This window comes from Grampus griseus (genome assembly GCF_964374135.1).
Source record: "Grampus griseus genome assembly, chromosome: 20".
NCBI classification, from domain to species: Eukaryota; Metazoa; Chordata; class Mammalia; order Artiodactyla; family Delphinidae; genus Grampus; species Grampus griseus.
In genome coordinates, this window is record NC_139014.1 from 45,431,964 (window position 1) to 45,574,919 (window position 142,956).

The 142,956-nt window shown below is 49.6% G+C and overlaps 3 protein-coding genes across 4 annotated transcripts; all 3 read left to right on the forward strand.

Annotated features, from left to right (window-relative positions):
- Window positions 1-3,024: 3,024 nt before the first annotated feature.
- On the forward strand, window positions 3,025-50,185 carry PIK3R6 (phosphoinositide-3-kinase regulatory subunit 6; the record flags this gene model as incomplete). The annotated part of the gene is made up of 21 exons (XM_082679783.1): window positions 3,025-3,189; window positions 3,851-3,959; window positions 15,536-15,637; window positions 24,613-24,696; window positions 25,297-25,388; window positions 26,058-26,126; window positions 26,592-26,724; window positions 26,870-26,939; window positions 27,937-28,120; window positions 32,883-33,048; window positions 35,142-35,240; window positions 36,326-36,749; window positions 37,105-37,183; window positions 37,807-37,929; window positions 40,813-40,923; window positions 42,169-42,259; window positions 42,548-42,618; window positions 43,325-43,415; window positions 44,610-44,725; window positions 48,864-48,976; window positions 49,542-50,185. 21 exons carry the CDS (start codon window positions 3,025-3,027, stop codon window positions 49,693-49,695), a joined length of 2,646 nt encoding a protein of 881 aa, XP_082535909.1. The 3' UTR covers window positions 49,696-50,185.
- A 2,404-nt stretch (window positions 50,186-52,589) lies between these two features.
- Window positions 52,590-54,374, forward strand: MFSD6L (major facilitator superfamily domain containing 6 like; the record flags this gene model as incomplete). The annotated part of the gene is made up of 1 exon (XM_082679887.1): window positions 52,590-54,374. The coding sequence occupies one exon, from the start codon at window positions 52,590-52,592 to the stop codon at window positions 54,372-54,374; it is 1,785 nt and encodes a 594-aa protein (XP_082536013.1).
- Window positions 54,375-77,467: 23,093 nt separating this feature from the next.
- On the forward strand, window positions 77,468-90,288 carry CCDC42 (coiled-coil domain containing 42; the record flags this gene model as incomplete). Of its 2 annotated transcripts, XM_082679933.1 has the most annotated exons (7): window positions 77,468-77,550; window positions 77,846-77,951; window positions 78,260-78,364; window positions 80,739-80,936; window positions 85,111-85,332; window positions 85,431-85,589; window positions 90,185-90,288. In XM_082679933.1, the coding sequence occupies 7 exons, from the start codon at window positions 77,468-77,470 to the stop codon at window positions 90,260-90,262; spliced, it is 951 nt and encodes a 316-aa protein (XP_082536059.1). In that variant the 3' UTR covers window positions 90,263-90,288. The 2 variants fall into 2 exon arrangements, with proteins under 2 accessions (XP_082536059.1, XP_082536060.1); XM_082679934.1 differs by lacking the exon at window positions 85,111-85,332.
- Window positions 90,289-142,956: the final 52,668 nt, after the last annotated feature.

Consider the following 142,956-nt stretch of genomic DNA (forward strand, 5'->3'; position numbering starts at 1 on the left):
CACTGCCTTGGTCTCCCTGCAGTAGAGTTGAGAGCCAAGGAACACAGGCCAGGCTTCAGGCTGGCTCAGCCTGCAGGTCCTCCCTGTGGTCCTACAAGGAACTCGCTGGACTAGGTGTTTCCTGGTTCAAGTCCCAGCACCTGCCAGTTATACGAGCCTTTAAACTCAAGTTTACCCATCTCCATAATTGTCCTAAACTCTTGAAGTGATTGTATAGATAAAGTAAAATGTGTTTCTATAACAGCTATTTTCTGGTTTATTACCTCTCACTGCTTTCTAAGGATGGGTCCTACCAACCAGAGAACCATTTGTTTTTTGGTTGTTGTTAATGAGTTCGGGGTATAAAAACTGGCAGGCAAGGATTAGAATGGAGTTGAGGTGCTCTGAATGCACTTCAAGAGTCCTTTGACGTGTTTGTGAAAAAATCTGGGTGGGAGGAGCCAGGAGTTAGTGAGTTGGGGTCACGGGGAGAAAAGAGAAAGGAAAAAAAAAAAAAACACTCTACCAGTCCAACGGCATGGCCTGGAGGAGGGCGTCCGGACAACGGAAGATTTTTAAATAGCTTGTTAAGAGATGAGTGATATCCACTTCTTCTCCATCCTCCTAATGTAACCGTCAGTAAAATCTACATTGCTTATTAGGATTTTCTGAGAGCGAACTCCTTAGAAAACTCAGAGATGATGAATTCTGCATCGGCTTCTGAATGATCCCAGAGGGGACCCCTGCAGAAGATGGGGCTGGAGCAACGCACAGGTGGCCCTGGGTTTCCCGTATCCAAAACAAATAATTCTTCCCTGACTCCAATACCCTGGCCCTCTAGAGTGCCCTGATCACAGCACTCATCTCCCTACCACCACAGTTACAAGAGGATTTCATTTGTTTTAATTTGTTTAAAAATTTAAAGTTTCGCTTGTTTAAACCTCTCAGCGGCTTAGTAATAGACAGGGAAATAAGTAAGACATATCTTTCTGAATAAAGGGGACTGGAAAGAGGGATGAGGATGGAACAGAAGCAGTGGATTGTCTGCAGGAAAGATAAGCGACGTGGCAGCTCCGAGGTGAATTAGTGAACAGACTCCAAACGCCCAGGCTGGGGTAGAGAAACCTGGGAAGCTATCACAGCTCTGCCCCAAGGGGCCATAGATGTCGAGCCTCTGCTTCTGTGTCTTGGGCGTTGGTCACCCCAGAGTGGCTTTTCAACCATTAGCTAACCAGGTGATCTAGGAACCGGAGCAGTACGTGCAGGGAACCCTAACCCTCTCGAGTCTGATGCTTACGGATCATGTGGTCTTGTTGGGGGAAAGGGCTGTTGCTGAGAGATCGGTGCAGATGGGAAACTTGGCAACAGACGGCCTGAAAAGCCCAGATTAAACAAACACGAAGAGCATCTGGAGGGATACGGCGTCACTGGGAACAATCAGAGGGGCAACGCCACCCCCTCGGTGATGGTAGGCGTGGTGCGCTGGGGGCAGGTGTGGGGCCTTGGTCTTTCCTCCGTCCACCTCCTTCACTTTCTGTCTCCTGGCTGGCTGTCAGCTGCGTGCCCACAAAATGAGGGTACCTCAGCTCCTCCTTGCAGGGCCCAGCTCCCAGGCTGTCCGCGGTCACCAAGCAGCTCCTTCCGTGGCTACCACACCCACGGTAGTTGCAGAGACATCAGCCGATGATAAGAGGAGCAGGGCAGCCGCAAGAGGCTGACATCAACTTGTGATTTCCGACTCAGGCCAAAGCTGATAAGGAGAAGGGGCCGCCCGTGATGGCCACACTGCTGGCTGCTGCTGAGTCCTGAACCTGCAGGGGCTGAGTTCTTGGTCCTGCATCCTGTCCTGGACTTATTCACTTCACTCATTCATTCCCTCATTCATTCGTTCATCCATTCATCCCTTTGTTTTATTTACTGAGCCAGACTGTCTCTTAACATTCTCTTATCCTGTGATGGATAGAATAATGAATAAGACCTAGCCTCTGCTTTCTCAGAACTCACAGGGGGAGGGAGGCGGCAGACGTGTGACCTAAGGTTACAAAGATGCAAGATAAAATGTGAGTTCAGTCACGTGAGTGGGACCGAAAAGAAGTAGCCATGAGAGGGAAGCTGAGCTCTAGAGCAAATAGTTCAAATTTCTGGACTTCTTTCTTTTTTTCAAATGGCCTCTTCTACAAAAGGAAGGGATGGAACAGAGCCCACTCGGCCCCTGCAGAGAAAGGTCAGTGGCTTCTCCTTTGGTTGCAAAGGAGAAACCCAAGTGACAGAAACCCGGTGCAAACAGTCTTAATCGAAAAGGAGGGAGCATTTATTGGATCACATAGTTGAACAATTAAGAGAAGATCTAGACATCAGGGTTTCAGGCACAGCTGAATCCAGGCATTCATGCTGTCTGCAATCTGCCTCTCTCCAGAGCCATTTAGGCATTAGGCCATATCGGATGACAGCATAGAGTGTGTGGGTTTTTCAAAGGTCTAGAAATGTGTTGGAGATTCCCCAAAATATTGCTTGGCTTCAAAATATGGGAAAAAGAAAGAATATGACAGGGGCTTCCCTGGTGGCGCAGTGGTTGAGAGTCCGCCTGCCGATGCAGGGGACGCGGGTTCGTGCCCCGGTCCGGGAAGATCCCACGTGCCGCAGAGCGGCTGGGCCCGTGAGCCATGGCCGCTGAGCCTGCGCGTCCGGAGCCTGTGCTCCACAACGGGAGAGGCCACAGCAGCGAGAGGCCCGCGTATCACAAAAGAAATTAAAAAAAGAAAGAATAAGACAAACTAGCAAACATGTCACCGTGGAGGTGATCTGCTCCCCAGCACTGCTCTCTCCTAATCATCAAGGTCAGCAGATGCTTTTTGGTGTTCATCCGTGTCCTGTCTGCAGTCTTGGACACCGTTGACCATCAAGTCCTTGACACTGTCCCACCCCCAGCTTCCATGGTACTCCACTTTTCCTCCTGACCTGTTTTTGCCTCTTCTGTACCAAAGGAAGGATGGTTAGGAGTGAGCCAGGAGAAGGGTTGGGAAGAGAATCCCAACTTCACTGCACATGCGAAGGCCTGGAGGTGGGAGACGGCCTGGATCATTAAGGAACTGCAGTCGTTCTGGAAGGCGTCAGAGCAAGGGGATAAAGCCTGAGGTTGGGGGTCAAGGAAGGACCAGATCAAGAAGGGCCTTGCAAGTCATGCTAAGGAATTTGGCCATTCTCTTGAAGGTAATAGGGAGCTATTGAAGGTTGTAACAAGGTGTAACGCGATCAGATTTGTGTTTCACTATCAGAAAGAGACCTTTGGCTATGAGGCGGAGGAGGCAGGGAGACATCAGGCAGTTGTAATAATTTAGGAGAAAAACAGTGGTGACCTCATGACCACCATGGGGGATGGAAAAAAAAAATGGGACAGTTCATGAGACAGTGACAAGACTTGGTGCTGTTTAGGTGTAACAGTTGAGGGAGGGGGAGATGTGAAGAATGACACCCAGGTTTCTGATTCTGAGATGAGCAGCAGAGAGGTGGGTTTAGAAGGTGAAATGAGGAACTGGCTTTGCACCTGTTGAGTCGGAAGAACTTGGGGCCATCTGGCTGATGGTGTCGGGGGTGGGGGTGTGGTTCTTGGTGTGTCTGGAGCTCGAGAAAGAAGTCAGGGCTCCCTGCATTGCTGCCCAGGCAGCACCAGCGGAGGGCCCACGGAGGTACCACTGTCCCACCCAGTCAGAATAAAGAACCTCCAGTGGCCAGTGGCTGACCACAGACACTTCTCTAGAAAGCAACGTCGCAGCAGGATGTGCTCTGGGAGGAGCTTTGAGGGCCATGGGGAAGGGGAAGGAAGAGGAGGGGACAGAGCCAGGCCTGTGCGACACTGGACTTTTCTCTGCAGGTCTGGAGGCTGCAGACACCGGTCAGGGCTCGTCTAAGACATCAGGTGGTCCCGGGCTGGAGGCCTCCCTGGGCAGGACTGTGGACAGCCGAGCTGCAGCTGAGCCAAGGTAGGCGCTGGCTGGGGGTGGGGTCTCCAGGGAGGGAGCCGGGAGAGGCAGACCTGAGCAGAGCAGATCGAGGGTCCGGGAGGAGGGATGCTGGAAGGGGAGCCCGTGAGGGGCAAGACACCCCTGGAGCTTGTGAATACACGCCCAGCCTTTCTGAGACGGGTTGCCCAGATGTGGTGGCTACTATGACCATTCTGCCAAGTTAAGATTATCCAACCTGGGCTGTCCAGTGGTTAGGACTCCGCACTTCCGATGCAAGCGGCACGGGTTCGATCCCTGGTGAGGGAACTAAGATCCCACATGCCTCAAGGTGCGGCCAAAAAAAAATTAGAAAAAGATTATTCAATCCATCTTCACAAGAAGAAAGGACGCAGGACCCTGTGAGAAGACCCCCTCCTTTCTTCTCCAAATCCTGTAAATGCCAGTAATAACAGGACTAATTATTGACGCCTGGTGCTATAGGATACATTCATTAGCCCATTGGATTCTCACGGGCAATTGGAGGAAGGCTGGGTATGTTTATAATGCCCGTTTATAGGTCAGGAGACTGAGGCAACTTACTTGCCAAAGTGCAGAGCGGGTAAGCAAGGCACAGGGCTCAGAGAGAATCTTCTGGGTCCCCATCGGTGCCCCTCCTGGGACATCATCTGTCCACCTCTGTCCCGGATCTTGGCCATTCTCTACACACACACACACACACACACACACACACACACACATACACACACACACACACACACACACTCACACACACACACTCACACACACACGGATCCAGCATCTTCTACGTGTGCAGCCGTCACCAAAGTCCAACCAGAGCCGTGTCTCCATCCTTGAGAAGCTGCCCGGCTGGTGTGGGGTTGAGACATGGCTGTGAGTGACTAACACAGACAGTAACAGGCGCCGGGGCCGCTGGCGAGGCGAGGTGTGCGCGCAGGTGGAGAGAGCCCCGCAGGTGTGGGGTCAGGGAGGGCTCCGCGCAAACCCTGGGTCTTGAGGGAGACAGAGGGCTTGTGGGCAGAGATGGAGCAGCGGGCGTCCCAGTGAGGGGGGCAAAGTGCGCAAACCCAGAGTAGGAGAGCGGGTGTGAACAGCGAGAAAGAAAAGCTAGAGATTCAGTTTGGCTGCTAACGTGGGGTTTGTGGAGAACTTAGCAGCGTGGGCCTGGCCTGTTTCTTTATTTAGCTCTAAGTAAGTGGCTTTTGAATGTCATCTCTTTGAGTCCTCACAGTAATCTTATGAGGTAGGTGCTAATATTAGGTCTCCTTTAAAGATAGGGAAACTGAGGCACAAGGGCTCTAAGCAACATGTTGCCATAGCAACAGAGAGGCTTGGAACCCGGGCAGTCCAGCGCCAAATGCTACCCGCCCGGCCACTCTGCCACTTTCCTCTGTCACCTCCTCGGCTCTCATGGTGGATGTGAACGCCAGGCTGGCTCGTGGCTTCCTGGTCTGCATCCAGGCCCTGTCACATTCCTCCCAGGCTCCCCCCGCCCCCCCCCCAGGAACAATGCTCTCCTCCTCCCCCCTCGACCAGCCCTCTCGCATCCAGGTGTTTCCTTCCCAGCCAGAGGCAGACTCAGCGAGGAAGTGGGCCTGCCCGGTCCTCAGCGGACAGCTGGGGAGCAGGGCCCTCGGGAATCTGGAAAGCCCAGCGGGCCTCGTGGGATGAGGGTTGACAGGGGCCCCCTCAGAACCCCAAGCTCTGCATTTCCACCCCCCACTAATCACAGGCTCTAAACCAAAGAGCTGGATGTGTCGTCTGGCAAGTCTGTCTCTACAGAGAGAAGAACTCAGAGTCCTGGAAATGGCATCTGACCCAATACCCTGGGGGCGGCCGGCTGGCAACGCGTGTGGGAGGAGAGGGGAGTGGTTCGGTGGTGGGGGGGTCCCTTCTCTGTGCCAGGGCGGTGGGCGCAGGACAGGAGGGAGGCGGGAAGGAGGACCCAGATGGTCCTGGGAAACTCCGTGTCTTTCTTCCCAAGGGGTGGCTTCTCCTGTCTGAAGAGTCTGGCCCGGGACCCAGCCATGGGGCAGGCAGGGGATCTTCCGAAGCTGGGATCTTCACAGCCAGACACTGACCCGGAGCCAGGCCTCCTCAGTCCTGCTCTCTGCAGCCCTTCCTCCAGCAGGGAAGTCTTTCCCATGATCTCTTGCACAGAGAGAATGGGCAGCCGCAGCTGCGAACAGGGCCCCCGTCTGCTTCTTCCTGCTGCGTGTCACAGAACCGCCTCTGTGGCTCTGTGGCTGGTCCTGTGGCCCATTTTATCCCAAGGCAGTGAACGGCCATGTGTTCGCACCCGCCCTGAGGACCGTTCATTGCTAATGTTCTGTGTTTAAGGAGGAACGTCCTCTGAATCCCAATTCATTCATTCACTCGTTCATTCTTTGTTTCTGGTCTCGCCCCTCTGCTGGAAAGGGTCTAAGATTTTACCCTCCTTGTGACTCACAGGTTAGCGTACCACAATTTTAGGGATGCTGGCAGAAAACACGAGATTCGAGAGTCACAGACCCGAGTGTTTATCACTCACGGTGCAACAGGCAGTGTGAGCGTCCTGCCCCCAAGTCCCCTGGGAGAGCGGGGAGGTGGCCCCCAGTGCATGCTGTGCGTCACGGCTGAGCTTAGCCCTGAGCTAAGGAAACCCCCAGTGTTCACCGTGGGCTGCGAGCAAACCTGCCATCTTTGCCCTGGAGGGGGACATCGTCTCTATCATACTGGTCAGCAGAGAAATCCACCCTTGGCCCTGGAGGAGATCCTTGCTGTCTGTTCCAAGGCTGTTCACGATACAAACCTTCTTGAAGAAATGATCTGGAACAAAAGCTCACCAGACAGGCACAAACCCGGGAGGACTGTCTGCCAGCATCCTCCTACTGTCCCCTCGCCGACTGCACCCCAGCTGCACTGTCCCTTGAAAACCCTCGGGCACCTCCCTCCTCGGCGCTTGGGTGGCTGTTCCCTTCGCATGGAACATGTTTCCTGCAGACATTGGCTTGCTCCTTTCCTCCCGCAGGCTTCTACTCAGATGTCACCTCCTTAGGGAGACCTTTTAACATCGCACCCCCGACGCTGGAACCTCGCGATCCCCTTCTCAGCCGTATTCCTATAGCACTTCTCAGCATCTCATATACAACTTAATTATGGAATTTATTGTCTTCCCCCACTCCCACCCTCACTACGTACCCTCAGGGGTGCAACCTTTATGAGAGCAGGTGTTTTTGCCTACTTGATTGCCACATCCCCAGGAACTGGAACAGTGTCTCACACTAAGAAGGGGCTCGAAACATATTCGTTGCGTGAATGAATGAATCCATCCACTTATATGATCTTCAGTTGAAGACCTGGTTCTCCTACCTTGAGTCTGTAGGACAGATAAGGCTCAATCACTATTGAGCAAATGAGACAAGGAACGAATAGCACTGGCCAGGGATGGGGGTGGGGGATGTATGAGAGGCCGCAGTGCCGTGACCGTGGGGCTGCCCCCAGGTGGCTGGGATTTGCCCCTTGGCCGCTTTCCGTGCTGCTCGTACCAGCTGCTGGGAATCTTCCTAACTGGTGGCAGAGGCTGGTGTGTTTCTATCCTGTGATGTCGCATTCTCGCTATGACTGGGGGAACTGGGGGAGGGCAGGGGCTTGGGAGCTGAGCTTGGACGTGCCATTCGCCTGGTTAGCAGCACAAAAGCCACAGTCGGTCATCCGAGACGGAGCCGGGGACCAATGCCCCGCACAAGTGGCAGAGCAGCGTCCTTACCACTGTGTCTGGGACCCCCTTCCCATGGGACCGCTGCCTCTTCACCAGTGTTTTCAGCATCAGTATCATCTCTGTTTCCTGTGCCAGTTGCCGTAGCAACCATGCTGAACAGACTTGATTCCGTTCCCTAGCCTGAGAGCAGCTTGGGGACAGGGACCCTGTCTTGTCTTCGTACAAGTGCTTGACATTCACGATGCAGTGCATCAGGGGCTACGGAGAAGTAGAGAAGTGTACCGTAAATGCTTGTCGAATGACTCACATGGCACCTCGGGGCAACTGCAACGCCCAGCTCACGTCAGGCGTGTCTGCAATTAACTCTCCTCTCTCAGAACTGGAACCTGGGCCACAGTGGACAGTCCCCAGCTTACAATGGTTTGACTTAAGACTTTTCGACTTTACGATGGTGGGAAAGCAGCGTGCATTGAGTAAAAACCGTACTTCAAATTCTGATCTTTTCCCAGGCTAGCGATATGGGGTTCGATATGCTGGGCAGGGCAGCTCCTAGCCAGCCACGTGATCACAGGAATCAACAACTCATACGCTTACAGCCGTTCTGCACCCAGACGATCATTCTATTTTTCACTTTCAGTAGAGTATTCAATCCATTACGTGAGATAGTCAACCGTTGATTATCAAGTAGGCTTTGCGTTAGATTTTGCCCAACTGTAGGCTAATGGAAGGGTTCTGAGCAGGTTTAAGGCAGGCAGGGCCAAGCTGTGATGTGCTGTAAGGGTAGGTGTGTTCAGTGCATTTTCGACTTACAATATTTTCAACATACAATGGGTTTATTGGGGTGTAACCCCGTCACAAATCAAGAAAGATCTATATAGCTTGTGGGTTGCCAGCTTGTCTGCCTCAAAGAGCCCAGCAGGAAGCACGAACAATGCCACAGACCAGCTGACAGTGGTGGATGCAGTAGGAGGGGCGGGTGCCTGGCCCTTCCAGGGGGGCAGCTGCAGTCCAAGCCCACTGATTGCTGCCACGTGGAATTATGGGCCCATTGTTTCCAGATCTTCCAGTTATTCCTTCTAAGTAAAAGTTGAGAATCTTGATTTTTATGTGAAATCTAACTTTTAAATGTGGGCTACAGAGTCAGATTTTCTAGAACCGTGGCTGCTTCTAGGGAAGGAGGACGCTTGCTTTTTCACTGAATAGCATGTGTACCTTCCAGACATTTGCCACGGGCAGAGTTTTTAGTGTGGGCAGTAAATTCTCACAATGTACCAGGCAGAGCAAGTCTCTGGTTCCCCGTGCACATGTTACCAAACACGTTTGGTCTGCCCGAGTCGCAGTGAGTCAAATGCTGAGATGCTGAGGTTTGCAACAGAGAAAGGGTTTATTCGTGAGGCAGCCAATCGAGGAGACGGGAGAACAACTCTCAGATCTGCCTTCCTGACGGCGAGGGGGCGAGGGGTACTTACGAGATAAAGATGAGGCGTGTGGAGCATGGGGAAAGGTGATGGGGATAAGAGAAGGTGAGGTAATCATCGTTCTGTGCAGGTGCAACTAAGCTACAGGCTTCTTCATGGGACGCATGCTCAGAAAATGGTGCCGTTAGCGTGTTCTGAGGGTGGAGGTATTGGGCCCCTGACGCCAAATGGTCACCAAGTGGACATTTGCGCCTGCCCAGATGGAGGGTCTCAACCAGTCTTAATGGGCTCAAACTCAAACTGGACACAGCTTTGAGTTCCTAAAAAACCACTTGGGCAAACGTCTTATCGTTCAGGCTTCATGGCACTTGGAGGACACGCAAGTTTTTGTAAAAATAATTAAAGCAAGCCTGATCAGCAAAGGCAGTATTTATTAATGGCTAACTGATGACTACCCTTGGTTTCCGTGTAACACGTGTGTCTTCAAGCTTGCTGTGGGCATGGACACCAGTGTGCCAATCGTGGGCCGAGAACGTGGCGAGTAGGGCCACACTGCAGTCAGTGAGAAGTCATGGGCTGGTAGGCCCCCAGCTCCTAAGGGCAAGGACCGTGTCTCATTTATTTACCTCTAAACATTCAGGCCTGGCGCACTTTCTGCCACGTGAACAGTGTTCCATAGATGCTGTTTGATTTACTCAGCAATCTCAGTCCCTCGAAACACTGCCAGGAGCTAGGAAGAGAGCCAGAGGGCCTCGGAGCAGCCCAAATAGATGTTCCAAGAGCATGGGAGTTCCACGCTCTTTTTTCATAGACCAGTTTCTCAGGCTTTGTCTCCCTGTTTTACATACAAGACAATGCCATGTGTTTATCTGGCTCCCCAGCGTTCAGCAAATTGGCAGTCTGGTGAAAGAGCAGAGACAGCAACAGGGCAGCCACCCGCACAGAGGAGTCTTTGTTCCAGTTTAAGAGAGGCATCCCCGCTGAACAGACAGATGACAGCAAGCACCCTTTTGGATGGATTACGGAGCCTCGCCCTTCCTGGCTGGGAGGGCCAGTGAGGCAGTGGGCCAGACGGCAGCCCCGTCCACCCACTTTGTGCGAGGTGCAGTCCCCACTGCTGAAACGGGATTCATACGTGAGAAAGTAGGAGCCTTTCAGCGTAGGATGGAGGCTTCCTTCACCTACCAGCAGCCCCTGAAATCTTCACTGTGTTACGGTGAGGTACGTGCAGTCAACTCCCATGAGATTCATCGAGGAAACCTCAGAGGCAAGTTTGGGTGCTTAAAAGGGCAAGGTTTATTTCCTGAGAAATTCACATCATCCTGAAGTGAGACAACTGAGATGTTGCTGCGTTTTGCCAGAATGACCTGGGTTCTGCCTGTTTCCATTTCCTGTCTGGTGCAGCCTTGACCCCTGAGGGCTCTGCCCCATACTGGTGTGGTCAGCAGCCCCAAAGGACAGGAAATAGATTACAGAGGTCCCCTGCAGAGGAACAAGGGGGTGACACAGCATATACCCAGGACCTGCACAAATGCATACGGGCACCGAATACATGGTTGATGAGTGAATAAGTGAGCGAATGAATGAATAGAAGAATGAAGGAGGCTTTCTGACAGCGATTGTTCAAACTTCTTAGAATTTTGCTTTCCATTAAACATCATCCCAGACCGAACCCGGGCCCCCTGCATTGGGAGTGCAGAGTCTTAACCACTGGACCACCAGGGAAGTCCCTACTTCTCTTTTTTTTTATTGAAGTGTACTTGGTTTACAATGTCGTGTAAGTTTCAGGTGTACAACACAGCAATTCAGCTACATATATTCTTTTTCAGATTCTTTTCCCTTATAGGTTATTATGTAATACTGAGTATAGTTCCCTGTGCTATGCAGTAGGTCCTTGTTGGTTATCTATTTTATACATAATAGTGTGTATGTGTTAATCCCAAGCCTCCTAATTTATCCCTCCCCCGACGCGACCTACGCTTCTCTTTTAATCTATATCTTTGTGGTTTCTTTTCCTTTAAGTCTGCTCAATGGTCATTATTAGCCGATTCCTCCCCAACAAAAGTTTAACTGTGTGTGTACTTTATTTTCCTCGGGCAGAGGGTGCTCTGTGAGGTTTGGAGCAGGGGAAGAATGGGTATGAAGGGAAGGGAGGGGGCCATGACTGGGCACCCCAGGCTGAGATCTGAGCTCTAGCCCTGGTTCATCATTCAACTATTTCTCCAAAATATTTATTCACTGTCTCCTGGGTGCCGATAACTGCCTTAGGCACTGGACATGCTGCGGTGAATAAGAGACACTGGAACCCACTGTTTGTGGAGCTCACATTCTAATGAAGAGCCCAGAAAACTGATCATTACATGGGAAAATTCTGATCCTGATGAAAGCTATGAATAAAATAAAAGAGTATGCTAGAGCATGACTGGGAAAGCTATTTTAGAAAGACTGCTCAAGGGAAGGCCTCTCTACGGAGGTGACGTTTCAAATGAGACCTGAGTGTTGAGAAGGAGCCGGCTGTGAGGAAGGCTTGGGAGAAAGGTGTTCTGGGCAGAGGTGTGCAAAGGCCCTGAGGTAGGACTGAGATTGGCAAGTTAGAGGAACACAAAGAGCCATGAGGTGAGATCCTGGTGAGCCAGAGGGAGAGCGGGATGAGATGCAGCTGGAGAGAAGCACTGAGGCCAGATCGGGCAAGATTTAGGCAGGGTGAGGAGGGTGGACTTTATGATAAGGTCTAAGGGAAGTCATTGGAGGGCTTCAGTCAGGGGCTAGGCTGTAGGGGGAAGAGTGGAAGCTGGGAGACCCACTGGGGGCACTGCCGTAATTTGCACAAGAAATGATGGTGGCTTGGACCTGGTGGGGCGGTGGGGTTGGAGCAGAGGTTATTACCATCCTTCTTCACAACCACATAACCGATAGAGGGGGACTTGAGAACATAACTTCTGGGCTCCCACTTGGGAAGCTTCTCTTTGTCTCCCTCCACCCCTGGATTTGGGGATCTGCCCTGTTCCCGCTGCCTGTCCACCTTGGGCAGTGGTTCTGACTGTGTTGCCATTTTCCAGCTCCTCTGTGTAGACTGGGAACACCCACAAGGTCTTCCACTCGCAGTCGAACTTTCATGTTTGAAGTTTCATAGTTCATTTAGATTTCAGTGTCAAGTCTTGCCCACCAAAACATGCCACTGCACGTTTTTAGAGAGAACAAACAGCATGAATGCCTGACACCTTCCTCTTTTGAGTGGAGTTTTAGTTCCCCGACCTGCATGCCTAGCCCTTGATCAAAATGTCATCATGAAATAGTCTGACATTCTAGCTGGTTCTTCTGGGTGTCCATCTCACAAAGAGAGGAGGAGACTGCAGCTCAGAGAGGCCCCCAGTGGGCCCCCTGGGGATGGGGGTGCTGGGACTTGAGCCGGATTCCTCAGACTCCAGAAGTTACGGCCACAGCTCAGCATGGTCAACCTTACAGTACAGCAGTCCCAGAGACCCAGGGAGGAAGAGAAGAGCAATTATTTTAACAGTTTTATTGTTTTTTCCCTGAGATTATAAGTTACACGCACAGTGTAATTCAGTGGCCGTGTCCTTGAGTGATGAGCTCACAGATGTCTATTTTATTATGCTTCCCAACTTACATACATGTCATCTCTCTCTTTTGTGTGCCCTCTGCCACATAATAAAAACAAAGTCAAACCTATTTCATATTAAGACATCAGATGTAGAAATGTATTAAAAATGAAAACCAGTGCCTATGGGTAAGGGATACCACTTTTTTTTTTATAGTTTAGTGTGTATCATTAAAAGATAAAGGACTCACACACATACACACCAGGGAAATCTGAATAAAAAGGTATCAATGTCAATATCCTGGTAATGATACTTGCACTGCAGTTTCACAAGGTGTTACCACAGTGGGAAACTGGTAAAGCACACGTGAGATCTCTCTGTGTTATTTCTTACAACTGCGTGTGAATCTAGTTACCTCAACATTGAATGTTTAATTTAAGAAAAGACAACAGCTGTTACTTTTTTTTCAAACAGAACTACAAAACTATTATCTCCCTCCACCCAAATTTCTGTGGTGTTCAAATTCCCAGTTGCCTCGAATGTCATAGTTTTTTTTTTGTTTTTTTGGGGTTTTTTGCGGTACGCTGGCCTCACACTTTCGCGGCATCTCCCGTTGCAGAGCACAGGCTCCGGACGCGCAGGCTCAGCGGCCATGGCTCACGGGCCCAGCCGCTCCGCGGCATGTGGGATCTTCCCGGACCGGGGCACGAACCAGCGTCCCCTGCATCGGCAGGCGGACTCTCAACCACTGCGCCACCAGGAAAGCCCCTAACCCCATAGTTTTTTGTAATAGTTTGAATTAGGATCGAAATAAGAGTCACTTGGTTGATAATGTCTCTTAAACCCTGTTAATCTGTAGCCCCCCCTTCCTTTGGCTTTACGTCTCCCCTCCTCACCTTCACCCCATCTTCCCTGCAATTTATTTGTTAAAGAAAACAGAATGTTCGTCCTGTAGAGTTTCTCAAACGCTGGATTTTGCATCCTGGTAATCTCCATATTTCCTATAAATTGGTAATTAGATATAGAGGCTTATTTGCATTTAGAGTATATAAAACATGCACAAGCTTAAAAAAATTAAACTGGTAAAAAAAAAAAAGGGTATATATTAAAATACGTCAATTATTTTCCACTCCAGCTCCTCGGATGTTTCTCAAGAGGTAGCTGTGCCTTGTGTGTCAATGATCTGGTGTTTTAAAGCTGTGAGAGCACCATTGAACACACACGCCTTTTTCTTGGTAAATTCTAGAATTTGGTCAAAGCCTACTAAGTACCCAAGCACGGGATCCCAGTTACCAATTCAGATGTGGGTTTCTTTCTTTGTTTAATAGCTTTTTATTTTCTATATTTACATGCAGTAAAATTGACTCTTACTGCTCTGCAGTTCAATGAGTTTTAACACATATATCGATTTTACCACAGGGTACAGAGCAAATCCGTCACCCCAAAAGTTCCCTGTTGCCCCTCTGTAGTCACCCCCTCTCCCTATCCCAAACCCTTACAACCACTGATCTATTTTCTTTCTTTTTTTTTTGGTAATAAATTTATTTATTTATTTATTTATTTATGGCTGCGTGGGGTCTTCGTTGCTGCACACGGGCTTTCTCTAGTTGCGGCGAGCGGGGGCTACTCTTCGTTGCGGTGCGCGGGCTTCTCATTGCCGTGGCTTCTCGTTGTGGAGCCGGGCTCTAGGCGTGCAGGCTTCAGTAGTTGTGGCACGTGGGCTCAGTAGTTGTGACTCGCGGGCTCTAGAGCGCAGGCGCAGTAGTTGTGACACACGGGCTTAGTTGCTCCGCAGCATGTGGGATCTCCACGGACCAGGGCTCGAACCCGTGTGCCCTGCATTGGCAGGCGGATTCTTAGCCACTGCACCACCAGGGAAGTCCCTAGCAGGCAGATTCTTAATCACTTTGCCACCAGGGAAGTCTCTTCTGTTGTATTTCTTTTTTTAGTAGCTATCCCAGTGGATGTGAAGTGCTTGCCCTATTTTTTTAAACTATCCTCATTCGATTTTTGGTACCGAGGGTAGGCTGGCTTTTTCAGAGAATCTTTTCTTTTTTCTCTATTCTTTGGGACAGTAAACTCTGTGCTAAGTAACATAAAAACTTGCTTCACTCTGTAGGTTTGAGAGAACTTATCAAAGGAACCATCTGAGCCAGATACCACTTTTTAAGAGCCAGTTACCTGATGGCTTTCTCTGTTTCCTCACTGGTTACTAATATAAGCAGTTTTTCTAACTCTTCTAGAGCCTTTTGAGTCATTTTTATTTCCCTAGAAAACTGTGTATGATACAGAGGGTTCAGACTTTCTTTATACAGATAAATGTCATATGGGATGTTTATCATTCCTAATATTGTCTCTTTGTTTTCTCTTTCTCAATTAGCTTTCCCAGGTGTGTGTGTGTATGTGTGTATCTTTTTTTTCTTCAAAGAACAAGCTCTTGGATTCTTTCAGAGTTCCTCTGCTTTTCAGTTGTGGAGTGTGTTGCCCTGGGAAGCAGACTTTGGGTGTCCCTCCCTCTGGGGTCACAGTGGGGCAGCCTGTGGTCATGATTGAGGGCATGAGCTCTAGAGCCAGATGGTCTGAGTTCAAGGGCTCATTCCTTTACTTACTAGCTATTTGACCTTGAATCGTTATTTGTCTCTGTGTTTCAATTTCCCCATCTGTGGAATGGGGAGAAAATAGTGCCTACCTCATAAGGTTACTATTAAAGAGTTGATAGTTTTTAAGTGTTTAGAAGAGTGTCTGGCACATAGCAAGCACCATAGGAGCACTTCTTAAATAAATCTAGAGTCCCTCCCCTCCAGTTTGAGAGAAGCCTCGTTCCCCCGGGAGCCTCTCCATTCCACAAATATACTTTGTACACATCCCACCCACCACTAACTGTCTCTTCTTTTGCAGAACCAGCTCTTTGCAGGAAAACAAGCACCTTACTTTCCATTCTGCTGCCTGAGACAGTCACACCCTCCTCACACTTACCCCAGGCCCCCATGGAGAGCTCAGGTCAGTATGGTCCGGGAGAGAGGGGTCTGGTGTGTCCGTTTGCAGAGTGGGGAAGGCCCATCTGGCAGGTGAGGTTGCCCCCAGAGCTGGCAGGACCACCTCTACCCAGCGGGGCTGAGAGACCCGCACTCAGCTCCCCGAACGTGAGACCATCTTGAGAGATGGACATCTACACGCTTGTACGAGCCCCAGCTGCCGGCAGATCACTGAGCTGGACATTGGGAGTAATGACAATAATAGCAACATATACTGCCAAACACTTGCATTTATTTAACAGAAATCTCTGTGGCACTCACAATATATCAAGTAGTGGGAAAAGCACCTGACAAATGTTAATTTGTTTAGTCTTCATAAAGACCCCATAAAATAGATATTATTATTACTTCCATTTTACAGAATATGGGAGGGGCTTCTCTGGTGGCGCAGTGGTTGGGAGTCCGCCTGCCGATGCAGGGGACGCGGGTTCGTGCCCCGGTCCGGGAAGATCCCACATGCCGCGGAGCGGCTGGGCCCGTGAGCCATGGCCACTGAGCCTGCGTGTCCAGAGCCTGTGCTCCGCAGCGGGAGAGGCCACAACAGTGAGAGGCCCGCGTACCGCAAAAAAAAAAAAAAAAAAAAAGAATATGGGAAAGTGAGAGAAGACAGGTATTGTCCCAAGGTCACTTAGATATTATATGGTCAAATCAGGATTTGAACCCAGCAATCTAGCTCCAGCATCTGTGCTGTGAATGACTTCTCTACGGGCTGCCTCATGCAAAACATCAGAAGGATTCTGCGAGGTAGGGATATCAGTACAATTGTCCTCATTTTACTAAAAGGGAAACAGGCTCAGAGAGGTTAGGTAATTTGCTCAAAGCTACAGAGCTAGTAAGTGGCAGATCCAGGATTGGAACCCACGTCTGGCTGATTCCAAAACCTAGACTTTTCTCCCTACACCGTCCTGGGACAAGAAGCAGAGATGACCCTTCCCCCAAGATGTGTATCAACTAATGTTCACCTGGCAAGTCAGAAACCACTCCTCCGGCCACCAGGCATAGACTCCAATGCCGTTGAAGATCCCTGTCCCAGGGAAGGGTAGGGGACACCCCGAGGCAGGCACAGCCACCAGCTTGTCATAATTCCTAAGACAGCATCCTTTCCACACCCCACTCACCCTCAGAGAGCCTCACCCAGTCAGAAGAAGCTTCAACCAGTGAATCTTGGTGTCACAAGGTTCCTGGTCACCTTTAACCGGCTGGGGTTTGGGCTGGGAGGATAAGGGTGGGGACAGCACTGTGAAAATCTCCTACTGAACATTTCAAAACCAACTTACTTTGCACTCACTTTAATTACAACAATTAAGACACATCGGTATCGTGTTTTAGGAAGGGAGGTATACCGATAAAGGTTCTTTGGCTACAAGCAATAGAAACCCATATGGTTCATTTAATATTCCAAGATGAAAAGTGGCTGAGCATTGAAGGAACAGCTGAAGCATCAGGCACCAGAAAGGGCAGGGAACAGGGTGGATCTGCCGCCAGGACAGGAAGAGGGAGGCTCTCTCCACTCCGGGCTGTCACCCACAAAATGGTCACCCAGAGGGAGAGAGAGTCCGTTGGCCAGCTTGGTCCCGTGCCACTCCAAGGCCAGGTCAAAGCAGGGCACCTAGGTCACAGTGCCACCAGGATTATAGTGAGCAGGGAAGGCTACAGGGCAAGAAAGACCACCAACATCCAAATGGCCCCCTGACCCAAAATCCAGTGGGTAAGAGAAGCATCCCCAAATTAGGATGCTGGCCCTGAAAACTCCGAACGGGAGTTTTTCCATCAGGACCAGGGACTGCAGTTATCCTGGCTGGCTTCCCAAATTATAGTTGTTTTTAACTTTTCCCACCTTCCTACAGCCCTTAGAGTCCTCTCATCCTAGAGTCAAGAAGAGGGGCACCTGAAAAGTAAGACGTTTATTTGGTGGGCTGCAAAGAGCAATGTTTCAAGGTCACCAAAGGTATTGTTATTTTGCCACTCCTGCAAACAGGGGCAAGATTGCAAACCTTTTTAGAAACATCTGAGCCTTTGTACCACATGGGGGGAATGTGGGGGTCAGGCACGGGATGGAAGAAAGAGGAGCACGTGAGCGTGTCACTCACTCCAGCCAATGGTGCATCTGGGTGCTGAGCACGTGATTTCAATGAGCAGCTGAGATGCTCAGACAGTGCTGTCTGTTCACCAGGGGATTCTCAGACAAGTCCTCGCCCCTGGTAGGAAGGGCAGTCAGTAAGGTCCAGGTGGTCAGCGTGTTGGGGCTCCATGGGCTCCAGGAAAATGGAGCCCAGCTCAAAGGTCAAGGTCAGGAAAAGGTCATCCTCCAAAACGGAAACTAGTGAACACAACATGTACCACATGACATTCACTGGTACAGAGCTAAGCTGCCTCCGGTAGTCCAAGGCTGAATTGGAACACACACAAACAAACCATATTCTTCTCAATTGTATTATGGCTCACCCGGCATGAGGTAGTGGGACCCCTAGGTTAGTGATTTCATTGTGATTTTAAAGGGAAGGGACCAGAAAGAGTTCATTGGTGTGTTTCCATTTCCATTCCAGGGAGGGGGTTCTGATTCTGACGGCTGATACCCAGAGAGTGGAAAAGGACAATTCTCCACAACATCCTAGTTTGAGGGAAACATCCCTTGGTAGTTATGAATTCAACTCTTTGGTAGTAATTTTATGTCCCCTGTAACCCTCTCATCTGGGTGGCTATGTGCAGCGGCTGGAGCAGGCTGAGGGAATTTTAAGTTTGATTATTCCACCAGCTTTCCCCATACTGATGCCAGGGTCCTCTCTGGGCATGTATGTTGGGGTTCTCCAGAGGAACAGAACTAGTAGGATGTATATACGTATAGAGAATGAGGTTTATTATAAGGAGTTGGCTTACATGATTATGGAGGCTGACAAGTACCAAGACCTGCAGTCAGGACAGCCCATGGTGTAAATTCCATTCCAGAAGCCAGCAGGCTCGAGACTCAGGAAGAGCCAGTGTTTCAGTTCAAGTCCAGAGGCAGGGGAAAACCAGTGTTCCAGCTGGAAGGCAGTCAGGCAGGAGGAATTCCCTCTTCCTTGGGGGAGGGTCAGCCTTTTGCTCTATTCAGGCCACCACTGATTGGATGGGGCCCACCCACATTAGGAAGGGCAATCTGCTTTACTTGATCTATCGATTTAAATATTAAACTCATCTAAAACACCATCACAGACACAATCAAAATAACATCTGACCAAATATCTGGGTGCCCTGTTGCCCAGTCAAGTTGACACATAAAATTAACCATCACAAGAGGGTATGGGACAACTTCAAGAAGACAAAGACTGGTCTGCTTGAAAAAAATCTTAGGAGATTTTATTCCCGTCATGGCTGGACCCAAAGAGTGTCAGAGCACTGGTGTCTATAACGGTTACATTTCTAAACAAAGGTTATATCTTTTGCAAACAAGCTAATGGACAACAACAAAAATAATACTAATAATAATAAACTTTCTCCAATTGTATTATTTTAAATAAATTTATTTATTTTTGGCTGTGTTGGGTTTTCGTTGCTGCGCTTGGGCTTTCTGTAGTTGTGGTGAGCAGGGGCTACTCTTCGTTGCAGTGCATGGGCTTCTCATTGCGGTGGCTTCTCTTGTTGCGGAGCATGGGCTCTAGGTGCGCAGGCTTCAGTAGTTGTGGCTCACGGGCTCTAGAGCACAGGCTCAGTAGTTGTGGCGCACGGGCTTAGCTGCTCCGCGGCATGTGGGATCTTCCTGGACTAGGGATCGAACCTGTGTCCCCTGTGTTGGCAGGTGGATTCTCAACCACTATGCCACCAGGGAAGCCCCTAATTGTATTCTTTTAAATCTCCTCCCACCACCGTGAGAGCCAGGACTATGGCCAGGGAGGGGCCATCCTGACCCTGTGACTTAATTCAGGGACGATTGTCCTCTGTGAACTGAGCATCTTGTCACTTCAGGGCTTCTCTGACAGATCAGTTACTCATATCTCCAAACTTATCGCCGAAGGCAATAATTCTCACTGAATTCGATTAGTTCTGTAATCCTGTACATTAGATTCTCCTGGGGAGATATTTTTAAAAATTGATGATTGGGCCCCACCCTCAGATATCTGATTTATTTGGTTTGGGGTGGGCTCTGCATTGGTATTTTTTTAAATCTTTCCAGGTGATTCTAATATGAGCCAAGGGTGGGACGTAGGGGAAAAGCAAACATCTAAGAGGGGGTTGGGGAGAGATTTGACTGTCTAGAATCGCAGGACAATGGAGAGCTGACATTGCCAAGTCCTGGGTCAGCTTTGAGTGGCCGGAAGTAGAGGAGCAAACCCTGAACTATGGGTGTCCTGCCACAGCAGGACCCTGTCAGCCTTTGTTCTCCCTTCCTTCCTCCCTATTGTCTCTTTAGCTGTAATAACATCTACCCTGGTTGGAGAGCGGGGAACCCTTTTTCAGGCAACTTTATCAGGGGCGTTTTTTTCTGCATTCAAGCCCCAGGCACACATAGGTAGACACGCGCTCACAGTCTCACCTGGGTGTCCCCTCTTCCCTTTCCCCAGTAAAGAGGTGAATGGTCACAAGTAAGATGACAGCTTTAGAGGAAGTGCATTTTGGCAAACAGAAAGCTCTGCTCCAACAAAAAGCTCTGTGACCTTGCGAAAATCGCCTCTCCCCTCTGAGCCTCATTTCCCCCTCTGTGAAATGGGAAGACAGCCAGCCTCCGAGGTCCCTCTGGGTCTGACCTTCTGTGGTTGGAGAGGCGAGATGGGGTGACTTTCAATCTAGATTCCACAAAACAGGGAGAACAGTAATTGTTCTGCCAAACTCACAGGGCTCTGCTCAGAATCCAGTGAGACAACACACACGGTTTGTGTGTCCCTGAGTCAGAGAACAGTGGCTGCCGTAACAGATGACCCCAGTGTCGGTAGATCAACACAACAAATGCTTCTTACTCATGTCACCACCCAACCTGGGCTACAGTCTTTCAGGGACAGAGGCTTCCTTCCTCTCAGGGCACCATCATCTTCCACATATATATTCCAAGCTCATGGAGGATAGGGTGGAGGGTTTTATGGCCACGCCTGAAGGTGGCACATACCACCTCCACCACGTGCCATTGGCCAGAACTCAGTCACATGGCTCCTGTGAAACAGCAAGGGAGTCTGGGAAATGTAGTCTTCTCATCTACCTGCGACAAAAATGAACTTGGTTTGATGAACACGTACCATTGTCTTGCTATGCCTACCTAAGACTCTCTACACGTGTACCATTCAAGTGCTATTTATTTTATTATTTTTTTTAATGTATTTATTTATTTTTGACTGCGTTGGGTCTTTGTTGCTGCGCGTGGGCTTTCTCTAGTTGTGGCAAGCAGGGGCTACTACTCTTCGTTGCAGTGCGTGGGCTTCTCATTGTGGTGGCTTCTCTTGTTGCGCAGCACGGGCTCTAGGCACGCGGGCTTCAGTAGTTGTGGCGCACCGGCTTAGCTGCTTTGCGGCATGTGGGATCTTCCCGGACCAGGGCTCGAACCTGTGTCCCCTGCGTTGGCAGGCGGATTCTCAACCACTGTGCCACCGGGGAAGCCCTCGAGTGCTATTTAAATGTTAGGTATTAATAGTAATCTGGATACCTGATAGTTATATCACATTCCTGGATGGAGGGGTAGATAATGAATGTTATTTATTTAGTGGGTGTTCTGGACCAAGAATTCCGTTAGACATTGCATATCATGTATAAACGACCCTGAGATACTTGAGGCACGAGAAATATTATTTCTTTGGCTTAATCAAATCAAATCCAGCTTCAAGCTCTTGTTTTCCAAGGTCCGTACAAATTCCAATGTCATTCACTTGCGGTACCCCCCTCCTCTCCTTGGGATCCTGTGAGAAGGCCAGGGGTTACAAAGTCTGCATGATGGGAAGTGTCAGTAGTCTTCAGTCCACTATGGCTACAGCCCCCAGAACAGCTTGCATGGTCCATAAGGAGACAGGGGGCTCCTCTGGGGACATTCTTGTGCTCTGGCAAAGGTGGCCCAGGAGACCACAGCAGTGGCACTCAAGCACACAGAGTTTAGCGCTTAGCTGCCCTCATCTGAGATCTTTGCCACCACCGTTCAGCTATGTCCCAGCCAACTCTGGTCTTCCTCCTTCCTGGGTCCCCATAACCCTCGTACCCTCACAGTCTTGGGAATCCAAGCTTCCGCCCTTGAATCGCCACTCCCCTCTTTAACTAAAAGCAGCAGCCTTCACCCCCATCCGTTGGAGACAATCCAGGTTGATTGTCTCAATCAGACAGCCAGGGGTCTCAAAGTCAAGGGGCTGGGGAGAGGATGTAAGTGAGGGAAACAAGGAGAGCGACCACTCTGAAGCCCTAGGGGAGCTGTGCCCTGTCTCAAGGGGCAGCTGCTCCCCAGCCCCATCACTGTCACATGTAAGAAGAACGCACGCCCAGTGTCGACAGACTTTCAGGAGATGCCAGAAATCCGAACTTTGATGCAAAATCTCCTCATTTGTGAATGTTGGTGTCTAGTTCATTTTTTTAATTTTTTCCAAGACGCTCCACAAGCCCAAACAAGACACGTCTGCAAGCCAGATGTGGACCAAAGCCTGAGAGTTTGTTCTAGCTGCCCAGACTTTTGAAAACAAAGTTTATTTGGGGTTGTCTCCCGGGGCTACTGGCAGAGTCTAACTTCTCCATTTTTCTCTGAAACATAAAAACTTAGCTCCCTCTGCAAAGCAGGAGAACCTAGGGCTCAGAAGACGAAGGTTTGGCTGCCCTTCTAATGAGGGGGCAGGGAGGAAATCACAGTTATCACAGTTTTAAGTCTTTTGTGTAGTCCATGGCGGGAAGGTGGGCAGAAGAAGGGAGGGGAGAAGGAAGAAAGAAGGAAAGAAGAAACAGGACATAGCATTATTTTTTAATAACCCACCCTGCGTTAACTCATTTATCTTCATGCCAGGTGGAGCTCGGTAGATGGAAGGATGGCTTGTGACAAGACTTCTTGCTAGGCTAAATCATTTCCTTGCTAGTTTTGGGAGATGCTGCACTGCCCAACAGAGTGGCCGGGTGGGCAAACGTGCGCTGTAACACCTGCCCACTCCCTGCCCGCTCCGAGCCTGAAGGAGACTCAGCTTCAGACCTGGACCTGGTCTGGGCAGGGGAACAAGTGAGAGGCAGGAGGAAAGTGAGGGTTTCAGAGATGCTGGGTGGCCCCAGCAGACGTACAAGGGCCCACGCCAGAGCCATGGAAGGGCCAGTCCATGAGCACCAGGGCATGGGGTGCCTTGACCTAAACCAATTCTAACTCCTGGGCTGCAACCTGCTGGTTTTTTAGATTTGTCCTCTCTACCCTACCTATTTCCAAAGGAATCTGAGGCAATTAAGATGTATGTTTAGTAGATCATGAAGCAAGCACATCTGAAAAGGAGCAAAGGAGAGAGGTCTCTGTCACTTGAGATGAGCTGATTTTTGAGACGGGGCCCCAGTTTGGCTGTAAGTTTCCTGACCGCCAAGGCAAAAGGGGAACCTCTGAGGCGTGTGGTTTGTACTGTCTGACAACAAGAGACTGCACCCTCGCCTGTAAAAACAGCCTCTTGGTTGGAGCTGATCATAAAGGGGAATTGATGGTACAGGGAGTGTCTCCCGTACTTCCTGTGTTGGTCCAGATCCTCTAAGAAGCAGATAGCGAGACAAGATTAGACATGCAAGGCTTCATGTGGGGAAACGCCTGTGGGACAGAAAATGGAGACGGAGGGAGCTGGTGAGAGCTGGGAGAGCGAGCGCCCAGACTGTGATGAAAATCCAACTCTGAGAGAAGGAGGAAGGGAGGAAGGGATGGGTGGAAATGTGCTAGACTGACGGACTTGGGTTGGGGAATCCCTGAGCCGCAGAGTCAGCCATCTACAAAGCTTCCCGAGCTGGCTTTAGAGTTCCTGCTGCTGCCCCTATTGGCTGGGAAGTGTGGCCTCGGCAGGAGGTGATGGATTTCACAGCCCAACAGCACAAAGCTCTTACACTCGTTGTAGCGGGAGATCAGTGAGGTGCATTTTCACGGCTACCGTGCTTTCCAAGTGTCAGTTACTGATTCGTGTACCCACCTCCACAGCTCTGCAGTGTCAATGCTCTGCTGTTAAAGAAAATAATTATTTTGACACTTGTTAAACCCTAAAGAAGACTTTATTCAAGATTATTGCAATAGAGGAGAGAGATGGGCCTCTGCTCTGAATAAGGCAAAGACAGCTGGGGATTTACAGCCAACAAACAGAGGGAGGGGTCAGTAGATGGGAAATTCCTAAGAGGGGACCTCAGGGGTGGGAGATTCTTCCTAAAGTGACCTAACAGGATTCTTGCCGGACACAGGTCAAGAACTTACACATCAAAGGTGGGGAATAGAGAGCTTGGTCAGATATCAGGGAGAGGGACTTCTATCGACCGACAGCAGGATCCTTGCTAAAACTGGGCTTGGAGACCAAAGACAGGACAGGGGCTACGCTGAGGGCCTAGTGGAGAACAGGGCTCTGAGGACCCCGAGTGAAGTCAGGGAGAGAGTTCTTGTCACCTCCTGGTATCTATCTGATACGTTTCTTTAAATTGACTTTAAATTTTAGCTTCATACGAGTTGAGGAACCAGTTATATATTTTTTTCTATACATTAAAATAAGTGCATAATTACTCAAATTTTAGAATCATCTGTGTACCGTCTAAAATTGTCTCGCATGTCACTGGCAATGTACGTACCGCCCTCTGGGGAATGTGGATTTTACAAAGAACAGAGAAATGCCGGTTGAAAGGCTGTATTGCAGTCCTGGCCGGGACGCAGGCTGCCAGCTCTAAGTTGATTACTTCCGGGCACCTCTTGAGGCTCAGAGAAGACGCTAAGGACATTCTCAGGGAGAGTGGAGGTGGGAGCGAGGGTAAGGCCAGGGGCTCCTGGCCTCAAAGCTTCCCCACCCTGCCGCCCAGATGTGGATCCGGACCTCCAGCGGAGCGTGCACGCTGTGCTCCGAGAGCTCAGTGCCCCGGCCCCCGCCCTGCCGAGCAACCAAGGTAAGAGCCGGCAGGCATCGTCCGCTCTCTGCTTCCCCCACCCCCGCGCAGCCAACTCCGCCCACGTGTTCTCGGGAAGAAAGCGCCCCAGCCTGGAGCTCCCAGAATGAGGGGCTTCCCGCCAAGCCCCCGTCCTCCTGGAAATCCTTGGAGCCCAAAGGACCCAGAAGGTCTTCTCTGCCCCCGGCTCACCCTCCAGGGACTGTGGCACAGCCCATCGGGGGTCTGCCGCCCTCTTTCTTAACCACCTTCTCCAACTTGCCTTGCAAATAAAAGTCCCCTGGCACTCCAGGCCCGCATGACTCCCAGAAACGTGGCTCGGGGTGCTGAGCTGTAAACATCGCTGCTCCAGAAGCCACGTGCGCACACCTGTCCCCGCTAGCGTCCCGCCTCCCTCCTTTCTGCCCTGGGAATTCACCGCTCATGGGGCCTGCAGATCAGAGAAACCCACCCCCACGGGCGCGGAGCCCAGCACCTGGCAGTGGGGGCGGGGGTCAGACCTGGGACTCCAGGGCTCAGAGTCCTGCTCAGAGGGGTCTCCTTTCAGAGGCCACCCCCCTCCCCCCTGGCTGGGCTGGACACCCCTTTCTCCTGACCCAGGCATGTGGAGATGGTCCCTGCACAAGAAAGTCGAGCGGGATCCTGGTAAGAGTCCGGCACTGGTCCGCATACTGCTCAGAGAACTGGAGAAGGTGAGTCCTCGGGCTTCGGGCAGGGGGCAGACAGGGACGAGAGGAAGAGGGGCCGTTCCCGCCGGGGACTCGGGCCCATCCACCCCGCGTCTCACACACTCTGGTCGTTTGATTTCTACCGTATTTCTCCCTTTCCAGTACTTTGCTATAAGCAATTTTATCTTTACATTGACTCCCACTCTTTGACCTGAGTTAACGTCTTTCAAAAAGGATCTCTACAACACGACCGTAAATGGAAAACCCGTATCACTGGACAGAAATGGAAAGTACCTGGAAACGTAAATGCCTAACTAGTAAAAATGTTCAAAATTATCCTCGTAATTACCCTCCACACCACCCAGTGCTCTACGTTTGGGAAACGCTGCACTCAGGGGAGCCTCCAAGCTGGCGCCTCACCTGTCGCTTTGCTACCAGCTCCTGCCCTGAGTCAGTGCCGCCCCTCCCTCAGGGAGTTCCCTGCACCCCTCCCACACGCCCTCACACCTGGGCTCCCGCACCTGTGCCCCCCACCCCCGCTTTTCTACCAGGGCAGGCTGTGGCCCTTTTCCACTCCCCTCGGCCTGCTGGGACACTGCCTTCCACCACATCTCCTGCTAGGATGTGGCGAGACCCCTGCGACCCCCCGCACCTGTGCGCCCCATCCATGTCCTGTGATCTCCTGTTTTCCAGGCAGAAAGTGAGGACGCCCGGCATGTCATCATTCCCTTGCTGCACACGCTAATGTACGTGCTCACTAAGGTGAGCGGGGACTGAGGGTGAAGGGGGTCGGGGTGACCCACGGGTGACGGGGCTGGACGCTCAGGAGACGACCGGTCTCTGCCTGGCGAGCGAGCCTAGAGGAGCTCGAGGAGCACCTGCCCCTAACTGGCTTCTCCCCATAGCCCTGCCCTCGCCCTGATACACGAAGAGATGAAATTGGGGAGGTAGTGGCGGTAGATTTGCGACCCCGACAGAGCAGAAGGGCTGCGAGGGGAGTTGATGTGCTGGCAGAACAGGATGGGGATGAGTTTCCATCTTGAGAGGCCTGAACGTGGTGTAGGAGGGGAGATGTCTTAAGATGCTGGGAGAAGGGGCTGAAGGTGTAGATTGGGAGAGAGTGTGAGCCCAGGTCTGGCTGCTCTCCCCGCCCCCCATCACCCCGCACCACCCAGGACCCTGCGAGACCTAGGGCTCCGGGCACCCTGATTCCTCCGTCTCACCCAGGCCACGGGCATCACAGAGGAGCTCCACCGGAGAACCTACGCCTTCTGCACGAGGTTGCTGACCCTGCCCGCCCCCTACTGCACCATCGCCCTGGACTGCGCCATAAGGCTGAAAACGGAGACGGCCGTCCCAGGTAAGAGCCAGTCCGGCTCTGCCCAAGGTCTTGCCTTCCTCTCCAGGATTCCAGGGAGCTCAAAAGCGCCAGCACCTTCTGGGAAAGTAGGGAAATGGGGGTCAGAGACTCAGACGCTGGTTGGCTGAAGTGGTCTGCCCCGCAGGGACGCTGTACCAGAGGCTGGTCATTGCCGAGCAGAACCTGAAGAGTGAGCTGTACCCCTACCGGGAGAGGTGAGTGGCCCCAGCGAGGGTGCTGCCCGCAGGACAAGTGAGGAGTCTGCGTGGGGAGCATCCCCTCCCATCCATGGCGTTTGTCCAGCAGCGGGACGTCCTCAGGGTGGAGAGGGCGTGTCCTTCCCTGGAGATCCCTGAAAGCAGTTAGGACTTTCTTCTTGGGCTGGATTCAGAGCTCGCCCGCTCACATGCAGAACGTGGACACGAGCACCGGGCCATTCTGCAGATCCATGGTTCCACCTCCATTCTGCCCTTGGCCATGGTGTTGCGTCAAGCAGCCAGAGGCACCTCTAGAATATCAGTAATTCAGGCCACAGTCACACCATGAGATCTGGGGTCTTTCATCTGTGTGTGTGTGAGACTGAGGACACGTCCGCTGCTCGTGCTGGGGAGAGAGGCTGATGGAGTCGGGGGTGAAGCAGGGGGTGCGTAGCCTCCTGCCCTGCGGGTACCTCTGCTCGCCTGGTACTGAAAGGAGTCGCCTGGGGCTCTGTGTTCGTGGAGGGTGCAGGGAGGGGAAGGGATCCGGAGGACTTGGCATTGGAGAGGTTGAAATGACAGTTGAGTACGGAAGAGAGGGTGGGTGAGGATGGTTTTCTGCTGCGATGAGGGGGATGAGAGAAGAAGGGGCTCACTTAGGGTTCGGAGCTCGTTTCAGCAGGAAGGATTTAGGGTCCCTCCTAGAGGGCTACGGGGTCAACGGGCCACGACGCTGAGGGAGGGAGGGGCATTTCAGCTGGAACTTACCTAGACATGAGAGGGACCCAGAGGGACCAGCTGCCCCCCTGGAAGGGCCGTGCCTGCTCTTCTTTGCCGCAATCCCCACCACTCCCTAGTGTTGTCCCCCAATAGAATTTTGAATTTGAGGCTCCCGTTTTTGGAGGAAGTAAATAACTTGGGGGTTGGGGGTGGCGGGTGCTGCAAGGCTCTGAGGGTGGCCCTTCTCCCCGTGGTCCTCGTCATCAGCTCCCGGTCCCCCCACCTTTGCCCTCAGAGTGTTCCTCTTCGTGGATCCTGAGCTGGTGTCTCCCTCCGTGTGCAGTGCCCTGCTGCTGGAGATTGAGGCGGCCCAGGGGCAGCAGACACCAGAGGCCTGCATGCGCCACGTGGTCTCCCACGCCCTGCAGGCGGCGCTGGGGGAGGCCTGCGAGGCAGGTGTGCTGCAAAGGAAGCTTCAGGTAAGGTCACTGCCCTGCCCCCCCATACCAGCGCTCACTCTCCTGGGCTTCTCCCTTCTCCTGTTTCCACATCACCTCTTTCCCCAAACCAAAGATAAAGACACATTCACTAAGGAAAATTTGAAAAACAATGCAGGAGAGCCAAGAAAGAAAATAAAAATCACTCACACCCCTCTACCCACACGCATTAGCAATTAACATTTGGTATGTTTCCTGAATAATATCGACAGTGATCATCACAAGAGCCACTGTTTATTGAACGTCTGCTGTGTTCCAGGCACCGTGTTCAACACTTTACAGGTATCACCTTAAAAAACTCTCACCACAACATTGTGAAATGGATGCACTTACCAAAACAAAGGCACAGAGAAGCCGATAACCTACCTGTGGTGACACAGATAGGAAGTGGCTGTGCCTGGATTTGAACCCAGGTCTATCTGACTTCAAGCCTGTGTTCAATCGCCTTCCAGCCCCATCCGCAGCCCCACTCCTTTTTAACAACTGAGCTATCAGACTCTGTATACAGTTTATATACTGCCTCTCTGTGTGCATAAATGTAATATCTATTTTTCCTTGCCACTGGAAATACGCCATATGGAAATAGTTTCCTTGGAAAACATGTGCTTCCGCTGGTGCAGAGAATTCTCTCTCGTGAATGTGCTGTTATTTCTTTAACTGTCCCCTGCTCCTGTTGTGGGCATTTAGTTTGTTTCCAACACTTGCCCACCTATTTCCTAGCTTTTCTCTCTGACTCAGCCTCACCCCTGTCCACAGCCAAGACTGCATAAGGTTGCAGATTCTCTGGCCGCGGTGGCCCCAGGTGCTGGATTTCTTGGGTGGGGGAGGATGCCAGTCGGAGTCTGCACAGTAGGCAGAACGGCGCCTGCCCTTCGGGAAGGGGGGTCGGAGGGTCGCTCAGGGCTGTGGTGCCCTAGGAGGGGCCGGCTCCAGAATGGGGCGCGCCCTTGAGGGGTCCACGATCCCCTGCCCGTCCTGCCCCAGGAAGTGGGTGTCTGTCCTTTCTCCAGCCCGAGTCTCAGGCCCTGCTTTGCTCATCAAAATGCACTGGAGCCGTTGCTCTTCCTTCTCTTGTTTCCATCTGGAATTCTCCACACCCTGAGCCCTAGGTCTTGGATCCTTCCTTTGATGGGTGTCTTTTATGTGCGGCTGGGTTCCTTCTTTTTTTTTTTTTTGTGGTACGTGGGCCTCTCACTGTTGTGGCCTCTCCCGTTGTGGAGCACAGGCTCCAGACGCGCAGGCTCAGCGGCCATGGCTCACGGGCCCAGGCGCCCCGCGACATGTGGGATCTTCCCGGACCGGGGCACGAACCTTTGTCCCCTGCATCGGCAGGCGGACTCTCAACCACTGCGCCACCAGGGAAGCCCTGGGTTCCTTCTTAAACCATGTTGGTCGTTTTCTGTCATTCCTTTTCTCTAAAAGGACCATCCCCACCATTCCTTTGTGGTTGCCCACCTGCTTGGACCCACTGAGGGTTCTTGACTCCCTTCCCCCATGCCGCCATCCGGGACATCCCTCCTTCCATAACAGCCCCTTTGGGGGCTCACAGCACACAGACGCGTGATGGAGGAATGCCCCTCCCCGCCGGACTCGTACTTAAGCCCCAGGCTGGGTTTAGCACAGGCACCTATGGCCCCTAACGTGTCTCATGTGTCTGTCCTAACGTGGGCTCCTGTCCCCTCTCCCTGCACTTGGCCGTGGCTCTCAGGAAGGGAGGAGGGTAGTCGCCTTCCTGACCAGAGTTTGTCAGCTGACCCGGCAGCCCCTGTGTGGCCACCTGCGGCTCTGGAGGTTGTTTCTGGCTCACCAAACAGCCCACGGTCAAGGCGCCGTTTTCACACAACAATGCCAAACATGTAAGTGTTGCAGGAAGGGGGACCGCTTCCAGGGCCTGAGAGTGGGCTCTTGTCTACCACTCGGAAATGAATTGTCCGAGGAGACACACGGGCTGACAAAGCAAGAGACTTTATTGCGAAAGGTTTCCCGGGCGGAGAGCAGGAGGGTGAGGGAACCCAGGGGAACTTCTCCGCCACGTGGCTCGCAGTCTCGGGTTTCGTGGTGATGGGGTTAGTTTCCGGGTTGTCTCTGGGCAATCATCTTGCTTGGTCCATAGTCTGACTCAGGGTCCTTCCTGGTGGCGTATCTCTCAGCCAAGGTGGATTCCAGTGCGAAGGGTTCTGGGAGGTTGGTCATCTCCTCCCTCTTTTGGCCCCTCCTGAATTCTCGGGACCTCCTGTTGTGAGACAGCTGAGGCAAGCTGTGATCATCGTGCCTGGCCCAAGTGGGTGGTTTTGGTCAACAGTTCCCTAACGTCTTAAGCGCATTGATTTTTGTTTCTCAGTGATGCAGGCATTAGAGGATCCCCAGCCTCACTCCGTCCCCGAGTTGGATGTGTCTGGAGTTCAGGGGTTGGCTTGAGAGTGAGGCTGGGCTGGGTTTGAGGGCATCAGGAATGGGGCAGGATTGGGAGGTGCTGGGTCAAGAATGGGGTGGGGTTCAGGGCTGAAATTAATGGGTCTGATGCGTGCACTACTTCGCTATAGAAGAAAGAAATGCTGAAAGTGAAAGCTGTATTTTTTTAAACATAGTCAAAATCTTATGCACCCTCTGCTACCTCGCTTTATCCGGAGCTCACGGCTGAGTCTCCATGTTTGTGAAAAGAGAATTGGGGTGGGGCGGGGAGGGACCAAAGAAGAGCCAGGAGAGACCCAGGGAATGCGTCACTGATCTGAAGTTAGAGACCCTCGGAAGCTTGGAGTTAAGGGGTCCTCAGTGGTCCCCCGGCACCCCCCTCCCCTTTTGGGTGCTGGGGCTCCTAGACCTCAGCCTGGCCTGGGGCTCCCCGCCCCCTGAGACCCCAGCCTCCTTATCTGGAATTCTGCTTGAGGGGTGCCGTTCCCAGTCATACCTGCTGGCTTGAGGGCCGGTGGGGCCTGGGAGAAGTGGCCCAGCCAACGATGGTCTGGTGGGTAGGCCTTTTCTAGCCACCAGCCCACACTCTGTCTGCTGAGGGCCTGGTCCGAGGCCCAGGTAGGAGGTGGGGGGCGTAGATTGGTCTCCCCACGTGTCCACAGGACCTGACAAGGTCTCGAGACTGGGAGGGCAGCCTGGGAAAACCCGGCCCTCGGACCCTCTGCTCTGTGTTCCGGATGCTAGAGATGGTGTCCAGGTGGGGCTGCCCCGTGGCAGGTACCCACATGACTCAACCCTTCACTTCCTTTAAACTTTTAGTCAAAAGTCACCTTTCAGTGAGGCTCCTCTGGTCTCACTATCTAAAACTTCAGCTCCTCCCCCAGACTGCACATCCTCCTTCCCTGCTTTATATTCTTTTCATCACTTTACTGTTATTTATCATACTATAAATTTCACTTATCTTGTTTATTATTTCCCCCCCCCACACACACACAAAGAGATACACTATAATATAAGCTGCATGCAGACAGGAATTTTTGTCTGTTTTGTTTACAGCGCTTAGAACAGTGCCTGGAACCTAGTGGGTACTTGATAACTATTTAATTAATTCACTTATAATCAATTTATAAAATGAAGCAACAAGACGAGATGGTCCCCGTGGCCCCTTCCGACTCTGATTCCTTGTCCCTCTAATTGCTGGTCATTCAGCAAATATTTACGGGAGCCCTAGCTAGTCAGAATGACCCACTCTCTCTCAGCCCAGGAAGTTAAGACCCTGCTCAGCGGACCCCTAGCGCAAAAAAGAGATCAGAGCAAGCCCTGCTGTGCCCGCCCGTGTCACTTGTTTGGGCCCCGCATCCTCAGTCATGAGCTGGGATTAGCTGGTGGTGAGTGGGGGGGAGGGGAGACAGCCAGAGAACAGTGATCCAGGGGAGTTCTCAAGGTGTCAGAGAGGAACCCGTGGAGACAGGAGGCTTTGGTGCTGGAGAGCATGGTGAAACTCAAAGAGTGAGAAGCTCTTCAAAACCTGTTTGCGTTAAGGAGAAAGGCTCAGCTTGGTGCGTTACCCTTAACCTCTTGAACACTTGCTAATCTGCCTTTTTTAAAAGAAAAAGCAAGCTTCCAGCTCTAAAGCATTGGCAGGCCATAGTACCTGGCTACAATTTAATAATAGAGTTTTGTGATCATTATTTTCATCTTAGTTATTTTCTGCTTATGACAAGTGACACTAGCCGTTTTACTTAGAGCAGCAATATAAAATTTGCTTTTGAAATAATTTTGAACCAAAAAAGTGCAATGATTTAAAGAAAAATAATGATTTCTAGGTGGTATGTCAAGGCAGTATAGGAGTGATGGACGTTTAGGAAATATTCAACAAATATTTATCGAGCACTTACTATGAGCCAGCAGATGTTCTAGGTGTTGGGGATGCAGCTGTAAATGAAACAGACGAAACCGCTACCATCCTGAGTTTACATCCGAGTGATGGCAGAAGAGTGATCCAGATACTTAGTGACATCCCAAGGAGGGCGGGCGCCAGAGGCCATCCCAGCCCCCCGGGTTTCCCGACATTGCCGGGCACCAGCTGTCCCCCCGCACCACGGTGTGAGGGGCCGAGGGGACCCCCCGCTGCAGGCGGCATCGGGCAGCAGCTATGGCAGGGCAGGAGCGGAGCCCTGGACGTGGGAAGGCCTTCATGGGGAAGCTCCTACCGGAGTCCCGGGCAGAGGGGAGGTGCCGCTGGGCTCTCCGTGCACCTGCAGGCTTGGCGTTGGAGCAGGGGTGGGTGGGTGCAGAGCCGGAACTCAAGCTCTGATGCTCCTCCCCGCAGACCAGCTCCCCCCGCGCCCTGGAGCACTATTTCCACGCCGTGGTGGCAGCCGTGGAGCAGATGGCCAGCGAGCCCAGCCCGAGCCGGGAGGGCCACCTGGAGAGGCTGGAGGAGATTTACTGCTCGCTGCTGGGGCCGGCGGCCGCCGCCAGGGGCCGCTGCGGCGGTAAGCGTCAGGCGCGGTGAGCTGCGGTCCGGGTACCCTGCAGGGGGCGCCAGAGACCAGCGCTGTACCTGCTCAGAGTCTGCGCGCGTGGCTGAAGCGGGGTGGGACACACAGCGGCTCCCGAGAGCTTGAAGGTCCCGGGCTAATTAGAAGGTGGGTAATTAGGGTCATGATAACATCTGACACCTACTGGGCACCTACTATACCCCAGTTGCTGTTCTCAGCAGTTTACATATATTAAATCAATTAATCCTCACAGTACTTATGAGGTAGAAAGCATTGACCCCATTTTGCAGGTGAGAAAACAGTTAGAAAGAGGCTATAAATCTTGCCCAAGATCACCCAGTTAGTAAGTAGCAGAGCTGAGATTCAAACCCAGGCTGTCTAGTTCTTAACCACCATACTATAGTAACCAAGGGATCCAATGGTCCACGGATTCCCTAAAGAGCATCTACATCACTTACACCTGGTCTCACAGATTTTTATTCCAACGCTTCCCTTCTGCTTGCCTTTTTATAAGACGATGCCATACACTGATGGGAAGCAAGCCCGTGTGTGTTGCAGAAACTCCAACGAGCCCAGAGAAGTGTCTGGAACATATATTTTCTGGCTACTGGAGGACGGTTCTGATTTGTGTCCTGTTTCATGGCCACTCAAAGCACCCGTGGAGTTTGTCAGCCTGCATGCCCCGAACACACGGTGCACCCGTAGGCACACAGCACTTGCCTGAGGACTGGAAACCACGGGCAGAGGCCAGTGTGCCGGCCCTCCCTGGGCTTGACCTCGGCAGCCCAGGGAGGGTGGAGACTGCCGAAGTCAGGGTGAGGCAGGCAGGTTGGGCACCTGCTTAAAACTTCCTCCTCCTTCTCAGCCTCCTCTTATTTTGCTTTAATATTCTACACTGCCTCTGATTGCCACGTGGAAATGTCTGTTCATGAAGCCTGTCCCCTCCCAAAGCTGGGCCAAACCCTGGGGCAAATCTGGCTTTGCTCTCCTTGGGTACCACTTGCTAACTCAGCAGTAAATCTGCGTGGGCAGGACAAGACGACTCTGGGCTGCCCCCACCATCCCAGACACATCCAGGCACCTGCCTCCCGCCCAGACTTGCCCTGCGCATCTTAATGGCCAGCCAGCACCCCCGTTGAGCCCCTGCTGCTGGGGGGCAGCATGGGACAGTGGTTATGGGCACCCTGTCATGGGTAAAAGCATGGACTCTGTAGCCGGGCTGCCTGGGCTCAAATTCTGGCTCTGCCACTTACTGTGTGACCTCAGACCAGTTACTTAACCTCTCTGTGCCCCTGACTCCTCCTCTATAGTGAAGATAATATTACCTGTGCCCCAGGGTCGCTGGTAGGACCCGGTGAGATGATAGCACTGTGGGCACAGTGAGAACAGTAGTAAGTGTTCAGTGACCGTGGGTTGCTCTCCCCTAAGGAAGCTTGCAGCCTTGTTCAGGAGGGAGCTGTGCTATGTGGAAGTTAAATCCTAAGGCTACATGTTAGGTGTGCCCAGTGTGCAGCCAATAAGGTCTGGGGAGGGGATGACTCCCAGGCTGGAGTGTCAGGAAGGCTTCTGGAAGGAGGAGAGGGGGGTTGGCTGGCCCTGCTCTCTCCCCTGGATGCAGGCTTCCTGCTGCCCTTCGTACTTGGCCGTGACTCTTTTCAGCACCAGGAGCAAACGTTAATTGAGCATCTACTGTGTGCAGGCTCCTGGAGGAGGCCCTGAGAAATACGGAGGCCTTTCCCCTGGTCTGCATGTGGCCAGGACGTCTCTGAACAGTGGGAAAGGCAGTATGGCTGCAGCGGGGCTGGGGGAGGGAGAAAAGGTTGGGAATGATGCAGTGAGCTGGCTTGTGCAGGGTCTTGAAGGCCCAGCTAGGAAGTTTGTAGGAAACTGGGAGCCGCTAGGCATCCTCGGGCAGGTGTTAGGCCCTGGATGAGCTGATGGTGGCAGAGAGGCAGAGGAACTCGACAGGGCCAGATCCGGGAGGGCGAGGGTCTCTGCCACCCACCCCCATAGGCCCCACACAGGAGCTGGGGGTGGGGAGAGGGCAGAGGAGAATCCCACAGTCCTCTCCTCCGTGGTCTCCACAGCCTGTCCTTCAGGTGAGCCCCCCCAGGACCGGCTTCCAAGCATCCCTTTGCCCAGCCCCCATATCACCTTCCACCTGTGGACCAATGAGGAACAGCTCTGTAAGTGCAGTGCCTTTGACCCCTCTGGGGGGAGCGGGCTGGAAATAGTGGTGTATGCGTGTGTGCGTGCGTGTGTGTGTGTGTGTGTGTGTGTGTGTGTGTGTCTGTGCATCTGTGTGTGTTTGTGTGTATGTCTTTTGGTGTGTGTGCAGGTGTCTTTGTGTGTCTGTGTCTACATGTTTGCGTCTGTGTGCACTGTGTGTGTGTCTATCTCTGTATATTTATTGTGTATCTGTGTGTATGTCTACATCTGTGTCTCTGTGTGTGCCTGTCTGTATCTTTGTGTGTCTGCCTGTGTATCTGCTGTGTGTGTGTCTGTGTGTGCTCCTTGTTCCCTGAGTTGTTTGCAGCATCTGAAAAGAGGATACATTTGCTCTATGTCAGAACACTCCGTGCATTAGCCACTGGCCACATGTGTCTAGAAAGTGTCACATGCCATGATGATGCCAACAGACAATACACGTCCCCAAGAAGGAGGCAGGCACAAAAAAGTTATGGTTTCCAGAGCAGGAGGGGGCCACACTTCCCCTCCACGCTGATGTCTGTCCCCCAGTCCCCCTGGCTCTTCTCAAGGGAGGGGGGAAGATAGAGCGGCAGGTTGTGGTGGGACGTGCCAGGCTGGTGAACCGGGTTCAAGGCCCACGTGGCCTTTCACGTGCTGGGTCACCCTGGACGGCAGCTCCCTGGGGGCCTCAGTTTCCTCAGGAGCAATAAAATGAAGGTCGATTAGAAAAGCCAGGAGCTGATGCTCTGTTATCTGTGTCCCGGGGGAAACTATGGGGGGGCTGGAGAATGGAGGATGCCAATGAGCAAATATGGAGAAGAGGGCTCTAGAGGCAGGAGGCACTGCGTTAAGCTACAGGACTTCTCAGAGCCTTTAAAATGTTTACCTGTGGCAGGAGTGTGTGGGGTTCTTAGTCTCTGTTGGCCACAGAACCTCTATTCCTTCACGGAGCATCTCATGGGGCTTCTGTTCAGCTAACCGTGTGTGGGAAACACGGAACCACTGGCCTTGCCAGGGTGGGGCCCTGCCAGCCTCGCATCCACTCTCCGCCCTGATGGTCCCCTTTGTCTCCGCGTCCCAGGGAAGGAACTGGTTCTCTTCCTGCGCCCGCAATCCCAGCTGCGCCTCAGTGCAGACTTGGAAGCCTTGGATCTGCAGGGCCTCCTGCCAGACCGGGAGTTGGCCCGGGCGTCCATGCTGTCCACCGACAGCGGCATCGAGCGGGACCTTCCGTGGGGGGCCGACGAGCCGCCCACACCTGGCAGCCCCGAGGTGGAGCGAGCCAGGCTGAAGCGCAAAGGGGGCATCAAGAAGCGGGTGTGGCCCCCGGACATCCTGATGCCCGGCAGCTGGGATGGGCCCCCGGGGCTGCACCAGAGGACTGGCAGGCCCAGCGGGGATAGGGGGCTGCTGCCTGGGGTCTCCCGGCTGCACACGGCCCGGGTGCTGGTGCTAGGGGACGACCGGATGCTGGGGCGTCTGGCCCGGGCCTACCACAGCCTCAGGTAGGGCCCCACGGGGCGGCTGGGGATGGTCGGGGCACAGGTGGGCCCAGCCTGTGCTAGTGAAGGATGGAAGGGTGCGGGGGGGGGGGGGTGTGCGCTCAGGAGGCCGAGACCAGGCTGGGATGGCAGAGGATGGTGCACAGTAATCCCCCTGCCCCCGCACCCGGCCACCACGGAGCACTGTGCTTCCTGCTTTACTGCACCCATTCTACAGATGAGGAAACAGAGGTTCAGAGAGAGTAGGTCAATTGCCCAGAGTCAAGAGATAATAAATAGCAGAGCCAGGATGTGGAACCAAGTCTGTCTGAAGTCAAAACCCCTGCCCTCATGCCTGTGCTCTGCTCCCCCTTGCCAGGAAGCGAGAGACCCAGAAGTTCTGCCTCACCCCCAGACTCAGCCTGCAGCTCTACTACATCCCTGTGCTGGCATCTGAGGTGGCTGGATGCGGGGGCGGGGGACGTGGGGGAAGAGATGGAAGGTGTCAGGAGCGGGAACTGGGATCGTTCTTCCTTAGGATGTGGAGCTGGGTGAGACCTGGAGGCTTTCTGTCCCAGAAGCCACAGACGTGGGCCCTGGGGGCTGCATGTGGCCAGAGAGAGATGCTCTCTCACTGGGAGCATCGTTTTGCTTTTCTAACGGAATTAATGGCAAGCTTCTCAAACGGGGCTCTCTCTCACACACACACCCCCTCAGCCACATACACACCACCCTTCCCGGGGGGCCGGGAATGAAGCCGTACCGGCAATTTTTCTTTTCTGTTGCCCACTCTGCTTCTGATTGGAAAGCACTAAATTCAAGGCAATACTTGTCTCTCCCCTTTAAAGGCTGATGACCATTTTTCAGTGTCCCTGGCGGGCATCCTCAGGGAAGGGGATTCCAGCTTCATCTCAGGTGTAAAACAAGTCTTCACAAATCGACGCCCCAAGAGGTTGAGTGATTTGGCCATATTCCCAAAGCTAGTTTGCCCGGGACTGGTACCTGGGGACCCTCCGATAGGAAGAGAGTGCCAGAGAGGGCCTGACGGGTCTGCCCTGTCCCCTTGTCCCTCTGTCCCCAGAAGCCCACAGCATCCAGGCGTTCGGAGCTCGGAGAGTTGGCTGCGTTCCTGGGCCGCGCAGACCCGTGGTACGAGAGCATCATCAACACCCTGTGCCCCGCCATCCACAAGCTGGCAGAGATGGTAGGGCAGCGAGGGTAGGAGGGCGGGAGGGAGGTGGTAGGGGGTGTTTTCTTGACCCTTGACCTCAAGAGTCAGCCCAGGGAGCCCCATGAGGGGTGAGGCAGGAAGGAATACAGAAGAGGAGCCCTAACCAGCTAGTGGCTGGAATTCACTCGGAGCACGTACCAGGCACCTACGGGAACGCTATGGAGAAGATAACGTAAAACATTCTTAAGTGTGTAGGCCAATTATATGCCTTCTTCTGTGAGTTTCTTGTGCTATTTTCTCTCCAACTGCAACAGTTCATGCTTCCTGAGCAGTGCCCCATGCCAGGCACTGTTCTAAGCACTTATACGCAGCAGCCCTACCAACCAGGTCCTCCTGTCTGTCTACAGGCGCTATTGCCACTGCATCCCCATTCTACAGATCGAGCAGCTGAGGCACAAAGGGATTAGGTCACTCGCCCAAAGAAACAGAAGGAGTCCCGCTTGGAATCAGGCAGCTTGATTCCAGAGCATGTTCTCTTAACCACAAGCCATAGTGCCAATCCCCCACCCCAGGCAGCGGTTGGGGGGCAAGGAGAGCTCATCTCTTATTGATTTGAAAGGCCTTCCCTTTCTGCTGTCATATGTGCTGCAGACATTTTCCCCCACTTTTTTATTTGCCTATCAGTTTTGTCAGAGTGGTTTTTTTTTTTTGACTTACAGAATTTCAATATTTTTACCCTTTATGATTTTTCCCTTTGGAGCCATGCTTTGAAAGGCCTGCTCCACTCCAAGATTAAGTAAATATTTACTGATAATTTCTCTAACCATCTTATGGTCTCAATTTTTACATGTAAATAACCTATCTGCCGTTAATTTTAGTATGTAATTTTATTTTTTCCAAGTGTTTAGCCAGTTGTCCTAAAGCTATTTATTGGGTAAACCATCTTGCCCTATCAATTTGAAATGCCATTTTTTTTTTTTTTTTTTTTTTTGCGGTACGCGGGCCTCTCACTGTTGCGGCCTCTCCCGTTGCGGAGCACAGGCTCCGGACGCGCAGGCTCAGCGGCCATGGCTCATGGGCCCAGCCGCTCCGCGGCATGTGGGATCTTCCCGGACCGGGGCACGAACCCGTGTCCCCTGCATCGGCAGGCGGACTCTCAACCACTGCGCCACCAGGGAAGCCCTGAAATGCCACTTTTATCATTTACTAAATTGTCGCACATGCTTGAGTTGATTTCTGGAGACCTATTCTTTCTGATTCATCTATTCATTTTTGTATAAATTAGCACTTTTTAATGTCAATGTTTGACACAGTACATCTACCCCATTACTCGTTCAAAACTTTCCAGACTTGGAAAGTCTTGTTTCTTTATATTTCCAGATAAATTTTAGAATGCCTTTGTCGAGTTTTATTTTTAATTCCCTTGGGATCTCGATTGAAGTTTGGAGAATTAACGTTTAGCACGCTATGTTGCACTCTCTGGGGGTGAGGTATAACTTCCCTTATTAAAGTCTTCTTGTATCTCCCTCAGGTGAGTTGTACAGTGTTCATCATATAGATTTTACCCATTTCCTGCTAAATTTATTCCCTATGTTTGACGGTTTTTTCTTATAGTTGTGGATTTTTCTCCCATTATATTTGGGTAGTAGTCACTGCTAGTATAAAAGGAGGTTATTGATTTTTACATAATTACTTTCTAACTGGCCACATTTTGCTTCATTGCCTGATTGATTAGGCATCTTCTTATATTCTAATAAAGATATTGGAGATAGGCATCCTTTCTGAATTATTACTTATCTGAAAATGTCTTTGCCTATATATGAAAGACTGTTTAGCTGGGTATTAAAATACCTTTTCCTCGAAACCTGGAGGATACTAACAGGAGAAACATCTGATGCAGGGTCTCATTTATACTCCTTTGTTGGTAGCTGTTTTCCCTGCCAAGACACAGGTAGGATTTTTATTTTCCCCTGCTCTCTTTCCCCTTATAATTAACAATTTATGTGGCCCTTACACTTAACTCCAAAAGCAGTGTCCACATGAAGAAAATGGAAATAGCGTGAACAATGGCGGCACTATTAGAATAAGTGCATAGTTCCTCATTGCGAGCTTTTTGAAAGGAACGAGATTTCAATAGACCAGATGTGAAAGTTAGAAGAGATATTATAAGATTGGATATGGATGAAATACGCTGAGCTGCTTTCCAACGCTGATACTATCAGACATTATATAGACGTTCTGTTTACCTGAAAAACCCATTATGCTTTATAATCGTATGGGGTTGGGGAAGGCCTGTAGGACACGGCACTAGTCATTTCCCATTAGCATGTCAACGTTAGCTCATTTATTAATATATTCAGATGCCACAAGAACTCAAAGAGACATCAGATCGTCTGGTTCCAGCTCTCATGCCCAAGCTTACCTGGCTAGTGAGCAGCTAATGCAAACTAGAACCCACTCCAGTCTCTCTCATCATTACTTACATTCTCAAGCATCTTGTCTACCCCAAGCACCCAGCACAGTGCCTTATACACAGAGCTGCCCAATATGTCTGTGTGTGATTGAAGTGAATGAGAGTCCCTGAGATGGGGATTTAGACAGTCATCTTTTGATTAGGAGCAGAAATTGGGTGGTCGGAAAGGCTTGGACTGTTGAAGGACCAGCTGGGTTCGTGTATCACAGAGGGCACATGGGGGCTTTGGAGTTTCTCTGTTAAGAAAGTGGTGGGAATTCCCTGGTAGTCCAATGGTTTAGACTCAGCACTTTCAATGCCAGAGCTCGGGTTCAATCCCTGGTCGGGGAACTAAGATCCTGCAAGCCATGCAGCATGGCGAGAAAGAAAAGAAAAGAAAGAGTCAGCTCCCACAGTAGGATGGAGGAAGCTGGCTGAAGACAGTACCTCTCCCTCACTCACAGCCTCTCTCCCTGGACACGTCCCAGCCCGTAGACCCCTTCATCCTGGATGCCATCACCTACTATGTTCGCATGGGCACCCAACCCATCTATTTCCAGATCTACGCAGTCAAGGTAAGCTTCCCACTTGGGGCTCCAAGGAGACCATGGCAGCCTGCTGGACCCCAGGACCCCACAACCTAAATACCCTGGCTCCAGGGAAACAGGGGGCCAGGATGCAAGTCATAAACTCATCCAGACATTCTTGCTTGTTAACTTTCTCTTCTTACTCTCTGGATGAGTCAGATAATTATTAACTCCTAAGGCCTCAGGTTCAAGCAGAAGCAGGTCTTCTTCATGTGGAAGGTTCTCTCCCTTACCTCACGTCCTCTCCTTCATCCTTGCTAGCCCTCACGTCCTACAGCAAAACTGCCCTCATCTCTGCTCCTCTCAGCCCGATTGGGTGCTTCTCCTGGGTGCCCCTGTGATGCCCTGGGCATCCCTCTGACACCTCACTGCCACTTTGTCGTATATCTGCAGACACCTGTCTCTCCCCACCAAGACTCTGAGTCCCCTGAGATAAGAGACTGTCCTTTGTTTATCTTTGAATGTCCTGCTATTAACACCATGAAGTGTGTGTGTGTGTGAGTGTGTGTGTGTGTGTGTGTGTGTGTGTGTGTGTGTGTGTGTGTGTAAACCAAAGAGCGTGTCAGTGTGGGACCGGCTGGGTGCAGTGGGTGTAAAGTTAGAGCCTGTGTGCGGTGCTAAGAAGTTCATGGCTTTGCCTCCTGGTCCCCCCACCTGCTCACTGTGGGATCGCGGTACCTCTACCTCTCTAACATTCATTTTCCCCATCTTCAGAATGGGAATAGGGACTTCCCTGGTGGTCCAGTGGTTAAGACTCCGTGCTCCCAATGCAGGGGGCCCAGGTTCGATCCCTGATCAGGGGACTAGATCCCACACGCATGCCGCAACTAAGAGTTTGCAGGCCGCAACTAAAGATCCTGCGTGCCACAACTAAGACCCAGCACAGCCTAAATAAAGGCAGAAAGAAATATTAAAAAAAAAAAAAAAGGTGGGGCTGTCTCAATTGGCACAAGCCTTTCTCCTTTCTGGAAGGCAGGTGCAATGTAGGAGATGGGGCAACCATTTAAAATAGGAATAATCTTCACCACAGGGTTCCTGTGAGAATTCAAATGAGTAGAAAAATAAATTAAAAGATAGGGGAAGATAAGGGCAAGGAAGTCGGCCCATGGAGGATCTGAGGGCGGCGGTGGGCACTTGGGTTAGAAGCCCGCATCCCGGGCTGCGGGGGTTGGGGGGAGCTGCCTCTGCTGGGGACGGCCTCCTCCAGCCTCCCTCCTCCCCGCCTCCCTCCAGATCTTCCTCAGTGACCTGAGCCAGGACCCTGCAGAGGACATCTTCCTCACCGAGCTCAAAGTCAAGATCCAGGACTCCAAGTTCCCCAGAGGTGGGCATCTGTCTCCCCTTTCCCAAAGCTTGCCCTGGCTCAGCTCCTCAAGGCCCGCTTCCAGAAAGTCCCCCCACCTCTCACCTAATGGTTCCCCCCAAGCCCCGTCCCACCTCTGCTGAATACCGGGGGGCTTTGCCCTACTGAAGGGCAGCCTGGCCCCCCTAGGGTGCTGCCTTTCCATCCCGGGACAGATGCAGCTTCTGCTCCACCTCAGGGAGGTGGGGAGCCAGGGCGGGAGGGACGGGGACCTCCCGCCTTCATTCAGCCTCTTCTCGTCCCCTGCAGAGAGCCTTTCACCCCGGAGGAGGGGCGTGGCCGAGGGCCCAGGGGCTGAGCTCTCCGTTCGCTACCAGAAGGTCAGTGTGTGTGGCGTGGTCAGCAGGTGGCCCGGAGGTTCAACTGGGGGGAAGCAGTTGTCAGGGACATCAGGGGGAGCGGATAGAGCCAGAGAAAACTTCTGCCCTTTTCTCGTGGCTGCCCCCAGAGTTTCCCAGCCTCCAGGGAGTTTTGCAGGGATGGGGGGTTACAGTTGGCCTTCCACATAGCCAAGGAGGCGATCTGACCTAAGGAACAAGGCGCTGTCCCCTTGCTCAAAAATACCCTCCTCGGGCTTCCCTGGTGGTGCAGTGGTTGAGGGTCCGCCTGCTGATGCAGGGGACGTGGGTTCGTGCCCCGGTCCGGGAAGATCCCACATGCTGCGGAGCGGCTGGGCCCGTGAGCCATGGCCGCTGAGCCTGCGCGTCCAGAGCCTGTGCTCCGCAACGGGAGAGGCCACAGCAGTGAGAGGCCCGCGTACCGCAAAATAAATAAATAAATAAAATACCCTCCTCTCTAGCTGACCCGATGTATGGGGGCGTAGTCCTTGGTCTGGAAGGCTCCCTGGGCTGAGTGTTCTGAGCCTGCATCCTCTAGCTCCTTACTGGACATTAGTGACACGGCCAACACTCAGGGCAGGGGCGGGAAGCGGGGGATGAGGGGAAGGGGACAGAAGCAGGACTGTTGACGTGGTGTCGTGTACCTTGTTCTGAGGACCCCCTTCCGTCCCCGCATCCCCCTCCCCAGGCCCTGCTCAGCCACCGCACCCGAGAGGTCACCGTCTCCCTGCGGGCCACCGGGCTGGTCCTAAAGGCCCTTCCAGCCGGTGACACTGAAGGTGAGGGGCTGGGCACGCAGAGCAGAGACAGGGAAGGACACGCACCGGAAGGCAGGGGCGCGGAGGAGAGAGGGTGGAGAGAGAGGAGACGGGCTGAGCCAGGGGAAGGAGCCTCCCTCCCTGTCCCTGGGATCACGGAACGTGGTCGAACTCCTACCCGTGCTGGGCCCGGAGCTGGGCGCCAGGCTGCCCGGGCGAGGACCCGCCTGGCCTTCAGGTTGGTCAGCATCGAGCAGCGCTGGGTGATGCTTCTGCCGCCGGAGGAGCCTGAGCTGGAAGGTGAAGGGACCACGCGGAGGGGTGTACGTGGCCTCCTGTACGTGAAGGAGACGTATGACTTTGGCAATAGCTCTAAGACAAGAGGCGGTCACAGAGCAGTGGGGCAGGAGCACAGATTCTAGAACCAGATGGGCAGGCTTCGAAGCCCAGCTTTGCCGCGTTTCCATCTGTGTGACCTCGGGTTACTTGTGACCTCTACCTGTTTGTTCATTTCTAAAATAGAGACAAGATGCTAATGTACGTGCACACGGTAAACTAGCGTCAGCCCTATTGTTAAACTTTGATTTCTTCTGTTTCCCTTACAAAACTCCCACCCCATCCACCCCCGCTCTAACTCCTGAATCTCCTCCACATTTTCCATCACTCGGTCCTATCCGAACTGTTCTTAGATCTCTAAGAACCCTCCTTCGTCGGAAGGGAGGGGTATAGCCGGGCAGCAGTCACACAATAATGGTTTTTGACACATTATACGCTGTGAGGAAAGTCAAAGAAATGCTCTCGACATGTTGGGACAGATGCCCTCCTACAGCCCTCTGTCTTACACACCATCCTGGGCTAGGTGTTCCTGCCATTCTGAGCATGCCCAGTGGCTGCGGAAGAACTTCTTCCCATTGGAAACGGGTACAGGAGAAGGTGAAAGAAAGGATTTAGGTTGGTGATGTCTGCTATGCCTCAGGATGTAGAAATGTGGATTCTCCAGGGGAGGGAGACCGATGATCTGGAGGGAACTGAGGCTTGGCGGGGACCGAGGCGGAGTCAGGAAGTAGGGGCTGCGCAGGGTGTGGGGAGGGGTTAAAGGGGGCGGGGCAGTAGTCAAGGTGGGTTCGTGTCCTTCTTGGGAGGCGGAGTCTCGAGCTCCCCTCCTTCCCTAGAGGCCCATTCACAGCCCCTCACCCACCATCTCATTCTTCCCAGTTTCAGGGCCCACCCACTGCCCCCCAACTGCTGCTCCCGAGACAGACCACACATGCCTGAATATTAGCGTGACAGAGGTTGTCAAGACCTCCAACTTGGCAGGAAGGTCCTTCTCTGTAAGTACTGGGGAGATTCATGCAGGGTAGGTGGCGGGGAGCCCAGCGGGAGGGTTTCAGCGAAGGGGGAATGGACTCTTGAGCCTTTCTGAGCCTTTGCTGTTGAAGTGGGTCTTCCTGTTGGAAAGAATCTGCTTTCCAGTCAGTCTGTTTGAAATACTGAGCACCAACTGGCATAAGTAAGGCACTGGAAGAGTTAAGGCCCCGCCCTCCACCTCCACCTGGACCACCTGAGGACCTAAGACGTACCCAGATAGTGCAAAACGCACCCGGGTCCTGGCGTCCCCTGCACACAGCAGCTACACTCCCAAACAGCAATGGCCCGGCCTTTGACCACATCAAACCAGCTCTTTCAACCTCATCACCCTACCGCCGCCCTTTGCCCTTTGCCTTAACCCTTACCGATACTCACAGAGAGTCCCTTATTGATACAGACATAGGACCCGCCCATTTTCTCCCTATCTGATGGCCTCTCTGGACTTCACTGCCCTACTCGGCTGGGCTTGGAGCCCGTGATCATACCTGAACCCCGTTCTCAAGACAGCCTCAGCTCCCCCACATTGCCTGTCAGGCAGACACTACCTTTAGGTCAAGCCGCCCACTCGGTCTGATGCTCAGGTGTCTGAGTGCTTCCGCGATACCCTGCATCCACGAGGTCAGGGCCGTGACCTTCCACCTCATCCCAAGCCTTGGCATCACTCAGCCCTTTTCTCTGGACTCTTTTTCCTAAGCCGATTCCTGAAATAGCCACTGTTCTCCACTTCAGTCCATGGCCCACTTCTTTTCTTATTCCCTGGACTCTCAAAACCACGTCCATGGCTTTAGTCCAAGTTGTTAAGGGTGCCCAAACCTTTATCTCCTGCTCTGACATTCATCCCTGAGCGTCTGACTCCTGCATTCAACTAAGTTAGCATGACCTCCGTGTCCCACGACACCCCAAACTCAAGATATTCAAAACCAGAGCCAGTGCTTTCTAGTAGTTAAGAGCTCTCTGGAGCCAGACTGCCTGGGCTCAGATCTGAGCTGTCATTTACCAGCTACGTGATTTAGGCAGGACTCTCCAGCTCTCTGTCCCTCAGTCTCATTATCTGGAAAACAGGGACAGTAATGGTACCTACCTGTCCGGTTGTTGTGAGGATTAAATGATGGTGACGTGTCAAGCTTCTAGAAGAGTGCTTGGCCAAGTCACAGCTATATATGTATTAGCGGCTGTTTTTATTTCATCCCCTCCTCCCCTGTGTCTTGTCTCTCATTCAGCGGGACCATCATTAACCAGTCACCTGTCCCGGCAACTTTGGGGTCAGCTCAGATGCCTCCTCTTTCTCACCTCCCCGTGTCCACTGGTTTTCTCTCTCAAACACTCTCACACCTCTCTCTTCCTCTCCATCCTCCTTCTTGTGGTCCAGTGAGGTTGACCATCTGTCCCAATTTGCCAGGGACTAAGGGGTTTCCTGGGACGAATTGGTCACCCTTGGGCCAGACCTTCATCCACCCCCTTCTCCTGGACAAACACTACAGCCTCCCAGCCGGTCTCCCCGATGTCATTCCAGTACTCCTGCAATCCACCCTCCATACCTCTGCCTGCATGATCTTTCTAAAACAGAACTCGGACACATGACTCTGTGCTTAAAATCCCTCGACCATTTCCTACTCTCCAGGGCAGAAGGGCTGAGACACTTCAGTGTTGTGTAGCTTGGTTCCTCTTTCTCTCCATCTGCAACCCTGGCCACCCCTGCGTGCACTTTACACGGGGCTATCTGTGATACCGAACCAAACCTGGGTCCTCTCGCCTGCACTCAGCAAAGCCAATACACTGACACCGGGTCATGGCGAAGGAAAGTGCAGTGTTTATTGCAGGGTGCCAAGCAAGGAGTCCAGGGCAGCTGGTGCTCAAAACCACCAAAGTCCCCGATGGGTTTCAGCAAAGCGCTTTTAAAGGCCAGGTGAGGGAAGGGCATCCCAGTGCGTGTGATCAGCTGGTGCACGGTTCTCTGATTGGTTGATGGCGAGGTAACAGGGCGGTGTCACAGCGGTTAACGTTATCAATCCTTAGGCGCCAGTAGGTCTGGGGGCTATGTGCTCATGGTCATCAAGTAGTTAATTTCTTCCATTTGGTGGTGGTTTTAGCATCTGTAAAACAGCTCAGGAAATGTGCATCAGATACTGTTATCTAGGTACTTGGAGAGGAGCTACAGCAGAGGACATGGGGGAGGGGTCTGTCCGGGGAAGCTCCCATAGTATGCTGCTCGGTTCCATTTGGAAGCGTACTGGCAGACCTTCCTCTGTGCCTTTGTTCACGCGCTTTGCTTGGCCTGAAACCCCGTGCCTCCCTTGCTCTTCCCCATCTTCCTTTCATAACCCCTATTTCTCTTTCAAGATGAAACTCAGGTGTTATCTCCCCCAGGAGGCCCTTCCCTCCACCTCCTCCACCACACTCCCCATTCCCCACTCCCCGGAGAGCTAGGGACCCCACCTCTGTGCTTCCCCAGAGCCCTGGGGACAGAGCCACTGAAGCATTTGCAAAACTTGTCAATGACGTGATCTCGTGGCTCAGGCCCTATCTCCGTCTTTCCAGCGCCCACCGTGGGAATGGCCCACAGCAGGAGCGGGCTAGATGTTCCCTGATCATCTGATCCAGCCTCCACCTATGCAGGATCTCACCTCTAACCAGAGTTCATCTTTTCTGGGGCAGCCTGTGCACTGGAGGAGCGCTCTGACGGGCTGAGAGCTTTGTACTGAGCTGAGATCTTCCAACAGGACAGCTCTGTATTTAAGCTTCAGGTTCCAGGGTGGACCTATTTACCTTTATGTATTTCCCCTTTCAAAGTCAGTTCCTTACCACGGTTTCTATTTTTAATGACCTCTTTAAATAACCTGGTTGTGAGCTTTTTGAAAATCTAAACTTACCACCCTAGCGAGTTCCCTTTTACCTCTGTACTGTCTTGCTACCTACAAGGTAGTTGCAAAGGTGAGAAACAAAAGCACAGAGTGATTAAGAATCATATCCAAGGTCACACGGCTAATAAGTGGCAGAGCCAGGATGAGAACCCCGGTGGTCTGGGTGGAGTCTCCCGGGAGATTCCTGCACACTCTGCCCATAGACTCCTGGCCGCCAAGCCCACCTTCCACCCCACAAAAGTCCAGCAGAAATGCCTGGACATGCTTGACCCCCCGCCCCAGGTTGAGGCTCTGTTTGTCCCTCTGCTGTTTGACAGTAGGAAGGTGGATCAGCCCTGCCTACAGGGAGCTTATGAAAAAGGCCCAGGCCGGGGCTGGACTCCAGACCGCTTAGATCAGAATTTCTAATTTTATGTTTTGGAAAGGTGACTCCAGGGGTGGAGAATACTTGAATGAGTTGGAGGCTAAGGCTCTAGAAACTCCAGTGCTCTGTGGTGGTGAGTCACGCAAAGCTGCCATCCACGTGTGCTATGGGCCAGTGACTGGAAAGGCCCTCAGTGCCCCACCTGGAGCCCAGGATGCTCTACATTCTCTGTCCAGGGGGAGGGGTCTCTCGGGAGCAGCCCCCTCAGGTCACGGGTTGGAGGGCTGCCTCGGGGCTGTTTTCCGGTGCTCCTGGGTACTTTCTGGAGAAGCTGCGCAGGGCTGTGGGTGTGGAAGGTGGGAACACCATGACCCGGGTTCCCCGTGCAGAGGACGTAACTAGCCCCGTGGTACAAACTGGTACAGGCTTAGTCTGAGTCATGGGGATAGGTGGCTGTTTTCCAGACCCTCTGTCTCTGCCCCAGGGAAATAATTTTGTATGCAATCCAACACTGAGTACAGGGGTCAGGGCTTATAAAAACCCTGAAGTAGCCCCAAATTACATACATAACATGCCTGTCAAAAAGGAGGTGCTCAGGTCACTTCAGCACCTGGCAAGCTCTAGCTGTGGCATCCCAGGTTGTGTTTGAGATTAAGGACGACAGGTGGGAAAAAGACCTGTGGAAATGATGGGAGAGCCAAGGACCAAGGCTGCCTGGAAGCATCTTATGCAGGCTTGACACTACTCAGGGTCACTTGCAAGAAGAGAGGCGGGACCCTTGGGTACTGAACTGAAACACACAGGATTCCAGGGTAGGAGGTGTTGGCCGGGCCATCCGTTACCAAGGTGATGCTCCCCAAGCTGTCTCTGTCGCAGACGGTGACAAACACCTTCCGGTCGGCTAACGTCCAGATCCAAAGCCAGGACCAGAGGCTGCTGACACTGTTGCTGGACAAGGACAGTTGCCGCGCGTACAGGGATGTGGCCAGGTGAGGCTGGGCTCCGTGCCCCTGGGGCAAAGCTTCCCGGCTGCCGGCCCCGCCCCCGCTCTTGCCTGAGCCCTGAACGCCTTGTTGGGGTGGATCGTGGGCCAGGCAGGCATCCCTGATGGGTGTGGACTCAGGTGATGACTTAAATCCAGGAAGAAGAGCAAATGACGGCTGACCTTGGGCAGTAGCTGAAATTCAGTTCTCCCGAGATTCTCCTACAAATGCTCAGCCTGCAGCCCTCCCGATCCAACCTCCTGTGCTGGCACTGCCCCCAACACAGGCTGCCCTTCTGTGGCAGCTACGACCCAGTTAACACGACACTTACTGGTGTCCCCTAGGGAGGTGTTTTTGGGTCAGGCAGGCGCACAGGGTGACCCGTTCAGGCGTATCCTCCTCTCTGTGCGTTCGCCCCAGGCTCAGGGTACCCTTTCTCCTTCTGACTCTTCCTCTTCCCTCTGCGGAGCCCCCTTGTCTATACCCGACGGTAAAGGGGCTACGGTTAAAAGGCCCAGGCAGATCTGACCCCTGAGATGGGTCTCCCGAGCTGGCCTCTCTCCGCCCACAGGTTCGAGGTTGCTCCCTGCCCAGAGCCGTGTTCTGGGTCCCAGAAATCCAAGGTGCTGGGACTCAGCTCACACCAGGAGGAGATAGAAAGGACCAAAGCCAAGGCCAAGCCCCTTCGAATGCCCATCAACACGTTCTCTGGCATCGTCCAGTGAGCCCAAAGGGACTGCAGAATCGCTGAGTCTGAGAGCAGAGGGCCCGAGAGGAAGGATACACCACCCCACCTGCCCCAAACACTCACAGCAACGACTAGAACGAGGCTCCCTGGGGCGGCTTCCAGCCACATCTGAAAGCCAGCAAGTCCCAGGAGCACAGGGAGCTGGCCGTGGCGGGTGCGGTGGGGCAGAGCCCACACGAAGGGCCGAGGAGGCCCTGGCCAAGCTGTGCGCACGAAGCCCAGCTCCTCGCGCCTGTGTCCACTCCTTCGTTGATTTCCAATCCCTGCCTCTCCCACTCAAGCTCCCCACCCGTCCCTTAAAACCAAGGTGAGAGCTGCTGTCCCATGGCCTGGGGCCCCGTGGCCTGGGGCAAACAGGACGTGGGCAGCGGCAGCCCCTCTCGCCCAGTCTGTTCCCTTCCCTCTAGCGGGCCACTGCCCACCTCGCCCACTCCCAGGCGGGCGTCCCTCCCGGTTGAGAGGAAATGTCAGATTCAATAAATGCACACTAAAGTCTTTCTGCTCTCATCTATATCGAGCGATACTTGCGTTTTAGTAGAGAGCAGAGGCACTACGTAGTCTAACCTAATGACTCTGCTTAGGCCCAGGTAAGAGCTTGGTGAAACATTCACTGGTGTGTTCTGTCCACCTGCCCGGCCCCTCCTCGTTCACGTTCACTGAGGGCCTCCTGATCAGAGATGTCCCCAGAACCGAGGTGGGAATGCAGGCTCATTTCAGAGGAGCCAGAGATTAAAGACATCAAAATTCTTGGCTTTTGAGTTCAGATGTTAAGTCCGTACCCATCCCCTGGGCAATCCCAGGGGATGGTGGCAGTGGGATGGAAGAGTCCCTTCCAAGTTCGGGACCCAAGAGTGGAGAGGTAAGCACTTCACTTTTGGCCTTATTGCCCTGGGAGTGGGGGCAGGTCTCAGAGCACGTTCTCAGAGCCTAGGGGCATGGTGTAAGAGGGGCTGCCTGGGGGCCTAGGCAGATGGGCCCAAGAGCAAGCTTAAAGAGAGTCCCCGCGCCTCTGTGGGCACAGGAAGCAGGTACGGTTTTCCCCAGGTAGTTGAAAGCAAACAAGCCCAAGGTAAGAGGTGCAGCCGTGAGTGGCTACAGGGACCACAGAACCTAAAGCCTGGACGTGGACTGCAGGCACCTTGATGGACACTACGTGGCGAAATCCCTGCCCCTCAGTGGCGATCCACCCTGGACAGGTGAAGACCGAGAAGTTGATGGATGTGCGGTCCTCCACCGAAGCTGCCCCTGCGGAGCCCGGGGAGGACAGGGACTAGGGACAGCCCTGAATGTAACGGAGATGGTTTTAAACAGGAAGTGACTGATATCACTGAATTTGAGTGAGTTTATCTGAACATGGCTAGACTTTCTTTTTCTGTCGTTGGGGTTATGTAAATTGATTCATATCAATTTGGGCAACAAGTACTAGGTTCGTGAAATAAACAGCTGCAGGGTTTACCAGCTGTTAGAGTTAGGTGAGGGCTCTGGGCCTTCTCCCCCAACAATCTCTCCACCAGCTTACAAAGAAAGTACGTCATAGACCAAATTCTGCTGCCCACTCAGATATGCCTCCCCACCCCCAGTCAAATTAGGTGCTCCGAACAAACCTTCCTTGAAACCTTCACGCAAGGACACTGGGTGGCTGGACACTGTAAAGTGTCCATCTCAAAGTAAAGTCTTCCCTTCCAAAGGGTCTGGACTGCTGGAATCTCCGGATTCTTAATCCTGTTCACCAAGGGAGGAGATGCCTCCAAAAATTATAAACAATCCATGTGACTTGGACACCACGAATTTCACCAGCGAAATGTTGCCAATATCTCTGGGGATGATTAATGAATCCACTTCCGTTGATCTGAGATCATTAACGTGCTTATATTCACTGCCTCTGGAGTGTGACTTGGATGAAGTGTTAGCTAACCACCTCTGGCGTGTGTATTCCCCACATGGACAACTAAGCGCTCTCAGGTGTCGATTAAAGCGATCCAGTACATGCATAACGTTGGCCGGGGGTGGGGCTGAGGGTGGGTGCTGCACGGGGCTGCCTGGAGGAGCTCCCGTCTCAAGACCACCCTCAGCTGTCAGTCCCTCTCGGGGGATTGTCTCCACTGAAGAAAACTCTGTCACCTAAGGTCGTGCCTCTTCCAGAGGCAGCTCACATCCAATCAAACAGTTCTAGGCCCTGGGGACAAAAATAGCACTTGATTCCAATGGAGACAGACAATCAACAAGATAGACCCGTGAAACAGAAACCGGTAGTGTGTCTGACAGCGATGCGTACCACGGAGGAAAACAAGCAGGGAAGGGGAGAGTGTGAGTCTGGGGAGGGGGCGGGGTTTGTCAGCGAGGGTAGACAGGGACGGTCCCTGAGGGAAACAGGGTCGTCCTTGATGGGGGGCCCATGACCAAAGACCTAAAGAACACGGGGCAGGGGGGCATATCATGAGTTCCACTCTCGCGCCTCCCCAGCCAAGTTTTACTTGCCTGAAGCAGTTCAGGGATCTAACTCAGCACCGTGGGCTACGCGGGGGCCCTGGGGGTGGCCTCGAGCGCACCCAGCAGGCCTCAGCCCGCGACCCTCCTGCACCTGCGCACGTCTGGCTGGTGCGGCGGCAAAGGCCGTGGGGCGTGGCAGGTGCGGCCCGCAGGTGCGCCGGCACCGCCCCTTAGGGGCGGTGCCCTCCGGGCGGGGCCACTTCCGGGTCGGTGGCCGGACGTGGGGCGGTGGGCGGCCGTTGACCCGGTGACCGCGGCGCCGCCGGAGGCTGGAGCTGCCGTGCGGCTCTCTCCCGCCTCCCTTCAAGGGACATGGCGCCGCGCCCGCCCCGCGCCCCGCCGCGCCCTCCGTCCGCCCGGGTCTGACGGAGCCGGGCAGCCATGAGCGCCAACCCCCAGTGGGACACCAGCAGGGCGCTGGGGGTGGCCAGGTTCTTCCATCTGGTGTGCGGGGTCCGGGATGCCTGCGTGACCCCGTTCCTGACCCTCTACCTGCGGCAGCTGGGCTTGGCCGCGCCCTGGGTGGGCATCCTCATGGGAACCAAGCACCTGATCGCAGCCTTCTGGGCTCCCTTCTGTGCCTTCCTGGCCAAAAGCTACCAGAAGCGGAGGGTGCTTCTGATAGGCTCGCTGCTCGGCTCGGTGGGAGCCAGCCTGTTGATGGTCCTGGTGCCGCCCTTGGACAGAGACCCAGGGTACCGCTCGTGTAACGGAACCCACAGTGTGACCGCCACGGTCCCACCACCGGCGGTCGCACTCACCGTGAACGTCACCTCCGCCCCCGAGCCAGCTCCGAACTACCCAGCGCCCAGCCTCCCAGCCGAGAGGAGTACTGGGGTCGGCCCAGGCGATGGCTTCAGAGAAGGGCCTGGGGAAAGTGGCCAAGAACCTTTCAGTCGTCTGCCCAGCTCCTTTGTGGGCTCCATCCAAGGAACCAGGACCACATCCCGAGTTCTCCATCCTATTACTTCAAGAGTGAAAGATACTCCCCAGGAAGGTGCTTTTAGGGTGGTCAGTCCTGCCCATCCTTTGCTTGCTGGGGGTACGGCGTTGGCAAGTCCGGCCAACCAGTCGGCAGCCAGGGGGATGGCGGGGGCCCTCGACCTCTCCTCGGAAGGGTTGCGGTGGACTTTCATCCTCTCCCTGGGCTCCATGGTGGTCTGGGAGCTGCTGACATCCCCTGTGGAGCAGGTGGCCGATGACAGCCTTTATGAATACCTGGATTTTGTGGACGCCACTGACGGCTACAGAAGCCTGTGGATCTGGAGGCTGCTGGGCATGTCGGCAGGCGTGTGCGGCATCTCAGCCTTGGTGGGGCAGCTGGACTGCTTCCTGATGACAAATGGCCCCCGGGGTGTAGTGCACTTCTACGGCTACTCACTGGTCAGCACCCTGGCTTTACTGGTGAGCATTGCCTTTCCCGTCCCCGTCTGCAGGCAGTGGGAGCCCAGCTACAAAATGGTCAAAGCCCTGTCTCTCGTAGGCGGTGAACCCCGCCTCATCACCCTCGCCCTCACTGTCTTCTTGATAGGAACCGCCACCAGCACCGTGCAGAACTTCCTGTTCTGGCACATGAAAGACCACGAGAGCACCGAACCGGTCATGGGCGTCTCAGTGGCCCTGGGCTTGCTGGGGGAAATTCTACTTCATCCTCTCAAAACTCCGTTGCTTAGGAAGCTGTCCAGGGTGGGCACGGTGGGGCTAGGGCTGGGCTGCCTGGCGGGGCAGCTTCTGTATTTCTCTTTCCTCTGGAGCTGGTGGTCTGTCCTCCCCGCTCAGCTCTTGAGCGCCGTCAGCCACGGGGCTCTGTGGTGGGCAGTCGGGGCCTCCATAGAGCATCTGGCCACTCCCGGAACAGAGAGGCCTCTGAGTGCCGTGTTCCGAGACCACTTTTACGGGGTCGGGGCCAGCCTGGGCAGCTTCGTGGGGGGCTTCGTGGTGATGCACTTCAGCTTAGCTGTGCTCTACCAGTCCTGCTGTGTGGTCCTGTTGCTCTGGCTGGCCTTGTTCCTGTCCATCCAGTCCAGACTGCCCCAGGAGCGGACAATCAACTACTCTAAGCTGCTGGCCGTGGAGGCCAGTGACACGAGTGATTCTGAGCAGGGGACCGAACGGGACTGGCTCGTGAAGGCCATGAGAGACGAGCACTCAGACTGGAGGGGCTGAGAGACAGTCAGGATGCGCTGATCTGGGGAGGAGCCAAAGGGATGGACAGCACTTAGCCTGCTGGGGACAAACCCCACGAGTCCTGCCAGGAGTGCAGGGAGCCTGCGGAGACAAAAGCATGTCTGTGCCAAAGCCCCACGGGAGCATCTCATCGCATGATTTTCTTTACTTTTGTAGTAAAAGGAGATTTAACTTTTGGCTGTTCAGTCTTTTTAAAATAATGGAGCAAGAATACATTTGCTAAAAAACAAAAAATTTCCCTTTGTGGTCACTCTTTTTTGGCGTACGCGGTTTGCAAGAGCTTTGCGTGGTGCTGTTGATTTCAGCCACGACTGAACTCAGGTGAAACCGAGGGGGCTGGGAAGGCGATGGAACTGCAGGACTCAGTCGGCAGAGGGGGCAGCAGGCTTCGATGAGTCGTGCACATTCCTGTGGATCTTAAGGCTTGAGCCCAAGCCTATAAAAGCCATGCCGTGGGCAGGTAAGGATGGTCATGAGAACCGAAACTCTTCTCTATGTCTCTCTCTCTCTCTCCACTAATGTACAGTGGCCACAGTCACACCCAGGGACTTAAGTCTCCAATAAGAGAAAATGATGGGAAGTGTAATGTGTGTTTGGGGGGATAGGGGGTGGAGGTGAACAGGTTTTCATTCTTACTCTCAGACGTGTGCGTCATCAAAATGGGATCCTTAGACTTAGATGCTTAGATGAGGGCAAGAGCCGTTCCACGTCCTCTGGACTCCCATTTTGCAGGCTCCACCTCTCAAGAGCACATGGAGACTTTCTGCATCTGCTCCGTGAGGGTGCGGCAGCCTCCTTAGGGCTAGGATGCTAGTACCTGTGCCATTGGACCTCCCACAACAAACCTATGAATAAATCAAAGTTGTTCACTGCATTTTACAAGCAAGAAAACAGAGTCTTAGGAAAGTCACACATTGGGTCACTTTTGGAAACACCTCCAGAGCCCTGATCTCCTTCCCGCAAATCTGGTGCATTTTCCGCTATGCCAGTAGTTCCCAAGGCTGGATTCAGACACCAGCCACAAATTCGGGGGTCCCCAGGGCTACCCTCACTTCTGACCAACTGGCTACAAATTTGGGGTTCCCACTTTCCCCCTCAGGTTCAATAATTCACTAGAATGACTCACAGGACCTATGAAGGTACTACACGAATGATTACAGTTTTATTAGAGCCAAAAGAAGAGACAAACAGAGTGAGGCCTGGAGGGTCCCAAACGTGGAGCGGCCATGTCCTCTCTCCACGGAGTCGGAATCCACCACCTCTGAGCCACGGATGTGTGCAAATACACGGAGCATCGCCATCCCGGGAGACTCTGGCATCCGTGGTCTCCATTACATCAGCATATGGTTCATTGAGTCATTGGTCTGAGACTCAGTCTTCAGCCCCTGTCCCCTTCAGTCCCAACAGAAGCCAGGCCGTTGTCACATGGCTCAAAGCCCCAAACTTCTATTTAATCACGTGGTTGGTCTTTCTGGCACAGCAGTCCCTCCCCAGTTATCTCATTAGCATTAGGGTCCCTCACTAGTTACTTCATTAACATAAACCAGGGGCCCTCCCGAAGTCACGCATTAGCATAAACACGGGTGTGGTCCAGAGAGACCCACCAAAAATAACAAAGACACTCTTATAACTCGGGAAATTCCAAGGATTTAGAGGCTGCCTTCCAGGAACCAGGGACAAGGGGCAGCCCGCAGGCCCAACAGAAAACACATACACAGAACAAGACAAGCTGAATGTCAAGTGAGAAGTTCAAACAGTGTTTCAGGAAGTGTGGGGCAGGCGTGATGGCAGAATGCTGGGCGAAAACCTCATGGAGATGATGAAATAAGCCTGCATATTGAAGGAAGGATCGGGTCACAAAGACTTAGACCTCAGAGGTGTGACTTTTACGCTAGTAGCCAGCCACTAGATCGGTTCAGCATCATAAAGTTAAAAGCAAAGGAAATCCTTAGCTCACAGCCTCATGGCTATCAGAGATACTGAGTTCTAACACATCTTAGTTCCGGCTAAGAGGAAAGTAAATATTGGATGAGCCATTAACCTTTCTGCTCAGCCTTACTTAAACCTTCATTTCCCAGGTGAGTTTGCAGAAAACTTGATCCTAGCAGGGAGGGGGGTGGGGGCATTAAAAAAGAATTCTGTGCCAAACAATTTAAGAAATTATGTAAATGACGTCACCTCTTAGAAACTTAAAATACGTATTAGCAATGAAAGATTCTGGAAAGCCCTATAACCAACAAATCTGTTTAACTTTGTTGGCCCTGTAATTCCCCTGACATAATACGTATCACAACCTTCTTCCAGGTACACAAATCAGTATCTTTCAGAGCTAGTGTTCCCTAGAAGAGGCTTGGAAAACACCAATGTTGGTCGTTTTCTGTGTGACCTTTGTGACTCAGGGACACATCTGGGCTCCCACACCCAGACTGGCAAGAATCGAGGGTATCTGTGCTACAAAGCTACCTCATTACGTCAGAGCATCCACTCATTTTACAGGTGAAGCAACTAAGGCTCAGAAGGTTAAAATTCAAAACCAGATCTGTTTGAGCCCATCTGCTCAAGCTGTGTGTTGAAACTGGCTCAGATAAGTGGAGAGGCTGTTCTACAAGGGTAGCGGGTGATAACCAGGCAGGGGCATGGCGGGGACAAAACACTAAACTTGCTTGTGGATTTTGTATGAGGAGTTGTGGAAAATAGGCTGGAGACATGGGTTGGAGTCAGACTGTGGACACCCTCAATATCACCCTAAGGGAAAGGGAATTCACACAGGTTCAACCATGCCCGCCCCCTCTGTGCCTGACACCTGCACATGTCACACTCATAATTCTCACCACACAGATGCTCATTTTACAGCAGGGGAAACTAAGGCTCAGAGAGGTTAACCGACTTAGCTGCTCAGGGTCATGACTATTGGATGGTGGAACATAGCTTGAACCCGGATCTGACCACTGCCAATCTCATGGTCCTTCCTCTGAATATTCACGCTGCTTCCCGGAAGTGAAGATTTTACCAGCCAGCTGAGAGGCACTGAAAGCTTATACTCTGTCTTGCGGGTTGCACTGTGAACAATGGGTCTGGGTTGTGGGAGCTCCGTCAGGGCTGGGACGTCTGTTTTGGACAGACCATTGCAATTGTCTGGGCAGGAAGGGGGCTGCATCTCAGAAGCATGTGATGATCTAATGATGTGACAACATATGTGCCACGGATTGAATTGTGTCCCCTCCAAAGTCATATGTTGAAGCCCAACTGCCAATGTGATGGTATTTGGAGATAGGGCATTTGGGAGGTAATTAGGGTTAAATGAGATCATAGGGTAGGGCCCTAATCCGATGGGATTGGTGTCTTTATAAGAGGAAAAGGAGACACCTGAGAGCTTTCTCTCCCTCTCCCTCCCTCCCTCCATCTCTCCCTCCCTCTTTCTTTCTCTCTCTCTCTCCCTCTCTCTCCACCAGTGCAAGAAGAAAGGCCGTGTGAGGACACATCAAGAAGGCCACTGTCTCCAAGCCAGGAAGAGAGGCCTCACCAGAAATTGAATTTGCCAGCAATTTGACCACGGACTTCTAGCCTCCAGAACTGTGAGAAAATAAATGTCTGTGGTTTAAACCACCCAGCCCATGGTATTTTATTATGGCAGCCGGAGAAGACTAGTGCAGTATGCAAGGGAGTTTCAGAGATGGAATCAACAATATAGCCCTTGGTTATTGATTGACTAACGATGTGGAGGTTAGGGAAGAAGGAGATATCAAGGATCACAGATGATTTTGCAATTTTGAACCCATGTGATGAGGGAAAAAGTCTGTAGAAATGGCAGAGTCCAGAATGACAGAAAACCAGTGCCTATATCATAAAAATGAAAGACAATACAGAAAAGACATTACTCCTAAGCCTGCTAGGTCCCTTCCACAATGGATGACTGCCACCGAGACCAGGGATATGGCTGTTTGGTGATACTTGTGATGTGGGGCAGAGCAGAAGACATTTCCGAAATCAGAGGGCTTTTCCAGAGCAATGTTCAGGAAACCTGACTCTCTTTTCAAGTCTGGTTGGGAAATAGCTTGGAGACATGAGTTTGGACTGGACTGCAGTTCCTCTGGACCCTGGGAGGCTGTGATCTGTGATGGGAGGGTGATGTGGTGAGGTGCCTTCTGTTACAGAAGTGAAGCTTAAGATGTGACCCCTCGGGCAAACCACTTACCCTTGCAAGGTCTCACCTTCCAAGTCTGAAAAACAAGGGCCTTGGCCTCCATGATCTTCCAAATTGTGCCGTTTGATTGGACATGATCCGTTCCTTTGAGCCTCGGCCCTTCTTACCCGGCAGAACGGTATGGCGTCCTGGAACCCGAGGGATGTACTGAATGAATGTTTATTTCCTTCCCTGAACCTGGCACTGTGCCCCTGGTCTGCTGTGCAGCGTGGCCACATGGAGCCCCAAGTCCCAGCCCTAGACTGACCCTCTGCCCTCAAAACCAGGGCTCCAGGGGAGTGATGGGATGAACCCGAGGGGCAGTCCCTGGGGGCTGGAATTGCGAGCCTGTGGTTGGGGGTCTGCGGTGGAAGGGGGAGCCCCAGGCAGGCACCTTTAGCTCAGGGAACTCCCTCCTAGCGGCATCCGAATTCCCGCTCTGCACATATCAACCATCATAGGCTGCAACCTTGGACTCCTGCATCCCCTCTACCCTGTGCCAGGGATGAGGGCATCCTCTCGGGCCAGAGAGGCCATTTTCTACCTCCACATGGAGTGCGAGGGTCATAAGCTGAGGGCCAGGAGCTGGGACCGCGGAGAACAAACCAGGACCGGAAGGGAGGAAGGGAGTCGGCCCGCAATTCAGAAGTGTTCCACCAGGGGGCACCAAACACACGGGGAAAACACCCGCCTGGCTTCCTTTGGCAAACATGGGCCCGGGCCCTTCCCAAAGCTCCAGTTCAGGGTGAGGCCAGCTCCCTGAGGACCCTTTAGATCTTGAAGCTGGGAACTACAGGGGAAAAAAAAAAAAAAAAAAACAACGAGGATCAGGTGCCACTGTTGAACTGGCTTTGAGTGAGAGATAGGACTCCTCCAGGAGAAGGACTTGGGAGCGGGGATGCTGCAGGGTTTGCAGTGGACTTGGCAGGTAAGAGACATGGGTACCAGCGGCCCTGCCAGCTCAGAGCAGCCGCTGGTATTTCTTCCTGAGGAGACAAGCTACCCTTATGCTGCTTTGGTCTTGGTCAGGGTGGGTGGGAGTCCCTGTAAGTGTGAAAGAAACAGGACAAATGGCTGCATGTACCACTTGAAGGTCCCAGGGCTGATGGGGGCCATATGGGGTCAGAGCCTTGATAGGAATAGTGTCAGCTTCACAGGTCCTCACCTCCTGCTTCTCAGCCCCCATCCGTCCAACCCTGGCTGCCCCTCGAGTCTCACCTGTTATATTTGGGTGCCTGCAGTGAGGGCCTCACCAGCGTTTACCAGTTACCCTGTTTTCACCAGCCTTCACCCGCTACCGATGGAAAAAGGTGGGAGGATTTGTCACCTTTGGGAAAATCCTGAGACCCTCTGATACCGCCATGATACGACCTTTCTCTCCGGAAGCAGATGGCATCGACAAACTGCCTCTGTTGTTCTTCGCAAGATATATTAAAACCTGTGTGCCCTTTTCCCAGAAAAGAGACTAGACTTCCCGTAAGGAGAGAATCTTTTTTTTTTTAATTAATTAATTTAGTTAGTTAGTTTTGGCTGTGTTGAGTCTTCATTGCTGTGCGCGGGCTTTCTCTAGTTAAGGCGAGCGGGGGCCACTCTGTTGCGGTGCATGGGCTTCTCATTGCCGTGGCTTCTCTAGTTGTGGAGCACGGGCTCTAGGCTCGCAGGCTTCAGTAGTTGTGGCACGTGGGCTCAGTAGTTGTGGCATGCGGGCTTAGTTGCTCCGTGGCATGTGGGATCTTCCCGGACCAGGGCTTGAACCCGTGTCCTGTATTGGCAGGCGGATTCTTAACCACTGCGCCACCAGGGAAGCCCCAGGAGAGAATCTTTTGCTTGGAGGTTGTAGAGGCTTTCAAGGTTTCCATTGGAGAATAGTGAGATGCTTGCCCTCCGTGGGGTGAATTAGGTGAGAGAGCTATGGTTGGGTGGTGTCACTACTGAACCTGCCATAAATAATGGCCACGGGGGGCCACCATTTCTAAGGAAAGTTGTGAGAGGGATCTGAATGCCTTCCCCCCTCACAACAGCTGCCACCATGCCAGTTGTGGGCAGCAAACCTACCTGGCTGTGTCTGTCTCAGGGGCTGGTGAGCCAGACCAGCTCGGGCGCTTAGGATATTTAAAGAAATACTGTCTTCCACAGAGGGGGTAATATCTGAATATGCTTGGCATTTTCTTGGATAGAGACTAAAGAAGCCTTTAGAAAACAAAACCATTTTTTAAAATGAACTCTTCTGTGTTACCTGGTGCCCAGAAATCTTTGCCTTACTACAATCAAAGGAATCTAAGCAAGGTGACCTGGGAGAGGAGAGAAGAGATACCGGGTACCATTACTACATCCAAACTGGGGCCCACCTCCAGCATCATGACGTCCACCAGTGGAAACATGATGGGGTTTACAGGTGGAGGACAAAGTTTGCAAACAGGCACGTGTAGCATCAAAGCATACAATCAACAGAGCAAAAGGCAACCTATGGAATGGGAGAGAATATTTGCAAATCCTACATCAGACAAGGGGTTAATATCCAGTATAAAGAACGAACTCCGACAACTTAACAACAAAAAACAAACAACCCAATTATAAATATAGGCAAAGGACTTGAATAGACATTTCTCCTAAGAGGATATACAAATGGCCAACAAACACATGAAAAGATGCTCCACGTTTATAATCATTAGGGAAATGCAAACCGAAACCATAATGAGATACCCATTGTGGATGGCTGCTATCAAAAAAACAAAAACAAAAAAACAAAAGACCAGAAACAAAAAACCCAGAAAATAACAGGTGTTGACAAAGATATGGAGAAATCAGAACCCTTGTACACTGTTAGAGGAAACGAAAAATCCTGCCTTTTTCTGAACATACATCTCATGAGGAAGCCTGTAACTTAGCTGCACCTGCACCAGCACAGGATGACTGCCTCACCTTTTTCTTATTTCCAATCCCCTTTCCCCACGCTCCCCACACCTCAGACCACCCTGCTTCTTTATCCCATAAATACCTCGAGGCCCTTGCCTTCAAGGAGGTGGAGCTTAGATCAGTTCTCCCGTCTCCCGGCCTCGTGAATAAACCCTTTCTCTGGTGCAAACCTCAGCGTCTCAGCGTTTGACTCGCTGCACGTCGGGCAAACAAACCTGGCTTGGTGACAACATGAGGTACCTACAGTGGTCAAACTCATACAGACAGAAAGTAGAACGGTTGTTACCAGGGCTGGGGGCAGGGGGAAATGGGAGGTGGTGTTTTGAGTTTTAGTTGGTGGTTATAGGGTTTTAGGGTTTTAGTTTTCCAAGATGAAGGAGTCTGGAGGTTGGTTGCACAACCATGTGAATGGATTTAACGCTACTGAACTGTATACTTACAAATGTTTGAGATGGTCAATTTTATGTTTCACCACAATTAAAAAAAATTTGTTTTAAAAAGAGGCAGGCCGGGGCTTCCCTGGTGGCGCAGTGGTTAAGAATTCCCCTGTCAATGCAGGGGACACGGGTTCGAGCCCTGGTCCGGGAAGATCCCACATGCCGCGGAGCAACTAAGTCCGTGCACCACAACTACTGAGCCTGCGCTCTAGAGCCCGCGAGCCACAACTACTGAAGGCCTTGCACCTACAGCCCGTGCTCTGCAACAGGAGAAGCCACCGCAATGAGAAGCCCGCGCACCGCAATGAAGAGTAGCCCCTGCTCAGCGCAACTAGAGAAAGCCAGCGCGCAGCAACGAAGACCCAACGCAGCCTAAAATAAATAAATTAAATAAATAAAAATTTAAAAAGAGGCAGGTCTAATGGAGGAAGGCTCTGTCTGTTCCTGAGTTTAGCTCTTGGAGCTGAGGGTTCTAGGGTAGGGAGTAGGGGTCCCAGCTCTGCACCTTTAGCGCTAAGAGAGCTTGAGGTTCCCCTGGGGGTGGCGGTGGATATTGCCTCCTTCCTTCGGCAAAGAAGCTACTACCTTGTTCTCCAGCTACCAAAAGACTTAGCAAGGCCCAAGCAATTGTAGGGCCAGCAGAGCCATTCTTCTCCACGCTGTGAGCACTTTGAACTGTTTGGGAAATGAAAGGATTTCAGGGGACTCACAGCCTGGCTACACTTATCTCCAGGGCTGTGAGCCAGGATCATGCCTTGCATTTTCAAAAGTATTTTCCTTCCAAGATATTCAAGTTGTCGTCTGTGACCTTTGGTTCCAACTATAATTTTAGCCAAGGTTAAATCAAAGCGTTTGAAGCTCGCAGCTCATATTTCCACAATATACTTTGTAAAGTGTTCTGTCTGGTGTCCTGTCTTTTTTCTTTTCTTAAAGAATTTTTATTTTATATTGGACTATAGTTGATTTACAATGTTGTGTTAGTTTCAGATGTACAGCAAAGTGATTCAGTTACATGTACACATATATCTATTATTTTTCCGATCCTTTTCCCATATAGGTTATTACAGAGTATTGAGTAGAGTTCCCTGTGCTATACAGCAGGTCCTTGTTGCTTATCTATTTCATAATAATGTGTATATATGTTAATCCCAACCTCTTAATTTATCCCTCCCCTGCCACCTCTCCCCTTTGGTAACCAGAAGTTTGTTTTCTGAGTCTGTGAGTTTGTTTCTGATTTGTAAATAAGTTCATTTGTGTCCTTTTTTTTAAGATTCCACATATATTCCACATATAAGTGATAGTGTATGATATTTGTCTTTCTCTGTCTGACTGACTTCACTTAGTATGATAATCTCTAGCTCCATCCATGTTGCAGCAAGTGACATGATTTCATTCCTTTTCAGGGCTGAGTAATACTCCATTGTATATATGTACCACAACTTCTTTATCTGTTCCTCTGTTGATGGACATTTAGGTTGCTTTCATGTCTTGGCTATTGTAAATAGTGCTACAATGAACATTGGGGTGCATGTATCTTTTTGAATTATGGTTTTCTGTGGATATATCCCCAGGAGTGGGATTGCTAGATCATATAGTAGCTCTATTTTTAGTTTTTTAAGGAACCTCCATACTGTTATCCATAGTGGCTGTATCAATTTACATTCCCACCAACAGTGTAGGAGAGTCCCCTTTTCTCCACACCCTCTCCAGCATTTATTGTTTGTAGACTTTTTGACGATAGCCATCCTGACCGGTGTGAAGTGATACCACATTGTAGTTTTGATTTGCATTTCCCTAATAATCCTGTCTTTTTTCTTCTTGTTCTGTAGGAATGTCTTCTACATTCTAGATATTCACCCTTTGTTGATTTTCATGCAGAAAATATCTCTGTTCAGTCTGTCACCATCTTTTAACTTTGGTGTCCTTTTTTGAACAGGAAGCCTTGATTTGTGATGTAATCAAACTTAAAAATTTTTCCCCTTACAATTTGTTTTGAGGATCGTATTTAAGTATCTACTACCCCTGACTACCAGGTTACAAAGATATGTCTTACATTTTTCAATATTAGATCCACGGTTTTAGTCTCTCACATTAAGGTCTTTAATCCATTTGGGGTTTCCTTCACGTATGCTTAAGATAGGCACCCACCTTTATATTTCTCCATCTAGCCAATTGTTAAAATACCATATATTAAACAGCCCACCTTTTCCTCCACTGATTTATGGTACTGCCTCTGTATACCTAGACCTGCCTTTGAGTTCTCTGTTTAGTTTCTTTAATCTATTTATTCCTGCACAATGTCACACTGTTTTTAGCACTTGGCTTTGTAATATGTCTCAGTATTCAGTGTGTCCTTCCTCTTTGCTCTTCTTTTTCAAGTTTCATTTCCCCTTATAAATTTGGAGTTAGTTTGCACCATCTCCGCCCAAAGTCTGGAATTTTTATTGGAATTACATTGAATTTGAACATTAATTTGGAGGAATTTGGCATCTTTACAATTGCTAAGTCACATTATCCATGAATATGGTATATCTCTCCATTTGTTTAGGTCTTTTTTATATCCTTTAATAAAGTTGTAAATTTTACTTCAAAAAGATCTTATGTAGTTTTCATTATATAAGATCATAAATGCTTGATAGTTTCTGATGTATCGTGAAAGGTAATTTTACTTTCTCTTATATTTTCAATTGGTATGGACTACTACTGTCAAAACAAACCCTATTGGTTATTGTATGCAGGGCACCATCTCCAGTTATCTTGCTGAACCCTCTTTTTAGTTCTCTGTCTCTTGACTCAGTTGGGTTTGCTATGTAAAAGAGCATGTCATCTGCAACTAATATCAGTTTTGTCTTTACCCTGTTGACACTTGAACATTTTGTTGTCAGTGGTGATGGTGGTGATGAGGTTCATTGTCTTGGTTAGTGAGGACTTCTAATGCCATACTGAATAGTTATGGTTAAATAACCATATTTGTTTTGTTCCAGACCTTGAAAAGAATGTATCTAAAGGTTTAAGTATGATGTTTGCTGAAGGTTTTATTAAGTTAAAGAAACTCCCTTTTTTCCCTAGTTTTCTAACATTTCATCATAAACTATGTCAAGAATTTCCTGCATGTATGGAGAAGATGAGGTGATTTTTCTTCTCTACTCCATTTGTGTGATGAATTTTACATCAATATATCAATACTTTGGATTTTTAACTAACCATGAAATCTTCGATAGCCCCTATCTGATCCTGATAAGTTATGTTTTTTAAAAACACACCATTGGATTTGACTGGCCAATATTTAATTGATTCGTTAATGAATTAATTAATTTTGCATTAATGTTCACTTTATTTTCTTTCAGTTTCCTTAATCAGTTTTGTCATTATGGTTACACTAGCCTCTAAAATAAGTAAAGCAGCTTTCCCTCTCTCTTATGTTTTCTATTGTATGGGACAACTTGTATAAGACAAACCTCAATAAATGGTAAAAACTGGTTGTGCTTGAAGGTCCGTAGAACAGGGTTTTTTTTGTACATCCAAGTATTTATACACTTAGTTTTCTATTTGGTCATATGAAATTTTACATTTTTCTAGAAATTTATCCTTTTTACCCAAGTTTTCAGATGCATTGGTGTATAATTATTGAGGCAGAAACTTCTGCTTGCCTACCCAATATCCATTCTTCTCTCTTCTTCACCCAAATCGTGTTCCTGGCAGCAACTGTGTTCCAGTGACATGTTTAGCTTCCCAGATACCCTTGCAGGTGGGGAAAGCAAAAACTTTCCCAGACACAGGTTCCACCTCCTACATAAGCTTCATCCCCTCCTCTTCCCCTTTCCTTAGAGGAGAAACAGCCATCTTGCAGCCATAAGGCAAGAAGCATGAGCAAGAAAATCCCACACTCAGCTGAACACAGTCCTTTTTGCTTAGTTACTCTTTTCTGAAGTTTGCATTTAGTGTTTCTAAAGGACCTGTGTTTGGTCTTGTTAATTTTTTTTCTTTTTTTGCGGTACGCGGGCCTCTCACTGTTGTGGCCTCTCCCGTTGCGGAGCAGGGGCTCCAGATGCGCAGGCTCAGCGGCCATGGCTCACGGGCCCAGCCACTCCGCCGCATGTGGGATCTTCCTGGACCGGAGCACGAACCCGTGTCCCCTGCATCGGCAGGTAGACTCTCAACCACTGCGCCACCAGGGCAGCCTGAGGTACTTTTAAAAAAAAATGCTTTCAAGGGAGATCAACTTCTAGAACAGTGAAGTGAGGATCTTGGTGAACCACTCTCCCATAAAAACAACAAAAACACTGGCAATACAACTAAAGTCAACCATCTGAGTACTCTAGAAATGTACCAGGGCCACTGACTGAACTGAAAGTTATCTATCCAAGAGAAACTACTGAACTTCAACAAGACAGTGGTGTCCAGCCCTCTGTCCCTCCCCAGCTTGGTGGGCCAGTAGCCATGAAAAGTTAGCAGTCTCAAAGCTGATGGAGAAGTCTGATTTCTCTTGGAGTTCTGTTAAAAGCCCATTCCTAGAGCACAGTCAATATTTTTTCCAAGTTAGAAGCTACCTGAAAAATCTCCATTCCCAAGGTGTTATGGCTATTCGATTTGACTCGCAGTTGGGGGTGGCGGGGGGAGGGAAGGTGGTATCCCTAGGGCATTACCAAAAACAATAGCAATCTTCTAATAATATCTCAGCTGCCTAAGGTTGTGATTTTGGTTGCAACAAACAGAAGCCTGGCCAACAACAACAGAAGTTTTAAAGGAAGCCCTGGAGAACTAGAAAACCACAGGGAACTTTGAAAAGCTCCACCATATTCCTAGGGATCTAGAAGGCTGTGCACATGCACGTGGTTAGGAAAGGCCTTTGGAAAAAGGCTGCAGGCACTCACCTCTGACTGACCTTTAGGCCCTGTGTACTCAGGAAGTGAAAGCTAAGTCTGTTCTGTTAACTGCCTGAAGTTTGAATGTGTGTCTTCAGACACAGATCTCCTTGTCCAAGGGTAGAAGACATACAAGCAAGGCATTTAGCGAAATCTTTAGACCGATCATCGGCTTACCGCTAAATTATACTGAACCAGGAGTGAACCCTAGGAAACCAGACTTTAAAATACGAAGTTAAGAAAAGGGGGGGGGGTGATGCGTAACAGAGAACTCAAGTGCTATACCCTTCAGGGAATACAGAATCTATAGAATTAATTGAGGAAAGTCACTAACAAGCAGCAACTAGAAAAACAATAACAAAAAAACAGCAGCAACAACAAATCTGGGGAGAAAGAATCTGATTTCAAGTTGTTACAATATATTCTTTTAAATATCTAATTTCTGACAAAAATTTACAAGACATGCAAAGAAACAGAAAAATTTGCCACATAATAGTAAAGTAAACAGCCGGCAGAAAATATCTCTGAGAGGGCACAAATGTTTAATTTAGTAGACAAAGACTTTAAACCAGCTGCTACAAATATGTTTAAAGACCTAAAGAATACCATGCCTAAAGGATTAAAGTATGACAACAATGTCTCACCACATAGAGACTATCAATAACAACAACAAAAACAGAAATTACAAAGAAGAATCAAATAGAAATTCTGGAGTTAAAAAGCATAGTTACTGAAATGAAAAATTTGCTAAAGGGTCTCAATAGCAAATCTGGGCTGTAAGAAGAAAGAATCAGCAACTTCAAGGTAGGTGAATAGAAATGATCCAATCTAAGGAATAAAAATGAACAGAGCCTCAGAGACCTATAGGATATCATTCAGCATACTAACACACGCATAATAGGAGTCCCAGAAGGAGAAGAGAAAAATAAAGGAAAACAAGAATAGTTTTAAACATAATGACTAAAATCTTCCCAAATTTGATGAAAAGAATTAGTTTTGTTGTACTATGTCTAGGTGTGGTTGAGTTTTTGGTTTTTGGGTTTTGTTTGTTTTTTGTTTTCTCCTTCTTAGATATGAACTTTTTTCAATTTGAGTTCTCTTCTGGAAATTCTTGGTCATTTTTTTTCTTCAAATATTTCATCCTTCTCCATTTTCTTCTTTTTTTTTTTTTTTACATCTTTATTGGAGTATAATTACTTTACAATGGTGTGTTAGTTTCTGCTTTATAACCAAGTGAATCAGTTATACATATACATATGTTCCCATATCTCTTCCCTCTTGCGTCTCCCTCCCTCCCACCCTCCCTATCCCACCCCTCTAGGTGGTCACAAAGCAACGAGCTGATCTCCCTGTGCTATGCAGCTGCTTCCCACTAGCTATCTATTTTACGTTTGCTAGTGTATATATGTCCATGCCACTCTCTCGCTTTGTCACAGCTTGCCCTTCCCCCTCCCCACGTTTTTTTCTTCTTATGAAATTTCCATTACTACTTTAGATTTTCTATTTTTACTTCAATCCTCTGTATCTTAGCTTATTTTCCATATCTTTCTGATGCCTTCTGGGAGAGTTGCTAAAAATGGTCTTCCACCTACTAATTGCTCTTTGTCTATATGCATCTGCTCTTCAATGCATCCATTAAGTACTTCTCTCAGTTTTCGTATCCAGCACGTCCTTTGAATTCGTTCATCCTTTATGCTTGCTTCCAGCTTCATGTTTCTCATATCTTCCCTCCTCTCTCTGAGTATATTTGTTATGTTTATTTTAAATGCTTATTCCTTTAATCCATTCGTTCTCTTTCCCTTGGTACAGGGAAACAGGTTCTTCTGTCTGTTGCCTTTCTTTTATAACAGTTACACTCCTCAGACATCCCATTATTTTCCCCTCTGAACTCATGTGTCCTTGGAACCACCAATGACCTTGGCCTGGCGGTGTGTACTTGGGCAGTCAGAGAGTCTCTGTGCTGCTGTCTGAAAGCAACCACTCCCCCTTCCCTCTCCCAACCAGGCAATATTCTTTCTCAGTAAATCTTCCAGAACCTCCTCCCCAGACATTGCTCTTTTCCAGGGGCTACCTCCCTCTTGCAACTCTCTGTCCCTTGAAAGAGGGAACATTTAAGTGTGTCCAGCCTGGGTGCCCCTGTATCTGCTCCAAGGTTGCCTCCCCCTCACCTCAGTGCTCCGGGCTGGTATCACATTGGCACTGGGCTAATGCTATTTTCTTGCCAAACAGTGGAAATAGGGTGTGCAGTGATCTTCCCAGCAATGTAAAGGAGAGAAATGGCATGGTCCGAGCCCCTCCGACTTTTTTTTTCTTTTTCTTTTGGTATCTGGCCCTCTTCTGCTCTAGGCTACCATTAGAGAGAGAGAGAGAGAGAGAGAGAGAGAGAGAGAAATCCAACCACTTTCTGTTTCCCTAGGGTTTTCTTCTTAGTTTTTATGTTCGGTTCTGGTATCCCTCAACCTCCCTCCCATCTCTGCAGCATCTCAGGACAGGAGCAAAGAACCTCTCCTGGTTTGCAATCTTGTGGGAAACCTGAAGTCAGCCTCATGTGTTGTGGCTGAAGATGAATTTTAATCTCCAAGCCTCCATTCTTTTCTTCTCTGTAATGAGAAGTTTGGAACAAATGATCTCCAGTTGTCCTAGCTCTAAAATTCTGTGATTCCATGCAGTACACGCAGAGGCGGCAGGTAAGAGACATTGAGATATTTTAAGACCACACAATTTCCAAGGTGATATAGAGACATAAGGGGGGGGACACCCAACGAGAGAGAGTTATTAACGAAAATGAATGTCAAGTTAGAGGGTGGAATGTCAATCAAGTTTCAAGGAATGAGAAGGGGAGGGTATTGACAGAGAAAGAGAAAGGTGTCACAAGAGAAAGGGAAAACCACTGATTGGATAACGGTTTGGAGAAGAATCGGCAAGTGTTGAGAATGACAAATGCAATTAACCCACCATGGGAGCAGATGCCATCTTTTCTTTCTAATTTATTAGGAAATATTTCTGACTTACCAATAGTACACAGAATAACATAACAAACACTTGTGTGCCCAGTGCCCAATCTAAAAGATTACTCACGACCAATGTATAGCAACCTTCTCTCCACCATCACCAAGAGGTAGTAGCCATTATCCTAATGCAGTGTTTATCATTCTCAGTGGTTCTTTATACTTTTACTTCATATATGTATGCAAGGCAATATTTCGTCTTTGAAAAATCAGTTTTCATGTTTGAAGACAGAAGTATGATGACTATGTATTGAAATACTTGTTTGAGGTTAAAAAAAAAAAAAAGTGTCAATGCTGAAGGAGTCCCAGGAGAGGGGAATAATAAAATAGATGGAATAACTTGGATCAGAGCATGAGAAACTTCTTTCTGCTCATTAGGTCTCTCCAAGGCGATGACACAGTGACTGGCAGAAGCTCCCGTAGCTGGACTGAGAGTGTTGGCCCCCTTCCTGATGGAGAGAGCCACACTCCTAGGACATCAAGAGCAGAAGGAAAGGGATGGTTTCAGCTGCTGCCTAGCAGAGCCGTTCATTTGGATCAGTGGTAGTTCACTTCTCAGAAACACCAGCGTTGGGAAATCAGGCATCAGAACACAGCAGGGAGTCATTTATCATTTCAGAGACAAGCCCAGGAGCAGGCTGAGGTTTGGGGCCAGGCGCCAAGGTCAGAGTTGGCCCATGACTATTCATTGAGATGAATACAACCAAGGTTCTGCCTCATCCTTTCCCTGTAAGGAGCCCTTGAAACTGCCTCTGAAGGGGCCTGTCATCCTCAGCGTCAGCAGACTGCCGAAGGGGAATAAGAGAACCATTCTGTGAAAAGATGGCTGGGGTCAAGGAGGCCCTGGCTTTGCACGATCCTACTAGTGACAACCCAACTGGGCCATCTGTAGACAACCCAACCCTGCTGGGTACATCACTCAGCCCTAAACCCTGCTGCAACAAACAGATTAAAAACACACTCCCACTAAGTATAAACGCACTCGACACTAAGTATAATTTGCATCGACACTAAATATAATTTTGGGGGAAAAAAATGTGAGAGGATTTTTGTAAACACACTTTTGAAATTTTTGTCTATAAATAACTCATTTAATTCGCAATTTGCTTTGATTTTTTTCCAAAAATCTGTGCATAATTGGGAATTTTTGAGAAATGAAGAAATCAAATCCACAGATTACTTTCAAATGTGTGAAACACTGTATGAATGCTAAAATTAACACTTCATGAAGTTGGAATACCATGTTTGTATGCATTTAATTAAACATTTATTCTTTATTTTGTGGTTTTCATTCTGTATTCTCGAGCCAACAATCATTTCCAGGCTTCAAACATTGTCGCAAGCTCTTGAAAAGCTCATAGACCCTGGGCCCTGGGCCCACAGGGCCTGGAGGATAAACAACCCAGTTGGGGAGATTTTATGGGAGGTGCCTGGGTCTGTGGGCCTTGATTGTCTCCTTTGTCCCAACTCCCTACTCCTCCCTACTCATGGTCACTTGTGGTGGTAGTAGGGGCAGCATCTTGAAGACAACATTCTCAGATGTAGTCACCAGAGTTTATTTCCTATTTTCTCCCCCAATCACCGTAAGACTGGGAAACTTGTTTTGTTCACTGCTGTATCCCCAGCCTAGAATAGTGTCAGGCACATCACAGGTACTCAACATAAGTATTTGTTGAATGCACGCTCATTTCTGGGAAATGGGATTGGATGCTGGATCAATAGGGCTCCAGCTGTATCAATTTTGTTTGAATGATGGACAGTGAGAATATATTCACTCATTACCCTTCTAATTCAAAAATAACATATTTTCACAATGAGATATCACTTCATACCCATCAGGATAGCTTCTTTCAAAAAACCCCAGAAATAACAGGTATTGGTAAGGATGTGGAGAAATTGTAACTCCTGTGCTCTGCTGGTGGGGATGTTACATGGTACAGCCGATATGGAAAACAGTGTGATGGTTCCTCAAAACTGAAAACAGAACTACCATATCAATCATTCCAGCAATCCCTCTTCTGGGTATATACCCAAAGGAAATGAAATTTGTACCTCAAAGAGATATCCGTACTCTTATGCTAATTGCAACATAAACACAGTAGTCAAGATATGGAAACAACCTAAGTGTCCGTCAGCCAACGAATGGGTATAGAAGATGTGGTGTATATGTGAACGACGGAATATTATTCAGCCTTCAAAAAGGAAGGAGATCCTGCCTTTTGCAACAACATGGGTGAACCTCAAGGACACTACGCCACATGAAGCAAGCCAGACACCGAAAGATAAAAACAGCATGATCTAACGGATATATGGAACCTAAAACAGCGGAATACAGAGGAGCAGAGAGTAGAATGGTGGTTCGAGCAGTGGGGATCTGAGGGGAGCAGGGAGATGTTGGTCTAAAGGTACAAAGTTGCAGCTGTGTGGGATGAATAAGCCTAGAGATCTAGCATACAGCATGACGACTATAGTTAATAATACTGTCTTGAATGCAGGAAACTTGCTAAGAGAGTAGATTTCAGGTGCTCTCACCAGACACACAAAAAATGGTAACTATGTGAGGTAGCTACGTTAATTAGCTTGACTGTGGTTACCATTTTCACTATGTAGATGTATATCAAATCATTGTGTTGTACTCCCTAAGTATATACGATTCTTACTTGAAAAATAAAATAAATTTGTGTATATTTTTCTTTTTTCCAAATAATCAGCTAGTTACCCCAATACCATTTGTTTAATAATCCACACTTTCTCCACTGGTTGAATGCCACATTAGCATACAACGCATCCTTATATAAACTTGGGTCTATTTCTGGGCTTTCTATTCAGTTTCAGTGTAGCAAGGATCACAAACTGTGGCACTGTGGGCTCAACAGACCTCCAGATGTGTGTTTCAACTTGTTTTGGTTTGGGCCGGAGGTTTTTTTTTTTTTTTTTTTGGCAGTACACGGGCCTCTCACTGCTGTGGCCTCTCCCGTTGCGGAGCACAGGCTCCGGACGCGCAGGCTCAGCGGCCATGGCTCACGGGCCCAGCCGCTCCGTGGCATGTGGGATCTTCCCGGACCGGGGCACGAACCCGTATCCCCTGCATCGGCAGGCAGACTCTCAACCACTGCGCCACCAGGGAAGCCCCGGAGGTGTTTTTTAAGCCTGTGAATTTTAATACCTTTAGGGCAGTGGTCCCTAACCTTTTTGGCACCAGGGACCGGTTTCGTGGAAGACAATTTTTCCACAGACGGCAACGCAAGCAATGGGGAGCGGCAGGTGAAGTGTCGCTCACTCGCTCTCCCCTGCTCACCCGCTGCTGTGCAGCCCGGTTCCTAACAGGCCCCGGACCGGTACTAGTCCGTGGCCCAGGGGTTGGGGACCCCTGCTTTAGGGGGTCTAGAGAGTCAGTTCTGTCTTAGACCAAGTTACTCACCCAAGCTCTTAGGTTATTGAGTTTTTTCTGTCTCGAGTGACACTAGCAACATTAATATTTTATCTTTATAACATATTTTAGTATGGAGCAGTGGACATTCGGTCTTGTTATTCTTCTTTTTCAATATTTAAGTGCTCTAATTCTCCAAATAATTTAGACATTATTTTGTCAGCTTCTGGGGAAAAAAAAATCTCTCTGGGATTTTGATTGCAAGTACGTCAAGTTCCTAAATCCATTTGGACAGAATTTACCTCTTTACAATATTGAGTCATTATTCAGAAGTGTCTCTACTCAGTTCTTTTATATCACTGAGTAAAAATTTAAAAATTTCTTTTTGAAGATCCTGCATATTTCTCGCTAAATTTATTTATTTCTAAGAATTTCTTTTGTTGCTGCCTGCCAAGACGGATGGATATCTTTTTCTCATTTTTTTTTCAAGATTACAAAAATAACATGTGGTCATTGTACAAAAACAAATTAAACAGTATAGGAATATAAAGAACCATCACCCCACCCCCATGTCATTCTGTCCCCAGAAATATGGTGCTATCCTTCTAGGGCCGTGCTTAACTATACACACACCGCAGGCACACATGCATGCACGCGTGTGCGCGCGCGCACACACACACACACACACACACACACACACACACACACAGACTACACATTCTGTTCTGCATCTTGCTTTTGTCACATAGCAATTTATCACAGAAACCTCTCCGTGTCCGTGCATATAAATCAACCCCAATCTTCTTATAAATAGCATAGAATTACATTAAATTCTAATTGTTTTTCACTAATTAACCATTCTCTTGGATTTTCACAGTACATGATCACAGCATCTGTCATTATGAAAAAAAAAATAGAAAACTTTTTTTTGTCTTTTTGCAAAGACAGAGCATCTAAAACAATGTCAAATGATTGTAGTGACAGAAGAAAACCTGTCATGTCTCTAATTTTAACAAAAATGTCTTTAATGGAAATTATAACGTTATCTGTTGGGTTCAGATTTTTTTTTATCATGTTGATAAAGTGTCTTTGTGTACTAATAATTTGGAATTTTAAAAATCAGGATGGATGTTGAATTTTCCAATGCATTGTTGGCGTATATCCCAATGATCATGTCTTTTCTCCTGAGACATATTTACAGAATTAATTTTATTAATAGACTTCCTAATATTAAACCATTTTTGTATTCATGGTCCTGGTGAATTATTCTTTTAACCTCACACTAAATTAAATTTGATAATGTTTTCATTAAGATTTTCTTTTTTTTTTAAATTGAAGTATAGTTGATTTACAAGGATTTTCATACTTGAGATTGTGTCTGGCCTGTTTTTTTGTCTATAATTAGTTCTTCTATAAAGCTCTGCTTTCAGCTTACAGCCAAACATTCTTTTAATTCTCAAAAGAAGTACAGCACAAACTGGTTTGATGCTCCTGGGAACACAGCTAAACCACATCGCTAGCCCCTTGCAACATAACTAGTCACGTGACCGGTTCCCACCAGAGGTCAGTGAATGGACATGGCGATGGGTTTGTTAAGAGCAGAAGGGCCTTTGCTTTCTTTCTTTCCCTTCCGTAGCGACCTTGGAGGTCATGGAGCTGCGAGATGGAAGGGGCTTACACTTTTCACTGCTTGGAAGAGAATCTCCCAGGAGAGCTGCCCCACTGAGAAAATCCATATTGGACCTTGGTAAGCTATTGAGACTTGTTACAGCAACTAACATCAACATAGTTGACCAATACAAGGAATTTCCATAACATCCATTTTGAAATATATTTAATATAGTTTATCTGTGTGATTCCACTTCCATGGAATCTAAGACATGGAAAATAACATAGACAAAAAGTGGTTTCCTCGCACCCAGTACTCTGTGTGTACCTAGCACTGTGCTGGCCTATATGGCAGGAAATATTTTTTGAGACGTTAACCTAGATCTTTCTTCCTCCTGATATTTTTCCCCCCTCTCCCTTTTCAAACAGGTAATTGTCTCAGAGGGAGGATGGGACAGGATAGAAAACAGAAAATATTATGCTTATTGGTTCCCAACAACCTAAATCCATCAGGTTTTCCTAGATGCCTCAGAGGCAAATATCCAGATGGAAAAGTGGAGGTAGGGGGTGAAGGGTGGTAAGAAAGCTGGGCTCACCCAAGGAGAGAAGAGGAGAGGAGTGGGGGAGAGCACAGACTTCTGTGAATCCCAGACAGCCCTGCATCTTGACCCACAGCTCTGGAAAAGACAGTGAGACCCCAGGGAGGGATGGTGGGTGATGGGGATGAAGATTCTCATGACTTTCCCACAAGGTACAGAAGCAACAGAAACGCTACATGGGCACGTACACCGGCAGGAGAAGAAGATGCCTTGACAGCTGCCCGTAGGCACCAACCCGGCCCTGGACCACCCGATTCATAGATGCAACCAAGGACGTGTCAAAATACCGGGGCAGGGGCTTCCCTGGTGGCGCAGTGGCTGAGAGTCCGCCTGCCGATGCAGGGGACACGGGTTTGTGCCCCGGCCCGGGAGGATCCCACATGCCGCGGAGCGGCTGGGCCCGTGAGCCATGGCCGCTGAGCCTGCACGTCCGGAGCCTGTGCTCCGCAACGGGAGAGGCCACAACAGTGAGAGGCCCGCGTACCGCAAAAAAAACAGGGGAAGCAGGTGATTCGAGAAACAGAGAGCCTCCTCCTCAAGGCCGGGCGTTACACACACACCCTCTTGGGGGAAACGGGAGGCAAACCCCCGCTGTGCCAAACTCTAGGGAGTAAAAAGGAGAGGGTCTGTTTCTTGCGGGTGCTCCCGATGGAGAACCCTCTCGGGTGGAGGCGCTGAGGGTGGAGTGGGGTGGTGAGGGGGTGTTTGGGTGGGGTGGGGGCCGTCAGGCTGCCTCTTCAGATCCCGCCGGGCTGGCTCTGGAGGCGAGACTTGGGGGAGGGAATGGGAAAGGGCGGGGTGGGCCGCGCCCCGCCACGTCTCCTCCTCCTCCCCGGCCGGGATTGAGGGCGGGCTCGGGCGGCCAGCAGGGGGCGCCAGAGGACAGGCACTGCCTCGCGGAGGACTTGCCGGGCTTGGGACGCTGCCCCGCCCGAGACCCCCGCCCCACCCCGGCTCCGCATCCCAGACCCGGAGGGGACCCGGGCCGCGCGGCCGGCGTGCGCGGGGGAAGCAGGGAGAACCCAGCGGAGCCCGGAAGCCGGTGCCCGGCAGCGCGGGCGCGAGGTCACGGCTGTTAACCTCCGGGCGGGGGTCCCAGGGTGTCCGCCTCACACACAGGGTCTCAGATTTAGACGCTGGACCTCGGGCCAGATGAGCTGATGCACAATGCCCTGATGGGATCAAGGAAGGCAGGCGTCATAAAGCAGACATGTAAAATATCTGACATTTATGTTAACACATTTCGGCATTGCTTCCTATTTTAATACTCCGCCAACCTCAAAACATGGCACTGGCCCTGAGCCTCTTACCCTACGAGGGGCCTCGTCCTGGGCCTCCTCCATCTCTCCAGGGGACGGCCTCTTTGGTCCCCAGGCTTATCGCCTATCTGCACCCCGCCCCAGCCCCCTCCCAACACATACACCCCTACACATCCTTCACCCACTACTTGTCTCTCAACTTCGGGCCTTCTCCCCTCCTCCCACGGGCCCCATGCGCCTGTCCACCCCTACCCCTGCCTCAGCTAAACAGCTTCCTTCAGTTCTTTCCTCCTCAATCATCTGTCCCAGCCCCAGCCCCCTGCCTCGCCCTCACACACACACCTGAGCCCAGGAGGGAGCCCCCCCCCGGGCAGGGCTGCCCTGCAAAAACACGCCGCTACCAAAACCCCCCTTTCGCAGCCATGGACGCCTAGCCCCTGCCTCCCCGACCCCCCGCACCAGCATCAAATCAGGCCGAACTTCTTCCCAGAGTTCCTGAGGGATAAATGAAGGAGCAGAGAGCCAGACCCCAGCCAGAGTGGGGTCAGTGTGGACAGGGGTCAAAGGGCAAAGTCTGGGTTCCGCTTGTGGTTCACAGAACCCAGAGACCTGTTGCTAGGTAACCAGATCTCCCAGCCGACACATCCTGAGCCGCCTGCCGATAGGCAGCCTCCAGCCATCTTCCCTGAATCTCTCAGACACCCACCCTCTGTGGGACCCTGAAAAGCAGGAGGAGGGGAGAAGCAAGCCCTGCCACCACCCCTGAGCTCCGCCACCCCCGTTTCACTGTGAAGGTTCGGCCGCTGGGCCGTCAGGTCACGGCCGCCATGAGTCTGGGCACCATGGAGGGGGAGGATCTGGCCGAGTACTTCCGCTTGCAGTATGGGCAAAGGCTGCTGCAGCTGCTGCAGTGAGTGTCGGAGGGCCTGGGACCACCGTGCCCACCCGTTGCCCCACCTTCCCACCTGTCCCCCTGCTCCTATAACCCAGCACCGCAAATCACACTGGCACCAATCCCGCCCGTCCCCGGCCCCAGCTTGCTCCCCAGCACGGCCCTCTCTCCCCCTGAGCACACCGTTCTTTTCGCTCAGATCGGGTAGGGCGCCTTCCCTCCCCGTGGGTGCCTGTCTCCATGGGTTCCTCCCGGTCCCGGGCTGCCCCAGGCGCTCAGAGTCCACAGTCCCTATTGCCTGTGTCTTGGGCAGGAAGTTCCCCAGCACTGAGGACCACTCAGACTCCCCATCCATCCGGCTGCTGGAGAAGAAGAAAGAGGCCAAGCTCATGCACCATGCCATGGAGCAGAAGAAGGAGGTGGGAGACGCAAGGGTTGGATGCGGGGAGGGCCACGGCTCAGGGAGAGCCTGAGGACGGCCCTCTGTTTTGTGGGTGGTGGTGGCTAGAGCCAGGCATCGTGGGTGTTGATCCTGTGTTTCCTCTGCACAGCGCAGAAGGGATCCGAGTCTTGGGGTACCAGTGTCCTGCGATGCTCTGCTCTGAACCAGACGTGGGGTGGAAAGTGGGCACCTGGGGACAGGGGCTCTAGGGCAGGGGATGCTGGGGCCTTCCTTGGTTCCCATTCAGGGGTCCTCTTGACCTCTCTGCTCCCCCCTCCCCCCTAGATATTTCAGCGCAGAATGGAAACCCTGAACCTGCGCTGGGAGGAGCTGGGAGTCAAGGAGGCCCAGCTGAAAGCCCACATACAGAAGTTTGAGCAGTTCATCCGGGTACGAAGGGGTGTGGCCTGCTGCAGCAGGGCTGCCACGCTCTGCAGTAGGTCAGCTTGCCCCTCCTCCCACTCCCTACCTCTTCCCCCTCCCTCCTCAGCCTCCATTTCCCCGACTCCTCGCCCTGGGTTAGAGGTCTCCTTGGTGCTCACCAGTGCCTGGGGCTTGCCCCTTTATCTCCCTCTCCTACTGCTCCGTTTGCATTGATAGTTTCCTGCTGCCCTGTCGTCTCTGCCCCCTCTAGATTGCTGTTTCCTATTTCCTTGCCTGTGGTTGGCACATCCAGTTTATCCAGTGAATGAATGAATGATGGATGATGAATAAATGAATGAATGTGCCACGGTTAGGGCCAGGCACTTGGGGATACAAAGATGAATCAGACAGGGCTTTATTTTTTAAATAAATTTTTATTTATTTTTTTTATTTCTGGCTGCGTTGGGTCTTCGCTGCTGCGCGCGGGCTTTCTCTAGTTGCGGCGAGCAGGGGCTACTCTTCGTTGCGGTGCGCGGGCTTCTCGTTGCGGTGCGCGGGCTTCTCATCGCGGTGGCTTCTCATTGCGGAGCACGGGCTCTAGGTGTGCAGGCTTCAGTAGTTGCAGCACATGGGCTCAGTAGTTGTGGCACACGGGCTTAGTTGCTCTGCAGCATGTGGGATCTTCCTGGACCAGGGACTGAACCCACGTCCCCTGCATTGGCAGGCGGATTCTCAACCACTGCGCCACCAGGGAAGCCCCCAGACAGGGTTTTAGTCCCCCCAGCTCACCCTACCCCTCCATCCTTGCACTGAAGGCCCAGGCAGGGGGCATTGAAGAACCAGGTACTGGAGTCCCCTATGAGACAACCCCTCTCAGTGTGTCCTGAGAGGAGGGGTTTAACCGTTTTAAAATCCAGAGTTCTCCAGACTGGCTCCAACCGGGCACCTGCCGAGCCTTGAAGGGCTGGCCCAGCCCCAGGGGGTAACCTCTGGCCTCTGCTACAGGGCAGTCCTGTTCTCAAGCATCTTTGTCTCTCTCTCTGCCTAAACCAGGTGGGAAAGGAAGCTGATGGACCAGGCATTATTCTCCAGAGGTCCAGTCTTTCTTACTGGCCAGAGAAAAGCTCATGGAGTGCTTGGGGTGGCAGGAGATTTGGGGGTGAGGGGTTCTGCAAATCGTCGGAATCCTGGAGAGCTTGTTACAGATACGGACCCTGGGCCCCTGCCCTCTCCTTGCTTTCAGCAGGCCTGAGGTCAGGCCCAGTCGACTGTATTGTTAAAAGTATCCGCAGGGGATTGTGATGCCCGGCTAGACTTGGAAACCACTGGTTTGGGGCCCCTCTGTCCTCTCCTGGACCCACAGGGCAGAATGCAAATCCCCCGGGTGCCTTCTTCCGTGTCTTCCAAATGCCACCACCACAGGCACCCATCTGGGTGGAATCACCACAGCCCCTGAAGGGGGAAAGGAGCCACACACAGGCAGTGTGAGAGGTCTGCCCCTCATCTTGGGAGGAGACCTTGTCCTCCCAAGGAAGGAAGGAGGACGGGACCAGCCACTTGCAGCAGCTGAGCCTCGTGTCTTTCTTTCTGGGCATTGAATTCCCTGCATCATCTCCTCCTGTCCCCACCTGATGCCAGTCTTGAGCTATAGGAACATCCCCTCCGGAATGGCCTTGCCCCACCAGGCCCTCCGGACTAGGCCCACCTCCTAGCTCGTCTCCCTAGAGCTCCAGCAGGGTTGCCCCAGCTTTTGAAAGGACGAGAGGGGCTCCTGCCTCTCATTTCTACAATTGGAGAAGGTGAGGCACCAAATCAGGAGAAAATTTGGGCTTCCCAGGTCTGGGCCCAGGACTCTGCCCTGTGACAAATGGCCACCACTGAGGATAGAGATGAGGGACTTCCCTGGTGGTCCAGCGGTTAGGACTCCGCGCTTCCACTGCAGGGGGCTCCGGTTCGATCCCTGATCAGGGACCTAGGATTCCGCGAGAGGAGCGGTGCGGCCAAAAAAAAAAAAAAGAATAGAGATGGAAACTTTATCAGAAGATTTTCCCAGCCTTTCCCAGGGTTTGAGTTCTCTCCAGACACTGAGCCCAGTGGGGCGTGGGGCTTCCGGAGCTCAGATTCCGCAGAGTCAGGATCACGTCCTGTCTCGTCCCCATAAGGCCACCTTCTGATGTTGGATTAACTCTCTGTCCTCTCAGCCTCCTCAGTCCATGGAAAGCCCCTCAACCAGCTTCAGATAACCCTGGAGACGTGCTTCCTTACACCTCATCCGCCACGTGGGCACCTGGCCACCGCCGTCCACCCTCAGGGTGGACAGAGGCCTTGTGGGAGCCCCACCAGCCTGGGCACCAGGGAGGGCAGGACCCACGCCCGATTGGCATCATCTCCCTGGCCCCAGGAGAATGACCAGAAACGGATCCGGGCCCTGAAGAAGGCCAACAAGGAGCGAGAACTCAAGAGGCAGTGCACGCAAGAGCTGACCAAGGCCAAGCAGGAGATGGCGGCCCTGCAGCTGGAGCACCAGAGGCTGAGCGCCAAGCTGCAGGAATACTCCATCTTCAACAAGTACCTGGAGAAGGTGGTGGAGAACTCCGAGGTGCGTGGAGGTCCCTCAGGCCCACCTACTCTTCCCCAGGGGCCTGGGCTGTGAGGGGACTGGGGCAGGGATGGTCACCTGCTCTGGGGAAAGGCCTCCAGCCAAGGAGGGCAGCTGGCAGAGGCCCCTGGTGAGGCTGGACTCATTTCTCAAGGGTGGGAACCTGGCGGTGTATCTGTGCGCGTATGACATCTGTGGACCTGTCTCTATATGGGTCCCGTGTCTGTGTCTAGGAGCGAGGTTTTGTTTTGGAGCACCAACGATCAGCTTGGCCTGCGTCGGATGTGACCCACACTCTCCCTGCTTCCCCTCCTCCCTGGTGTTCTTTAGCTTACTTCAGAGTAGATGGGCAGAGAAAGCACCAGCCTTGCGCAGAGCTGGGCACTTAGCATGTGCTGGGCCCTGGGCTGGGTGGGTGCTGCAAGCGTAGCCTTGCTCAGTCCACTCACTAGCCCCCAGAGGAAAGCCATCATTTCACCCTGTTACGAGGAAGAAGCGGAGGCTCAGAGAGGTTAGGTAACCTGCTCAGGGATGCACAGCTTATAAGTGGCAGAGCTCTTGCTTCTAACCACCCTTCGGTGGGCCCCACAAAGCCACTGACAACTGTTCTTCATAAAGTTGCCTTGTTGCCAGAGCTAAGGAACTTGTTTGCCCTCTGCCCACCCATGCTTTCTGGAGTGTTTGACACTGTCCATGCTCCTGCTTGAAATATACCTATGCCCTTTCCTCTGGGACTCCTCCCTCCTTCTACTTTCAGGCTACCTCTGGCCCTTCCTCCTCAGGCTCCTCTGGGGCTCCTCTTCCTCAAGTTCCTCGGGTCTTTGTCCCACACCCTGCACTTTTCTCCCTGAGGAATTCCCTGGGCCTCTGATGGATGTCACCCATGTCAACGGCCATCCACCTATGTCCCCCATCCTCCCATGTGACAGCAGCAGGGTCCTTCACCAGGGTGGAGAGAGGTATGAGGTATGCCCTCTGGGGTGTGAACCCATGTCCTGTGGGGGGCACAGGGAGACAAAGGATGCACCACTTTTTAAAAAGTCCTGGCAATTTCCATATAGAACCACTAACCTAATTTATTTATGCATGAGTCCCAAGTCCGTGTTACTTCCTGCATTCTAAGGTACTACCTACTGTACGATAAATTGTTCATTTAATAATTGGGTTTTGGGGGAGGTGGGGGAGTGAGAGAAGACTAGTATATTAAAGCAGCAGATAGATTATAGGACACGACTCAAATTTAGAGCTAGTAAAATGTGTCTTGGAATGGAGGAGATTGGCCTGGATCTCTCTGGCCTGGAGCTCCCTCCTAAGCGTCAGGCCCGTACATCTAATTTATTGAGTCCACGACTGCTTCCTGCCACCCCCAGGCCAGCGCTGCTGCGGGTGGGTCCGGCGCTGGTGAAGGGCAAGGCCACCCACCCACAGCCTCGCCACAACTCCAGCTTCTTCCTGGACTCCTCCTCCTTCTCCCCCACTCCCCGCAGCCATCCATCAGCAGCTCTGGTCTATGCTGCCTCCTAAGTATTTCTGGAATCCAGCCCCTGCCCCTTCCTCATCCAGACCACCAGTGTACCTCACCAGGAGTCCAGCTCTGCGTTATGCCTCGCCACCAGTCTGTCCAGCATTCTACAGCCAGTGGGGTCCTCATCTCTCATTCTCTTTCCTCGTCCTTTATTTCTTTCAAAATATTTTAAGTGTACTGAAAAGTATACATAAATATATGACAGCACCCAAGTACTCTCCACAGCTTCGTCACATCTTAATATTTCCCCCAATTTGCCCCTTTTTTTCCTAAAATAAAACACGACCGGTCATTGAAACCCCCAGTGTGCCCCCCTTCCGAACACCGTTCTTCTCCTCTCCTCAGGGGTAACCAGTAATCCAGATTTTTAAGCTTCTCATTCTCAGGCTTGTTATTATTTGGGGCCACAGTTTACATTATCCATAAACTATGAAGAGTATGTACATGTCCTTTTATGGCTTTTTTCCAATCAATGATTTAAAGAGGAAAAAAAGCTTTGTATCATGGGAAATTTCAGCCGTATACAAAAGCAGAGAAAATAGTCTATTGAATGCCCATTACTCATCACCTAATTCCAGCAATCAGCAGCAGCTCATTGTCAGATCCCCATCGCTGCCATTTTGAAGCAAATGATATTGTTTTCATCTATAAGTATTTCATTATATGGCTCTAAAAGAGCTCTTTTTCACAGAGCCACAATACCTATATCCAGCCGACGTCAAAATTTCCCCAGTTATTGCACAAATGCTTTTTGTACAGCTGGTTTGTCCCAATTGGGGTCCAAATAAGGTCCCCAAACTGCATTTGGTTGATGTGTTTCTCAAGTGTCCCAGACGTTATTACTATGCTGATCAAAAGAAGCCAGACATGAAAGAGGACATACTGTATGATTCCACTGATATGTTTCAAAACAGGTGAAATGAATCATGGGGGATAGAAGTCCTAATTCTGGTTTCCTCGGGGCAGATACTGACTGAAAGGGGGCCAAAGATTCTTCTAGGGTGCTGGAAATGTCCTAAGTCCCCCTCTTCACATATTAGCTAGAATACTACCATCTGGAAAAGGACTTATTACTTCCCTTCATCAACTAGTTGATGACTAGGTGGGCCTTAAAGAAAAATCTTGTTAAATGCTTGATTCTTCATTACAGTCTTCAGAATAATGAGTTGGTTCTCCAGCATCCTCCGAAAGTGCCCTGTAATGTTGTTAGTATCGCCGCGAACAACACGTTTGATCTGGTTCAATCCTTCGCACTTATTCTTACTGATGTTCAAAGGGTCCCATCTTTGGACAGTGGGAGCCTCTTCAAGTTGGCCCCTGGGACCTTTTGACATCAGCGTTCAGTTTTGGAGAGGTGCTCCTGGGTGCTCTGATGTATCCCATTCGTTTCAGCTGTTGTATACCATTGCATCTCTCAGAAATGCAGACAGGAAGTTCTCTCTCTGCTCTCTCCTTCAGCGGATGAAGTTCACACTCCTCAGGGTTTACTGGGCACTTTTTTAACTTCTCCAGGGTGATCTCTCCCTCCCCATCTTGAACCCAGGCCATTCACATTAAACTCTCTTGCTCATCCTGGACACATACGCCATCATCTTTACCCAGGCTGTTCCGTCTACCTGTACTACTTCCTCGCTTTCCCCCACCTGCCTTTGCCTGCCCGTCTTCTCGTCATACCTCTGGTCTCATTTTAACCATCCTTTTCCTGAGGAAGCCTTTTCTGGCTGTCCCCATTTCCTCTAATGCTGGGTTAAGTGGCCCTTGCCCACAGAGGATGTATTTGGGGAGAGGCCAGTTCCCGGAACACCAGTGTATCACTGGAAATGTCATGAGATGGAGAGACAACTCAGGGAGTGTCCCCTGTGTGGCTGGAAGTCACGTGCTGATAACCCCCCCACACCCCGGGGACGTGAGTTGGCATCCTGGAGCTGGTACTCAGAGCGCCTTCTAGAGAGGGAGGGTTACAGGGCTTCTGTTCTGCTGAGTTAGGGCCAGAGCAGCGTGGCCCTGCACTGGGGCAGACGGGGCAGCTGAGCCTGGCCAGCCACCTGCCCCACTGGTACCCACCCTCTCCAGACCCCGCCGGAGGGAGGCCTCAGCCCCTGTTGAACAAATACCAGAGAGCACCAGGCTGAAGATACTACCCAACAGTCGCCTGCAGCCCATCCCCCAGTCACCGAGAGGCCTTATCACTCTGTGTTGTAACTGACTATTTACTTGTCTGTCTGTCCTACCCCACCACCCCAAGTTGTAAGGCTTCCTAAAAGCAGGGTCTGGCTTTCTTATCTCCTGTTCAGCTGGGGAACCTTCAGAGCGGTTTATTAATCCGGGTCTCTGAGGGTGGAGGCTGGCACGTAGCTTTGTTAAAGCTCCCAGGTGATTCTAATAACCGGCAGTCAAGACTGAGAGCCCAGGGTCTAGATGCACGTGCTCCCAACACGTGGCCCACGGCCCATACCAACTCAGGAGGAGCACAGGGGGACTCCAAGGGCCTCGCAGCCTCTGCCCCTTGGCCCAGGGCCTCACTGCCGGGCAGAGGCATCAAGGCTGGGAGTGGAGGGCGCAGAGTGGGGTCGGACCCCTTGGGTGGCGGTGCACTGGTCCGAGTCCGTCCCTCCCCTCCCCCCCACCCCTGCCCATCCCCTCCCGCAGTTCGAAGAGATCCACGAGGTGATCGCGCGCTACAAGACGCTGGTGAGCATGCACCATGACCTCATGCAGTCGGCGCAGGAGGGCCAGGAGAAGGTCGAGCGCGCCAAGGCCCGGCTGGCGCGCTACAAGGAGGAGAAGGACGACGAGATCCTGCAGCACAACAACGAGCTGGCGCGCCTGCAGATGCGCTTCGACCGCGCCCGCAGCGACGTCATCATCTGGGTGAGCGCCCCGGGTGGGTAAGGGACACACACACACAAACACACACACACGCACACACACTCCTAGCGCTCACGCCCCGCCCTCATTCTCCCCCCCAGGAATCTCGCTGGGCACACATCCAGAACACCGCCGCCAAGAAGACCCTCTTGCTTGGCACCATTAAGATGGCAACGCTGAACCTCTTCCAGATCGTGAGCAAGCAGCTGAAGGAGGCGAGCTCCGTGTCCCTGGAGGACACGCACAAACAGCTGGACACGGTAAGAGGAGGCCCGAGTGCCTGGCCAGCTGGCTCGAGTGAGCCACGACGGTTCTCCCTGGGTTGGGCAGAGGCGTGATTCCTGCAGAGTAGTGATTCTCAAATTTTCACGGCATCAGCATCACCTGGGGGCTGGGGCGTATCACTGAATCCCACCCCCAGAGTCTCAGACTCGGTGGGTCTGAGATGAAAAGCCATGAATTTCCATTTTCAGCAAGTTTCCAGGTGATGGTGCTGGTCTGGGTTCCACACTTTGAGAACCACTGCATTAGCGCTAAGGCTCTGTTGGCCCCAGTCAGCACGGGCAGTAGCAGGGACCTGCTACTGCATTCATTAGTTACACAAAACAGTCTTATTAAGTTCTAGTGAGATGCTGAAGGCTTGTGACTGACCCCCACGCTTGGGGAAAAGAGAAAATTGGCGGGTGGTGCGGGGAGGGAAATCAGCAAGGGCAGGGAAGCGTCAGAGTCATATTAGTACCATTCTGAGATTTTTCTCTTTGAAGTAATTGAAAGGAAATGAGTTTTTCACTGTATGATTCAAAGCTATGGGATGCCATGTCCGTGTGCCACCTGAAATTGTCTCACTTCTGACCAAAGGTACCCGCATCCCGCTGTTTGGGAAGGTACGCCAGCAGATGCAGTAGCCGTGCTTCTTGTAACATGCAGAGAACCATGATTAATTATTTATCCTTTTTGGCAAAAGCCTTTAGCTCTGCCATGAAATAGTAGAAAGTAGGCTCCCAAAGGCTGGGATTTCTATTTGCTTTTTTCTTGCTGTATCCCCAGCATCTAGAACAATGCCAGGCAGGTAGCAGGCACTCTGTAAGTATTTGGTGAATGAATATGGAACAGAAGCCGATAAAAGCAATTGACTGAGAGGTGCTTCCTCTGTTTAAAAAAAAAAAAAAAAAAAAGTGAAACTCATGTAAAGAATTTCACCCACTGACCAGCCGGGAAGTAGGATTTCCTTAAACCCAAGAATCAGCCTGCATCATAAGGCTTATTGGAGCAGAATTATTAACAGTCCAAAGACTGTAAAGGGAATTTGTAAGAAAAGTTGTTCTGAAATAGCGATCCTCAAACTTTTTTGGTAGCAGGATACCTTTACACTCATAAAATTTATTGAAGACCCTCAAAGAGCTTTTGTTTATATGGGTTCTATCAATTGATGTTTCCTTATTAGAAACTCAAGCAGAAAAATTAAAAATAATTCATTTAGAAATGACAGTAAGACGCACATTAACACAAATAGCATTTTTTTAGAAAATTTATTTATTTATTTATTTTTGGCTGTGTTGGGTCTTCGTTTCTGTGCGAGGGCTTTCTCTAGTTGTGGCCAGTGGGGGCCACTCTTCGTCGCGGTGCGCGGGCCTCTCACTGTCGTGGCCTCTCTCGTTGCGGAGCACAGGCTCCAGACGTGCAGGCTCAGTAGTTGTGGCTCATGGGTCCAGTTGCTCCGCGGCATGTGGGATCCTCCCAGACCAGGGCTCGAACCCGTGTCCCCTGCATCGGCAGGTGGATTCTCAACCACTGCGCCACCAGGGAAGCCCCACAAATAGCATTTTTAATGAAAAACACGTTCTCAAAAAGTATTTTATGGGATGAGTGGCATTATTTGATACTTGCAAACCGCTTGAATGCGTGGCTTCCTGGAGGACAGGTGGATTGCCACACCTGCTTCTGCATTCAGCCTGTCGTGCTAGCCTACGTCACGGGAACATCCCGCTCTGGGAAAAGCCCCTGTAGACTCTCAAGAAAATAAGAGCAAAAAAGACAAGTAACATCTTAGTATTATTATAAAAAGAGTTTTGGCCTCGTAGACACTTCTCCCCGGCAGTAGGGTCTCAGGACGCCCAGCCGTCCTCAGATCCCTCTCCTTTAGCCGTTGTAAAGAAAGATGGGGCAGGAGGTGGTGGGCGATCATCCCCTGCTCAGACCGTAGCTTACAGTCCATCCACTCCAAATTCTGAGCTTTCGGACTCCCTCTCAACCTCTTTTTTTTTTTTTTTTTCGGCTGCACGGCTTGTGGGATCTTAGTTCCCCCACCAAAGATCGAACCCAGGCCCCCAGCATCGAGCAGTGAACGTGCCAAGTCCTAACCACTGGACTACCAGGGAATTCCTGTTCTCAACCTTGATTTGCTTCGATAGGAATCCCTCATATTGCCCAAATGTTATTTTTAAATATTCCACTTCATTCCTGTAGGATATGAACCTACACACACGTGATTAAGTAGCCTGAAAAAAGAAAAATAAAGACCTGGGAGAATATAAATTAAAATCTGAGGTCAAAGGCGAGAGAGAGATGTATGGACTCTGGATTCTTGGATTATAGAGGACAGTAGTTCAACAGGGACAGTAGTTGGCTCTGAGCTTCCTGGTAACCAGAAGCAAAAGCAACACATAGTTCTTGTACCAAAATAAGAAAACACATGGTTTCTTCGGAAAGAGCGAAACGTTCCCAGCACTTAACCTCTAGCTGAACATTTTCAAGGAGGCTTCAGAGACACGCAGTGAAATGATGTTCTCAGCAGTGTCCCTCCAGCAGATCCACGCATGGGCTTCAGAAAGCAGCCACTTACTTAGAATCAGGAACGAGGTACCACTCAGGGAAAGTGATTTTGCAAAAGGCCAAGACGATTTGCGTTCAGTATAGTGTGTGTAGAAGGTCGAGCATTATTGTTTCTGAATAAAGCCCAAACTGGAGCAGCATTTTCCAAACCGTGCTTGGCAAACCCTAGAATCCCAGGATGGCAGTAAGTCTCCTCCAGGGAAATAAACGGGCTCTATGGGCTACAAAATTTAGAAAACTCAAGTTAAACAAAGGTGGCTGGTTTTAAAATACAGGACTTCACAGTGCCTTTGCTCTGGTTCTGCCCTGAGACTCTCTTGAGACAGATAAAGTTTCTAAAACTTACTTGACCACAGACCCTTTTTGGGGTAGGTGATTACTTACTACAAGAACATAGTTTGGGAAATACTGGACTTGTCATCTCTGTAACCTTGGGAAAGTTGCTCTAATTCAGTCACTGTTTGTTTCTCTCCTCTCTTGCAAAATAGGAATTGTGTTGGTAATAGTAACAGTATTAGCAACTAACTGGGCTTTTGAGAGTGTTGGACAGTCTGTGTAGCCCCATCTTTAGGAACATTCTTGAAAAGGAGCAATTTTAGGACTGAGATCTTAAAGGCCATCTAGGCCAACCTTTTCTCCCTCTTCCCTTTTTAAAGATAAACTGAGTCCCAGAAAGATGAAGTGATTTCCCCAGAGCTGCATCAGGACCCCAGGTCGTCATCCTTTTTTAAAGTGAAGTATAGTTGGTTTACAATATTGTAAATTGTAAATATTGTAGTTTCAGATGAACAACAAAGTGATTCATTTATACGTATGTATGTATATATCCATATTCTTTTATTTTCAATTCTTTTCCATTATAGTTTTTTTTTTTTTTTTTTTTTGTGGTACACGGGCCTCTCACCACTGTGGTCTCTCCCGTTGCGGAGCACAGGCTCCGGACGCGCAGGCTCAGTGGCCATGGCTTACGGGCCCAGCCGCTCTGCGGCATATGGGATCTTCCCGGACCGGGGCATGAACCCGCGTCCCCTGCATCGGCAGGCGGACTCTCAACCACTGCGCCACCAGGGAAGCCCTCCATTATAGTTTTTTATAAGATATTGAATATAGTTTCCTGTGCTCTACAGTAAATCCTTATTGTTTCTCTGTTTTATATATGATAGTGTGCATCTATTAATCCCATACGCCCAATTCATCCCTCCCCCCACTTTCCGCTTCGTTAACCATAGTTTGTTTTCTATGTGAGTCTGTTTCTGTTTTGTAAATAAGTTCATTTGCACTAGTTTTTAGATTCCACATATAAGTGATATCATATAATATTTGTCTTTGTCTGACTTACTTCACTTAGTATGATAATCTCTAGGTCCATCTATGTTGCTTCAAATGACATTATTTCATTCTTTTTTATGGCAAGTAATATTCCATTGTGTGTGTGTGTGTGTGTGTGTGTGTGTATGTATACATACCATATCTTCTTTATCCCATCTGCTGATGGGTGCTTAGATTGCAGGACCCCAGGTCTTCTGACTTGTGAGGCTGTGCTTTTTCCACTGTGTCATACTGATTGCATGTTCTTTACAACAAAAGTTAGTGAATAGAATTTAAACTTCCCTTGATGACTCAAGATTATCATAACGAGCATCAGTTCTGGGTTTCAAGCAAATGACCTCCTTGAAGGCTTTTAAATAGTGGAGAGCCGTCTGCCCTGACCCTGGCTGACCCTTCCTGCTAAGTGCGTGTAGCCTGAGTCCGCTTAGGATCCTCCCTTTGTCTCCCTTTGTTAGACTGTCAGCCTGTACTTCATCCTCTCATTGCGTCTTCCTCTGGGGGTTCCCAGCTCCGTCCATGTTCATCACTTCTAGTCTGCTAAGCCTCATTCTCCATGTCAACTAGAATAATTGTCGAATGAGGGAAAGTCGGTCACAGGAAATGGGGACTCCTCATGAGCAGGTTATGCCAGGACATTTCCGGATGGGTGGCTTGTCGCCTGCTGGGATTAACTGCGGTCCCCTGGCCTTGCTAGATCCAGCAGTTTATCCAGGACCTGTCAGACATCTGGGCAGAGGTGAAGAAGAAGGAGCAACAGCAAGTCCGGGTTTAAGGAGCATCCATGGTTCCAGAATGTTCTGAGACAGAGAAGGGAGAGAGAAAGTACCTGGTGACCTTGCCGTCCAGTCAGCCCAGTCCAGCCCTCTGGGACCGCTGTGCCTTTCGGAAATCCCTGTTTATCCCCTCAGGCCGCAGCCCGTCCCATCCCTGAAAACATTAAATTCTATTAGAAGTTTGTTCCTAAGTCCTCTCTCTCTTTTTGGTGGTTTATTCATGGGGAAGAGGGTCCACTGAGGGGAGAATCGCCCAAACACCCCCTTTTGAAGCTGCCCAGGTCTGGTATCTCTTAGGCTTTGCAGTTTACACAGGAAGTATCCGCATGGCAACACACACCAGGGTGAGTACACAGGACCCTGCTTTCCTCTACCACTTCCATTTTTTTTTTAAGTTGGTGTTTCCAGTTGGGGTGCAAAGACTCAGTAGAAACCATGAAGGCAGCTTCCTGGGTCCGAGCGCCAGAAGCGGTAAGTTAGGAACTGTTTCTTCCCTGACGTCGGGAGGAAGCCCTGCTGTCCTGCCCCCGCTGGACCCTAAGACATGCAATGTGGTATCAGGAGTGCTGATGTAGGAATAGCAGGCAGGCTGCCAGGCGACGGCATCTTAGCAGGCTGGAATGATGGCTTCAAACCGACAAAACTAAACTGAGTGGAGGTGAATGTGAAGGCTCGCACTTAACGGTCAAAAACTCAACGGCGCTGTTATCCGTCGTCAGTGGCAAAAGGCAGGTCAGGGACTGGACTGAAAGAGCAGCATTTATTGAGCGTATGTTTTATATACATCACCCCAGTGAGAACCGTGTGGCACCATTAACACCTGAATTACCAAACAGGACACTTGCCCGAGGACACTGGCTCCAGCGACAGGGTCGGGAGTCGCATTGGGTCTGCCTGCCCCCAGCCTGTGCTCCCTCCACCAGGCTGCTTTCCCCTCCAGGGGCAGCCCGAGGGGGCGGCCTGAACAGGGCTCCTTGTTTCTCCTTGGCCCTGTGATCCCAGAGGCCCTGCGGGGAGACCACCACCTCCAGGAGAGTCTGCTGCAGCACCCCTGCCCGGATCCTGCTGTGGGCCGCCGTCACCCCTCACCTTTGTGTTCACCATCTTCCAGCAGCGTCAACAGCCCCTGGGAGTTTATTGGAAAGGCAACTTCTCGGGCCCCATCCCAGACCCAAGCACTGGAAGCTCTGGAGGTGGGGCGAAGCCCTCTGGGTTTTAACACGGCCTCCAGGTGATTCGGATACAAGCTCAAGTTTGAGAACCACCCCTTTAGGGTAAACCAGACACTTTCAAGGACCTGGGATCCCACCACGTGAGGTCATACCTATCCGTAACCCCACCTGTAGAGTCCGCGTGCAGTCAGAGGAACAGAACCAGCAGAAGGGAGATGCAGATGGGCATCCGCGGCTTCGCTCGGGGGATTGGACCCCAGGCAGGGAGGCCGCCAGTTGAGCAGTCTCTGCACACCTGTCGTCTTCCCACTGATGCTGGAGCTTGAAGCCCAAGGACGGGGAGTGGTTGGGAAAGAAATATGGACGTAAAGTGGGGGAGATGGAGGGTGAGTCGGAATCCACACTCGCAAGCTGGGCCCACGAGGATGGACAGAAACCCATGGTAGTTCTTGCGGCCTCCAAGCCGGGAGGGGTGGGCGTCTGTAGAAGCTGGACCTGGATCACGGAGCTGAGCACCCACACTTGGCCCAGGAGCCGGAGGCGCTGCAAGAGGGTCCAGGGAGGGAGGCACAGCTTGGGCCACAGCCTCCCACGGATGAAGGGAGTGGGCAGTGCAGGGACAGCAGGTGGGAGCCTCCGCCTCTGCCCTCAAGCCTCTCACTGGAACCTCTGTGACCCCTGCTCCTTAGAAGCACCCCGGAAAAGGAATTCTGGGGAACACAGCACAGCCTGGCCAAGCTGCCATGTCCCCAGGCCTCCACAAGACCATCATCTGCTTCACAGGTGAGGGAAAGGGGAGGGGAGTGGGGCTGGCTGTCCCCTGCCAAAGGGACTTCTCTCTGGAAGGGGTTGGAATGTAACTGAGCAAGGGCTCCTGTGCTGGCAGCGCAGAGAGCCAAGCTCTGACAGCGGGTGTTTGCAGCAAAGTCAGGGTTTACTTGCAGGACGCCAAGCAAAGAGAAAGGGCAACTCATGCTCAGAAAACCCAAACGCCCGATGGCTTTCAGGCAAGGGTTTTTAAAGACTGTGAGGAAATGTAATGCTGGACACTATAAAACTCTTAGAGGAAAACATAGGAAGAACACTCTTTGACATAAACCACAGCAAGATCTTTTTTTTTTTTTTTTTTTTTTTGCGGTATGCGGGCCTCTCACTGTTGTGGCCTCTCCCGTTGCGGAGCACAGGCTCCGGATGCGCAGGCTCAGCGGCCATGGCTCACGGGCCCAGCCGCTCCGCGGCACGTGGGATCTTCCCGGACCGGGGCACGAACCCGTGTCCCCTGCATCGGCAGGCGGACTCTCAACCACTGCGCCACCAGGGAGGCGCCCCCCTTTTCTTTGATCCTCCTCAATCCTGGGAGGAACAAGGGCAGGACAAGAAAGGGAATAAAGTTTTGGATAGAGAGGTTGATCGTAAACTTGGCAGGGGAGCTCAGTTTTCGGGGGGACTGGGTTTCAGGAGGGCAGAGGTCATCCCGCAAACCCAGGAGGGCGAGTTCTGGGGGCGGTGCTGAGAGGGGAATGGGTAGAGTCTCTCACTGGAGGGAGATGTCTGGGCCTCCAGAACCAGGGTTGGGGGTGAAGGATATGCCTCTAATACAGCTTCCCCTCACCTTTGAGCCTCCGGGGCTGTTTCCTGGGAGGCAGGAAAGGGCGCAGGACAGATGGTTATGCTGACCCCCATGCACACAGCCCCACCGTGTTCTGCTGTATCTGTGAGGTGGTGTTTGAGAAGTTCAGCCTCTAAGGGCTCAACGCACTTCCGGGGAGGCCTTGGGGTGGGGGGCGGCCCAGCCCTTCCCCAGGCCCCTCCCTCCCTCCCTCCCTCTTTCCCGGTCTTGGAGCCTCAAGTTTCCCCGAAGTGAGGAATTGTGCAGAGTCACACTCAGGATCCCTGTGATCACACACAGGCTTACCCTCACCCACACGGCTTTGCACGTGTGTGCAGAACTCACTCGGAGACTCCTTGCGTTTTTCAGGTTTCCAAAGGGGCCCAGCCCGGGAGCAGAAGAAATTCTGTGGGTCTAGGCAGATTTCTTGATGACAAGTGAAGCCACAGATCCACAGACTCATTCCCAAACCCACAGAAAGGGGCAGAGCCACTCCAGGAGGGCCAGCGATTCTCCCAGGCCTGAGCGAGAGGGCTTCCCCTTGGATGGGGGGACAGGCAGGGGTCACGGACAGACCCTCACTCCTCTCCCCCAGCCCCTCAGCCTGTCCACCCCGGGCCCTGGACCCACAGAAAGAAGCCCAAGACCGCCCACTCGAGGGATTGGGGCTCCCAGATGCAGGAGTGTTTCGAGAAAAAAAAAAGATGGAGTTAAGATGATTGGAGTTCTCTCAGCAAGAAAAGACACCAGCTCATTAAAGCAGAAATAACTGATTGGTTCCAGAAATGAATGGTTCTCATCAGCACAGGCAGGAAGTAGGGTTCCGGGTGTTTTATGGGTAACGGGAGGCAAGAGGAGGGAAGACCTTCAGGGACTTACTCTCAACGCTGTTAGTGCTTCCTGATTGGGGGCGGGGGGCGGGGGGTGGGAAGGAAAAAGGAGGAATAGGGCCTCGAGGCGTGAAGGAGCCCAGCCTGCCAGCAACCAGGTAGGAGGACATCTCCATGTCTGTCACTTACGCCACACGCGCAGTCCCCAAACAGCAGTCAGTGTCCCAAAGCTGCAGGTGAGGAAGTGCTTTAGAACAAAGAGCTGCTTTCGGAGTGGCATCCGTGTCTCTGGAGTAGTTTAAGGGTTCATGCTTCTGTAGGATTAGCTGTTGGTCCCTGGGATCACACCCCTTTCTCAGACTCCAGGCTGGGATCCCACATCTTACATCCAAGGCTTTGGGGCAGCTTGTGGGGGCCTGGAACCTTCCTCCTGTCATTTCAAGCCATCTTAGGGGTCATCCTTCAGGCACCTCTGGTCTGAAACTTTCGATCCAGTGATATCTATCAGAAGTGTCCACAGCAGGGTGTGGAAGGCAAGCAGAATCCCAGGAGGCCCCAGGCAGCTCCTTCCCCTGGGAGATGAGCCCTCCCTGACAGCCGTGGGCCTCACCTCCACTCTCCTCACCTGCCCCGACACTGCCCCCTAGCTTTAACTCTTTGAAACTTTGAACTTTTTGAAATCGAGAAATCTCCCACCGCAAACCACAGAGTTGGGGATGGTAAGAGCCAGGCTCAGAGGCATCCAGAGCTTGAGGATTCCACCTTCCGGGGAGGCAAAGAACCATTTCAGGAATTTTAGGAGGAAACAGGCTGGATCTAGAAACATCCAACAGAAGGAAAGCCAGCTGCATGGTGACGCAAAACTGATCGTATTAGTTTTCCATTCTGCGTGACAGATTGCCACAAACTCAGAGACCTAAACCAACACCCACTGCCTGTCTCACAGTTGTGGGTCAGAAGTCCCCGTGGACTCCACTGGAGACTGAAATCAGGGCTGAAATCAACGTGTTGGACGGCCTGGGCTCTTGTCTGGGGAGTTTAGGGGACAGTCCACTTCCCAGCTCGTCCAGGGTTGTTGGCAGGATTCCTCTCAGCTGGGGCTCTGAGGTCCCCAATTCCCACTCTCTGCTCCTAGAGGCCATCTGCCTTCCTTGTCGTGTGTGATGTCCTCCATCTTCAAAGCCAGCAATGGAGTCATTGTCACTCTTCAGATCCCTCTGACTTTCTCTTCCAATACCATCCGGAGAAAACTCTCTGCTTTTAAAGGGCTCAGGTAGTAAGTTTAGGCCCATCTCCCTTTTGCCATATAACGAGAGAAACACGAGGGTGTGAAGGTCATGCAGGCCATCTTAGAACTGTACCTACCCTACTGATCAAGAAGGGTTGTGGATGGGTGTGGAATGTCTAGCATGGCGACCATCGTTGATACTGTAGTGCAGGGCTTCCCTTGTGATGCAGTGGTTAAGAATCCGCCTGCCAATGCAGGGGACACGGGTTCCATCCCTGGTCCGGGAAGATCCCACATGCCTCGGAGCAATGGAGCCTATGCGCCACAACTACTGAGCCTGCGCTCCAGAGCCCGCAAGCCACAACTACTGAGCCTGAGTGCCGCAACTACTGAAGCCCATGTGCCTAGAGCTGTGCTGCTCCTCAACAAGAGAAGCCACCACGATGAGAAGCCCACGCACCACAACAAAAAGGTAGTCCCCGCTTACTGCAACTAGAGAAAGCCCATGTGCAGCAATGACTGAACACAGCCCAAAAAAAATAAAAATAAGAATTAAAATAAAAAATTTTTTAAATTAAGAAAAAAAGAAATGTCCAGAATAAGCGATTAATCCAGAGAAAGTAGATTAGTGGTTGGGTAGGGCTGGGGGTTTGGGAGGAAACAGGAATGACTACTAATGGGTATGAGGTTTTTTGGGGGGCGGGGTGATGAAAATGTTCTCATATTGATTGTGTTGATTACACGACTCTGTCAATATACTATAAACCACTGAATTGCACATTTTAAATTAATAAATTGTATGGTATATGAATTATATCTCAATAAGGCTGTTAATTTAAAGAAAGAAAGGCAGTAGTTCCTAACCTCATTGGGTTAAGATTCTTGGGAGAAACTACTGAAAGACATGGACCTCCTCCTGCCCCCACCCCACCCCCTCACTCATGAAAAATTCATATGTGCATGTATATAAAAGTTTCATAAAACATCAGGAGACTCCCAGACTGGCTAAAGCCCACTTATTGCCTCCCTGGACGGTTAACAGCCCCAGGAGAACCCTGTCTTGAGGAAACTATCACGAGTAAATGTTAGGTCAGCTGCACACCTGGAAGGTTCCTTTCCATCCACGCCTCATCTTGGCCTTGGACCACCCCTGTCACAGTCCCTCCTAGCCTTCTCCTCGTCTCCCTCTTCAAGCTGTCTTGACATCTTTTTTTTTTCAATTGAGGTATAACTGACATACAACATTGTATTAGTTCCAGGTGTGCCACATGACTTGCTATTTGTATATACCGCAACAGCATCACACTGCATCTAGGTGACATCTGTTACCACACAGTTACAACATTTTTTCCTCTTGTGATGAGAACTTTTAAGATCTACACTCTTAGCAACTGTCAAATATGCACTACAGTATTTTTTTTTAATAAATTTATTTATTTTTGGCTGCATTGGGTCTTCGCTGATGCACGTGGCCCTCTCCAGTTGTGGCGAGCAGGGGCCCCTCCTCGTTGTGGTGCGTGGGCTTCTCATTGCAGTGGTTTCTCCCCTTGCGGAGCACGGGCTCTAGGTGCTTGCGCTTCAGTAGTTGTGCCTCACCGGCTCCAGAGCCCAGGCCCAGTAGCCGTGACGCACGGGCCCAGTTGCTCTGCGGCATGTGGGATCTTCCCGGACCAGGGCTCGAACCCGTGTCCCCTAGCATTGGCAGGCGGATTCTTAACCACTGTGCCACCAGGCAAGTCCCTGGACATTTCTTATAAATGGAATCATACAATATGTTGTCTTTTGTGTGGCTTCGTTCACTTAGCATGTCTTCAACGTTCATCCGTGTTGTAGCGTGTATCAGTACATCATTGCTTTTTTAATGGCTAAACAATATTCCATTGTATGAATTTACCACATTTTATAAATCCAGTCAGCATTTGATGGACATTTGGGTTTTTTCTACCTTTTGGCTATTATGAATAAGGCTGCTATGAACATTTTTATACAAGGTTTTCTGTAGATGTAGGTGTTTGTTTCTCTTAGGTATATCCGTATATACATATATTTAGGAGTGGAATTGTTGGTTCATGTGGTAACTCTGTTTAACCTTTCGAGGAACTGCTACACTGCCTGGAACTACTGCATTTTGAAATACTCTGGGAGCACTTTCCTTTCAGGGATTAATGGCAGATTAGCAAAAAGGAAGGCCAGCTGGCAGGGAAGAGTCAGATAGAAAAGCAGGATTTGATGAAGTAATGGTCTAGGGACAGTTCAAGATTGATGACTGTAATATCCAATTACATGCTGCCTGGACCCAAGGGAAGGAGGCTGAACCATGAATTAGAGAGCAGGCAGCTGTCCCAGCCTTACCCATAATTCACTTATAGCCCCCCTCCTCCCCCGTGTGCCCTTGCCCCTCCCGCCCACCCTTCCCATCCGCCACCCTCACACCTGGGCATCAGCACCCTTCTGTCAGTCAACAAATAGTGGTATAATTGGGTGCCTCCTATGTGCCCAGTACTGGTGGGGGGGGTGTGGGCAGAGGGGCCAGATTAGCAAACAATTGATATGGTTCCTGAATCCTGGAGCTTGTGGTCTTTTGGCAAAGAGAGATAGTAAACCAATATGTATAAATAACTGAATAATTAGCACTGCAAGGCTGTCGGGAAATACTGGGTGCTGAGATCATATAAGGGGATGGAGGTGGGAACCACCCGAGTCTGTCTGAGGAAACTGTGTAATGTTTATGGAGGGACTTATACAATGAATAGGTGTTTTTCTGAGCCAGACAGTGGTGAGGAGAAGGAGAGAGGAGGGTAAGGCTGTCCTAACACAAAACAGGGGGCCTGTGGGTCTGGAAGAGATGGCGCAGAAGGCCAGCGTCACGGGAACAGAGAGAGTAAGGGGAGGAGGTGGGCTAGAGCATGCAGGGCCTTTTGGGTGGGTCTGTCCAAGGATCTCGTGTTTTATTCTAAGGGAACTGAAGAGCACTAGAAGATTTTACTAAAGAAAAAAAGCAAAGGCTAAGAGACCAAAGGTTGGGCTCTGAGTCGAAGTTTATTTGGTTTTTGTTTTACAGTGACAAGCTTAGGAAGCCAATGGGGCCCCTCCCCGCCCCAGGAGCCGGGGTTGGGGGGGGATGAGGTTTGGGGGAAGAGAAAGGGAGTAGATCTTTAAATCTGAAAAACAGAACAAAACAAAACTCAAAACCCTCTCTGTCCTGTGCTAGGAAGGTAAGTCTCTGAGTGCTGCCGGTGAAATCTGGGCTTGATCAGGTGGGCGCAAGGCCCCCCGAGGGGAGATCCTTCCTTGGGGGCTGTCCTACTGTTTGATGCAAGGCAGGGTGCCCGACTTGGGGTGACGGCATGCAGTTGTCTTAGAAGCCGGACCTGCACTGCTGTCAGCAGGCTACACAGCATGTCAGGGTCGAGCCAGGGAGGAGCATGGTGACACTTGCCCTTGGAAGAGATGGCTTTGGCTACTGTATGGAGAATGGATTAAACAGGGTGCCCGAGAGGGGGGAGGCCAGAGCGCCTGCAGGGAGACCACCTCGCTAAAGGATACTTTTTTCGGTAGAATGATAACTTCCGTATAAATATAAAATGGACACGTCTTAAAGATTTCACCGAACTCATCAAGGGAGTGAACCAGTGTGACATAAGACCCAGTTCAAAGGAGAGTCCAAAGAACAGACGTTCCAGAGAGGCAATCTGGTATGCTGAAGTTAAGTTGCTAATAGATGTAAAAATGATCTCCGCCACAGGGCAGCAGTCAACTGCATCTTCCCTGTACAAAATTCATTTGAATTTCTATGAGCAGAAATCATTCGCATCACCTCTGTAAGTTTCCTGTCTCTACAGAGTTGCAAACTGGAAAAGAAAAAAGAAGAGAAAGGTCAAACTCCTCTAGAATCAGATAACTCTGGAAGGGTCCTCTAGAGACAGCACTGAAAGGAAACATAGTAATATTTTTGCCTAATTCAAAGCATCTCACAAATTTCCCAGGCCGGTTTGGAGCTGCTGCAGTGGTCCATGCAAACCTGGACCTAGGCAGAGGAACAGTGTGTGTGGAACATATCCAAGTGGTGTGCTGTGGTTGAATGGGGGTGGTGAGGGTCCCCAGATCTCCCTCCCTCCTGCCTGCAGAACCCGGGACACCCCAGGAAGCCTGGGACTCTTCAGAATCCAGTTTGAAAACTTGGGCCTTGGTATTTCCTAGGTTCCTGCCTGTTGAGCATTCTTTGGGCTTTCTAGTTCCCCGGGTCTTACTCTGAATTTTTCATGTATATTTAAGTACCACCTCCTGCTTGCATTTAGAGATCTTAAAACATTAAAGAGAAATTGTGCAGTTTTGATGAGGCAATCCAGCATAGTGCTTTTAAACGCAGACTCTTGGAATCAAAACTCTGTACTCTGTCACCTTAGGCACGTCTCTTAATCTTTCTGTGCCTCTGTTTCTTCACTTGTAAAATGGAGACCATAGCAGCTCCTAGGGTTGCTTTGAGGAGTAAATCAATTAATATATGTATATCATTTAGTACAGAACCTGAGGCATGGGAAGTATGAAGGATTTCCTATCATTGTGATTCTGAGACAGTCCTGGGACCTGGGACGCTTTGCTGCAGGTCTGCAGTACTTGCACCTGGACACACCTGTCCTCCGGCAACCAAATATAAAGAAACTATATGGGACTAAAAATAACTGCACGCATGCACAGTTGGGGCAAAATTATGGACAAAAGATACAGAGACCAAAAAACCCAACTGCCACTTTTGAAAAACCGGAGCAAAAGCAGGGTACTTTGCATGTCCCTTGCACACACCACCACCTAAGGGGTGGGCAAAACACCTAAACCACCCCTCTGGCCTGACCCTGGACACACCCCTGCCCTCACCCCATATAAGAAACAAGCTTGCCCCCCTCTACTCAGGGAGCGGAACAAGCAAGGGAACCTGTTGTTTGTTCTAGCTTCCCCCCGCTGCAGCAGGGGCCCCAGTAAAGGCTTGCCTGAATTTCTTGTCTGACCTCTAGTCAATTTCTGTTGTTTGGGGAAGGCCAAGAACCCTAGTCATTATCAATTCTAGTGGTTGAATGAATCCACAAGCCATCATTCTGCTTCACTCTGCTCATGAGAAGCCCGGTGGGTGGGATCACGGTGCCAAGTGTCTCATCAGAATTGTGACCCTTAACTAACCAACAAGTCTCAGAAGTGAGTACACAGACAGGTAGCAAGATTCAGCTGTGTAAACAAATAGCAGATGGGTGAGAATCTTCGACATCATCATCATCATCAAATACTTATTGAATGCCTGCGAAACCCAATGTGACATGGAAGGCATCAGAGAAGGGATGCTGAAGACCATGGATGCCCACCTAACCACGCCACCCAAGCCATCCTTGGAAAAGAATCACAGAAAACTTGGAGGTAACTCCTCATAGCCTTTTCCTTCCTGAGGCACAGCAGATGTGATGGACAGAGAGGTTAAGGGCTGTTCTCACGCTGAATTTTTGCCCCGTCTTCTCTTCTCCCAGAGAATGCTTTCTCAGGCTCCTGTCAGCCCCCTAATTACAGAGAGCTGAGGACCAGTTAGAGGAAGGTCTGTGTACAACCCCTCGTCTATGGGAGCTCCCAGCAGAGTTAAATATATTGATAAGACTCATTATTACAACAGATCGGGTATAACATTTACAAAGAGTATTCTTTGATACCCTGCTTTTCTAAGAGATGGAGCGACTTCCCCTCCCTTTGAGTGTGGGCTGGACTGAGCAACTCTCTTCTGAAGAATAGAATATGGCAGAAGTGAAGGTGTATGATCTCTAAGACCAGGTCAGAAAAAGCATTGTGGCTTCCTCCTTTCTCTCTCTCCCTGGGTGCATTCAGTCTGAGGGAAGCCAACCACCATGCCATGAGGACACTCACGCAGCCCTGTGGAGCCTTCCACCTGGTGAAGAACTGAGGCCTCCCACCAACAGCCATGAGGTTGGATCTTGGAAATGGATCCTCCTTCCTCAGATAAGCCATCAGATGCCTGCAGCCCTGGTCAATAGCTTGACTGCACTTCATGATAGACCCAGAGCCAGAATCACCCAATGAAGCTGCTCCCAGATTTTTGACCCTCAGAAATCATGTGAGATAATGATATCATTGGGGTTTTTTGACCTCACTTTCTCAGCCCTTTCTTGGCTGACACCCTAATCTAAGGTAGCCACTCAGTCACTCTCAAATATATAAGCCCATTGTATTTTTTATGTAATTTTAAATTAATTACTACTTGGGAATTCCCTGGCGGTCCAGTGGTTAGGACTCCGTGCTTTCACTGCCAAGGGCACAGGTTTGATCCCCGGTCAGGGAACTAAGATCCGACAAGCTGCAGGGCGTGGCCAAAAAAAAAAATTACTGCTTAATTTTCTTATTTGCTCATTGTTTAAATAACTTCACTATAAGCTCCGTGAGAGCTGGCATCGTTTCTGTCTTATTCAGAGATGTGTCTTCATTGCCTAGTTAGTGCCTGCTACATAGGCAGTGCTCATTCAGTGTTTGTCGGGTGAATAAAGTGAATGAAGTATATATTCTTTAATGGAAGGACCTATGTTGATCTTTGGATCTCTGTAGTTCTGAACATAGCAGCTTGAACGTGATCGGAGCTCAACTAACATTAGTGACTGAATTAATATACTTTATAAGACAGTAAAGAAGTGAAAAATGAATAGAATGTATGTGATATTATTGCTTTATGCCCTTAAATTTGAGGTAACTTATCGCTCGGTAATAGATAACTATTGCAGATAGCTAGGGTCTTTTCTTTTTTGCCTAATCATTTGAAAATAAGTTGCAAACATGACTCTTCAGCTCTAAATATTTTAGCAAGTTTCTTAGAACAGTGACACCCAAGAATTTTATTTTGATTTATTAGGAATTATCACATCCGTAAATTTGAATATCGATGAAATGATTTCTAATATACAGTTCATACATTTCTCCAATTGTCCAGTATATCCCAATGGCCTCCCACTTCATACAGAGTAAGAGCCAAATCCTTATCAAGGCCACAAGGCCCTCCGTGACCAGCTCCGCCCACCCCTGTCATCTCTCTGACCTCATCTCTTCCCCTCCCCCTTGCTCACTCCTCTCCAGCCTCACCAGCCTCCTCCACGTTCCTCCCACATCACGGCCTTTTGCACTTGCTGTTCCCTGGGTGCAGAATTTGCTCTCACCTCCTTAAAGTCTTAGCTCAAAGGGCTCGGATGTCTCTTCCTCCGTGGGGTCTACCATGGGTACCCATTCGGAAATGGCAGTCCCCACGCCTGGCACGCCCATTCCGTTGCCCTGCAGATTTTTCTCCATAAACATACCACCTTCTAACATACTGCATAATTCACTTGTTGACTTTGTGTAACATCCGTCTCCCCTATTAGAATGTCAGCTCCACGGGGGCAGGGGTTGTCATCTGTGGTCTCGGCAGTATCCCCACTTCCTAGGGTGATGCCTGGCACAAACGCCAGTGGAGCTGGTACATCTGTCAATGGATGTTTGTAGGATGAATGAATGAACGAAGGAGTGAACTGAGAGAAATGCCTCCCGTGGACACTGGCGAAGGGGATCCAAAGATCAACATAGGTCCTTCCATTAAAGAATATATGATGAATTGAACACCTGCTGGGAAAGTCGGCCACATTTGGGGCAGAGTCAGCAAAATGAGGGTGAGCCTTGCTAGCCAGAGAGGGACCCTGTGGCGGATTACCTGTGTTCTGGGTTACATCCGGCATCTCAGAACATCCCTCTTATCTCAGGACATTGCTATACTCTCCTTTAAGAAAGAGTGAATAATACTAATAATTGCTGGCCTGTCATATTGAAAGCTTACCATGTACCAGTCATGATGTCAAACACTTCAAACCCAGTGTCTCATTTAAGCCTCCCAACGATCCTACAAGGCACGTGTTACCATAAATCTCATTTTCTAGACAAAGATGATTCAGAGGTTTCACTGACTTTTAAAATTAATGTTGGATTTATTGGAATTACAATTCACAAACCCTAGTTCTTCCTTAAGCTTCGGCTTACAAATCTTACTGTCATTTGTGGCCAACATATTTTCACAGTCACTTTTATAAAGATGTGGAATGTTTAATTCCAGTTACAAAGTTAAACTCCCTTAAACATTTTAAATAGCATTTAAACATTTATTGTGTTCGGTTTCCTTTTATGTACTTTAGTGGTCTGACTTAACAAACAGAACCTTCCCAAGTATTTAAATTTAAATTATTCTTCCAATCAATTCAACTTATAAATATGGTGAACTTTGAGTTCTCTTAAATGTTCCCATCCTCTAAGTTCAAAGAGTTTTCAGTTTAAAATTATAAATCGGAATCAGTTCCATTCCTACTGATTTTCCATTGGAAATTCAAGATTTTTACTCTAAATAGGCCAAGTGCTATTGAGCTATAAATACGTAAATATCAACTGTGCACAGATTCTTTTACATAAAAACATTAATATCATGATTTGGGTTCCCTTAAACTTTCTATACTTAATTTTAAATCTATAAAGATGCCCACTCAGCAAGGAAACTGTTTCACATCATTTTGGGGGTTGCCTTCTCGACTCTTCTGAGATGACAGAGCATCTTCTCTGCCCTGTCATTGCTGTGTCAGTGACCCCATAATTCAGAGGAGGTACCACATGGCCTAGGACACCTAGATTTAAATGACACGTTATACCCCTACCAGGAAACTCTACTGCCTGATTTGATTTTGCACCTTTGGCTTTTAAGATTAGTCAAGCCGTTTTTTATCTAAAGCTAAAGCGCTTCAAACCAGATGGAATCCTGCGTTCTTTCCTATTCTGTTGTTTCTTTGGACCGTGCAAACGTTAGAGATATTAAACTGATATCTGATTGAATTATGGCCTAGGAATCAGCTATTTTCCATCTAGAAGTGGAACCCCAGGCATCCGTCAACAATGGGAATGGACTCGAGGGGTTATCAGTTCCTTGCCAGGTCTGTGACATCACACCCTGTACTTCCACACCTGCGAGGGCAGCCAGCTCTCAGGGCAGGAAATAGGGAGACTTCCTCCAGGGGCCCTATGTTGGATTCTCTCCTGCCGTAAAGGTTAAAGTTCACACATGAGACTAGAAGACAGAAGCAGCAGAATTGCTGCTAGACGCACTCCTCTGGAAGAAGCACAGAGGTGCCTGAGTCCTGCTTTACTCATCTCTTTATAAATCACAATAAGCCTGGTGAGGCTAATAAGGCAGGTGGCATTGTTCCCATGCTTCATTCATTCATTCAACAAACATTTATTGCCCGTGTGTTATGGGCAAGGTCATTGCCTTTGAGGTGCTCACAGGCTATAAGGGAGACCACCAGCCAGAGCTCAGGGCTGAATGAAATTTACAGTCTGGGAAGTGCAGGGGGGCCCAGGGGAGGGAGAGTAATGTCCTTCAGGTGGAGGACATCAGGGAAGGCTTATGAAGGAGGGGGCATTTGACATTCATCTGTGTTTACTGGGTACCCACTGTATGCCAGGCACCATTGGGAGAAGGGTTTGGGGATGAGTAGGAAAAAAGTAAACAGTGTAATTTCAGGTTTTGGGGAGCCGTCGTTTGTTGAGTGCTTACAGTGTACTGACACTAAGTGCTTGACATAGGTGGACTTGTTTAATCCTCCTGGCCCTTCTGTGAGGCAGGAAAACATTAATATCCCCATTTTGTCAGTGAGGAGACTGTTTCACTTATCTGTGGCTGCATAGCAGTCCACCCCAGTGGTTGAAAAGAGCCATCGTGTTCTTGCGTCACGAGCCGGTGGGTCAGGAGTTCAGGCAGGGCTCAGCAGGGGCAGCTCGCTCCTCTGCTCCACTGTGTTAGCCGGGCTTGTGGCTGTGGCTGGAGGATCCAGATGGCCTTGTCCCTTGTCTGGAGTGTCAGGCGGCCCATCAGCTGGGGCACTCTAATTGTCCTGTACGTGACCCCTCTCTCCAACAGGGTGGCCGGGACTTCTTTACTCTCCTTCCCAGAGTGCAAACACAGAAGCTGCAAGTGACACTGCACCATGGCCACCGCATTCAGCTGGTCCACAAATGTCACAGAGCCAGCCCAGGTTCAAGTGGAAGGGAAACTGACATGGGGGGAGAGGCGAAGTCACAATGCAAAGGGCACGCAGGATGGAAGGGATCCCTGTGGCTGTCTTTGGAAACAATCTCATGCAGACACAGGTTTAAATAACTTGCGCGTGGTCATACAGCTAACAGTTAGGCTGTGGGGGTCAGTAGGGTAAAGGTCAGACATGCAGAAATCTGGAGGACGTCTCAGATAAAACGATGCTGTGAGCGAGGGCCCAAAGTCATGAAAACCTGGAGAGTCATCGCTCTGTTTGCTGGAAGAAGTAGGTAGACAAGAATGAAGTGATATAGGGAATTCCCTGGCGGTCCAGTGGTTAGGACTCGGCACTTTCACTTCCGTGGCCTGAGTTCAATCCCTGGTTGGGGAGCTAAGATCCTGCAAGCCTCGCGGCACGGCCGATAAAAAAAAAACTGAAGCCGCGTGTGCGTGCGTGTGTGCGCACGCGTGTGTGTGTAAAGTGGAATATTCCTCAGCCGTAAAAAAGAATGAAATAATGCCATTTGCAGCAACATGGATGGATCTAGAGATTACCATACTAAGTGAAGTCAGTCAGACAAAGACAAATATCATATGATATCACTTATCTGTGGAACTAAAAAAATTATACAAATGAACTTATATACAAAGCAGAAATAGATCACAGACATAGAAGACAAACTTATGGGGAATTCCCTGGCAGTCCAGTGGTTAGGACTCCACACTTTCACTGCCGTGGGCCCGCAGGAAAACTAAGATTCCTGCGAGCCTCTTGGCCAAAAAAAAAAGAACAAAAAAAGAGACAACAAAATTAGGGTTACCAAAGGGGAAAGGAGTGGGGAGGGATGAATTACGAGGTTGGGATTAACATATACACACGGCTGTATGTAAAATAGATAACCAACAAGGACCTACTATATAGCGTGGGGAGTCATATTCAATATTTTGTAATGACCTACAAGGGAAAAGAATCTGAAAAAGAATATATATATTCTGAATCACTTTGCTGTACACCTGAAGCTAACACAACATTGTAAATCAACTACGCTTCAATAAAAAGAATTTTTTTTACATAAAAGAATGAAGGACTTCCCTGGTGGCACAGTGGTTAGGAATCCGCCTGCTAATGCAGGGGACACAGGTTTGAGCCCTTGTCCGGGAAGATCCCACTTGCCGCGGAGCAACTAAGCCCGTGAGCCACAACTACTGAGCCCGTGTGCTACAACTACTGAAGCCCGCGCGCCTGGAGCCCATGTTCCTCAACAAGAGAAGCCACCACGATGAGAAGCCCGCGCACCACAACGAAGAGTAGCCCCCGCTCTCCATAACTAGAGAAAGCCCGCACGCAGCAACGAAGACCCAATACAGCCAAAATAAATAAATAAATAAATTGATTAAAAAATAAAATAAAATTGGTTATGATGATAAATGTTAAAAAATAAATAAGTAACTAAAAGAATGAAGCCAAAAAACATAGGCTGGGGCCAGACCGTGGCTGACCTCGAACACCAGGCTGAACTGTTTGGACTTGACTCTGTAGGCAGTGGGCAGCTATGGAAAGGTCCGGAGCAGGAGAGTGACTTGATCAGTAGGGAGACTAAGCCGGCTCTGCGTCCCCATGTGCGGGATGCATGCAGGCAGCCGGATAAGGGAGGAGGCTCCTGCCGGTGATGAAGACCTGACCCGGAGAGCACACATGCGAGCAGAGGGCTGGGTCTGACGGCAGGAAACCCCACAGGGGCGCATCTGACGCAACTTGGCATCTTGACATTTTACAGATGAGGAAACTGGCTCTGAGGGGTTAACACGCTCCAGGATCTCCTAGCAAAGCAGATGGCAGAGGCGGAAGGTAAGAGGTCTGTGGGCAAAAGAATAAGAGGAAGGTGTGGCCTGGGATGAGGTCTAGGTCTTTGGACCCCTCGTCCATTAGAGCACAGCGGGAGTGTTCGTGGTGGGGGCCCGAAAAGTAGAGGCTCCGGTGACTTCTCTGTAGGGCACGTTGGCATCAGCGACGCGTGGTGTCAGTGCTTCGAATCGTCCAATGAGGAGATGACTTGGCTTGAACCAACAGAAAGAGCCCGCACTGGTGGGGAACCCGCCCTCTTCCCAGGGCCAGGAGCCCACTCATGGGGAGCGAGGCCTGGTCCACTGGGTCCAGTGGGGGCTGCTGTGGACGGGGAAACAGAGGCTAGAATTGCCATCTCCACGCACACCCTGAGTTGCGTCGAGGCTCTTTCTGAGTCGTACATCTTTAAGAAAGCAGCAGGGAAAAAGGAAGAGGGGACACGATATGCAGTTCTTTCAAAGCTCTTAGTTTTCAAAGGCACTGAGGTTTTTTTTTTTTTTTTTTTAAACAGAGCCTGGTTGATCTCATTCTTAGCATCTCTGGCTGAAAGGGGCCTCCCCGCCCCCTCTGTGCTCGTTGCTCCCTGGGATTTGTATCTTTTCTTCTGACATACTTCATGCAGGGAGAACTCATTTTGGCTTCCTCAAAAATTGGACGCTAAATTTAGAACTGGCCTCAAAACTTCTGGTCTTTGAGCTCAGCTTGTCTGGCTCAGCCCAGCCCACCACAGCCGTCTCTTATCACCATGAATGTTGTTCCTATTTGGTTCTCCAGTTGTCTTAGAAACGTGAGTTGGTATGATCGGTCACGGCCAAGAAAGGGGAGCCAGAGCCCACCAGTCTGTCCGGGTAGGACGCTGTTTCTGCTCTTCCCTTGTAAATAATGTTCTCCCCGAGCAGAAAATATTTGCCCCTCATTTATGAGAGCCGGGCCCCTTGGGCCCATTCCAAATTCCTCTGGTCTCCCTTCCATCTGTTGCAAGTTCCTTCCCTAACTTCTCCTCCCTGGAACCACCAGAAAGGGGAGGAAGCAGGCCTTCGTTTGTGCCTGGGCCCATCTGCTTGCCATCTGGACTCAGGCCTATTAACCCCTGACCTTCAGCCATAATCCCTCCTCTCAGCTCCTTCTATGAATTCACTTTGGGAGAAAGAGCCCAGAGCTGAGGGGCCTCCCATTCCCCGCGAGCGGTCCTTTACGTGCCCAGTTCTAACGAAGGAGACGTCATCTCCCTTGGAGCCTAACGGCTGGTTCAGATCTCGGGGCTCTGCCCCTCACTTCATATGTCCTTGGGCAAGTCACTTGACTTTCTAGCCAAGCCTGTTTTCCCAGCTATAAAACGAAGAGTGGAATAAGTGGGCCTCTAACCTTAGGGTGCATCCCGCTTTAAAACATGCCATGCCTCTATGACCATGACCAGTTCTTACTGGAGGAAGCGTCCTTTTAGCATTCAAGAGAGGAGTGTCATACAATGTCACCCACTACATCACCACAGAGCATCACCTCAGAAGGGCACTGGAGAGTGCCGGCGTCCCTCGCTGAAATGCAGTCATAACCGCCCCTACAGCTCAACTCAGAACGATTCTGCAGGAGGCCGTGGCCGGCTGGATCTCATCTGTGATAGTTCAGAAGGTCCACAGCATTCTAAAGATAAAAGCTAAGTTCTCTAGAGCAGTGTTTCTCGAATCGCTTTCCGTGGAACACCGGAATCCCACGTGGGCTTGGGCTTTGCCAACCTGTTGTCCGATCAATTTCAGGAAAGCTGGATTTCTTTACTGCAGGGTTTCTCAGAGCCTTGAACTCAGAGCCACCACTACAGACATTCCGCTTGTCCTTCAGAAGAGCCTCTGGTTTTGCCCTTTTGCTAGTTCCATTTCACAGATGAGAAGATGAGGCTCAGAGAGGTTGTTAAATGATCTGCCCAGAGTCCTGCAGCTTGGACGGTTGGGATCTGAAGCTACAGCCGTGTTCCTAACACGAGGCTATATTTTCATCCCACGTTACGGGCCCTGAGAGGCTGCCTTTGTCCCAGCTGAAACCCCTCAGAAAAAACAGAGCAAAGGGCAGCTTTCTGGGGAAGGAGAGGAGACAGTAAGGGGGCGTGTTACGGGTGTATTAAAGCTTCCGGTATAGGGACCCTTAGCTGCTTCCTGGGGACAATTTGCTGGGTTGGGGGGCAGTCACAGGCTTGTCTGCTGCCCCTCGCAGCTGTAACTGTCTCTGGAGTAAGTCACGGGAAAGAGCGTCATCCCCTTTACAAGAAGGTTTCGCAGAGATTTGTGTTGATCCAGAGACGCCGGTTCTAGAAGTATCCATTGTTCTATGCGGATTAGTACCACACAACTCCCCTCGCAGACATACCTGATTTCACGGGGTCAGCAGCAGCTTCCAGGTGGCCGGCTGCTGCCAGGGGATTCTGAGAGCCTGAGTTAGTTACTGGTCACCTGTTCATTCTTCCCCATCTCTAACGAGCACTTACTGAGCACACTGCTGTGCGTGGGAGACGCAGTGGTGAACAAGTTCAATGTCCCTTCTCTCCAGGAGAGACAGACCTTACACACAAACAAAGGTCCCGAGGGGTGTAGTTACAACCGAAGTGAGTTCTCCAAAAGGAACGTCGTTCTGTGACAATAGGTATCACGGGAGCGTGACCTAGTTTAGGAAGGCATGTGTGGCCGTGAGGGGCACCACTCACATGTCCCTTCAAGAGACCCTCTTCCGAGGAAGCTGCTTGGCTCACAGCTCCCAGTGGCCGCACCTTCAGGTGTTCACACCAAGGCCACGCCCTCCCCAAGTAGCTTGTAGCCAATGGCAGCACAGCAGAGACGCCGTAGCTGGGCCGTCTCTGCTGACCCAGGACCACTCCCCCAGACGGGCAGAGCTTCCCCCAAGCTGAGCTGCCCTGCGGTTCACGGCGCCTCCTTCCCTGTCCCCTTTCACAGGGGTCAGACCTGAAGGCTCCTCCCCACCTGCTTGTGCTCCCTCACGCCCCCTCATTCCATTTTGGCATCTGCTTCTGGTTTAAAAAAGACATAACTGAGTAAAGATTCATGACCTTATTGGCTTTATTGAATGATTCATGAATCGGGCAGCAACCAATCTAGCAGGTAGAAAGGAATTCCTAGGAGCTGTACAAAATGAGAGGCTCTAATAGGCAGAAAGGAGCAGAACAGGGAAGTTAGACTTGGCAAAAAAGCAGGTTGGTAATTGCAACGTCATTTTCCTTCAGGGGATGGCGGGGGTCTACCAGGAAGTTTATCTAACTAACACCGATCAGGTGATGCCCGACTGGCTGGTTTAAGATTTCATTTTTGGGGACTTCCCTGGTGGTCCAGTGGTCAGGACTCTGCACTTTCACTGCCAAGGGCCCGGGTTCAATCCCTGGTCAGGGAACTAAGGTCCCGCAGGCCACGTGGCGAGGCCAAAAAAAAAAAAATTTTCATTTCTGGGAGAGCTGAAACTGTAATTAAGTGTCAGTTTAATGGTGACACGGGGCATAAGCAACTCCATTTTGGACCTGCTGTCTTGTTTTGAACACAAGAAAAATTAGAAATTAAATATTTTGAGCTGAATGATCAATGATAATATAATCTATCAAAACTTGTAGTATACAGCTAAAGGAGTGCTTAAAGGAAAATATTAAGTTTATTAGAAAAGAAGAAAGATATAAAATCAATGATCTAATACTCCATTTCAATAAGCTAGAACAAGACGAGCCAAGTAAACCAAAAGTAAGGAGAAGGAAGGAAATAATAGTGATACGAGCAAATATCTGTGACATAGAAAACGTACAAACGGAAAATTAACAAAGCCAAAAGTCGGTTCATTGGAAATATAAACAAAATCGGTAAATTCCTAGCTAGACTGATCAAAGAGACAGAGAAAGGAGGAGAATACATTATGAGTACAAGGAATAAAAAAGGAGATATCACCCCAGAGCCTGCAGACATTAAAAAAGAATAATAAAAATAATAAGACAAAAGAATAATAAGAAAATATTATAAACAACTTTATGCCAATCAGTTTGACAGCATAGATGAAATGGACAAAATGCTTGACAAATCGCAGCTTACCAAAGTTGACACAAGATGAAATTGAGAATCCAAGGAGTTTTATCTATTAAAGAATCCGAATTCATTATCAAAACCCTTCCCTCCAAACAAACTTCAAGCCCAGATACTTTAACCAGTGAATTCTATCAAACATTTAAGGAAGAAATAACACCAATACACACATTTTCAGAAAATAGATGGGGAGGGAACCTTTCCCACTTCATTTTATGAGGTCAGCAGTACCCTGATACCAAAACAACAAAGGCATTATAAGCAGATTGAACCCAGATCTCAGCGCCATAATTAACAAGACATTTCTTAGTAGGCCGCATGTCCAGAATGGGTCATCAGGAAGACTGTGCTTGTCACAGACACTCAGGAACCAGGCTGATGAAGCTTCTGTCTCCACAGAAGCTTCCACTGTGATTAAGTCAGAGAAAGGAGACGTAGCGAATTGCATACTGACTCTTAAAGCTTCTGCCCTGAAGGGACATGTGTCACTTATGCTCATGTTCATGACCGTGTCCCAGGGGGATGGGGGTGTCCTAACATGCTTTTGGAAGGAGAGGAGAATGGATAGTGGTCGTCTTAGGAGTCATAGATGTATATATAGTAACAGCAGAGCCGAAATAAGTAACATGAATGACCTGCCCAGTGAGAGTACAGAGTGGACCAGGGGGCCCTGGGGGTCTGGGCTTCGGAAATCCCACCAGCCCGAGAGAGAGGGAGAGCCTGGGCAGGAGGCTGAGGTGGAGTGACCAGAGGGAGGGGAAAAATCGGCTGAGTCCATGAAGGGACTGGCCGACGGTGCGTCATGTGATCGAGCGACGGTCGTGTAAAAGGAGGATGCGGACCACCAGGTTGTCACTGGTACCCCAGGTAAGATCCTGTCAGTGGAGTGATGGTGGTAGAAGCCAGAAAGAAATGAGTCAGAACTAAGTGTGGAGTGAAGGAAAGCAGAACATGGACACGTTTGAAAGAAGTTGGTTGTGAAGGGAAGGAAGACAGTCACTGGAAGAGCACGTGTTAAGAGAAGGTTTGTTTATTTCAGTGGGTGAGCCCAGAGGATGTTTAAATGTTGATGGGGACCATCTAGTTTGGAGGAAGGGATTAAATGTATAAGAGAAGGGAGTCAGGGACAGTAGAAGGTTCCTGGAAGGTGGGACTTGAAAGTCGGCACTGAAGGATGCCGTGAGGTGGAACGAGGGGGCTGTGGCTGAGCCGCTATGTGGGAGGGGGGCAGGCAGGAGGGGAGCCACAGGGAGAGGAAGGTGAGCAGAGCAAGCACACGGGAGGCAGAGAACCGAGCGGGAGAAAGCCTGCAGCAGAGTCTCGCTGGTCCTTTTACTTTTTTTTTTTTCTTTTTTTTTAAATTGACTTACAATGTTGTGTCAGTTTCAGGTGTACAGCAAAGTGATTCAGTTATACATACATATATATATATTATTTTTGAGATTCTTACCCCTACAGGTTATTTTGAAATATCGAGTAGTGTTCCCTGTGCTATACAGTACGCCCTTGTTGTTTACCTGTTATATATATAGTAGTGTGTATGTGTTAATCCCAAACTCCTAATTTATCCCCCCCTTCCCTTTTGGTAACCATAAGTTTGTTTTCTATGTCTGTGGGTCTATTTCTGTTTTGTAAATAACTTCATTTGTCTTAGATTCCACATATAAGCAATATCATATGATATTTGTCTTTCTCTGTCTGACTTACTTCACTTAGCATGATATTCTCTAGGTCCATCCATGTTGCTGCAAATGACATCATTTCATTCCTTTTTATGCCTGGGTAATACTCCATTGTATTTACATACCACATCTTCTTTTTTTTGCGGTACACGGGCCTCTCACTGTTGTGGCCTCTCCCGTTGCGGAGCACAGGCTCCGGACGCGCAGGCTCAGCGGCCATGGCTCACGGGCCCAGCCGCTCCACAGCACGTGGGATCTTCCCGGACCGGGTCACGAACCTGTGTCCCCCGCATCGGCAGGCGGACTCCCAACCACTGCGCCACCAGGGGAGCCCTATACCACATCTTCTTTATCCATTCATCTGTCGATGGAGCTGGTCCTTTTTTCTTGAAAAGATTTCATTCATTCAACAAATATTTATGGAGCACCTGCTGTGTGTCAGACCAGGTCCTGAGCACCGTGGGTAGAGCAGTCAACAGCACCAATGCCATCCTCGTCCTCAGAATCCAGGCCTGTATCCAAAGAAGCCAAGTGGCAACGACCTCTTTGGCCAGGCAGGTGCCCTCAGTTTGGACCCATTTCTTGAATAGCAGCAGATAGACACAACAGATATGCGGGACAGAGGAAAACAGACTTCCCATAATAGGAAGGGGCTGTTGGATAAGGCTTGTCCTCTGGAAAGTCTTAGGGACTTTGGGGAAGGGAGGTATGTGTGTCCAGATACATCTCTGGAGCAACTTGCTGCAGAGAACCCCTCTGTGCTTTTGAGTGTGTCGGGACGTGTTGGTGGTTGACTCTATATGTGTTTGGAAGAAAAAGAGCCAGGCCAGCAAAGGGGCCCCCTCCTAGGAAGCATGCCCGTTCTGGTTCTTTGTTGTTTTTTACTTTTTGTTCTAGAAATTTGAAAGCAGATACAAAAATGGAGAGAAGAGTACAGTGAACCTCCACGGCCCATCACTCTCACCACCACTGACCGCTTCCTCCTCCAAACGCCTCTGACTTGTCCGTGCCTCCCATCTGGCCGTGAATAATGTACTTTCTCATGAAATCTGAGTTTCAGCTCCCCCTGAAACCGGCACTGTTTCTGGGCTTTTTCCGTTATGTGAGCCAATACATTTCTTTCTAGACTTCATTTTGAAGTGATTTTTTTTTTTTTTCTCTTGTGATGGAAAGAATCCTGTGTACTCTAGAGACACAACCTTATTCGCCCAGCTCCCTGGGCCCAGGTACCCTTACAAGGGCATCCAGTGCTGTGTTCGTTATCTATGGCTGCATAACAAATGACCCCAAACTTAGTGAGTGTGGTAAGCAGCCTCTAAGAAAGCCCTTAAGGATCCTCTCCTTCTGATATTTGTGCCCTGATCAGTCTCCTCCTATATCCTGTTGAGGTTACTCTGTGAGACCAACAGAATGTAATGCAAGTGATGTGACTTCCAGGTCATAAGAGACTTGAACTTGGCACCTTGCTTCCCCCAGGCATGTCCCACTGCATTGTTATGTCCGAGGGGGAGCCAGGGAGGGCTTCCTGGTGGAAGCAATTGCTGAACTGCATCCTAAAACCTCATCTCCCCTCTGACTGCTCAGTGGACACAGGCCTCTGAAGGCACGTTCAAGGATGACCTCACCCCTTCAGGACAGGCTCTCACGCCTCCCAGGACGTCAAGGGACATGTCTGGATGTATGCATCCTCGAGGGGAGAAAGCCAGACAAGACCCCAGACCCTACTTCCCAGCTGGGCCTCACAGGAGCACTTTCTCAGGGGCCACCTGCCTCCAGTGCCCCAGCCTCTGTGGTCAGTGCAGATAAAGGGGGGAGCCACAGTCCCCACAGGCAAGGCAGGGCGGGTGGTGGAGGTGAGGGTCGGAGAGGAGGTGTTGACCCCCTGCAACCACGCAGACGCACGTCCTGAGCCGCGCTGTCGGCCGGGGGAGGCTGGCTACTGGCTGGTGCTTGGGCCCCCAGCCCCTCTGCTGGCCAGCTGTCTCCGTGCCCCGCCTGTGCCTTCCCCAAGGGGCGCGGGGAGCAAGCCAGGACACCTCTCCCCTTCCATCAGCAGCTCCTGTCCTCCCGCCCACGCACTTCCCACTCCCACAGAACCCCTTCCTGGCAGAGCGCCTTCCAGGCCTGCGTTCTCCCCCAGCTTCCCGTTTGTGCTCCATTGTTCTTCTCTTCCCTTTTGCTAAAGGTCCTTGCTTATGTGATGTGGCAGTGGGTGGGCATTAGCATGGCTCTCTGTGAACATTCCTGTGTGTGTGTGTCTGTGTGTGTGTGCGTTGTTCACCACTGGGTATCGGTGTGTAAGCTGGACCCCGCATAGGGGTATGCGCATGTGCTGGGGGGGGTCACAGGCTCAGATGTGAGAGGAGGCGGGGAGACAGGCAGAAGTCCAGACTCTTTAGCACTTCCTGGAAAAGACCCCCAGCTGCTCTGGCCCCTGCCTTAGCGCTCACCACCCCCTACAGAGCTCACCCAGTTCCTGCCCTCTCTCCCCCCTCAGCCTAGGGTTTCTGTTCCCAATCTCCATCCACTACTAGGCAAACTACTGCCTGACCCTTCAGGCTGTGCTCAAGTGTCACCTCCTCCCAGGAGCCTCCGTGAGCCCCTGGGTCTGGGCTGGTGCCCCTGCAGCAGTCATCACTGCCTCTTCTCTGCCCAGGGCAGCTGCTGGAGGCCAGGACCTTGCCTGTGCTGGTCATCTTCCCTCAGCATCCCACCTGATACCAGGCCCCGTGTGCGAACTCCCTGCAGAGGGGTGAATGAAAAGAAAATGATATATATATGTGTATAACCATAGCCAGAGAGAGAGAGAGAACTTTTTCCCCCAGCTAAACAATCTAGACTGAACTTTTCTCCTGGTGGCTTAAGTAAGGTTCAAGCGTATTGTAGGGATGTTGGGGAATGTGGGTTCATTTTCTCTTTGGAACTGGGGGTGGTGTGTGCCTCTCCACCCTGCTACCCACATACACGCTGGTACCACACCAGGCTGCTTTCCGAAAAGAATGTATGTTATCACTCAACTTCTAATCTCGCTGGTTTAAAGCCAGCGTCAAACACCCCCAGCCATCATCCTCCCCACCAGAAACAGACTTTGAAGTCAGTCTGGGCCTTAGAGGGGGCAGAAGCCTTCGGAGGGAGGGAGGCCCCGCCCCCTCAGCCCCCACCCCTGCTCCCCCCAGCCAATCACTGAGTCCGTTTGGTTTCCGGAGCAAGGGTTGGGGGCGGGAGGCGGGGAGCGGGGCTGGAAGGGCTTTCGAGCCCCGCAGGCTGCGTGCTCCAGGGGCTGACGCAACTGGAGAATTCGGCTTCTTTTTATCACATATATCATTTTGCCATATATGGTCACCGAGAGCTACTGGCAGCGAGGCTCGGGCCCAGATGGTGGGCTCCCAGAGTGAAGTGAGCTACATACCAGCGCAGAACAAACAGACCATCGCTCACCCGCCGGACAGGTGGGTGGGCCAGCAGGGGGCTTCTGTATAGTTCTGTTCACATTCCTTCACTAATGCATGTTGGCCCCCAAAGGCGCAAACAGCCTCCATTTCTGGCTCCTTTTACTGAATTTGCTAATTGCTATTCTTCTATAACCAGGGGAACGAAAAGAATTCCAGGAGGAATGTGGGGAAAGAGATGTGCCGGCCAGTCCCCTCGCTTCATCCTCTGACCCTCCCCTCCCCTCCTCCCGCTGCCCCTTACCCCGCAGCCCCCCTGAAGTCCTTCCCATCGCGGCCACCCCCAGAGGGCCTTTTCTGCTGGCTCGCCTCATTTCTCCCCTTGCGCCGGAGTCCCCTCCTCGCCTGCAGCCCTTCAGCCCAGGTGAAGCTGGCCGGGTGCAGATGAGCCCCTGAGGCTGGGCGGGATGCAAAGAACTGTGGAGTCACAGCAGACAAGATGCCCCAGCTCCCAGAACCTGTCCCGGCCAGATCCTGGCCTGGCCAAGCAGGAGGTGCTGCCCCAGCCTTCCCAGGGGCCTGAGGTGGCAAGAACGGCAACACAGGAAGCCAACCGCTAAGACTCTGCAAGGCCCAAATAAATATCGGCGATCCCCCAGGGCCACTGTCAGGACCTCAGTTTACATCACCAGCCTGAGACAGTCAAGATTTCCGAGGTTTACTCCTCCAGCCCAGAATTTCTTCAGAGCTTCAGAATCACAGGTCAGAGGTGGCACTGTTACACGCCAGGGTGGTGGCTCAATCCTAAAGCAAAGACAGATGGAGCAAGGTTAGACCCGGTCTGGAGTGGTGGGTGCAAGCTTAAGGGTGTTCACAGGAGCGGCTGGACCTCTGACGTCAAGGGCGAGGAAGACAGGCGGCCAGCCTCTCGCATGGTGTCCAGAAGCATCCTTAGAGAGTACACCCTGGGTGAAATGCGGCTTTGTTGATCCCTGTCTTCTGATTTGCTCCAAATAACAGGGACTGGTTCTTCCAGCAGTGCACCTCCCGTGCCTCTAGCCCAGAGCGGCAGCTTGACCCTGCTACACAGAGAAACACGAGGGAGCTTTGACAAGCTACTGGTGTCCGGGCCCGGTACATTCTGACCTAATGGCCTGGGGTAGGTCTCGGCTGTATGATGTGTTATATGTCAGTCCCTCCCAGCTTCCCTGGTGATCTGATGCGTGCACAGCTGCAGACAGGGTGGCTCTTCCTGGAGTGTCTGACATGAGCACCCCAGTTCCTGATCCCCCTACCTGCGTCAGCCTCAGGTCCCCCAGGCAAAGCCCCTTCCCAGGGAGCTGCGAGGTCCAGCTGGCCGGTAAGGATGAGCCCTGGCCTGGAAGTCAGAAGCTGACTCCCACCTGGCTCTGCCCTGAATTGTCAGAGCCCCCTATTCAACGCTCCGAATGTCTTAAAACCCCAGTTCCTTCCACCGCAAAATCAGGAGGTAGAGAACTTCTAGAAGGACCAGTGAGATTGTTTACATCGTAGTAATGCTACTAAATAATTACTATGTACCCCACCATGCTGGGTGCTGAAGGCATGCTATTTCCTTTGGTTCTACTCCTCTGCCCACGTTAAAGATGAGAGAATTGAGGCTAAATTGTCTGCCCATGGTCCCGCTAACTGGCGGGGTGGGCCAGGGGGAGCTGGAACCCGATTCCAGAGCTTGCAGGTCTGAGCACCGCCACTGGTTTACACACCAGACGAATATGAAGGGACTTTTCGCTGGCTGTCTTTCTCAGGATGCCAAGGCTAAACCTGGCAAGACAGACTCTGGGAGGATGCTTCAGGTCGTGAAGAGCAATGCCCTGGGCGGGCTCCTCGTTCTGGCACAAGCCGTGAGATGCTTCCCCTGCCCTCCATCGTAGGCTGCCAAGGAGTGGGTTTCAAAGCCGGCCTCTTCATTGACTAAGAGCACAAAATGATGGTTGGCCCAAATACGAAGTGACATCAGTCAGCTGAGAGAGTACGGCAGCCCCTCTGCCCAGCAGGAGGGAAAGAAGAAAACAAAATGAAACAGGAGGAGGGTGGCTGAGTGGACGGTGGGCCTGTCTCCAGGAAGCCGGTAGCGTGCAGGTTCTGGTCTCCTCCATCTCACCTCTACCTTCCACCTTCTTCTGAGCAAAATCAGAAGGAAAAGGCATTTGAGCTCAGAAGAAGGTCGAAGATGATGTTAGTGTCGTGAGGGAGTGAAGGTAGAAGCAGGCTGAGTCGAGAAACTGGGCTGTGGTGACTGGAATTGGCAAGTCCCAGGGCCGAGAGAGAGAGGTCAGAGACGCAGCTTTGTCCTTGTGTGACCTTTGTCGACTTAATGGAAGTTGGTCTTGAGACGTGTGCGTTCAAGAGGTGGTCGATTGCCTCTGAGGTACTTTGCCTGAATTTCGGGGAAGCTGCCACTGGTGGGACTTTCGTCAAGGTGTTTGAACAGTCTGACTACAGTCGGAGTGTGGATAGCTGTACAATCAGCATCCTTCTCTTCTCATCGTTTTTATGAAAGACACGCACATACAACTCCTAAGTTAAAAATCAAGAAAACCGAGTTTGAAAAATGATAACTTTATAAAACAAAACAGAGAGAAACCAGTTTCTAGGTGATAACTTTATAAGACAAAATAGAAACCAGTTTCTGGGTGATAACTTTATAAGACAAAATAGAGAGAAACCAGTTTCCGGGTGCTTTCCCTTCCACTAAGGCTGGACTCCGGTGGTTCTGGATCTTCTTCTCAGATGGTTTCGGTGAGAAAACCTTGCCTTTGTGTTTTACCTGCTTGATTGGATGCCACACTCCCCCTCCCCTGAGAGGTGTTTGGGGCTAAGCTCCACAGCCTCATCCAGGGCTCTTCGTGTCCACGGGGCCACGTAGGCAAGGTTTGAAGGTCAGGAGGGAAGACGCCCCCTGAAGCTCTGACGACGAGGCTTCCTGCTCCAGCGCTGATTTTAGAAAATGTGGAGTGTCAGTGGCAAAGCATCCCTCCGGATCTAGTTTTCCACGTCCCTGCGAGGCAGAAGAAGCAGGTAAGGGACGTACAGGTGAAGCTGGTGTAAAGCCTCTTGATCCAATCAGGTACATCCAGAGAAAATAAACCACCAAAGGGAGTTGCTGACAAGGCCCAGATGAGGCTGGGTCAGGAAAACCAGACTTGAGAGGAGCCTGGGTCTTCAAACCCTTACGATGGTATCATTCTTTTAAGGTGTTTTCCTTATTGAAATTCTCAAACATATACCAAAGTAGACAAATAGTACCAAGAACCCCCTCGTATCAGTCTCCCAGTTTCAACAGTTGGCAACACTCTGCCATTCTTGCTTCATCGTTTCCTCCCACGTTTTTTTTTTCTGGAATATTTAAAAGCAAATTTCAGATACGTTATGTCACCCCGGATACGTCAGTATTTATCTCTAACAGATAAGGACTTTGTGTTTTAACACAACAGTATCACATCCAACAAAACGAATAATCCCTTAATATAAAATAGTTTGTGTTTGGTTTTCTCTCATTGTCTCAGAAATGCCTATTTTTAGTTTGTTCAAACCGGGATCCAGACAAGTCCACGCATTGCATTTGGGTGTATGTTTCAAGTCTTTTCGTTTATAACACGTTCCACTCTCCTGCTGTTTTTCACGTCATTTATTTGTTGAAGAAACTGGGTCGTTTGTCCTTTAGAAGTAGTCACATTGGCTGACAGAATCCTTCTCGGTGGTGTAACTGTTTTTCAAGGATAAAGTCATACGTCAAGATTCAAGACCTGGGTATTCTCAACCCTGACTGCATGTCAGTATCACCTGGGGAGATCTTAAACGTTTCAGAATTCCTGGCCTTGCCCCTGGTGATTCTGATCCAGCCAAATCTAGGGTAGAGCCCAGGAGTCTGTTTTTTTTAAGCTGCCAAAGCGATTCTGCTGTGCATCCCCCAGTTGAGAACCACTGACCCCGATAGTTGGGCTTTTCTCAGAAGGGCTACTGATTATCCACAAGGAGGAGGGGAAACGGGGGGAGGAGAAGGGGGAGGGGGAGGAAGAGGAGTTGTTGACAGATACTTATTGAGCCCCAAGCACTAACTTAGCTTGGGATGGTGTTGAGAGAGAAATAAAAGAGGTTCAACTTACTGGTTTAAAAGTTTAGACCAGGGAACCAACTCTGACTAAAAATGCAACAGACTTCAAGTCTGAGACCTAGCTCATGTTTTTGATTTTTTTTTGCGGTACGCGGGCCTCTCACTGTGTGGCCTCTCCTGTTGCGGAGCACAGGCTCCAGACGCGCAGGCTCAGTGGCCATGGCTCACGGGCCCAGCCGCTCCGCGGCATGTGGGATTTTCCCGGACCGGGGCACGAACCCGTGTCCCCTGCATCGGCAGGCGGACTCTCAACCACCGCGCCACCAGGGAAACCCCTAGCTCATGTTTTAACTCCCTCTCCCCCCCAGACAAATATAATTGGGAGATGCCAGATTCTGGTGGGACTGAAGGAAGTGGTGAGAATCAGTCCCTCTGCCCAGAACGGGAGGCTGACCTCCATGGGCCCTGTAGGTGCCCATCTTTCTCTGTGTTCTGGATCCGCTGCCTTGAAGCTGGCTTTCACTTAATACTGCAGATCATTTTCATCGTTGGTGGGTCTACTAGTGAACAAGAGAAAGACTAAAATGAAAGATCATGCCAATAAGTTAAAATGTTCTGTGACATTCAGCTCATGGGATGAATCCCTTATCTGGCATATAAAGAAAGCCATATTCCACTTAAATTATAATGTCTAACAAGTAACGGATATCAGTTTGACAGGTTACTCTTTATGCTTGAATATGATAAATTTCTCATTATCCACAGAGGTGAGTCAATAGATATTAAACAAGATTCAAATTGGAGGGAAAAGCATAAAGGAAGGACGTAAGTTTGATTCATTTAAAACATAGCATATTTGGGGAATTCCCTGGCCATCCAGTGGTTAGGACTCAGCACTTTCACTGCCAGGTCCCGGGTTCAATCTCTGGTCAGTGAACTAAGATCCTGCAAGCCATGCAGCCAAAAAAAATATCTATATCTATATATTTATTTATTTATCGTAGACTAGAAAGATAATATAAACAAAGTTAAGTTAAAAGCAACAGGTTAGGGCTTCCCTGGTGGCGCAGTGGTTAAGAATCTGCCTGCCAGTGCGGGAGACACGGGTTTTGAGCCCTGGTCTGGGAAGATCCCACAGGCTGCGGAGCAACTGAGCCTGTGCTCTAGAGCCCGCGAGCCACAGCTACTGAGACCGCATACCACAACTACCAAAGCCCATGCGCCTAGAGCCCATGCTCCACAGCAAGAGAAGCTCTTGCAATGAGAAGCCTGTGCACCACAACGAACAGTAGCCCCCGCTCGGCACAACTAGAGAAAGCCCACTCCCAGCAAATGAAGACCCAACGCGGCCAAAAAAATTTTTTTAACAAATTAAATAAAATTAATTATATATATATAATTTTTTTAAAGCAACAGGTTAGGAGAAATAATGGTCACATATTTAACAATTTTTTTTCCAAACTAAATAAAAATCTCCCACAAATCAATAAGAAAAACACAAGTAACTAAGTAGGAAAAGGGACAAAAAAATAGGAACAAGTAATTTACGAATAAGAGTTTCCATGTGGCCAAGAATTAAAAACAGGATCAATTATAGTAGTAACCAATGAATTACAAATTAGAGCAGCAGTAATATACAGGTTCTCTTGTATATTATTTGTGGAAGTATACATCAGTCAGATTGGAGGTCAGTTTGACTGTATCTATTGAAATTTTAAACGCCTGGACCCTTTGACTGAAAGCTCCACTTCTAGGTACCTAATCTGAAGAACCAATAGCCTGTACACCCAAAGAGCCATTTACAAAGGTGCTCTTTCATTCATCCATTTATTCAGTGAATATTTATTGAGTGCCTACTGTGTACCAGACACAGTTTTAGGCACAGCAAGAACAGAGCAGGAAATGTTTTTCTTTAAAGAAGTTCTAGTGGGAGCAGACAGAACAATAAACAAATGAACAATCTAACAAATGACCAAATAGGATAAAGTCAGGCAGTAATAAATGCTATGAAAAGTGTTTAATGCAGCCTAATAATGAAGAAAATTTGGAACCCATTTAAATGCCCCTAAATAGGAAATCATTTTAAATATATAAATATAAATGTATATATATATACACACATACTACGGACTATTATATAGCATTTAAATAGGATGAGATAGGTCTGTGTGTACTGACGTGGTCAGTTCTCCAAGACATAAATTTGCTAAGTAAAAACAGAACCAAAAAACCCACAAAACACAAAACCTTGCAATTCCGTATGTGGAATTTAATCCCATTTCTGTAAAAAAGAAAAGTACCAAATTATATAGATGTACGTGTATATATGGAAATGAAAAAGTTTGGAAGATAATGTGGTCAATTCTAGGCAGGGGAGTAGGATTTGAAGGGAGAGTCAGAGAGAGTTTTTGCTTTTTCTATATGGTTTGAATTTTTTTTACGATGAGAATGTTTTTATAAATGCCTCACATATTAAAAGGAACAAAATAACTGTTACAGAACATAGAAGATGGAAAGCTTCCCAATTCAATTTATAGAACTAGCATAACCCTGATATTAAAACCTGACAATGTTAGCACAAATGAAGAGGACTGGAGATCAGTGTCACTTATGAATATGGATGGAAAATTCCTGTGTAGAACATTAGCAAATAGAATCCAGCAGTATATAAAAAACCACGGCTCAGCAGGGTTCCTTCCAGAATCACAAGGATGGGTGAATATCAGAAAGTCTATAATATAATTTATCAAGACAGTCAGTACTGCCCTTGGACCTGGGCAGCAGGGCCACCTACCTTGGCCCCCCTCCAGCCCTGCTGAGGGGTAAATCCTTTACCCAAAGGGTAAAGGATTCCTCTGGGCCAGGGAGACTTGGCCTGTGTTCCTCCTTCCTAATAGACCACACTGTCAGTACCAGGACTCCAAAACTGCCTGCCCACATGGCCCCAAGTCCACTTCCAGGGCCTACACTGACCTCTCCCCTGGTTCCAGCCCATCAAGGGTGGATCTTTCCACCAGAATAGGATGCACCCCAAGGCCTCAGGGACGATGGCCAAGGTGAGGCTGTTTGTGTGGTAGGGTAGAGCTTGGATACTTGGGCTGGGGTGTCCATAGGTGTGCATATGAGGTTCCGGGTATGGGATGGAGCTGGGGGTGGGAAGAAAAGGATGGTGGGCTGCAGCCCGGGGTTGGGGATGGGCAGCCTGTCTCTAAACTTCCCTATTCTAGCACGATATTCCAAGGAGTGCGAGTATTCTAAATTCAAACCTGGCCTGCCAGGTTGTTACGAAGGTAAATGTCAAGGTAGGAAACAAGAACGTATTTTATTTAACAGTTTGACATTTTGGTTTGCAGTTTCTAAATATTTACAAATATAACAGGCCCACAGTTGTTAAGGGCAACTCAGCAATAATAGAACCCAGGAGAGAAAAGCATGATACCAAACATAGAAAAGACATTGGAAAGATGAATGGAGACAAAGAAGAGACAGAGTGGTGGGAAGATGGAAATGGAGATGTTCTGAAATGCATATGTGCCTCCTCTGCTAGGTGGTATAAGGAGTGGAGAAGAGATCCCGTGGATTTTGAAACTTGGAGGGGATGAGAGTGGTGGCCGTAATTGAAAAGTTGGGAATAATTTTCTGTCACTAAAGATGGAGTTTTGTATGTATCTTTAAGGCCAACTGTTTTGATCATTGTTTGTCCCAGGCCCCAGCAGTGAAAGCATTGGAGTCCTAACCATTGGATCCCTGAGGGAACTCCTGATTGCTTTTAAACAAACTGTGAAGTCAACACAACCTGAATGCTTGTGTTAATTGTAATGATTTCCTCATGCTGGTCTCAGTGTCTGCTGTATCAGAGTGTATAAGAATGTGCCACTACTCCAGCTTTTTCTGCGGAGAGGTGGTTTTGTGGTTACTTTTTCAGGGAGGTTTGACTTCTGGAGACGAGAATCCTAGATAAAAAGCACAAGAGAAGACACTCCAGGTTTTCTAAATTTCTGTCTTTAACTTTGCCCCCTAGCCCAGAATGACTTTTTTCTTTTTGAAATAGCTTTGTTAAGGCATAATTTACATATCCTAAAATTCAGCTCTTTTAAAGGTACTGTTAGACAAGTTCTAGTAAATTTATACAGTTGTACCACCATCACCAGAACCCAGTTTTAGAATGTTTCCATCACCCCAAAGATTTCCTTTGTGTCTCTTTGCAGTCCATCCTTGCTTCCACCCCCAGCCCCAGGTAACCACTGACCTGCTTTCTGTCTCTATAGTTTTGTCTTTTCTGGAAATTTCGTGTAGATACAATTATACAAAATTTAGTCTTTTGTAGTCTGGCTTCTTTGAGTTAGCCTAATAATTTTGAGATTCATCCATGTTTTAGAGTTTATCAGTAAGTCACACTGATATTGTATTCTTACTACTACTGGATAGTATTCCACTGCGTTGATACATCAGCCTTTGTTTATCCGTCCATCAGTTGATGGACGCATGGGTTGTTTCCAGTTTGGGACTATTATGAAAAATGTTGCTGTGAACGTTTGGTACGAGTCTTTGTGTGGACAAAGACTTTGTCTGTTTTAATTTCTCTTGAGTATATTCCTAAGGATAGAATTGCTGAGTCCTATGGTAAGTTTATGTTAAAAATTTTAAGAATCAGCCAGACTGTTTTTTAAGGTGGCTGCTTTATGTAAATTCCCACCAGCAGGGACTGAGGGTTCCAGTTTCTTCACATCCTTGCCAGCACTTAGTATTGTCAGTCTATTTGATGATAGCCATTTTAGTGGGATATTTCATTCTTGTTTTAATTTGTATTTTCCTAATGTCTGATGATGTTGATTGAGCGTGCTTTCATGTGCTTATTTGCCAGCCAGATATCTTCTTCGGGGAAGTGTCTATTTAAATCTTCTGCTCATTTTTAAAACTGGGTTATTTATCTTCTTATTAAGAATGCTCTGGTAAAAACGTCAGTTGAGGGACTTCCCTGGTGGCGCAGTGGTTAAGAATCAGCCTGCCAGTGCAGGGGACACGGGTTCGAGCCCTGGTCCAGGAAGGTCCCACATGATGCAGAGCAGCTAAGCCCGTGCGCCACAACTAACTGAGCCTGCGCTCTAGAGCCGCGAGCCATAACTTCTGAAGCCCACCTGCCACAGCTACTGAAGCCCATGTGCCTAGAACCCGTGCTCTGCAGCAAGAGAAGCCACCACAATGAGAAGCCCACGCACCGCAACAAAGAGTAGCCCCCACCTGCCGCAACCAGAGAAAAGCCCGCGTGCAGCAACGCAGCCAAAAATAAATAAATAAATAAATTTATTTTAAAAAGTCAGGTGAGTCAGGTTACCTTCTTTGCTGAACACTTTTCAGTGATTACACATTTACCTCCCCACCCACCACTTCTTCTCCAGGTTAATTCCCACTCATCGTCCTCCCTCAGCTCACGTGTCTCTTCTTTAAACTAGTCTCAGGAACCTCCAGTATGATATGCTTTGTCATTGCCTCCTGGATGTCTACTTCCTAGCACTTGCTACCATTGTAATTAAATACTTGAATGTGTAATTTAAATCTTTGTCTCCCACGTCCTTCAACAGAGCGTGGGCGCCATCTTGTCCCCCTGCATCCTCAGTGTTGAGCCAGTGCCAGTCACACAGTGGGCATCTCAAACAAATTTGTTAAATAAGTAAGTAAACAAAAAAGGTCCTGCTTCCTTAAGGAGCGAGGTCTCTGAAAGGCCATGTTCATTCCAAGCCAGGGGCTGACAGCTGTGTGAACCCCCAGGGCACTCAGGAGGCCTTAGTGGAGCCTGGTATGGTCAGGGCCACAGAGAGGAACTGTGCACTGAAAAAGTAACGGGCTGGGGGCAGAGGGCCGGGGGAGTTTGGGATTAATTTACACACACTCCTATACATAAAATAGATCACCAACAGGGACCTACTGTATCGCACAGGGAGCTATACTCAATGTTTTGTAATAATCTATAATGGAAGAGAATCGGAAAAAGAATACCACTACCACCGCCGCCCCCCACCATAAACAAGTAACGGACTGTGTCTGAGGAGAACTTGTAAAAGGCCAAGTGTAAAGAGCCTGTCCTATGGATGGACCTCCACCTGGAGAGAATTTGTGCTCCCAGAATTCCTTCCTGGGGAACAATAATTTAGCTCTTGAATTGAGAGATGAGGAATGACAGTGGATGTGATAAGGAGGAAGCTCTGCTGGAGAAGAAGCTATGGGGAGAGGCCTCTGTGATTCCATGTTGAAAGCAGAAAGTCCCTCTTTCCGGCCCAGATTGTTTTTTTTTAAAAGGGAACTTTATTTTATTTATTTATTATTTTGGGGGGGCTGCGTTGGGTCTTCGTTGCTGCGCGCGGGGTTTCTCTAGTTGCGGCGAACGGGGGCTACTCTGCATTGCGGTGTGCGGGCTTCTCATTGCCGTGGATTCTCTTGCTGCAGAGCAGGGGCTCTAGGCACGCGGGCTTCAGTAGTTGTGGCACGAGGGCTCAGTAGTTGTGGCTCGTGGGCTCTAGAGCGCAGGCTCAGTAGTTGTGGCGCACAGGCTTATTAGTTGCTCCGCGGCATGTGAGATCTTCCCAGACCAGGGCTCAAACCCTTGTCTCCTGCACTGGCAGGCGGATTCTTAACCACTGCGCCACCAGGGAAGCCCCCAAGTTTAAGTATAAAACATTAACTGGAGACCAGTATTTCCAGGAGACACAACAGTTCCCCTCCCCCACCCCCATGGTGCCTGGCCTCTGCTTGAAATTTTGTCTCAGCCTTTTTCTCTTCCTCACAGTCCCCGTGTCTCTCTTTAGTTCTCTGTCTTTACTTAGAATGGAAATGTATTCACTGGTGATTGTATTTGTTTGAAGTAAACCAACGTTAATCAAGCTTTGGGTGCACTGAACATTTTGAAGTATCACCCTCAAAGAAAATCTAAATGTCCCCAAATGAGGTTCTGACATATTATAGGTTTCCCACGGGTGGGTGGCTTGGGTGGGTGAGCTATTTGAGCAAGAATCATTTTATTTCTGCAAAGCTGTGTGACTTCTGTTTTTCATTTTTACCTTTTGTAATTCCCTTTTTGGTTTTTTTTTAATTTTTTAAAATTTATTTTTCTTTTTATAAATTTATTTATTTTGGCTGTGTTGGGTCTTTGTTGCTGCGCTCAGGCTTTCTCCAGTTGTGGCGAGTGGGGGCTACTCTTTGTTGTGGTGCACAGGCTTCTCATTGTGGTGGCTTCTCTTGTTGAGGAGCACAGGCTCTAGGCGTGCGGGCTTCAGTAGTTGTGGCACGCAGGCTCAGTAGTTGTGGCGTGCGGGCTCTAGAGTGTGGGCTCTAGAGTGCAGGCTCTGTAGTTGTGGCGCATGGGCTTTGCTGCTCTGCGGCATGTGGGGTCTTCCCGGACCAGGGCTCGAACCCGTGTCCCCTGCATTGGCAGGCAGATTCTTAACCACTGCGCCTCCAGGGAAGTCCCTCTTTTTTGTTTTTTAATTGAAGTGTACTTGATTTACAATGTTGTGTTAATTATTGCTGTACAGCACAGTGATTCAGTTATACATAGATATGCATTCTTTTTTACATATTCTTTTCCATTATGGTTTATCATAGGATATTGAATACGGTTCCCTGTGCTATACAGTAGGACCTTGTTGTTTATCCATTCTCTCTATAAAAGCTTACATCTGCTAACCCCAACCTCCCGTTCCACCCCTCCCCCAACCCGCTCCCCCTTAAAGCCGTATCACTTTTGATGAGAGAAGAAAGAGGACGAAGAATGCAAGTTGCCGTCCTGGTAAGGTGAGCCATGAGAACGGGGGCTCCGCACCCCCAGACTGGGCATCCCCAAGAGCTATGGGGCTGAGGGGCAAGGTACCCAGAGCTGGGTCTGGAGCCCTGGCAAGGTTTCAAGATCCTCTAGCAAATTGTGATTCAGAGATCCCTGTATTATAGAGTTCCTCTTAAGTTGTGGCCATTGGATTATTCATTCTTATATATACATTAGAAAGAAAATCGCTAAAGAATACATCAGGCTATATGGTTACCTGTTATTGGGGAGGGGTAGCCAGATGGGGGTCAGGGATTCGAGGCAAAATTTTTACTAGGTAATTTAAAACAATTTTTAAATTTTGAAACAATCTCAAATTTATGCAAAAGCTGCAAGTATGGTAAAAATACCTTCCCCTCCGCCGAACCTTTTGAGAGTCGGTTGCTGATAGGATGCCTGATCACCCCTGAGTACTTTAGTGTGGATTTCCTGCAAGAAGGACCTCCTCTGACATAACCACAATATAATCAACAAAATCAGGAAATTAACGTTGATACATTTCCACCATTCAGGTGTCCCAATAATGTCCTTTATAGAAACAAAAGGATCCAGTTCATAATCATGTGTTGCCTTTAGTTGTCATGTCTCTTTCAGTCTCCTTCATTCTGGAATAGTTTCTTAGTATTTCCCCAGCCCTCATGATCATATAGATTATAGGCCAGTAATCTTTTCTTTTTAATTGAAGCATAGTTGATGTACAACGTTGTGTTAGTTTCTGGTGTACAAAAAAGTGATTCAGTTATATATATATATATATATATATATATATATATATATATATATATATATATCCTTTTTCATATTCTTTTCCATTGTAGGTTATTACAAGATATTGAATATAGTTCCCCGTGCTATATACACTTGGACCTTGTTGTTTATTTTTTATATAGTAGTTTGCATTTGCTAATCCCAAACTCTTAATTTATCCCTCCACCCCCTCCTTCCCCTTTGGTAACCATAATTTTGCTTCCTATGTCTGAGAATATGGTTCTGTTTTGTAAATAGGGTCATTTGTATCATATCTTAGATTCCACATATAGGTGATACCATATGATGTTTGTCTTTCTCTGACTTCGCTTAGTATGATAATCTCTGGGTCCATCTATGTTGCTGCAAATGGCATTATTTCATTCCTTTTTTTTAAATATTTAGTTGTTTATTTGGTTGCATTGGGTGTTAGTTGCAGCAGACGGGCTCCTTAGTTGTGGCATGTGAACTCTTATTTGCGGCACGTGGGATCTAGTTCCCTGACCAGGGGTCGAACCTGGGACCCCTGCGTTCGGAGTGCGGAGTCTTATCCACTGTGCCACCAGGGAAGTCCCTTCATTCTTTTTTACGGCTGAGTAGTTTCATTGTGTGTATGTGCTTGTACATATATATATATATACACATATGTGCCACATCTTCTTTATCCATTCATCTGTTGATGGACATTTAGGTTGCTTACATATCTTGGCTTTATTGTGAATAGTGCTGCCATGAACTTTGGAGTGCATGTATCTTTTCGAATTAGAGTTTTCTCTGGATAAATGCCCAGGAGTGGGACTGCTGAATCATATGGTAGCTCTATTTTTAGTTTTTTAAGGAACCTTCCTATATTCTCCATAGTGGCTATATCAATTCACATTCCCACCAACAGTGGAGGAGGGTTCCCTGTAGACTTTTAATGATGCAGGCCTGTAATCTTATAGAATGTCTTTCAAGTTAGGTTTGTCTGATGTTTCCTTTTTTCTTTTTTTTACTGGAGTACAATCGCTTTACAGTGCCGTGTCAGTTTCTGCTGCACAGCGAAGTGAATCAGCCATATGCATACGCACATCCCCTCCCTCGTGGACCTCCCTCCCTGCTGTCTGACGTTTCTTTGATTAAATTCAGGTTATGAATCTCGGGCAGGAATATCGCAGGAGTGATGTATAATCTTCTCATTGCTGTCTATCCGGTGGCACACGATTTCGATTTGTCCCCTTCCTGATGACATTAACTTTGATCACTTTTTTAAGGTGGCGTCTGCCAGGATTCTCCACTGTGAAGTTGCTCTTTTCCCCTTTGTAATGAAAGAGGATGTTGTACTTTGAGACTATGTAAATACCCTGTGCTGTCTCGCATTTTGAATTTACTCATTTTTTAATTATGGACTCATAATTTCCTAATTTATTACTATTTCCCTTCTTTACTTTTTTTTGGAACTATGTGAATGGATTAACTATTTTAAAAACTAACTTTTAAAAAGCAAGAACCTGAAGTCCAAAACCTCCGCTGATCATTAGGCTTCACTGAATTCACCATTATCCTTTGGCCAAGCTTAGGGCATGTACCACCCAAGGTGCCAGGGGGTGTGTATGGTGGGGACAGAGGGGGTGTTATCAACCGCAGGGGAGCTCAGGACTGAGTGGGGAGAGAGATTTCTCCACATGGACATGGGTGGCTGTTACCAGAAGCAGGGAGAATGGAAACTAGGCGGCGAAGACACTAGTGGATACAAAAACAACAAAACACAAAAAAGAAACTATGACCAGAGGGCCTTGGGAGTCTTGCGCTGGGAAACAGGGGATGTGTTGGAGTGGAAATGGCTACCAGCAAGTAACGGAACGAGCCCAAGGGCCAGAGGGTGATCCCAGGGCCAGAGGCCCCTGCTCGCTGGCGTTCCGAGTTGGAAGCCAGGCCACTTTCCGTGGAGTCGGGACCCAAGTGGGGACGGTTGGCAGCACCTAGCTGAGGGAGCTATTCAGAGGCAGAGGACTGGCTCCTAGGAAGGCCTGACCGCGTCTCCAAAAGCATAACGTGTCTTGGTGGGAGAGTTCAGATGAAAGAACGGCCCTGGGAATTTGCGAGCCGCTCTTTCTAGAAGTGGCCTTGAGCCCAGCATTTGAACTTTGGCAGCGCTGTTGGGATGGAGAAAGTTGTTGGCAGCCTTTGAACTCTTTGTAGACTCTCTTTTTCAAACCCAGGAAGGATCTGCCACATTATGTGAATTATGCTTAATGCCATTCGCCCTATGCCTCTCAGCCAGGCTTTTCTCTCTCCACTTCTCAGCCACAAACCCGTGGAGTCTGCTTATCATTCCTGCGTTCACGGGATATTTTAAGAAACTGTTTGTATGCCAGCTGTCCCTGGCCTGACCAGAGCGCACCTCCGCAGACAGACTCATTCTGCAAATTTCTAACAAAGCAAAAATGTTGATTTTGGCATACGTTAGCCCCAACTTATCAGACTCGCTTGCTCGATTGACTAGGAAAAAATATCTAGGGAAAACACATTTTATGATTTTAATTGTTATTATAGGTGCTCTCAAAAAATAAATCTGTGAACTGCCATATATTTCAGTGAAAGAACTCACATCTGGTTCTGATTAACTCTGGAGTCTGTTGGCTGACTTAGCACGGGAGTCTTTTCTGGAAGTCAGCTCTGTGTCTCAGGGATTTTTGTTTTCACCCAGAGAGACACAGTGGAGACCTTGTTCCAGCACAAAGGCATTAACTGTTAGCGTGACCCTTCACAAACATGGCGATGCTCATCAAAGACCTCAGAATCCCTCCTGGAGGTCTGACACAGACAAGGCTGAAGGCAAGGGCGGATGGATGGAGAGAGAGAGTTCCAGGCTAGCTCAACAGACTAGGCTTCAGGCGTTGCCATTTTAACCCCCAGTCACAAGAAGGACCCATAGAAGCTTTGAGAAAGGCATTGTCAACCCTCACCCTCTCTCTGGGAAAGAGGAACGAAAAAATAATGAACACTATGCTACATTCACTTTTGTGATGAACAAGATGGTAAACTCTGTAACAGGCATCCTGGGATAGCCCACTTTCTTCTCTCAAGATATAAGAGCTATAATAAACACACATCTCGGACTTCCCCGGTGGCGCAGTGGTTAAGAATCAGCCTGCCAGTGCAGGCGGCACGGGTTCGAGCCTTGGTCCAGGAATATCCCACGTGCCACGGAGCTGCTAAGCCCATGCGCCACAACTACTGAGCCTGTGCTCTAGAGCCCGCAAGCCACAACTACTGAGCCCACGTGCCGCAACTACTGAAGCCTGCGAGCCTAGGGCCCGTGCTCCGCAACAAGAGAAGCCACCGCAATGAGAAGCCCACACGCTGCAATGAAGAGTGGCCCCCCTCTTGCCGCAACTAGAGGAAACCCCATGCGCAGCAACAAAGACTCAACACAGACACAAACAAAACAGAACAAAACAAAAAAAACACATCTCACTTTCTTTATGGGCAAGATGGCAGGATGAATGGTAAAAATGTGAAATGAAACCACCACAGCCAATAGCTGCACTTGGTCCGTAGGAGTCAAGGAGTCCACTAAGCATTGTCCAGGATGAAATGCCTTTGACCTGAAGCCTCATGATTTTTATTTTTATTTTTTTTTTACCTGGCCGTGCGGCTTGCAGGATCTTAGTTCCTGACCAGGGATTAAATCCGTGCCCTCAGCAGTGAAAGCGCAGAGTCCTAACCACTGGACCGCCAGGGAATTCCCTGAACTCTCATGATTTTAAAGTCCTCTGGCAGTAGTGGCTAATGGGGAGCCACAGCTCCTCCTGCATCCTTCTCTGTGGATGGGAAGAACAAGATAGCTTCAAATTCTTAATTCCTCCCTCTAAACTCACATTCTCTCTGTGGACGATGGGAACCATCGTCCCAGCATCCTGCCCTGCTCCTGGGACGTGAGTAGGTCTCGCTTGGGGTGGCCTCCCCTTACTCTCCATCTACGTGGTCCTTCCTCCCCAGTCACACCCTACACACCCCAAGAACTCTTTGCCTAACTGCATGTGCATTGCCTCACAAAGGAAACAGAGAGACCAGTTGTTCCCAGTTACACCAAGGAACAGAGAGAGGTAATGATAGCCTTGAACAAACCTGATGTAATAGGGGCAGGACAGTTTCTTTCCTGAGTGCATACCTGTAATAGACTTTATCCTTCAGAAAGCCTTTGATGAGTTCCCCACGTACAGCTCCACGAGTCACTGGATGACTGGTCGCTTTTGTCACAAGTAGGGAGCTACCTTAGGGGCAGGGATAAATGGGTTCTTCTCTGCATGGAAATGTATGAATACTAATTTTTTTTAAATCAAACAAATTTTTTTTTAAATTTATTTTGGCTGCGCTGGGTCTTAGTTGCAGCACGCGAACTCTTAGTTACAGCATGCTTGCGGGATCTAGTTCCCCGACCAGGGATCGAACCCGGGCCCCCTGCATTGGGAGCGCGCAGTCTTTCCCACTGGACCATCAGGGAAGTCCCTGAATACTAATTTTTTAAATAGCCAACAGTTATTAAGCACCTCCTATGTGCCAGGTGTTGCCCTAAGCACATCCCAACTATTAACTCACGTCATCCTCACCACAACCTTCTAAGGGAGGTGCCGTGACAATACCAATTTTACAGGCAAGGAAACAGCTACAGAGAGATTAAGGGCCTTGATTGAGGCAACTCAGCTGGCTCTAGAACAATCATCGGTGACATTTTACAGTAAAATCTCATTGTAATATTTGTGAATGACACAGAACACTTAAGCGTATTGAAAATTCAATGAGACTAAATTGCAGAAAGATCCTTTTAGTTTTAGCTCTGTCTGCCCGCAGCCTCCTGACGATTCTAACCCTGCGTCATCCTGCAGCAATGTCCCTTCCTTTCCAAGCCCCAGTCACCACCCTTATTTAGGCCTTTACTCTGTCTGCCTTGAACTTTATAATGGCCTCTTAACTAGTCTCCTGGCTTTCTGTTGCTCCCCGGCTCCAATGCAGTTATCGCATCACTGCCAGATTAAATGAACACAGTACAGCTCTGTCTCAGCCCAAGCTAGTTCCAAGCCCACCCATATCTGGGTTCAAAGCCGTCCATGGCATGCCATGGCCAACTTTGCCAGCGTTGCCGGAGTTATGCTCTTTGACCCAAGACGTTTTTGCTGACTAGCAGCCTTGAGCCAAAGTACTGCGGTAGGTTATGGGGAGTTGGAAGGCCACAGTCCTCGTCCTCAAATTGGTTTTCGTGGTGAGAAGACAGACTTGTAAACAAATGCAAAATCCTAAGTTAATTGTTCCAAGGTAGGAGTGTACAAAGTACACACAGGAGAAGTACCCACATCTGCCCAGGGGGCATCAGGGATCTGGGAGCTGAGAGAAAAAGCCAAAGGCCCAAGTGGACCATAGGAGAGAGTTCCAGGAGGAGGACACAGGGCACAGGGACACCGTGGAAGGACAAGCAGCTGAGGCCAGTGGTAATGCAGAGTTCGACGGGAAGTCGAAGAAGTTTAGAAAACAGGGGGCCAGATAAAGGCCTTTCACGAGTTGAGTTATTGTACAGATATAAGTCCAACTCCAAACTACAAAATGACCTTAAAGTTTGTCTGGAAAAAATAAGTGTGAGAATTGTCAGGATTTTCTTTTAAAGAAGAATAGTGAGGAAAGAAAAAAATATTACTCTACTAAATATTAAAATATAAGATCACAATGGTCGGAACTGTGTGGTCCTGGTGGGGATTAGAAAGATAAGGAATGCAGTAGGAAATACGGAAATGGACCCAGGTATATATTACAAGTCTTATAAAATATTTTATTCCATTTATTTATTTTTTAGCTTTATTTTTTGGCCATGCCATGCAGCATGTGGGATCTTAGTTCCCCGACCAGGGATCCAACCCGCACACCCTGCACTGGAAGCGCACAGTCTTAACCACTGGGCTGCCAGGGAAGTCCCTCGACTTATAAATATTTTAAATGAGATGTCTCAAATCAGGATCAAAACGGTGGATTATCCAAAAGATGTTTCTGCAACAACTACCTGAACTATTCTGAAAAAAAAGTTGGGTTCCCTACCCTTCCCCGTCATTCACAAAGTAAATTCTAGATCAGTGCTGTCCAATAGAATTTTCTTTGATGATGGAAATAGTCTATATCTGTGCTATTCATTATGGTAGCCACTGGCCACATGTGGTTATCGAGCACTTGAAGTGGGGCTAGTGCATTGAGAAACCGAATTTTTTATTTCAATTGATTGAAATGTAAATAGCCATTTGTGGCTGGTAGCTACCAAATTGAACAGCACTGTTCTAGAGGGACTAAATGTATAAATATAGGAAAAAGAAACCAAGGACACGAATAGGAAAATCACAAAAGAAGAAATAACAAATGTCCAGTAAATATGAAAAAAAACTTCAACCTCACCTCTAATCACAGATTCACCCATCAGGACAACTATGAGAAAATTCATCAATCTGACAGTGCCTTAAAAAATGTTGCTTTATAAAACTTTTAGAGGAAAAACACTCTTTGATGTAAACCACAGCAAGATCTGTTTTGACCTATCTCCTAGAGTAACAGAAATAAAAACAAAAATAAATAAATGCGACTTAATTAAACTTAAAAGCTTCTGCACAACAAAGGAAACCATAAACAAGACAAAAAGACAACCCTCAGAATGGGAGGAGATATTTGCAAATGAAACAACAGACAAAGGACTAATCTCCAAAATATACAAACAGCTCATGGAGCTCAATATCAAAAAAACAAACAGTCCATTTAAAAAATGGGTGGAAGACCTAAATAGACATTTCACCAAGGAAGACATACAGATGGCCAAGAGGCACATGAAAAGATGCTCAACATCGCTAATTATTAGAGAAATGCAAATCAAAACTACAATGAGGTATCACCTCACGCTGGTCAGAATGGCCATCATCAAAAAAGCTAGAAACAGTAAATGCTGGAAGGGGTGTGGTGAAAAGGGAACCCGCCTACACTGTTGGTGGGAATGTAAATTGATACAACCACTATGGAAAACAGTATGGAAGTTCCTTAAAAAACTAAAAATAGAACTACCATATGACCCAGCAATCCCACTACTGGGTATATACCCTGAGAAAACCGTAATTCAAAAAGAGACATGCACCACAATGTTCACTGCAGCACTATTTACAATAGCCAGGACATGGAACCAACCTAAGTGTCCATCGACAGATGAATGGATAAAGATGTGGCACATATGTACAATGGAATATTAGCCATAAAAAGAAACGAAATTGAGTTATTTGTAGTGAGGTGGATGGACCTAGAGTCTGTCATACAGAGTGAAGTAAGTCAGAAAGACGAAAAAAATATCATATGCTAACGCATATATATGGAATCTAAAAAAAAAAAAAATGGTACTGATGAACCTAGTTGCAGGGCAGGAATAAAGATGTAGGCATAGAGAATGGACTTGATGACATGGGGTGGGAGGGCGAAGCTGGGGTGAAGTGAGAGTAGCATCGACATATATACACTACCAGATGTAAAATAGTTGGCTGGTGGGAAGCAGCCGCATAGCACAGGGAGATCGGCTCAGTGATTTGCGATGACCTAGAGGGGTGGGATAGGGAGGGTGGGAGGCAGGCTCAAGAGGGAGGGGATATGGGGACACGTGTATGCATGTGGCTGATTCGCTTTTGTGGTGCAACAGAAACGAACATGGTATTGTGAAGCAATTATACTCCAATAAAGATCTATTAAAAAAAATGTTGCTATAGACATTGTTCAGGAGGGGGCAGGGAAGTAGGCCCTTTCCTCCATCGTGTGAGGAGGTGTAAATTGATGCAACCTTTTTGGAAAGCAATTTAGCAGAATAGATCAAATTACACATTCTTGAGTCAAATTTTGGGTATTCTGGTATCCCCCATGTTTACTTTACATGAAAACCCACCAGTTAAGACCCCTCCCCCTCGCAGTCATTATTATTATTACTTTTGTGTGTGTGTGGAGTACAGTTTTATTTAATTGAATCAATTATTTCTGGATGGTCGTTGTTTGCTCTCTGATGGCGGGGCAGTCCAGGTCCCATGTTGGTGTACTTGGTGGCATCCCTTGGGGCAAAGGGGAGCCGGGGAGAGGAGAGCTCAGGAAGTGATCATCACTGCCATTCTCTGAGCATTTCAGCTCTGTGCCAACCACTTGGCCCCCAGCCTCTCACCACAACCTGGTGAAGTAGATACCATCATCCCCATTTTACAGATGGGGAAATAGCTCCAGAGGGGTTCAGCGTTCCCATCCCGCAGCCGGAAAGCCAGGGTTTGGAGCCGGGTCTGTGACTCCGGTGGCTGGCAAGGACTCCAGGACCACATGCGACATGGAGGCCTTCTTGGGGTGAGGCTGTGGCGGGTAAGGCCCCCACCCACCCCCCGCACACAGAGAAGCTACGACCCTGGGCCCTCCTGATGGGGAATGGGGACCTCACCAGCGAAGCCAGGCAGACATCCCTCCCCCACTACCCCGGAGACACAACATCCCTGGTGATCTATCCATCTCTTAGCTCCCCACGCTCCTGGGAGCTGAAGTAAGAAAACTGGTGTATATGTGGGTGGGTTTTAACTCGTTTTGAAAAGACTCTAACTTGCGGAGGCTGGGATGGGGTAGAGCTCTCAGAAAAGGAATTTGGGGAATGGAGTGTCCTCTGATTTTTCCATCTGCTCTGACAAGGCCCTGCCAGTGATGCCAGAATGCTGTGTGTGTGCCCAGCCTCGTCGCGGCTCAGCCATCTCCGGCGACGGGCTGGGGTGGCAGGTTCTGCAGCTGCGGTGGGGGGGGGGGGGGGGAGGGATGGGGGAGGGATGGCGGTTCCCGGGGAGGGAGAGCCCGGAGGCTGCCAGCTCCCTCTTGCAGCATAGTTAAAGCCTGAGATAGTTGTGTGCTCACAAGGAAGTGGGGTGGGGAAGCAGAGCCAGACTCCATTTGATCTCCATCACTGCTCAGAAAGCAACTTGGGTCAAGGCTGCAGTCAGAGCTGGGTCTGTAGCAGGGAGCTGGCGGCGGGGAAATTTTCCGGGTGGCTAGACCTGCCCAAAAGAACAGGAGAAGGGCAGGGAGGGATGGACTTTAAGGTTTGCAGGGATGATCCATTTTTATTTTAAAACTGACCAACCTGCATCTTTCCCAGAGGAAAGAAGTATTTTGGTTTTGTGTCTGTTTTTAAATGGTTAGAAAACGTAACCGTGTGAACCTGGGCAATCACTTCAGCTCTGTTGAGTCTCATCTGCAATATGGACCAGTTCCCTGGACCAGGGAACTAAACCAGCGGATGTTCTGTTAAGGTCCCTTTTAGTGCGAAGGTCAAGGATATTCAAACATTCCCAAGTTCTGCCCCAGACCCACTGAGTTAGAATCTCCGGGGGAAGGGGACTGAGAACCTATATTTTATTTTATTTTATATTTACTTGTTTTTTTTAATAGATGAGGATACTGAAGGACACTTTTTCTTTAGTCTTACTGAGATGTAATTAACATACAGCACTGTATAAGTTCAAGGTGTACAGCATAATGACTTGACATCCATATATACTGTGAAATGATTACCACAATAAGTTTAGTTACCATCCATCACCTTTTCCTTTTTCTTTTTTTTGCGGTACGCGGGCCTCTCACTGTTGTGGCCTCTCCCGTTGCAGAGCACAGGCTCCGGTCGCGCAGGCTCAGCGGCCATGGCTCACGGGCCCAGCCGCTCCGCGGCATGTGGGATCTTCCCAGACCGGGGCACGGACCCGTGTCCCCTGCATCAGCAGGCGGACTCTCAACCACTGCGCCGCCAGGGAAGCCCCCATCACCTTATATAATTACAAAAAATTTTTTTTTCCTTTTGCTGAAAACTTTTAGGATCTACTCTTTTAGCAACTTTCAAATATACCAATACAGTCTTTTTTTTCTTTTTTACTATAGTCATAATGTACATTACATCCCCAGGACTTACGTGCCTTTTTCTTGAGGAGGGGGTTCTTTTTTCTTTTCGGCTGTGCCGTGTGGCATGCGGGACCTTAGTTCCCCAACCAGGGGTCGAACCCGCACCCCTGCACTGGGATTGCGGATTCTTAACCACTGGACCACCAGGGAAGTCCCAGGACTTATGTGTCTTATAACTGGAAGTTTGTACCTTCACCCAGTTCCCCCACCCCCACTCCCTTCCTCTGGCAAACCTCAAATCTGGTCTCTTTTTTTACGTTTGTTTTGTTTTGTTTGATTCCACACATGAGTGAGATCATACAGCATTTGTCTTTCTCTGATTTATTTCATTTGAAGCTGTATTTTAATGGTACCCCAGATGAGTCTTACACCAGGAAAAATCAGGAATTGCTGTAGGGAATGGGGCATCTCTAACCACCCCCAGCCCTGTTTTGGAGAAGGGAAGAGAGAAAGGAGATGGAAGCTGGGAGCGCTGGCATTAAGGACTCTGAGATGTCAGGAACTGAGTTCCTGAGTCCTTCTGCCCCCCTTGGTGTCCCCACCTGCCATCCAGCAGCCCTGGAGCTCTGAATTTCTCCCATGATCTTGCCCACACGCTGGCACCCAGGAGAGGCAGCAGGAGATCAGCACAGGGGTTGGGGGACACATTCCAGACCAGGGTTTAGGGACTTGGGGCGGGGGGGGGGGTCTGGCCCCACTCTGCCACTGATCTTTGCAGAGTAGCTTTGTGAGGACTTGAGCCAGGGCTTGACTTTTCAGTTTCTTCATCAGTAGAACGGGGACAATTAATAAGCTCATTGATTGTCAAATAGTCAATAAATATTACTGAGGTCTAACTGTCAGGGTCTGTCTTTAGGCTGCCGGCAGCATCCAGGGAGGTATCGATAGAAGAAGTGCTTTGAGCAGAACGAAGCTCTTTGTCAGCATTTCCCGAGTGTGCACCAAGGATGTGGGCTATTAATAGCGCGCCGTGAAAATAAAAAGGGTCTGTATTCCGTGGAGGAAGTGCTTGATTAAATCGAATTAAACCGTCTTTGATTTAGGACTTCTCGGAGTCTTTTACTGAACGTGCACTGACTTGCCAGGGCTGAGGCTGTGTGTGAGGGGGGCTGGAAAGGGTAGAATTCAGATCTTGGACTGGTTTGTTTGGTGATACCACTAATTAGTGGAGTCTCTCTCTTGTGCGTGTGTGTGTGTGTGTGTGTGTGTGTGTGTGTATGTGTGTGTGGTGAAATATACATACCATAGACTTATCCCCACCATCCATCTCTAGAACCTTTCCATCTGTTTTCAAATGGAAACTCTGTACCTATTAAACAGTAACTCCCCATTCCCTCTCCCCATAGCCCCTGGCAACCACCACCCTACATTCTGTCTCTATGAATATGACTACTCTAGATACACCATATAGGGACTTCCCTGGTGGTGCCGTGGTTAAGAATCCGCCTGCCAATGCAGGGGACGAGGGTTTGATCCCTGGACCAGGAAGATCCCACATGCCGAGGAGCAACAACTACTGAGCCTGCGAGCCACAGCTACTGAAGCCCACACGCCTAGAGCCCGTGCTCCGCAACAAGAGAAGCCACCGCAATGAGAAGCCCGTGTACCACAACGAAGAACAACGCAGCCAAATAAATAAATAAATAGATAGATAGATGGATAGATAGATACACCATATAAGTGCAATCACACAGTATTTGTCCTTTTGTGACTGGCTTATTTCACTTAACGTATTCACTTAGCATTCATCCGCGTTGTAGCAGGTGTCAGAATCTCTGTCCTTTTCAAGTTGAATATTACCCCGTTGTATGTATAGACTGCATTTTGTTTATCCATTCATCTATCCGTGGACACTGGGGTTATTTCCACCTTTTGTCCGTTGTGAATGACGCTGCTGTGAACAGGGCTGTGCAAATATCTGTTTGAGTCCTTGCTTTCAGTTCTGTGGGGTAGATACCCAGATGTGGAATTGCCGGAGCATCTCTTGGACTAGTGTTCTGTGGAACACACGTTTGAAACATCGCTCTTTATAGCTCTGAGGGAGCACTGTTTAAGTGAGAACATTCCCGAATTTTCCAGGGATGTTCCTGCCGTGGCTGATGCAGTGGGAAAACATCCTGGGTTAGGAGTTCGAACTCACGTTCCTCCCTGATGAGGACCTCTGTGGACCTTAGATTCTGCAGCGGTTAACTGAGTATGATGAACTGGACGATCTCTTGAAATCTCAAATTCTCTGACCTAACTTGGTCTCCCTCCCACGTGATCTGGCACCAGGATGGGGGGTGGGGGGCGGGGGGCGGGGACAGGGCCTGGTCCGGAAAAGAGATGGTGTGCAGCTACGGACAATTAAATGTCTTTGTCCTTCAATCTCAACATTTTAATCTTTTTTAAACCTGTTTCCTTTGGTGGGGGAAAAGGACATTTAGCTCTTTCCTCACCTTCTTGCTTCAGGGTCTCTATCTCTGAGTTGTCCTTTCCGTCTCTAGAGCTGGTGTCACAGCTGTGGCCTTCCTCTGCTCTTTCTCCTCAATCAAGTAAACTGCTGGGAGGGAAGAGAGAGCTGCCTGTATTTCCTCTTCACTTTCCTATTGGAAGAGTGACTTTCCTTTTCTTCTACCATTAGAAACACAAAAGAAAGAGTAGTCACAGAAATTGGTCTGTAGGCTACAAATGATGAACCTCAGAAGCTCCCCTGTCCCATGAGAGAGGAGCAATTTTCCACTTTCTTCTTCAAAAACAGAGTCTTCCCTCTCCCATTAGGAATCTCTGACTGCTACTTGAATTTTAAATATAATAGCCAGGTTTATACATTAAGCAAGCTTTGCCTGGTTTGCTTAGCAACGGCTCGAACTTTTATAGCTCGTTCTAAAGGAACTTGCAGATTTCATGATAATAACATCCATCTCACTGATCCAGAAGGGAAGAAATCTTAACCTTTCAGAATGATGAAAATCTAAAATTAAGCCACAAAGCGAAACAAAACCCTCCAAGCCTCTGGAATAACCTTCACAAAATCCCACACTAAAGACAAGAGCCTTATTTGTGAGAAAAGCCTTTACACCTGGAAATTCTATTCACTCTTTTTTAGCAGATCCTTCTCAACAGCGAGTCAAGACCTGGGAGGGAACCGCTACAGACAGACGTGTTAGCAGCAGTGTTAAACCATCTGGTAGCTCGAGGACAAAGGAGACGAAAACCTAAAAAAAGCAGACATGGAACTGTGCTGTGACATTTTTGACAGATTCCAATCAAAATGACTAAGGTCAACAAAGTATTGATTTTTGTAAAGATAAGCTTCAGTTACCTGGAAAACTCATTTGTTTTTGAAGAATTTGGTGCCAGCAGAGCTGCATAATTGAAGTATGACTGTGTTTTGAACCAAAAAAAAACCTAGCAAGATGTTCAAAGATTTAAAATCTATCCATTGGATGAGTCACTAGTGGTGTGTACAGGGCTGGAGGATTGGGTGAGGTCTCGGCTAAGACCAAACTCCTAGATTTTTTGAAAGTTTGGTGGTTCTGTGTAGGAAAACCCAACACTTGTGTGTGTGTGTGTGTGTGTGTGTGTGTGTGTGTTAGTTTCTGCTTTGTTATAATAACGAAGTGAATCAGTTATACATATACATATGTTCCCATATCTCTTCCCTCTTGCGTCTCCCTCCCTCCTACCCTCCCTATCCCAACCCTCTAGGTGGTCACAAAGCACCGAGCTGATCTCCCTGTGCTATGCGGCTGCTTCCCACTAGCTATCTATTTTACGTTTGGTAGTGTATATATGTCCATGCCACTCTCTCGCTTTGTCACAGCTTACACTTCCCCCTCCCCATATCCTCAAGTCCATTCTCTAGTAGGTCTGTGTCTTTATTCCTGTCTTACCCCTAGGTTCTTCATGACATTTTTTTTCCCTTAAATTCCATATATATGTGTTAGCATACGGTATTTGTCTTTCTCTTTCTGATTTCACTCTGTATGACAAGACTCTCGGTCCATCCACCTCACTACAAATAACTCAATTTTGTTTCTTTTTATGGCTGAGTAATATTCCATTGTATATATGTGCCACATCTTCTTTATTCATTCATCTGATGATGGACACTTAGGTTGTTTCCATCTCCTGGCTATTGTAAATAGAGCTGCAGTGAACATTGTGGTACATGACTCTTTTTGAATTATGGTTTTC